We start from the raw sequence: 144,179 nt of genomic DNA, 5'->3' as shown, positions 1-144,179 counted from the left end.
TTGCATTTTTTCAATAATTCATTAAAAATTGAAAGAGACATGTTCCAGTGAGAATAAAACCGCACTGTTTGTTACTGAAGCACTGAGTTTGTTATTTATGCTACAATAACACCACCAATAACCATGCATATTTTATCTGACTTACCTGATACTTTCAGCACATGCAAGAAATCTGGATGCAATAGCCTCTGTCACGGGGATTTGTCTTGTCTGTTCACGACTTTCAGCCTTTCTCCAGATGTGCTTTGCAGTAGCGTTGTGATGCAACACAATCAAAAGTCATCAATCAACAAATGCAAAACAGTTTACCCCCTACTTCGTGCAGAACATCAGGGAATTGCCTTGCAAAGCCTTAAGCAGTCATTTTTGTTGGCAAACGCTCACGTCTGCATCTTCACAACCAGAAAGAAGGAAGTGAGTTTGGTGCAGTGAGCGGGGGAATGTTAGGACTGGTGAAGCTTATCAGAAAATACACCAATTGATCAAATTTGTAAAAGTATTGCGGCACTCAGACAAAATTGGGAGGTCGCATAGAATTCACAGTGATCGGTCGAGTTTGCAATTGCAACATCGCAACTCTCAGTTTAAATATCCCTAACTATGAATGGTGTCTGTGAAAGATGACCATATTTTTAAAAAATCGTTTTTTGTGTTCTTCTTGCAGTTAGCTTCCTTAAAATGACTGATATTGAAATGCAAATAACACATGAGCTATAACATGGTTTAATATCTTACTGATTCCCACTGAATTGGGTTCAAACCTCAAGAACGCAAACTTTCAATGTGAATGCCCTTTGAGACAATAAAATGTACTTAAAACTAATGCATGTTTAATAATTTTAATACTGTGCTTTTTCTTCAACATACATTATGCAGTTTTCTCACACTTTGGTGTCTCTCCATCAAAGTATCAGCAAAAGACAGAGTAATACTGTCATTGCAGTCAGTTTTCTTGGTTATGATTCGTTCACTGTTCATCCTTCAGGTTTTTACCAGTAGCTGAATGATAATATCGACAAAAAAAGATACAGACCGAGTTCTTGATAAAAATAACTGACTTGTCTGGGTTTGAACAGTGTGGAAAACTGTTGATCAGGTTGTTTTCAGACTTTTTTAATGCGGAAAAGTTATATATTATACCTTTCAGTAAAACTTTGAATGGACTTTCACTTGTTACGTTTGGCTGGCACTAACCACAACCTTTAGGGTTTATTGAACAACTTGAAAGTTTTAATGAACTTGCTGCTAATTTGTTGTTGCCTTCATGATGTTGTTTCATTGGTAGTTTGCCTGTAGAGTCTGGTGTGGTTTCTTCACTGTGCTGAGTCGGCCTTGGCAGGGTGTGGTGCTGACGGAGCCAGCGGTGAACAACTTTCCTTCACTGGTGCCGATTGTGGTGAAAGCTTTGTAGCGTTCCTCTTAGTTAACAATGAAATACCTAATCATCATTATGTTCAAACCTTCCAGCTTCTTCAGCCTCCCATCATATATTCAGAGCTGAAAATCCGAATACACAAGGTCGATTTTGTTCGTTTAATAAGATCCATATGGCACCAATTTTTGCTAATATCTCACTTAAGCCCTCTTGTTTTTCTTTTGCTATTATTTAAATCCCTACATTATACAGCATACGTAACAAGTGATGAAACCTGTGTGTAAACTCACTGTCGTTTGTTCGACTTCAATTTGCTTTAATGTTTTTAATTAAAACTCTTGAAATAAAAATTGATGTAAACATGTTCTGCCATGAATGATGCAGCCACCCTCACAAACATGCAGTAGCAAATACACAAACATGTTTTGGCATGTTGGAGAGATGAAAGCGTTGCAGCAAAGCAACACAAGCATTCGCGTGGGAGTAGCGCTACGGGCTACAAGGGAGGAAGATGAAAAAAAATACCTGCGAGTCCAATGTCAGATTATCAAACGCCAAAGCATGCAAAGCAAATTGTAACTCTGCTACACGGCAGCACAGATTCTTTGTAGATGTCTTTCTCCATGTAGATGCTGCACAGGTAAGCAGCAAATTAACACAAACTACAAGGCTCATGTGCTCCTCTGATGCACTCCTTTTTGTTGTTGAACCCTCTGTTCCTCAGGACCTTTGCTAAAATAACGTTTCTTTTTTTCATGCTGTAATTTAAAAAGTTTGGAAAAGTTTCATCAAATCTAACTGTGCTGCAAAAAAAGAAAAGTAGAAGGGCACTTGGAGAACTCAGATCATCACCAAGGCCAAATGCATTTTCTTGCATTGTAAATGAAAGTGAATAATTTGTGTATCTGCCTGGTTATTTGGAGCCAAAATTTCATGGGTTCGTCCTTGGCCCATGCTGTACCCTTCCATGAAGTTTCATGAAAATTAGGGGTGTAATTTTCCTGCTGACAAACAAACAAAAAACATAGCCTCCTCCTTGGTAAAAAGAATAGAGACACTGTTGTGTAGTGCTTTACTAACTGGCCTAACTTGGCTTTTGTACTTTCGTGCCTCTGCTGCATTTTCAGCTCTTACTTCTTTTAGTAAGCTATTGGTACCTTTTAGCAGTCAGTTAATTATCTGCTAATTTAAGCCATACAAAAAGGTCCCTCAGGAAAATAAAAAACTGGTTTGGAATAAGAAGTCCTGCACATATTTTTCAGGGTCATATTCGTCCTGCAGGACTTGTTTATATCACACGATAAATGAGGAATAAAGGAATGACAAATCTTTACTTGTCTCATAGTTATTGTGTTAGTAATTTTTCTTTGTAACATCAGTGTATTGTACATTTTCTGGAAGTACCAACCAATATATTGTCCTATCACTGGTTTGCCTATCATATCCCAGATATGTTGTCCAATATGTAATGGTACAAACATTGTTATTGAACCCTTTTTAAGAACACAACACAGAAAAAAGATGCTTGAAAGATTCATGATTATTAAATCCCCCAAAATCCAATATCAGTCGGGCTCTACTTATTCAACTGATAAAATGAGAAGTTTGTATCTACCTTTGGCTAATCTTGTGAATTTTATATTTAAAGGAAAAACGGTTCCTAACACTGATGCAAAACTAGTATAAATTCAATATTCCTATAAAATAGACTGCTAATAGAGTTGTGAAGAAAGATGAGCTTTTTAAGAGCCGCTGGTTCCAACAGTAAAAAAGTCCAGTTAATTTCTCTCATGGATAATGTTACGTGACTCACAGCTGAAGCACTCTGGCTTGAATGGACATGAAACTCTCCCAGCTGAATCATCAGAAAATATCTGGTTATTTGATTTAAAAACAAACAAATGAACGTGTACATTGAAGAGGTGGCAATTAACTATGACTCTCATGAGAACTGATACTTGAACTGCGATCGAGTCAATGCCAAAATCTTGAAAACGTGGCATTTCTCCACTTTCTCCAGCATCTAAGGCACCGTAGGAGGATGCAGTTCTGACAACACATGTACCCACATAGACGAGTACTCTGCGTTTAAGGTGGAACATCAGGGAGGGATAATAACATCCCGCTATCAAATAAAGAAAACTCTGTCTGTCCTCATGCATTTTCTTGTGTATTAAGAAGTACCAAAGGTAAGATTGGCAAAGCCCTTTCTCTCATCCATCCACTGCACGAACCCGTTTTGTATAAAAATACTTCATCAATAACGTCGGCTTTCTTTTTCTTCTGTGGAGACAATGATTGAAAACACAGCTCCACTCTGCCACCCACGTTGTGGTCGAAGGTGAAATTGCAGCTTGAAAGAGAGAAAAAAAGCGTTTTTGTTGTTGTTGTTTTTTCATTCTTTGACAGTGGTTAAAAACTTGTTGTTTGTACAAAGCAGACATTTTTTTGTCTGTCTGCACCGACGTACAGGTCTGTGGTCTGCACAAGCTTGTGGCACACACACCCCCATAGTATGGACTAGTTTATATTAAATTTTATCTAAATGTTCTCTGTTTATAGTTTATAGTTTATAGTTTATAGTTTATAGTTTGAGCACGTGGGTTTTTGTTTTTTACCATGTTGCCTGATTGGATATCGATTGTGGACTGGATTGTGGAATTTCATTGTTCTTTTGGTATTGACGACTAAATTTCTGTTATCGTGACATGGCAACTCCCAAGAATAATTTTAGTAACTGTGACATGTCCTGCTTGGCAGTTGAAAGCTAAAAAATAGGCTGTTGAGAAAACTGATTGTACAGTTTAGACTTTTGTGCACATTTTGGATTAATTTGGCAATGTGTTTTGTTCACAAATTCATGAATTCACTTGCGCTTTGAGTTGCACTTCTGCCTGGCGTTTTCTCCATCAACATCTGCTGAGGCTCATGGGTATTATTGTACAGTATTTACAGCTGTCCGCCAGGCCGAAAGGATGACCAGGATTCCTTGGGAAAAAGTGGTGGTCATGACATAAACTGATCATCTGGGATAGTACCATGTTTCTATGTCCAATGACACTGAGCATATTGTTAAAAGAACATTTAGAAATGGGAATACAGAATGAGGAAAAACGCTTCTGGGACTAGCGACTCACGCGATTTTTAACTCTATTTATGTGCAACATTGTCCACACCGATCTAAAAACTCAAATTATACTTTCTGCATCTGCACACGTTGAACACATAAAGGTACCCAGCTACCTCAAAGATAGCTGACAAATGTCTACCATCTCATATCATCATGTTGCACCAAACTTAGTGTTTACTATTCATATTTTTATTTGATTTGTCATCAGTGTTCCTTTTTCCATCAGTTGACGTTTTTCTTGGGCCCAGAAAAAAAAGAATTGGTTTGTTGACTCTGCCTGTTGAGGTTTAACCAACCAATATGATTATTTCTGCTCCCAATGCAGCTGTGTTTGTATAACAAAAACTCCAATCTGTGTCTGAGATATTGTGCGTGACGAGGGAATGAAAAACAAATGAATGAAAGAGAGACGGCTGATTTATTGTCATCCTACCCCCGATTTTAAATATTTAGTTCACAATAAAATGAAACTATGGAAAGAGCAGAGATGAAATGACCTGGGAAGTTTGGTCTCATCATGAGCACGGATCTGTCTGCAGAGGGAGGTGGAGACATGAAAAATAATTTCATGGTTTGTCTAAAACTGCCTGTTTTGTACCTCCGGCGTGATATTAATTAAACTGTGAATAAATAAATGCTTTCCCTTCATCTGTGACTCCTGCAGGGCAGCTGTGTGGATTTGCTCAGCTGTCACTCAGACGTCACGCGTTGATCCCCCACTTCTTCAGACGGGACACCCTCCTCTCGAGCGGTACGAGCTTCAGGACCGCGATGGCGGAAAATAAAAAGAGTGCTGATCCCTCTCAAAGTGCATCGCTCTGAGTAACCTTGACAGTGACTGCCGGTGGACGGCGGGGGTGCAGGTAGTTCGACTGGAGGAGGTTTCCATTTGTCTTGTGGTGCAGCGCCAGCAGCGGGATTTATTGGGCTTTGGGTGTCATCCCGTGACAAGGTGCACATTCTTTCCGTGCATTATGGGCCCAGCTGATAGTAGGTGGAAGCTCCCTGTAAATAACCTCGAGGTTATGTCTTTTATTGAGTTATACATAGTGTGTTGAATTTATGATTGAAGGCCTATGGAGGAAAATAGAAAAGGATAGACGAGAAGAATTCCCAGCGAAGCGTGAACGGAGGTGGAGGAAGTGCATTCGGCCTGCCATTTATAGGTGATAATGTGAAAATGATGCCAAGGCAAATGTTAGGAACCAACAACAACAACGACAAAAAGCTCAAGTAGAGACTGGAAGGTATAAAGGAGGCAATACTTTTATATTCCTTATAGGGGTGTAACGACATCGATATGGATCAATATAATGATTCAATAATCAAGGAGCCAATATTAAGCAAGCATAGTAAAATATATGTATGAACCTGTTTCAGTATTATGCCAGTCCCGAATCAGACTTGGCAGTTCAAAAGGAATATTTGACAATTTGTTTTTTATTCACTATTCAAAGTTTTAAAGTTTGAACAGACTCCACAGGACATTCAGTGTGGCAGCAACATTCATGTCACTTAGTTAACACGCTAATGGTGCTAACGACAGATCCCAAATGCCAACAAGTTCTCATCCAAAATTGTCACGTGGTGCCGCTTTGTCAGTGACCTGCCACGTCTGCTTATGGCATTTTCGGTTTCCTTCGGCGTCAACTGTTTACGCCATTTCTGTGATGTAAACAAATGTACATGGTGGAATGATGCAGCACTTCGCCAGCACATGGCAACCAAACTCACAACAACACGGGAAGCAAACAAGTTCAGTCTGGCCTCGTTCTCAAGCGACATATTGTGGACACACATGGTTCGTACAGTAACAACAGCACCGGTTCTCTCCGGCCATGTTCTCAACTGACATTGTCCAGATGCAATCCAGGTGGTGGCTTTTGGCGTCACGCTGACGTCACGCACTGACAGAGCAGATGTATTTGACGAGTTTGGAGTGAGAACAAGCTGCAACAACATTTTTTGTTATAAATCAAACAAAAGCCAGAGACTGCATCCTGTTAACTGGCTGTGAGCTCTAAATTCACCACTTCTTCACCCAACAGTGCAGTCTCTCCCTCTCTCTCTCCCCCTCTGTGCTGCTGCAGCATGTCCGCAGCTGTAAACGGTAGCGTGACGGTCAGAGCGCTCACTCCGCAGCAAAATCTGGGGACCAAAACTTGCCCATAAGTACACTGCAAGACAGCACGACTTGAAGCATCCTGAGAAAACTGAGGGTGTGATGATTCATATCTCTGATTTCAAGGGGCAGCCCTAAATGTATCATTAACTTCAATTAATTTTACATCCCGGACAGAGCTGCGCATTATTTGCATAAGAATTAGAAACTAATTAAAAGTAGCACTAGAACCACAATGAGAACATCCTTTTTCCTGTTTAATAATAACAAAACTAAACGTCCTAGGTCGCTTATAAATTAATGTTGGACACAAACTTATTTCTCAGAGTAAGAGTCCCATTTTTCAAACAGTGGAAATCTTCATTGCGGAACAAAACCTTGTGGATATTTTCCTCACAAGCAGTGCAGATTGCGCACTTTAAAAGATCAATTTTCCTATCAAATCTATCTTCGTTTGTTTTTTTCAAGACCCAAGTATTTCCCTGACATCAGGAATGCACAGGCCTGAGTGTGCACTCCACTGCCTATACAAGCATGTCATACATCCACTCAGCGTGCTTAAAATGCATTTGTGATCCCATCCAAAATTTTCTTGGCTGGTCAACAAAGGCTGCCTTTGTAAACCATCTGAGAAAATGTTTGCTGTATTTTCCAGCATCACTGGATTAGCGAGCCGAGAGGGGAGAAGAGGAGCTGCAGGAAATGAATTCAGCAGGTCGGCACTACAGCTCACGTATCAGCGAGACCTCTGCTTAATGAGTCATTCGTTTCGCGACAAAGGGGACATGTGTAACAGATCTCATTGCGCTGAACGGACCCAGATCTCATTGTCGAGTGTGTTTATTTATTAACAACCAGCAGGAATCTGGATTACCTCTTGTTTATTTTGTTATAACTCTGTGCTGAGTCCAGGACATTTCAGCACTAACTGTTTGAGTATGACTAATCCTTTGAACTACAAGTTAATAATCAGTATAGTAATTACTTGTAATTACTACTATTAGAATCAATAAAACTTAGATATTGCCCTGATATAATAAGATATAATCTTAGTTCTGATCATATTTAACATCTCTTGATTGCTCAGGACAATAAATATGTTTCTGTTTTGCTGATCTACTTTATTCACAAATTAAGATCAAATTCATTTATTTTTATGTGTAGGAATGAGTTTAACTGTGATACATTATTATATTGATTCTTTGGACAGCAATACGATATTTTCTTATTTCAAAAAAATCTACCACAATATGATTTGGCAACACATTCTCATCAGAAGTTGTCCTGTAATGCAGCTTTGTCGGTGGATTTCCACGTCTACATATTACGCTCTAAGTTTCCTTCGGTGTCTGCCAATGACGTCAAGACAAGCACATGGTGGGATGACACTGCACATGGTTATGTGGTTATGTCGTTGACCGACTGGCTCTAAAACAGAATAAATACCCATAGTCCCCAAATGAAAATGCCCAAACTTAACAACATAAATAAATATGTTTGCAGCCTGGTACAAAAAACAGTTTTGGTCTCTGTAGCTAATTTCAACGTTCTTGACAACTGTACCGGTGAATATAACTCTATAACTCTAATATAACTTTAATATAACTCACAAATTCCTCCATTGCACCTTTTGTACATACATTTTGTGTTCTTTATATTTTTTCTTTCATTTTACATTTTTATATCGCTTCTTTATTTTTATCTTATTTCCTATTCTATTTAAATGTACTATTTTTATTCTTACTCTTCGATAACTGTTTTGCACCAAAACACCAAGTCAAATCCTTTGTAAATGTATTTGGCAACGTAGTTGTCGTTGCTACATTGTGTGAGTCACATCCACCGCTCGCTCCTTCACAGCTCCAACCTCTCCCAAATATAGTCACTTCTGGCTCCAAAAAAAAATCAGATTAGAAGATACTGAAAACACAAACATAAATTAGAATGATATATTTATATAATAATGAATTGTTAAAGATGTTTATTTCATTGAGTAAGTCGTTGTGAACAACTTTTTCCACGAAAACATAAAAAGGGATGAAGTGCTTTTTGGGGAGCGGCCTGCTGACAACACAGCCAACCAAGCAACCAAACAAACAAGCTGAATTTCAAGATTTCTGGCTGCAGATTTTGATTCGGATGGAAACACAATCAAACTCAAAGTGCAGTAACGATAAGTCTTGCTTTGTCTCAGCTGTCATTTCCTCTAACCTCCATAATGACCTAAATACACACTCAGCAGCCGCACTGAGCGTGCATCTGGAGATTTCAGGGGGAAACTTCCAACTCAGTTTTCTGAGATGGTGATGCAAATCAGATCTGCATTGACCCGACATCCTCAAGACTCGGTTGAGCCGCTCGGGCTGCAATCGATACGACCGCACCAGATCGGCTTTAGGGCCACAAGGTCTGTGCCGGTGCTACTCAGTGAGCTCTCTGATTTATTCCCAGAGAAACGCCCCGTTCCTGGCAGGTTTAATTAAGCTCTGAGGCGGCCAACAACAACAGGGGAAAGAGTCCCAGTCAGAGATCAAGCAGGATAAAGCGCAGCCTCTTGGACAATACTTTGAAGTTTTAGTCATCGGGATTGACTTGACAATGTCACCAAGACAACACAGTTAGTCTCAAGTGGTCGTAAAGCTGTCTCCGGTGTGTAGCTAATGACATTCCAGCGCTAATACCTCCTCAGCTTTCAAGATAACAAGAGTCAGATGATTGGCCACGAAGCCAGCCAGTAATATTTCATCATGTACAGCCAGAGCAGAGATCTCATCCAATTCAATAAGTTTTTACGCCTGCACTTTGTCTTAATTAATGCAATGATACATGTCAGTGTCTGTGTTTGTAATTGTTTGCATCTCTGCGGGTCACCAACAGCAGACCGTGCTGCAACAACAACAGTTTACTCTTTCTATTTCCCCATTAAAACAGATGTTTAGATAGTTGCACACGTTGCTGCTTTCCCTGATTTAGTGCCGGCGATGGCTTTAAAAGGAGACCGCACCGAGGAGGAGGAGGTCGTCAGGAACACATCAGTAACCAATTAGACGCTGTTAAAACTGGGAACCTTTGCGTGTAGCGCTTGGCAGAGGTAGAGCTCCGACCGTTGCTCTCGTGTCAAAAGGGGGAGTGGGGAGTGAGTAATCCCCGCTGTACTTTTGGGGAGTGACAGGAGCTGGCGGTCGAAGTGCAGACGAACAAAATTCATTTTGGACGCCTGTTGTCTTAGATCACATCATTCCAGCGTCCACCAGACTTCCCCGTGTTTTTACAGAAATTGCAGAACTCGTGTTTTGACTCTCCCTGCTTGACACGGAGTGACTTCATCGCCAAAGGCCAGCACTGAACCAGTTCTTCATTACAGCCTTGCATGTCCATATTATGTCCAAACACACTGAGAGGGAGTGAAACAGTCCAAGATTAGATCAAAACACCAGAGCTGACATTCGGATCCCAGCAGCTCGAAAAAAGCTTTTAATAATCTTTAAACTTTGATGCCTCTTTTGTCTAAGTACTTTGGTTAATCTCGTCTTTTCTGTCTTTGAGCGGGCGGTAAACATTTATCCGTGGCAAACTTGCCTTTTAGTCGAGTGATGAGCTTTTGACACCAATTTGTGTTCGTTAGACTGCAGCAATTCTCCCTCCCCCAGAGATCAATACCTCGGCTCGTCTCTTTCTGCCTGTTCGGCTTTACAAGCTGTAAAGACAGATAAACTGGAAAGAAAGAGGGAGAGCGAGATTGAAAAGAGAGAGGGAAATAGAGGTGGAGGGAATCACAACAGCCAAGCTGCAGAGTAAATCTGGAATTGGTTTTATTGCTAGAGCATGACTTCCCTGATGTTTTCTGCTTGGCCAGTGTGATGTTTTCAGATCAAGGTTACCGGGCTCTTTGCACTATTGTAATTCCATAAAATAAATGTTTCTGACTCGCAGGGATATCTGAAGCCTAATACTTTTTTATCTTTGAATTGAAAGGTATACTTAACCGATTTCAACCAGTTCTGTATCAAAACAACGTGGGTAGATTGTGTAGTTAAAGTGGTAAACTTCTCTCCATCTGACCAGTGCCTTGATATCTCTCTCCTCCCCGACGTTATTTACTTCATTTGGTGTCGGCTCTAAAGCTGCAGCTCAAACTACAGGCTGTGCTTCCCCATTTTCAAATTGCCCGCCAACCACGCTGCAGCCACTAAAGACACAAAGAGTAAACAGCTGATCAAGAGACAGACCCGCCCTTTCCCGTTTCTAAATCTTGGATCGAAATCTGATCAAACAACATGTTCTAATCCCAAATTGCCACTTTGATGGTGTATTTCTGCGTCTACGTTTTACACTTTAGGTATTCTTCTGCATCTGCTATTGACGTTCTAAGATGTTGCTATGGTGATGTCAACACAAGCACATGTTGGGATTACACTACATAAAAACACATGACAACTAATGCCGGGACGCCAACAAACACACATGCTGCCACAGATGGTTTGGATTAGGCAAAAGAGGCACATGGAAAGATGTAGCAAAAGAAACATCACATTCACATGGGAAGACTCCCGTATGAAAGTCCAGGGTTTGTTTGATCGATCCACCGTCCCTCCCACCCACAGGCAGCGTTTCAACTGAACGCCGTTCTGTGGCACATCATGCAGATGCGACACGTTTCATCTGGCCGCCTCTCAAGTGATGCCGCCTGATTGTGTATAAGACAGCCACAGCAGGTGCCGTCACGCTGTCCGACATATGATAACAACGGGACTTACTCTATCCAGCCACACTCTCAGCTAGTACCATCTATGGGCGCATCAATAAAGGCGGCTTTTGGCGTTGGGATCATACATCATCATCATCAAAGTATATGACAATTTCTCTTAGGGCTGTTGCTGGAACTACAGGCTGTACTTAAGCATTTTCGTATTGCCCGCCAGCCATGCCGCCACTGCTGCCATGGACAAAAAGAGTATACAGCTGATCAAGAGACAGACCTGACCCTCTCTGTGTCTCTCAAACTCAAACCGAAAAATTGATCAAACAGTAAAACTATCAAAATATAATCCAAGATTATGTTACTGCACTGCCTATTCCTCGCCTAAAATATTTCAGTAACATATTTTAATGCCCCATTTTGCCGTAATGAGGAGTTTGTGAACAGGTAGTGGACGCCACACTGCTTTCTGCACAGTGAAAACAGAGGCCCAAAAAACGGAGGTAAAACGGTAAAACTAAGCAGTGCTGATTAAATACAAACCAAGACTCTGTTACTGAGTTGCATTTTTCTGTTGTGGCTTACCATTTAACTGTTATATGAGACACAGCTGCCATATTTTCACATGGACCAGTTCACATTAAGTCACCCACCAGTGGGATTGTTTACTGGTCTGGTATGGCGCAGTGCATTCTGGTAGTTGTAGGTTTTCTACCTCTTGAGCAAGAGTGCCTTTTTCTCTGTTTTCTCTGGTCATGCAGCATCAAGTATTTGCTTCTTTCTACTGCAGAGACAGCCTAGTTTCATGTGAGGGCCCTCATTATATCGGTGAAATACTTTAACCACTTTCACACTAAAACTGTAGAAGTATTCAGCGTTTCAGGGCAAAAAGCATCACAGAGACTTGACAGCTCTTCTTTGAAACTCGGACTAATCGAATTTCTTTAAAGATTAGCAGCTTGTCAACGCAGGGCGACCCATATATTGTGCAGTAAGGAGTCTCTGGAACAGATTAGGCCTTTAAATTAAGGATTCACTTACAAAACATCCAGTTTAATTGAAGTCTCCCACAGTCTGATAAAGGCATTGAGCTGAAACGGAGGGAAGAGCGTCTCAGTTCCCTCTTCATTTATGTATTCAGAGCATCTTCTCAACTATTTTACTCCATTTAAGCTCTGTTTCATCTCTGCGGACACTGCGTCATTCTTCCCAATATAATTGGACAATTTAATGAACAAATGAAATGAGGGCAGAAAATGAGATTTCATTACAGAGTTACAGGGTGAAACCTCCACCATATCAAAGGTGGATGACATGACAGGCTGATGAAAGGCTGTTATTGACACGTCATTCTGGATGCTGTTACGAACATGAGGTGGGCTGACAGAGAACATACAGAGGTGTGAGGATACGTGGATGTGTTGAAACGGCGGCTGAAATTACCCCTGCAATATTACCCATTCTGCTACCATCCATCCATCCATTATGTTAAAACAACATGTTCTCATCTGAACTTGTCAAATACTGCTGCTATGTCAGTGGACCTCCATGTCTGAATTTGATGTGATATGATATGATGGTACCCTCCTGCGTCTGTTCTGGACGTTGAAGGACAGCTTATCAATTGACGCTTTTCATATGCGTTGTGTCTTTTGAAAAATAAACTTACAGTGTTGGTAAAACACTCCTTTTTTTAATTAGGCTCAGAATTTACAATGAAAACAAACAGCTGACTCCCATGTGAAAGTCCGGACTTTGTTTGATCCATCCACCCTATCTTTGAGGATTTTCTATCTTTTTCTATTACATTAGTAACAGTCTGCATATCACATCACCACAGCGGTGCCTTGGTGTGCCAAAGTGGATGCCAAAGTTCACTGTCAACGTAGCGGTATTCAGACTTGTCACATGGTGCCGCCCCGTCGACTTACGGCGTTATAGGAATACTTCTACCGGCTGTTTATTTTTCTGTCAGCTGTTCATGCTCAGGGATGCCGTTACGGTGATATCAGCAAATGTACATGGTGGGATGAAGCAGCACGTCCTTATGTTTACACAACAGCGTGGACTGTCACGATGGTTTGGATTAGGCAACAAAGTCACAGACTGTTAAGTTTAGCCAAAAGGAGGCACATGGTAAAGTGTAGAAAAAAAACACAGACATCCACACTGGAGGCAAACTTAAGACTCCTGCACGAAAGTCAGTTGTTTGTGTTACAGTTGGACGCAGAAGGTAGCTTTTGGTGACAGAGCAGCGCTATTTGATGAGTTTGGAGTGAGAATGGGCGTGTGCGTATCATACTGCCATGAAAGAGGCCTCTTTGGGTCGGTGTCTGACGCTGCCTTCACTGTCACAGCGGCAATATTTGATGAGTTGGGAGTGAGAGTGGGATGTAGCAGCAATACAGGTATAGTTATGAATAGCCGTCTCACCGTCTTACACTTTTGTAGTCTTGAAAAGAAGATCCCGTACATGCTCCTGCTCAGCAGAATCACTTATTGATTCTACTTTTGGTCCCTCTGGACCTTCATCAAGAGCATTTTGAAGTATTTTAAGTATTCAAGTACTTTTGACGAACGTCCGGAGGGACCGAAACATTAGTATAAATTGTGAAATGTGCGGGATCTTCTTTTCAAGACTCAAGCGATATTTTCCAACACACCTGAATCCAGGATAACTGGAAGTGCGAATATCTCCCTTTGTACTTTAGTAGTATAACTATTAAAATGTGAATGTTCCCTTTCTGCACAGGTCCTGCATTCAAAGTAAAATTACTTTTTGTAAAGTTTATTTGAAAATCTTTTATCTCTAGATGCATCCCTGTCTTATAAATGCATATTTATATACTTCACATTTTCAACATTTAATAAATTTTGAGAGAAATGTTTTTATTGACACGAGGAAGTAATTTTAGTCTCAGGCTGGATATTCATTTTAGGATCCTGGCAGCCTGAGGGTTGAAGCTCTTCCTGAGCCTCTCAGTGCTGACCTGGTGAATCCGGTACCTTCTTCCTGACCTCAACAGAGAGGAAAAACAGTAATCCGTGGTTTGGATGATTCTCCTGGCCTTATTTTTGCATTCTTGACATCTTCTTTGTCAAACAACAATATTTATCTTATGTTCAAATTAAAACCCTGATCTGAAAAACTAACTTATATGTACCACTGTTTGATTAAAATAATGAAACATAGCGAAGAAAAGCAAACTTCTGACATGACGTAAAGAAACAGAAAGTCTCCCACATTGTTAATACTTGAAAGTGAAGCTCCAGTTGCACAAATCTTTTTTTAAAAAAATACTCATTACTTTTCTCCTCTGATAAGGGTGTACAGGATGTGGAAATCAAGTACCACACACAAACTATTCAGCAGTCGAACTTCTTTTAAACTGCTTTGCAATCATTGTTCTTTTGGTGTCTTGTTCCAGCTCTGAAACCTCCCTGCTAACGATCACAGTGCCCATCCAGGGTGCCGCACACTATCTGTTTCCAATTACCTCATTGGGTAAAAACGGGGGGTGGTTGTGGATGTCGAAAAATGCTGCGAGGACGCTTTGATCCTCTCTGCTGAGAGACTCTGAGGCAAAAATATATTTAAAAAAAAAAGAAACAGGATGAGAGACGAATCAACAGTTTGGTGAGCGGTCGAGCGTTGCAGAGAATGCAGCCGCAGCATTTTCAGGCTGATTACCTGAAAACCCATTTCTATTCCATTTTCAATCTAACAGCAACTGGAAGTGTAACTGCAGTGGTGTTACGTGTCATATTATTTCTTAAGCGCTGCAGGCTGCCGTCTAACCCAGCCTGAAATCCACAGAGAAGAAAACCTTCAGTCAATATCTCAATAACATCAATGACATCTCTTAAGAAATAAAACTATTTTGAACACAGAGGTCTTTGGATGACTCATCGCCGTAGCTGGAAACAGTTATGAGCTTTAGTCGCATGCCAGCATAGTTTCGAAACACTGCCACTTGTTTCACTCGGTGTATATCGCATTTCAGAATAAAAGCTCTTCCAACTACTTTGTTTGGGCAGTGTTGTAGCCTACAGGTATAAGCGGTTATCTCCAGTCTGTTCGCTATTCACACGGTGATGTAAAACACATGGAGAGGAAATGGTGGGAAACCAGATTCAATCCCAGAAGGCTTAGTGGGAGGGAAGCAGGCCGCAGCGCCGTCGGCACACATGTAGGTGCCGCATTTGACATGGCGCAGTTTTATGTAACAGTGCAGTCTATAAACCCTCCATCACAGTCATCAGTCATCAGCGTAATGCTCGGTCTACTTAGAAAAAGCTTGTGGTCGAGTCGACGTGGGCCAGAGCTTTCTCATCTGGTGTCGAGTTTCCACTCGTGCAGTTATGATATTTCTCCCCGTGAATGACTCATAATCGCTCCTCGATCCCCATGCACATAAAAACGAAACCCTCCGGCTTATTAATTTTTTTGTTTTATTTTTTTTCCTCCCCTCTGTTGTCATGACATTTCAGTTTTAGATGTTACAGAGTATTACAACATCTCGCATTACACCGGCTCGTCAGTGCGGACAAGCTGACATAAATATTCATCTTAATGGCTGCCGCATGAGAATAGAAAATGAACCTGGACGCCAAAACGCTGCAAAAAATATTTGAGATGCTGCCAGTTCTCTTGTACTCGGTGTACTTCTTTCTTATCAAACTAAATAAGGCAGGTGATTACACAAGTATGAAGTAAATGATCCTTAAAAGTTGTAATTTGGTTGGTTTCATAAGTCCTGCCTCATTTGGCCACACAAGCCGTTACCGTGGTAACTGAAAATGTGTTTTACAGCAAACACTTGTTCAGCAACTACTTTTTTCAGAGATTCAATAGAACAATGAGGCTGAAGAGGGATTTAAAAAACAGTAAAGTTGGACTACGAGCCTGTGCTGTTTCCTGTAAATTGTGTGCGTGTGAAGACATTTTGAATTCGTTGAATATATAAATAATGGAAGTAGCTGCCGTGACGTCACCCGTTGGTTTGTGGCCCTTTTTAGTTTGGCATTTCGGCCATTGCCATCTTGGTGTTTTGGAGCCAGCAGTGACCATATTTGGACAAGAGGGTGGTGCTGCGAAGAAGCCAGGGGTGGATGTGTCATGTTTTTTCTTTGCATTTGGTGTGCACTGTAACACATGGAAGTCAAAAGTTTTAAATTTCAACTGGAAAAAACCGACCTCTGATTTCGAATGGAACGCAGCACAAAGCCTTAATAAAAATGTAAGCAGGTGAGTTAGATAAAAATTCACCCCTGCACAGCTGTCATAAGTGTTTAAATTAACCACAGAGACCAAAAATGTTTATTTCTTCTGTAAAGTTGGGTATTTTCACATGGAGACTGTGAGTATTTATTCTGTTTTGGAGCCAGCCTCAAGTGGCAGATCGATGAACTGCAGCTTCATTTTTCAGCCGTGGAGGTTGCTGCGTGTTTCAGGGAATCAGTGGCGGACTCCGCGACTAACAATGAAAACCACTATAGCCCAAATCACAGTGTTTACTGACAACAACTTTTGGGTAGAAAATCCCAGCATCGCATACATAAAACGAAAACAATGCTGAGCAAACTCATGTGAATGCTAAATTTTGAATGTTTTGCCTGCTTTTTCTTGCTGTCAGATAGTCATTTCTGAAACACCACCAGACTCCCCTGACAAAAGGTAGCTGTTGTTCGACACTGACGCAAAAAGGCACTTTTCTTAGCATTATGATGTGCTACGGGACATTGTCAGTTTGAAACGCCTGCCAGTAACAACATAACCTATGGAGCTGCAAACTCATTAAAGGGTGGGCAGGAGTGGAGGCGGATAGCTGCTGTTCGCTTCCCATATGAATGTTAAGCCAAACCATTAGTTTCCCAAAACTTAACTATGTGCTTTTGTTGCACAAAAGGCGTAAATTGACTTGCCGTCCTGGAACATCAACAACAAACACAGAAGAATACCTAACACTTAATGTGCAGACATGAAAGTCCACTGTGTTAAAGGTAAAGTGGTTAAAATGTTCCAAACATGGCATCCACTTAAACTGATATAGATTTTTTTAGGTTGTTAAAACACATTTTGCTGCAGCTCTGTCAACAACAACATTGTTAAGCCTTGGTGGCAGCAGATCTGGTTCATCAAAGACACCAGAAAAGCAACAAAGAACGTAAACCTTACAATTACGGCTCAAAATGACAACAGAAAAACAAGTTTGCTGATTTCACGGTATTTTGCAGTTCATATCTATCGCTTGTGACTTTTTTTTAGTGCAGTGTGACCATGATTCTTGTGTACAGAAAAGTAATCACACAATGTAAATACATAAATGGCAGGCCATAAATAGCTACAAGAAGGAGGTTTGATTTCATCTGAAGGATCAGAACGTAAACTCTTTAAGTAAGTTTCTTTTCATAGACATGAGTTGTAATTATTTCCATCCACTGACAGACTGTTTTGGCTTGTTTTTGATTGTGGAGAGAGTAAAAATAGAATTTAGATTGAATGTTCCGGACAAATTATAGCAGATAACAAACACAAATTTGCGTATCACATAATGTTTCCGTTAAAGGGGTCAGCTGGCGTCTCGGTGGCGCCACATGGGTCCAGCTCCCAAAAGACTTTGATTTGTTGCAGGCCGAGAGCATCAGAGGTCCTCATTTGATGCTCTCGGAGTCTCTCCTGGATTTCTCTCATTTCTGTCTCTTTACAAGCTCTTCTTCTCTGTCTCTCCTCTCCGCGGCTGCTGGTGGACGGCTTTGAAAAGTCGGGAGTCTGCCTGTTGATCAGATAGCCCTATAACTAATGAAAAGCGTCATGGAAGTGACAGCAAGATTAATGAAGTATCCCAGGCTGCACTCGCATGAGGCGCACTGGGGCTTTTCCTGCAGGGCTGCCGCCACTGCTTAACCGCTATTTATAGTGACAAATAATGCCCCATTCTGCCACCAACACCTGCGAGTCAAGGTTAAAAAACATATTCGCCACAGCCGCTGCTCGGCGGAGGACGGCAGGATGGGGGAACGGGGATAAAGGAATGGAAGATGGAAGGGAGAGGGGAGGACAAAGAGGAAGGAGAGGAGAAAGGGGAGAGCTGCCATTTCAGATATAGAATAAACTTATTTACTGGAGCTGGACTCCGCTGGGGAGTCGGGGGAGATGGCGGGGGGGCGGACAGGGAGGATGGGAATTGAGGATTAATTGAAAACATCTGTGCCGTTCAAAATGGCCGCAGCAGAGGAGCCTGAAGGGGATGATAGCAGAGAGGAATCACACACAGCACTTGAAAACATTTGTTAGATTTGATTCTGTATTTATTTATTTATTTCACTCTTAGGGAGACAACTGATGATGTCACCAACCGTCTGGCTGGTTATCTCAGTTTGTGTTGATGTTGGTGTATTTGTGCGTGTGTGTGTGTGTGTGTGTGCAAGGCAGACATCGCTTTGATCAAGAAAGCGTCTCATTCGCAGTCGATACCGGCGGCCAGAGCTCAGGAGCGGTCAATTCGGTCTGACCTTCAGCGGCAGCGTTACAGCGGGCCAATCAGACAGAGGGTTTGTGTGAAGTGTGTGAGTGTGTGTCTGTGTGTGAGATCGAACCAGGCGGAGGTTAAACACGTGCAACCAAGACACACACAGGGACGGTCCTGCTGAGACCCTCGGGATTGTTTGAACTTCTGTTAGCAATGTTGGGCAAACACAACACATCTGTATGGAAACACAGGTGCAAATATGTGCACATATGCTTCTTGTAAACACAATTCATGTTTCAACATGCGTACGAAAATACATGCAGGCATTGATTGTCTCTGTCAGCATGTTGTTACACCAATAAACATCTTGAAAATGTTTATCTATCAATTAAGAAAATGCGATAAAGATAGTAGAAATGCATGATGACGTTGTTGGACCTGAATCTGTTTCTTCTCCTTCACACTGATGGACTCAAACACCGGCGGCTTGATAAGATGTCATTCATGTGAAGTGAACCTCGAAATAACAACCTGGCATCTTCTGCAACTCATGATTTAAAAGTTGCTCTGCAGCAAAACTCTGGGAAGTTGAGAAATGAAGTTATTTCAAATTCCCTTTGACACGCAGCACTGACAGACTGATTGTTTTGATTCCCTCTGGAACAAAGACTGCACAAAAAGACGGACAACATGTGAGCTACTCCCCTAAAAAGAAAAGCCAAAACATCTTGATCACCCCCTGGTGGTTGGCTGCAGTAAAGCTCAAAAACCCCGGCCTGTTCGTGTTAATCGATGGGCCAAACTAAAAACTCAAAGTGCATATCACACAGGCAGCATTTTTCCAAAAGATGGTTTCTGACATTTTAGGTAGTTCCAGTCACCCTGATGTTTGTTCAAGTGTTCATTTTTCTGTTTTTTTGTTTCGTTCCCTGATCAGGCTTACGGGATGAGGAGAGTGACAATAAAAATTAAACTGGGAAAAAAGGCAAGTGAAAATGTTTAAACAAAAGTTGTGATTTATTTACAAAGAAATAAGGCAATAAAAGTGTACAAAAAATGTCTTCAAAAGTGTGATAAAACTACTTTACTTACAATGAAAGTAACACTAAATTATTTAAAGGACTAAATCAATAAATACACAAAAAGCTGACCACCCTCCCTTCAAAACGGGAGTAAAGATTTCTGATTCTGGTGCACTAAAACGAATGTCCTTGGTCTGAAATCAAACACAGCACCCACACTGACAAGCTGATTCACTGGCCTCCAACTACTTGCTTTGTTCTTCAGTCCTCGTATACTGCCTGCTCCTAATCAGCTGATCAAGCACAGGTGTGCTCAGTCACGCTGTGAGGAGGGGGGAGGGGTGGCACCTGGAGAAGCACACAGCGAAGAAGAAACAGGAAACTGGCACAATTATCATTAGATATGATTGAAAAAAAATGTTTGTAATTCCCTTAATTATGTAAAATAACTCTTAATTATTTTCTTTCTTTCTTTGAACTAATTTTCAGGTAATTTTCTTGAAACATTTTTATTAATTTCCTGCTATTTTGGGGCTGTTTTTTGTTAAGTTCATTGCCCTCTTCCTATGTTTTGAAAGAAATTTGCTCAGCTTTTAAAGGGTTAAGTTCAAATTTGCAGTCTGTCTGATTTTCTGATATAACTTAAAGATCTGCCAGGATTGGGATTTTTTAAAAACAAAAAAAGCAATGCATGGAGACTTATTGCAGTGGAAATGAATTACTTTGTTGTGTTTCTGTTTTTGGCAACAGGCTGAAATATAACAGTATAAACACAGCTGAGTGGTTTAATAGTTTAACACTAAACATACCATGTAATCTGTATCTGGATTTAAAAAAAAACACACGTTAATTAAAGCCAGGTGTAAATGCATTGACTCTGTCTACTAGCTTGGTAAAAACTACAAGTAGCAGCAGTAGCTGGCAAGTTGTACCATGCAAAAGTGATTTAAAAATGAATGAATACATGGCATTGCTTCCCCTGACCAGAGACGCGCCATGTTTGTTGACAAGTCTGCCTGCTACATAATTTGCAAATTAAAATTCATAGCTGTAAACATCTGTCTAAACAGGGAGATCCAGTGTTGCTGCCTCCTCTGATGTTTCGACTCCACCAGAAAAACCGAAGGAAAAAAAATTAATAATGTGAACAACCGCAGAGCAAACGCCTCCACACAGTTTCTGTGAACAAAGCAGATAAATCAGTTCTTTACAATGACATACAGTAAACATCACATCAGGTGGGAAGCCGTGGTGACATGTCAGCTCTCGGTTTGTGCCTGTTATGTAATCACCATTTTGCATTGAGGATTACATTTGAGTCACACTATAAGCCACAAGATAAATACAAGGCCAAATTTGAAAAAGCTGGCATGTCGTTACCGCTGAAGACGTTTCTCATCACCAAAAAGACTCCTTTTGTACGTTTGCTCTCTTTGCCATCAACAGCACAAAGATGGCAGCAAGAAATGTAAATGTATTTCCTTGCTCATCTTGTTGCTACAAATCATCACCCAAACTGACATTTTTTTAAATAAGGGTCATTATTTATAAATTACATGCAATTTTCAAAAACTACCTCTACTTTCATATATTTTCCATACATTGCGTGTGAATACGACTGTGTGCATGTGTGTGTGCTCTGCAGCTCTTAATGTGTAGCAGAGTCTGTGTTTGTATGGTTGATTCAACATGCTCACATCCTGTCTTGAACAATACGATCGCTGAGTCAGTGGACCAAAATGTCAAATATGACGCTATAGGTACCATCCTGTATCTGTTTTGTGACATTCAGGGACGGCGTGCCAATTTACGCTTGTTACATGCATTGTATCTTTTTCAAAAAAACTCTTTGTTTTTAGGGTTTAGGCAGCAAACGTCTGTGGTTAGGTTTAGAAAAAAACATGATGATTTGGCTAAAATTCACATGGGAAACGAACAGTGGGCTCTTGGGTGAAAGTGTAGAATTTGTCCAGTTAATGAGTTATTAAATTATACAAAAGGGGGCGTTTCCGCCATTATTGACAGATGGGACAGCCAATCCGTGCGCTCACATTTAATGGAGCTGCTCATGATTGGTCGGACGGGTGTTTGGGCGGGAAACTCTCCCACCCCGGATATCATGACTGCACAGATGCAGGGCTCCCAATGACATCACCCTCACAAGATGGCAACGCTCGTATCCGGTATATTTTAACCTCACTTCAGCATAGCGGAGGTAAGTGGGGGCACATCATCCATCTTTATATACAGTCGATGGCTGGACCCATCCACCACCTGTCTTGTCTGCTGTTTAGTGACCTTTCAGCTTCTTATAATACATCTTTACCGGCAGGGTTTTAACCTAAAGCCGTCCAGTGGCATATCGTATCGCCTGGTGCCGTCTGGCCATGTTAGAAACTACAGCGTATCATTCCACCACAAAAGGTGGTGGTGTTGGTTTCTTAGACTGAAATCACTGACAAAGGGTCATCAAATATTTGACTTTGGAATGAGAACAGGCTGGTCCACCACCCCTATCACCCATGCTATATGAAATCTCTCGCTCCTGATATTATGGTAGTTGCTGGCGGTGTTACAAACTGCGCCTGCTGCATATTATACTGCCGCAAAGACCGCCTCTGTGCATCTGTGTCTGATTCTAATGTCCACTGACAAAGCAGCAGCATTTGACAAGTTGAGTTATTGCTCGCTGCCTCTAAAACCGCCGCATCCGGTGCTTATAATATCGCTGCAGAAAATGCCCCTATGTGTGGGTGCCCAACCTCACTAACAAAGCGGCGGTATTTAAAGAGCTGGGTTGTTGCCTGCTGCCTCTAACTGATGCACCCAGAACATATTGCAAAAGTGTCTCTCTACACTGATGCCAAAATCAATCAAAAATTGGCGGTATTTGACCTGTTGAGTTGTTGCGCACTGTGTGTAAAAATGACGTACTCGGTTTGTGTCATACCACCACGAAAGGTGCCTCTTTGGGAGTAAGAACGGGATGTTTGTTTCTGTTTTTTGTAGGAGTGCATATATGTGTATGGGTGTGTGTGTTTGTGTGTGTGTGTGTGTGTGTGTGTGTGTGTGTGTGTGTGTGTGCTATAGAGCAGACTTTATCTCTTGCCGAGCTTGTCTCCGTGTGTGCATCTGTATCTGTGAATGTGTAGTAGAGGCACAGTTTGGGCATGTTTTCTGCCTGTGTGCTCAAAAATCCCATATGTGTGTGCGCGTGTGTGTGTGTGAAGCGCACAGATAGAGGGGAGCAGCAGCAGCAGTGTCTCATAGCTGCAGAAGCAGAGCAGCAGCAGCCTGATATCAGCTCCTGTTGAGTCTGATTACAACCAGCCAGAGAGGAGAGGAAAAAAACACAAAGAAAGAGACACAGAGAGAGAGAAACTCTAAGTGAGAGCAAAACAAGACAGAAGGGAGAGAAATGCAACAAAAAGACAGTCTGTGAAAGAGTGTGTGTGTGAGCATCGGAGAGGAAACAAAAGAGTGAGTGTCATCAACAAAGGGTGAGAGGGAGGTGTAAAAGATGAGGGAGGAAAAGACAAAAAGGAGAATCAATCAGTGCACTTACAAGCACTTAAGTAACTGTGTTACTAACAGCTTTTTTTGCAGTAATCAGATTACTTTAATGTGATGTAAACAAGAAACCTTGTTTCCATAATTGGGGTAGACGATTAGAGAAATCTGATTACGCTGCTGTATTTTTCTGGAAAAAAGACTTCCAACAGAGAAAATATCCACGTGACAGCAGACAGGAAAGATGTGTCGCGATGTAACTACGTTTCAAAATAATTTAATTTAAAGTCTGTCTCAGATTTGAATTAACACAAAAAAGCTTCCTGTCCGTATAAATAAATCAGGTTTGACACTTTTTACACAAACTGTGTGCTCTCTCTCTCTTCAGAGTCTGTCTTCACCATTTGAACAAATGTTCACACACACACACACACACACACACACACACACAATGAATTTAGACATCATAAAACAACATTTTTCTAATACCAAAATTCTTAAAATAAAGTTACCCTGGTTCCAAAATAAGGTTGGGGAACAGGAGAAAAATGCAAACTGCAAATAAAAATACAGCAGTAACAACAAAAAAAAAAAAGAAAAGAAAAAGCTCTCGTCCATTAATGTCAATATAAATCATGTCAAATCAAATATGGCGCCAGAGTTTTTTCCTCAGTTTCCAAGCAGCAGAACGTCCAGTGCACAAGACATATTACAACTGGAGCTGAACGATATGGGAAAATAATCTAATTTAAATTTTAGACCAATATTGTGATTACGTTTTAGAGTACAGTTTTTTTTCCTTATGGTTCTTTATATTCCTTTAGTTTCTTCCTTAGCCGTGTTACTCACTAAGCAGAAACAGTAAACCAAGTGTGACCAACACAACATTCGATACAGTCAACATATAAGCTGCTCTGTCATGCACGCTGTGCTTCGCTGTTGTGATGACATGAGATGAATTTACGAGTGAACTGACATGAATAACACATCTTTATTTAGCTATTGAGTTGTAAACCCTCCAGTAGAATATCAGAACATGCAACTTCACTTGTAAACATGTGATATAGTCATCTTGTTTCGATATATGAAAAATAAATAGAAATCTTACTGATCTATAGTGAGATACAGTATTGTAAAATCACACAAATTTAAGTGCACACTGTGGCTCTGGATAACTCAAAGCCTCATAAGCATGTTGTTAACTTTAACAGCAGTTTGGAAGCCAAGAAACAGCCAAGATGGCTCTCAGCGCATCCACCATCACGCCCTCTCTCTTGCTCAACCACACATTGTGCTCCTCTCATACCAAATGTAATATGTAAACATGCAGATTGCACTTAGACCTGCCCTTGGCCATTTTTTAAAACAATAGTTCTGTGAGCATCAAAGCTTATGCATGGCATTTTACAAGTTGTTTCATTCATCTACTCTCATTCGCATGTATGTGGAGTGAAGAGCACGTGTGCACATGACACGGGGCCTGGTGTTTCACGCCCACTGGTTGGTTATATAATGTGGCATATATGTTTTTAAAGCAGATTTTGTAATCTGACAATTGCATTTCATTATATTGCGATGTCGATTTGAATTTGCTTAATCATTTAGTCCTAATAACAGCTAGGGAAAAAATCGGCCTCCGGTGGCAGAATTGACACTGTACAGTACCAGCACAGAAATCCTGCACCACATTTTATTTTAAGCTTTTTTTATTTACATCAATGGAACTTCTGTTTGTCCAAATACAAATTATTTTCCCTCCTTCACAAAAGCTTGGTGTTTTTTCTCCACCATAAGGGGCCAATCACACTGAGATGCTTCACTAGAAAAGCGTCGCCAGCAAAAACATTGTTTTGGATTACAGCGCGTCTGTCTGGCGCCCCTTTCTTGCTGCTGCACGATGCATTTTTCTGGTGTTTTTTTGGCGTGCATAAAGGTAAAAGGATTTTCAACTTTTCAGCTCGAGGTATGGAGTCTCACTGCTCATCAGGGCATCTGCATCTAAATATTATAGATTTGGTATCGCTCTGTGTGTGTCATTACGTTCTGGGATGCTGCTACTGTGATGTCGTTAAATGCACATGGTGGGATGATACTGCATGTGGTTATGTTAAGACAACAACAGCACATGGCAACCAATGTCAAGATGTCAACAAATGCACATACTGCCACTGATGGAAAGTCACGGATGGTTAGGTTTAGGCAAAAGAGGCACCTAGTAAGGGTCAGACAAAACATCACAGTCAAACGGGATGCAAACACTAGACTCCTGCATCAAAGTCCAGGTTTGTTTGACCAATCCACCTCCCCTCCCACCTGCGCTATGGGCACCCTCACACTCCTTTAATTACGTCGTTACCGACAGCATTTCAACCTGACCTTATCCTGCAGGATTTCATGTGTATGCAAAAGGTGCCTTTTGACATCGCTGTCTTACACCAAAAGTGATAGCAAAGCAGTGATATGTTATGAGTTTGGAATGAGAACAGGCTGAATATTCATATGGTTGAAAAAGTTTACCACGTGTCCTCGAGGTTCATTGCACATTGCAAAGCTCGGACTCACCATACTCTCAGGTAGGATGGCCTGCTCTGGTGACCCGTAGGCTCTTATATTGGTACACCTTTATATATAAGACAAATCCTGGTCTGTTCCCACCGTACCTATGTGTTTTTATTTTGCAGAAAAGTACTGGGGAGTATTCATTGCATTCTCAGGACCTCTTTATGCTCTTGGTCCCAAACGCTCGGACAGAAATTAGGAAAAGACTTTTGGGTATTCTGCACCCTCAGCCTGGAATTTGTTGCAGAATGACCTGAAACCCAAGGAGCTGGTGTCATTAAATGTTTTGAAATCTGAAAGACTTAGTAGCAGATTCTATAGGATGTTGATGTTTTGAACCTTCCTGATTTTACAACTGACTCCCAGAAAGTTGTCTTTTGACTACTAAATGCACTCTCCTTTTTTGCTCTGTTTTTGGTCTCCACCACCTCCTGTGGGAAAGACCTGGCTCTTTTGCTGCCAATGCTCCACTATGTTCAGGAGATAGTTGTTAGCTGCCTGTTGTGACTAAAAATGAGTTTGAGAGTGAACCAAATCAGTAAATTTATGCCGGGACAGCTAAACAATGACCTGAAAGACGCTCAAATGCTCTGTAGACCTGAGCAGAACTGCAGTCGGGTGATGATTCCTTTCCAATTTCCAACATAACCTGATTTCTCCCAGTGACCTGTATTTTTTATTTTTTTGTGTGCATGTAAACGTGCTGAGTGAAAGCGAGAAAACGATAAGAGACAAAAAGGGTAAGTGAGGAAAGGCAGCGAGAGAGAGCGAGAAGAACACACTGCAAAGATATTTACTGAGTTGGAAACACAGCGAGAGGGAGAACGAGAGATAAGGAAAAGAAAGAACCAGGGGAGAGCGGGGGGAACAGTCGGAATAAAGAAAAAAGAAAAAGGAGCGAGCTGGAGATGGAAGCAGGGAAAGGGGAATAAGATCAAATAAAGGAGAGACAGCGGGGGGAAAGCAAGGAGTGAAAGTGAGAGAGAGAGGCTTGGTTGACACATAAAACAAAGATGAGACACCTAGAGAGAAAGAGAGCGAGAGGCATATGTGGAGGAGAGGCTGTTGCTGGAAAATGTAGATAGACACCTCGGAGAGAGAAAAGAAAGAAGCGAAGGGATCCAGTGTGCGGAGGGGCCAGAGAGGAGGAGGAGGAGGAGGAGAAGGAGGGAGACAGAGGAGGAGGGGGAGCTAAAGGGGAGGGGAGGGGACGAGACAGGCAAGGGAGGACCAGTATGAGGAGAGAGAGAAAGAGAGAGAGGCAGATTCGGAGGTCCACAGACAGCAGCGGCGTGCAGAGTGCAGCATGCAGACTGGCCATTGACGCTGCAGTTGGATTGAACACACATGCACAGACACACACACCCCTGAGGAGTGTATGAGACATGCCCAGGCTGCTGTCCATGGACACACACACACTGGCAGGGCACCAGAGAGGAAATACAGCAGACCCCCGAGCCTGAGGAGCTATGGAGAGCAGCATGTTTTTTGGTGAGTTTGGATTTATATGTGTTTACATCATGTGCAGAATCCTTCATTTACATGTGTTCTTACTTCTATGTGCACAGGAGAAGTGCTGGTTTCCATTAAAGGAAAGAAAGAGTGTGAAGTTACACACTTATAGGGGACCAGGCTTTTTTTGTGCATGTGCTTTATCACAGTCAAATGCATGAGTATAAGTGCACACTCCCCCCCTTTTCCTAAATGTAAATGGGTTCCAGGCTGCCTGTTACTTGTTCTGGAAACTAAAAAAAGATGGATAGGAGAGCCGGTTGCTGTTAAAGCAGAAAATATAAAGAAAGACAGCGTGAAGTTGCACACTGAGGGCTCCTAAAACTGTTGAATGAACCTGCACACCAGGTAACCTCTTTTTTCTCATGTTCTGGTTTATTGGACCTAAATCCCAGGTGGTTTAGCTGCTGAGGATACAAGCTTCAGATATCATTGTTTGACCAGCTGACCATCCACAGGAATCCGAATGATCGGGCGGCGAGAGCCACTTGATATTCCGCGTAGGATATTTGGAGAAATCGAAGGAAGGCCCCCCCTTCCATTAGTTTTTATGGAGGAGACTGGAGAAGGCTTAGAGAGACTTAATGCGCGAGTGGCTCCTCGTCAAGTGCTCTTCTCACGGCTGGCTTACAGTCACATAGGAGGAATAATTACACAGGGATCCGGAGTTCTGAGGGGGTGATTTGTTAAATGAAAGACTCCTTTTTTTTTTTATCCGGCGGATTAAAGCGATCTGAAGTTACAGACCGTGGCTTGTAAGAGCGAGAAGGATTTTCTCTTGTTATGCCATACACAGAGGAGGAGGGGGGGCGGCTGGGAGCTTATAAATGAATAAGCTGTCAGGTGCAGAGACAGTTTCAGCTCTTTGAGATCCTCATGTCGGTCAGGTGTGCAGCTGCTGGAAAGCAAAGAGGTGATGCAAAAGGGTTGTTTGGATGGATGGAAATTTGGCCCCTTTTAACCCCAAAGTCATGGCCGACCTTCGACCAAAGAACAGATATGTTGGTGTTTTGTCTCTTTTGTCAGACAAAGTACCATCTTATCTCTGGCTCTAAAGCAAAACAACAAGAGGAGTAAAGGTCACTGCTTGCGTACAGGATGTCCGTCGCTTTAACATTTATGAATCCTGAGTGCACACAGTGAAAGAGATGGTATCTCTTAAAAGATTAATAATGCTGTTTGTTCAGCATTTCTGTGATTAAACTGTTTTCTGTGAAAGTGATTAATATCATGACGCTCTTGACCTCTTGGAAACATCAAACCGGATACACGTGACACATCTCGCATTAAAATCTGTCCACATGCATCAAAAGCAGGCAGTAAAAAAACCCAGCAGGCTAATAGGTCTTGAGCGTGTGCTGCAATCACACACACTATTAGTGTTGTTGAGTCGAAAGGGCCGGAGGAGATCTCCCCGGTGCGTCTGGCTTTGCGGTCGGCGTTTAGCAGCACGTAAATGTCTTTTTGGTTAACCTCAGATTACAGAGCACATTGGGAAGTGATTGTTGGATCCCATTCAGAGACAGCTGTGTTTATTAGCGGGGCTACACTTATGACAGCAGCAAAGAGCTACAGTGTGCAGATCTGGAGGGGGGTGTTGTGTTGCGTAGCTCGCAGCCAAATGTTGTGTGCCACACGCTGGTGAGATTTATGGAATGTCATAAGAACACAGAGCTTATTCTGTAAAGGTTAATTGGAAAATCAGTGACAGTGTAGCTTTAAGAAAAAAGAAATGCTTTAAATCTAGCCTTTGTGCTCACTTTGTTCACTTTAATAGGGGTGAAATGATTTTATCCACCCCGCTTGAAGGGAAGTACTGATCTCGGAGCGTGTTAAGGGCCGCAGAATACAATCAGCACACTCCATGAAAACACAAAGGTGTTAATCACATCTTGAGCGTCATCAGCATACGAATGACTTCCAGTGAAATTCAGCTTTATCTAATAATTGGATTCATGTTTGCTGAGGGAAAAGGGAGGTTGAGGGATTATTTTGAGGCTGCGTGGACTCTCAGTGTCTCTGGACAGATCTTATCAGGAGTAGCAGCCAGGTTCAGGACCGCGAACAGGAGGCGGACGGTGGAGGAGAGCAGCACAAGATGATTAATTATTAATGCCAGTCGGCGTCCTCCAGACATCATTTTTACTCTCTCCCTCTCTCGACATACTGCCGCAGGAGTAAAAACGCTTCAGCCAAGATAAGTGAATCTTTCAGGAAAGGGCGATGCAGAGGACAGCCAGAGTCTGAAGCACGCCGTCATACAGTAGCAGCCGTACGCATCCCGTCCAATGAGCTGCTCCTAATGTCTCGCACTGTATGTGCTGCATCATTAAACGCAGCCTCAAAGAGAATGGATAAACAAAGGCCAGTGGGTAGAAAACTTTCATCAATTCTGATCTGTTTCAAATATTTCCAGAAGTCAGATCTCATCGCACTTCATTACACTTCTGGACAAAGCAGGCAAAAAGAAAAGCATCTCCAAAGGCCTCAGGTTCTGTTTGTGTGTCAGCTGCTTTGTGGTAATTTAATTAAATTTTGTTTAAGAATATTTACCCCTAAAGCGTAATATTAACTGACAGGAAGAGGGCTTCAGTGTTGCATTCATTTGTTTTGTTTGGCCATTCTGAAAGACACTGGAAAACACACGCTTAATTTAAATATTTGATATGTTAGCAAACTGTTTACAGATCCAGCAGACATCCATTTATATTCATTTTCGAGACATGTTTTTTATAGTATGAAGAAAGAAAGTGCAATTCACTCTCTACTAAATATCTGGCTCTTTAGCTGCTAAATGTTCACAAGCATATTGTTAACTTTGACATTAGGTGCAGGCAGGTGGCATAGTGTAGGTTTTTACGGCTTTTTGCTGAAGCCAGCTGCATGTTGCATCTGGAAATCATACAGATGAGCTGTGAGAGAAAAATCTATCTTCAAGACTTGCATTATTTGAGAAGTGTGCCTAACTCTTTGAAACCAGAACAAGTTGGCTGGATTTCTGTCAAAAACACTGGGAGAAGGCTATAAACAACCAAAAAAGAAATGACCAAAAGATTTGCAAGAAAGTAAAATAAAAAAACAAACAAACAAACAAAAAAAATCCATGACAATTATTTGATTTTTTTTCTAAAAGAAAAGAATATTTAATGAAACACAAAATGATGACCTTTGAAAAAAAAAAACACTTAAAAAGTAATTTTGTAACATAATTTTAAATATGTAATATGTAAATAAAGTTTTCCGCCAGCTTTTCTTCCCCCCATTTCCCTAGCTTTTTTCTTTTTACCTAAATGTTTCCCCTAGCCTTTTCTGAGTAATTTTCTAAATCTACTAATTCCTTGCAGTTTGTGAAAAATCAGTTGTTTGTTGCCCTTTACACAGTGTTTTTGAAAGACATCTCACTAATTGCTCAGGGCTTAAAGATTCAATGTTGCATATTCTGAAATTAATTAATGTGCAAAATAATTATCATGCAACAAATTTAGTATTCTAGCAAAAGAATACTCTGCGAAATGCAGAGTGAAAAGGGATATGCTGAAACCTGCAGGTAAATCAGGCCATGATCACACCACATTTCATGATTTATACTTCGTTTAAACATGTGGTGTTTGTTTGCTGTTTTCTGGTTGGTTATTTGAGAGCTGCAGACAGAAAGTAACCAGTTTGTAGCTTTCTGTGTGGCCTAAAATACAAATCTGTGGCAAAATTTTGCATAAACAAACATTTTTCAACCTCAAATCTCACATTTAACCACCACATATTTGCTGTTAGTGGCTGCATGAGAAGCTCAGTGTGAGAAGTCTCCACTCGGCTGCAAGACTTCATTCACTGTGTAAACAAAGCCAGTGCTGAGGGACACTGTGCACAGGGTGCATCACTGATTTAATATAACAAAACTTAAAAATAAAATAGAAATTTTTAAAAGGTGTCAAATGACTGACAGCAGTGGCTGCCAAACAAAAACTGTAAAATTAAGGTAAAATATACAAAAAATTCCCAAACAATAAATTTGTGTTTCTCTGCAAAAGCTTATATGAAAACTTCAAGTATTATACTGATTTTTCCTAAATTATTGCTAACACCTTCAATATAGTGTTGACACTGAAAGTTATTTTAGTGATTTTTTCCTGAATGATCAAAATCAATCACTTTTAATAATAGACAGTCAAATGGCTGGTGGCAACAACTGCCTACAAATACTAAAGAATTGAAGCAAAATATTGTAATTCAAATAAAGTGCAAAACAAAAAAAAGCACTGTCATTTTACAGATTTTATACTGAATTAGAAACACTTTCAATAAAGTGATGGAACTGAAAGTTTAACAAAGAAGCATCATTACTTAACTTTTTTTTCTAAATTGTTATGATAAAACACCTTCCATAAAGTGAAAAACGGTAACATGACTGGCTGCAGATTTTTACAAATCTGTAAAATTAAATATCAGAATTCAAGTAAAGTTAAAAAATAACAAAGCATTTACAAAAATTTTCAGAAACACTATTATTTTACAGATTTGTCCTGATTTATTACAATAAAACATCTTAGATAAACTGTAAAACAGTCAAATGACTGGCAGCAATTGGTGCCAAACAAAACTGTGAAATCAAAGCAAACTATTGTAATTCAAATAAAGTGTAAACACAATAAATAACCATTAGTTTCTATTGAAAACTTTGCAGAGAAACACTGTAATTTTACTGATTTTTCCTGATGTATTACAGTCAAATGCCTTCAATGAAGTGACGGCACTAAAAGCTAAACAAAGAAACCTTGTTTTTTTCCTTTTGTTTTGTTTTCTAACAAATTTTTCCAGAATTATTACGATCAAAAGCTTGTTATTTGTACCTTGTTTGTTTGGCTTTTAACTTGTTTCGATCAGTTTAGTTTTGATCACCTTAATAAATGTCCCTGACAGAAAAACAGAAAATGAAACCAGGCTGGAGACAAAAGTGTTAATTCCAAGTTTCTGCTGTTTTATTCTGCTTCACTCTCAGGCTGCTATGACATTCTCCTACTAGTTATTTTAATGACTGTCACCTGCTGACCTTGCAGAGTGGAGCAACTCTCCTGTGTGACTCTCCATGCAAAGTAGACGATAGCGTCTGCTGGAGCGACGCAGCCCACCTGGGCCCTGCACTCTGCCGCTCCAGTCAAAATTTAGTAGCTGTCCACAGAACTCAAATATTACCATTTTTTTGCCAAACTCAAGTCAAATATTGACACTTCTAACAAAGTGATAATTGCGTATGCCATCTGCACTCCTCTGCCAGACTCTGCTGTAAAAGGCTTTTTCAGTCTTGGTGCTGGTGCATCTTGAAATCAGCGTGGCACTCGAAGGTTGGGGTGAAAGTCCAGATCAGCAGCCAGAGCTCATTTTCCTGCTCTGCTTTCTATTTTGCACTTTTGCTGGCTGGTGACAGATGATCAGGCTTCAGAGAGCTGAAACAGTATCCCCTGCTGCACGCTGGAATGTGCCTGTATGTTAGGACATGTCAGCTGCAGAGTGATTGTTACGTTACCTTACACAACAGGAGACAAAAGGAATATTTGACTTACTTTACCCCAAATGTTTTGAGGTTTAGTAAGGTATGTGAGGTTAGAGGAGGTTAAATCCAGTAAACAGTAGATAATGTGTCCAGTGGGAGAAGCAGGTACACTTATGATAAGACTATTCAATTCCACTTTTACTTCTTTATGCAACTATATATATATATATATATATATATATATATATATATATATATATATATATATATATATTTAGTTACCTTTACAAATTTGGATTTTTAGCGAGACTGGAGTCATGACTCTGTGGTAGACAGTTTTGCAAATTTCCCTAACTGCTCTTTCATTTTTATTCACACATATTGCATAAATTCAAATAGTATTTTTAAAAATATTTTAACTATATTTTTCATCTGCTCTATATTTAAGTTTCTTGATTTTTGCAGTCCTTGCTTTTATTAAATTTTCTCTTACTATGTTTATTTTATGCACCAAAACACCAAAGCAAATTACTTGTATTTAAACCACGTGGCAATAAATTTGTATTCTGGCACTGCTGGTCTGCCATTTGTGTCTTATGTGCACAGAAAGTGATGATGTTCAAAAAAGTTTTTAAGAGGTTCTCCTCTGATCTTTTTTCTTTGGGTCTAGGTATGAAAATATCTTTTGGTCTGTCCACTTCTTTGGTCCAGACTGAAATATGTCCAAGTTGTAATAAAGTTTCTTGCACATATTAATGCCCCCCTTGGCATGAATTTTTGAGTGATGCCTTAACTTTTAATCTGGCGCCATCATCAGACCAAAATTTTTTATTTTGTTTGGCACTTTGGTTTATGACCAAATATCTTCAAAACAAATTGCATCAGCCTCAGATGTACTTTGTGTTTATTGCTCATTATCAAATGTTAGCATGTAAAAGCTTCAGTGGCCCCTGTTGTGTCTACACATAATACATCCAAGCTGCATCCACACTAATATATTTCCATTTTAAAACACATAATTTTTGCTACATTTATTCATATTCTGACATTTTGGAACATCTTAAAGGGAGAACATTTTAGTTTTAAAATGTGTTTGCTTAACAGTTGGGTTAAATCAGTCACAACATATCAAGGCAAAACATTATAGCTAATAACGATCCACGGATCTGCACTGATGTATTGATTAAATGAGCAAAGATCCCCTTTCATCATTTTAAAGTGAAAACACTGATCCATATCAGCCTCTTTTAGATGCGCTTTTATTTTGAAAATCTGTGTCACTGTCACACAGCGTCAGGTAGATGATGCGAAGCAGCAAAGAGAAAACGCCGTTTACTCAAGGATAAATACTCACTGTGGAAATATGCGGTTTTCGGAGAAACTTGGGCTTAACAAACAGAGCACATGACACATGAACACTAAAGCTGTACTCAGGACACACGACGCAAATGCCGGCACCTCACTTCTTCTTGCTGAACTAACGTCTTGCTAAGCTAACGTCTTGCTAAGCTAATGTCTTGCTAAGCTAACTTCTTGCTAACGTTACATTAGCTGCCCTGTTTCAACAATGTTTGGCTGAAAAAACCGAGCATGCAGGCTGAACTTCGTCCGTGCTGTTCTGTCAGGAGATGCAGAGACTTGAGTCAGCGGTGAGTAAGAGAAATTATAAATAATAAATGAAAATTGGTTAAGTTATAAGTAGATGAAAAGTCCGCTAGCCGCTAAGCTAATTTAATGTAAACTGCCATAGGCTTATGCTATTTACGTTAGCATGTGGAGGAAAGGTGACTTGCAAGAGACAGGTGTTTTGTCTGTGATGCTTGGCAGTTATTATTAAGCTGAGTTTCATACTTCTGCTATAAGATGTTGTTAATCCATGTTTTGAGGATGTTGGGAGATGTTGGGAGAAGTTTTAGGGAAAAGCTCATGGTTTGAGTCAAAATGAAAACATTTTTCCAGGGAGGATTTTCTGAGTGAACCAGTGTTAATCATTTGCCAAAGCAAAAGTAAAAATATACAAGGAGTACCACCCTCCTCTGCTAAATGAGCACATAATATAAAAAAAAAAGTCGTATCCTTGCAGATTTTGTGATATCTGCAAATGAAATGAAAGATAAAATGAAATGAAGCCAGTGATTTACACCCCTAATAGCTAGGTCTACGTAGCCTATCTTTTGTGATTTTAGTCTTCTTGTGGTGATACTTCTCTCCTGTTGCCATGGCCTCTTCTGGTGATGGATAATACTTTAAGTACTGCTTTAAATTTTGACCATATTTGCTTTGCAACAACTCCTCATCTGTTCTCCTCTGCCTTGATCACCTCACGTTGCTTTCAGTAACAGGTTAACCTTGTTATCAGTCTAAGTAAAGAGTTCTCTGGTTTTTCTTTTTCACCGTCTCTGTAGAATTTTCTGAACTGAGCAACCAACCCCAGATTTAGACAATCTGCTTCCTGTTTCCATCCTGGCACACATGCCAAGTTTGTGTGCGTGGTCACGGTGCTAAAACGCTCATGTGTATGGAGATCATTTTCATTTTAAAACCCTTTAAAAATTAAAATGTGGATTTTGCCTCAGGTTCAGTCTTGAGCGTATAGGTCCCCTGCGTTTTGGCAGCGTTCGGGGCCACACTCAATAAATGCAGTTGAAAAGGAAGAAAATAGACTTGAAGCATAAAAATGCACTTTGGGTTATGTTTGCATGCATATAGTGTAAAATGCGAGCTATTGGAAGCCTTTTTACAAAGCTAGATTGTTTAACCCTTAAAAAAACATAAGAATATTGGCTTGATTTCTTTCAAAAAAATATGGGAAGAAGGCAATGAGCGATGAAAGAAGAAATGACCAAAAATTAGTGAGAAATTATGAAAAAGCACAAGAAAATTACCTGAAAATTAGTATAAAAATGTAACATCAGTAAAAAACAAAGAACCAGTAATGACCTTGAAAAAGTGCTTAAAATTTATTTTAAATAATTGTAACCTAATTTTAATTATGTTATTACAATACATTTTTTCCCTATTTTTTCTTTTTTCCCCTGTAGACATTGTTTCTGAGCCTTTTTAAAAATAATTTTCTAAATGTACTTACTTCTTTAAATTTGTGAAACATATTACCAAGTTGCTCTTTGCCTTTTTAGCCCATGTTTCCGAAAGAAATTGCACCAGTATGCTTTGGGTTTAAAGATTTAAAATACGTATTAAAGACACCTGAAGAGTCATTTTACTTCTGTTTTGAAAGGGTTAAGATCATCTGTTCCTTAAGGTATCTGCTCCAGGCGTTGCTGCAGACTCTTGCATATTATCAGCATATAAAATGTGATGCATTGTTTTAGATTAAACTGCCCACATTATGAAGAGTAGTTTAAATTAGCTCTTTGCCCAGCTGCAACATTAAAAAATAATTGTGGCATAATAGAGTTACATAATGGGAAATGGCCAATTCTGCACAAATACCAAGTACCTTTTGAATGCACGACTTGTATTGCAGTGTTTTTACATTATTGTATGAGTGTTTTGGCTGAAGTAAAGGATTTGAATGCTTGTCCCACCAGTGACAGAGTCAACAGACAAACTTGAGACCTTATTATGAAATTAATTGCTTCTGATGTGATGTTACAGAGGAGAAAACTCAGACTTCAGCTGCAGTGACATGTTGTATTTCATCTCCTATCACTCAGTAAACCAAACACAACACTATCAAAAAAATTCACATTTCAGTTTGTCACTCTTCAGCTCTAGCTGTGGACTAATCCCAAACATCAGCCGCGGTGTGTTTGAATGGCCTATTTTGACTATCGGAGCTGTGTGTGGTGGATTTGGCCGGGCACGAGGTGAGGCGTGCCTGCGGGCTGACGTCAGCCCCGGCATGTCGAGCGATGGCACGGTCGAATGATCTTTACAGAAGGACATGCTTTGCTAAAGTTGGGACTAAGACGTGCCTCCACATGAGAGACGGCATGTCTTCTTTTTCCAACAGATGGCAGCGCTCCGGCGACTGGAGGGAGAAGACAGAGTGAGAGAAGGGGAGACAGTCTGTGGTTTTTCCCTTTTCTCCTTTCGCCTTTATGACTTTTGCTTTTTATTTACCCCTCACCACTGCCTGGGGACCAAAACGTGGCAAACCTTGTTTTTATTTGTCTCAAGACGGCGGTTTGATACTGTATCTGCCAGCGCTTTAGAGCCATGCTGGCCCAGAGTTCCACTGTTGTTAAATGTGCAGCGATATAAAAAAATCGTCCCTCTGGTTCTCATTACAGCTTTGTGAAATGGCTTCTTTAATTCCTAATGTTTTGGAGGGCTGTGACGGTTTTCTCTGCCTTTTTTTTGGATCCCCTCGTGTTGAAATCGGCCCTGTGCTGTTTCCAATTGGTGGTTTATAAAGCGCTCTGCTGGCGTGGCGCTCTCACATGACAATAAAAGAGAAGTATTTACTTTTGTTTTTCCTAGAGATGTGAGGGCCGGGCCTCTCTCTCCATTGACTCATCTCATAAGACACACTGTGACTGCTGCAGTCATTCCACATCAGCTATTTGCGGGGACAATTTCAGAATGAGAACATCTGTTTGGGAGAGATAAACATCATTGCAGCATCACTCAGTGGTCATCTGCTTGTACGACTTGTTCTCAGTGCATCGTTTGGGTCTGATCGTGATTACATGAGGAAACTGAAATCAGAATATTCACAAGCCCGCGGCCAATTTATCACAGACACGATCTTTGAGCCAATTTACAGTAATAGAGACCATTCACTAAACAGTGGTGGTGGTTGAAGTGTTGATACAATTATCTAGTACAAGTGGAAAACCAGAATGTGAAATCCTCCATTACAATTACAAAGTTCTGCAATCAAAATGTATTAGCAAATACAGTAAATAAACCAGATTAATGTGTACTAATACATAGAGAGTAGATGTACCAGAGGTGTGGATTTGAGTCACAAATTTGATGACTTTAGACTACTATAAAATAAAAAAAAAGGACTATATGTGTGTGTACGTCAGCATGTGTTTGTGTATTTTATTTTACATAATTTGTGTGTGTGTGTGTGTGTGTATTGTATATTTTATGGTACTTTTTGGGGGAATAAGATAATATGTCAATGGTAAGTCTGGTTTGGTGGACAGAGGGCGCTTTAGGAGTTGTTTACCTGGCAACAGTTCTTGCATGAAGTGTTAAATTTGGTTGCAGTTTGGCCTTGAAAAAGCCACTCCTTCTGTCACCATGTAAACTGGCAAAGCACAGATCCTGTGAGAACAGTGTTGCACGACCACACTTTGCCTATGCGCATGATGTTTTTCTATGGCGTTTCATTGCAAAGTTACAACCCTAAGGACTGGCCTGGTGTGCATACTACAGTGTTTCTGGTTGTTTTTGTGGATCCATGTACATGAGGATAGTTCTCACAATGTTATCATATCAATGCAGATTTTTTTTAAAACGCAAAAGAAAGACTGTTCAGTTTTTATTAAGGCCGTAGTCATGATCACATTATCCACAGATATTTATGTTAATTGTGCTATATGTTGTTTATATGTTGTGTAAGTTGTTTGTCTTAATAAAAAAAACAAACAAAAACCTTTTAGACCCAAATGAAAAAAAGAAAAGATTTTATCATCAATGACTTAGAACTTTACTTGGACTTTGATATTTTGACTTGAAAATAGCCTGCATGATTCCTTAGTCAAAGCCAATAAATAAAAAAGTATTTTATTTTAAAAGTGTGCTATGATCAGTTTGTTTCCCTTCATTCCCTGAATCAACTGGCATCAATGTTATTTATTCACAGCAAGTTGACATTTTATTCCCCAGGTCCACTTGCAGGAGAGAACCATGAAGAAATAATATTACAACACTGCTGCTGGTTGGAAAAAAATCATACCAAATACAATTTTGTCAGCATACAAAAAGTACTTGGTGGTCAACAAAAAATATTAGTATACAAAACATGCAGTTCTAAAATTACAGACAGAAATGCTTCAACTTCCAAATTCGAACGACATTTGGGGTTACACAAATGGCAATAAGCTGAGGCTATTATTAATGTTGGCAGTGACGTACGTACTTACTTTTTAACAGACTACAAAAATGCATCCATGATTTTTGTAAATTTGACAGCATCACAATTGGTGACGAGAGCATTACGACTTCTTTAGGGCTTAAAGACTCAGCATTCAAGACTTGGGACTTGGGTGCAAAGACTTGAGACCTACTTGGGACTTGCAAAACAATGATTCGATTTGGACCCTGCCATTAGCGGTGTCTTAAGATATCTGCTCAATGATGCATTGATAATGAAAATCCCCCACACTGTAGACAACAAAAGGAACTTTCATGAAAGTTGAATAAGGTATTTAAAATGTTGTATTGAAAGAATGAAACTCTGAAATGTAAGACATTCAAGGTTTTTTACCAAACACTTGAGTTTTGTTCCTGACCTCGGCATCGATTTCTCACGGCCTTCATCATCAAAAGCTCTGAAATAAACTTACGAGTGGACCTTGAGATGTTATCTTACAACTGATATTCAGTGTGAAAGTGTGGAAATCCCTCAAAACTGGAGACAGGAAATTCAATAATGAGAGTTTGTTCGAAAACAAGAAAATGAATGTAATTAAATAATGACAAATAATGAAATGGTGTAAAAATTGCATAGAAAGAATAAAAATTTATTTTTTAAGTTGAGCATAGAAGTCAATTGTGCAAGAATTTCATTTCAAGTCAAGGCCCCCTGACTAACAAACTCTGAAACACTGGAGTTTTTGAAAGCTCAGAAAAAGCTTGCAGAGGGAACTTGAGTTGAAAATTAAGTCAATAAGTATTTGTGTATATAAATCACTTGTGCTATTGTCTAATTTCAACCTGGTTCTAGAAATTCGGAACCTTTCAATAAACTCTCTGTAACTCTGAAACTTTTGAAAGCTCAGAAAAAAGCTGGTAAAGGGACCTTGAGTTGAGATTATTTTGACACAAACATTATAAATTGTGCATGAAAGTCTGGGACTCCTCAGAATTTTGGATGGAAAATTAAGTTATGAGAAGTTGTAACTGAACTGGAAAATGTAGTGGAATAATGGCAATGAATTGGTAATGAAATTATACAAAAACTGCAATAAAAGACTTTTTTTAGCATAGGAATCACCATGATACTATCTAATTTCAATTTAAGGTTCAAGTTATGCTGGAGCTTTAAACAAACTCTTTGCAGCTCTGGACCCTTTCAAAGCTCAGAAACAGCTTGTAAAGGGGCCTTGAGGTTAGATTATTTTGTCACTAACATTAGAAATTGGGTGTGACGGTGTGGAAATCCCCCAAATTTGAGACATAAAATGAAGTCATGAGTGTTTGTAATAAATCAGGAAGATGTATGTCATTAAATAATGACAATATAGTAATGAATTTAAAAAACAAAGAATGCCATGAAAGAATAAAAGTCTATTTTTTTTACTTGAGCATAAATGTTCATTGTGCTAAAATCTTGTTTCATGTCAAAGTCCTGGTAATTCTGGAGCTTTCAACAAACTCTCTGCAGCTGTGCAGCTGATGAAAGCTCAGAAACAGTTTGGAAACTGACCTTGAGTTGAGATTATTCTGTCACAAACAGCATATGTTGTGTGTAAAAGCTTAAAATCCCCTGAATTTGGGATAACTAAAGAAGAGTTTGTGATAAAATATTAAAAACTTTGTAATAAAGTGATGAAATATATTACTTTTAAATTATGGAAATCCCCCAAAAAGGTTTGAGATTCAAGTTTTTTTCAGGGCTGAAGCACTGAATCCATCCAACTTGGAGATTTGGGGGATTTCCACTCAATCAGATGAGGTACAATCCACTGTAGAAAATTAGAAACATTGTTTGCACTGGTCCTGGCATCAGTTTAAATCAAATCAACTCGCACTTTAGGCACTGGAACTACTGTGAGGGCCTGCTTTGGTGGCGACGTTGGTGCAGGTGTTACAGATGACTAACAGATAAGATGTTGCACACAGCATAGACACACTGTTGTACAGACTAAACAAACACACTCAGGGTTCACTTGGATGTAAACGGAAAGGTTTTGGCTCAAGCTTCTGTCTCTGTTGCTGACTGCAGTTCAACATGTTGCCTTTGCTCTCCCTCCCGCAGGTAACACATGTCAAAATGGCCTCATGCCCACCCTGGTGCGTCCCACCCTGCCTGCTGTCCAGACCTCTCTGGGCATGAAGCAGTTTCTCCCGTTTCCATTGGATACGGCCTCGGCGGTGAGCCTGTTCCCAGGATTCAACGCGGTAAGTCTCATCCGTATCATCACGTAATGTGCTGTTTGACCCTCGCTGAGGTCTTTCTGATGGATACCAGCAATATGAGTGATTGTTTTCATATGTTCAGGAGTCCACATCTCTGTTTCTGATCTCTACTTATCTCTGAAATATTCATATTGGACACGTCTCTATTGAAAGCCGACTCAAAAGAACAATAAGCAGCTTTTATCGTAGAGGTAACAAGGTCTGAGATTCCTCTGCCTAACTTGGTAAAGTTCGTGAATCTGCCTTTTATTCCAATAAAATGCTCTCACTTCACCCTTGAAATGGTTCTTTTGACCCTCTGAAACCTTGATCAACATCATGTTTCTTGTGCTGCCCTCAGACGCCTTTCTCAGCCTTTGAACTCTGAGCAAATTGGTTTGATTTCTTTCAGAAACACAGGGAAAAAGGCAGTGAGCAACTTGGTAGAAAATGTTCTACAAATTTCAAAAAAATAGAAGATTTATATTATTTCTTTAGACCTATCGGGAAACATTTCTAGAGAATTACATTGAAACTGGTCATAGTATATATTTAAAATTATTTTTAGATAATTATTGTAGTTATTAGTAGTTTTTAAGGTCATTTCCTTTTTTGGGGTCTTTTGTTTTTTTACTTTCTCAGTTATTGTGTGTTTGGTGGTTTTGTTTTTTGTTTGATAGTTTTTGAGGTAATGTTCTTGTACTTTTTTATAATTTCTTGCTCATTTTTTGGTCATTTCCTCTTCAGTTGCTCATTGCCTTCTTTCCGTGTTTCTGAAAGAAATCAAATCAATTTGCCCAGGTTTCAAAGGGTTAAAGGTTTGATGCAACACTTTGAAAAATTGAAGTAGTATGCCCTAATGGATCGACACTCCACTTAAGCGGAGCACATCTCTCTGTGGGAGAAATGTATGTTTTGTTATGCAAACATTTATGCAATGAGCAGAAATCTTGCTGCATTTCTGTTACTGAAGCTATATATTTCCCCTTTTAGTGGTGCAAAAAAAAGCAAAGAGACATTTATGGAAACGGTGTGATTATTCTAAAAGTGCACTTACTGTCCAGACAGTTTGCATATTCAACTCTGTCTTTGTGATTTATTGACAGCTCAACATGTCTTTAGGCTCTAAAACCAAAACTCATTAACTGAGAGCGGGTTATTTCTCTCTGAGGAATTTGGCTGCTGCTGAGCACTGCTCATCTTCTTGTTAACATTCACATCTGCTTTTATTTTAAACTCCAGCACAGAAACATACTTTACCATAAAAAAGGCTGTTGGCATCCAGACTATCCAAAACTTTTACTTTAAAAGTGCAGTAAGTGCCAGTGCTTTGAATGTCTCTTTCTCACAGTAATGGCTAAGAATGCATTTTAGTGCTTTTTTTTTTTTTTTGAGAAATTCTAAGAGCAATGAAAGTTTGCAAATACGCTCATTGTTAACTGTAATGTCACCTCCTTCAACTGCAGATATATTGCAAAGAAGCAATTATTTGATAAAAGCTTTTTTTCTGCTGATCTGTGATTTCTGAAATCATTTGGAGTTCAAGGAGTTTTCAGGGAAAACAATCACATTTGGTGCTAATTATTGGCAAAGAAGAGAAAGTGTTGAAATGTTGACTAACACTTTAAATAACAGCAGATCAGCTTAAAAAATGTGCAGTGTGACTTTATTCTGGTGACTGCTTGGGCAGTTCCTTCTACGCTCAGCTGTAGCAAAGGCTCTGGTATTTGGTATCGGACTGAAAGCATATTTTATCACCCAACTCGACCACAAGGTCCACTCCCTCGCTTCGGTCACGTGATAGCAGGTGGATATATTTCTGGGGGAGATCTTCTTAACTCCTGTTTCTGTTCTCTGGCATCAGCTACTAGAAATTAGATTAATGTAAAAAAAACATTGATAAATCATTTAATGAACACATCTATCTAGCTACAAAATGTGTAGAATGTTTTCTTACAATATCCAGTCTTGCAATACAAGACATTGACTATTTTGAGAACTGATTTTCATTTTTCAAGCAAAAACAAAACATTTTTTTTTATTTTCTAGCTATTAAAAATGTGAAGATTTGCTACATTTCTTCATATTGTGAGGTGTTTAAGTAATTATCTTTAGGTTTTGGACTGTTAGTTTGACAAAACAAATCATTTGAAGATGTGTGCTTGCTCTATCTCAGTAATGATTATGGCCATTTTTAATATTCTTTTAGATTTTATAGACCAAAATGACTGATGAACCAATAATGGAAACAGTCATTAGTTGCAGCTATGAACACAATAATGATCCCTAACTGTAGTATGCTCTGATTTTTTTTTTTTTTTTTTTTTTTTTTGATGTGGTCAAAGTTTGATCACATTTTAAGATTTGAAAAATAATTTTAGGGGCAAACTTCTAAATGTTGTAAACAGCTTTTTGAAATGCAATGGTAGCATGTGGCCACACAGCCCTTATTGGATTTGCGATCAGTGAGGCGCTACCTTTTAAATGGAGCACTCACCCGACATGCACTTACTGTACCAGGACTCATGTGTTTACCCGTATGGATCTATTGATTCTCCATTTGAAAGCAGAAAGTAATCATGAGGAAATATGTGGCCTTGTGCTGCTCGAATCAGCAAGGTCATCAAAATAAAAAATACAAAAATGATGACTCAGTGAAAAAAGAAACATCCTGACAGATAAAACTCTAAAGTCTCCTTCTGAATTACAAGGATAGCTCAATTGGCTGAAATATGGAGCACAGCTGGATGAGAGCAAGAGAAAAACACGTGAAGAAACAAAAAAAAACATGACGAAGAAGAGCCGAGATAACCCATGGGAGCACAGATTGTTTCATGAGAAAGTTCAGGAATACTGCGTCCCTTTTCTCGCCTCTTTTTAATCTGTATTTAACAGACTTGTCTGCAGATAATGAGTAATACACTGGGAGGCCTCCAAGTGGTGGAAAGCTGATACTAGATTAACACAAAGTAATCACCTCTCGCTCTCCGTTACACAAACACACACCATTCTCGCTCTTTCAACCCTTCGCTCTTCGCTCTTGGCCTCTTTCTGCTCCCCTTTTATTCTCTCAAACTTTCCTTCGAGCTCCTGATTTTTCCTAACACAGTTGTAAAAGCAGGAGTTGACACCAGAAGCTTTATAAGAAATAAAAAGGAGCTCATACACAAGTTCTACATTCTGTTGTGCTGCCCCCCTTTTCTACAGCGCTTTCAACACCAGTGTAAGTTCGGTTTCAAGGGTGCAACAAAGGCGCCTGTTTGCCAGCTTGTAGGTCTGATCGGGTTTCTTTATGTGTCACACAGACAGTGGCGTCCTGGGTGGGAAAAAAAGATGTTTTACAAATCTTTTAAACAGAGCTGGAATAGCTGAAATGTCAAATGAGTGCCACAGAGGAAAAGGCCCGGTTTCAAAGTGTTAGTTGAGTAAAAGTATCTGAAGTTAAGTACTGTTTGTGAAGAAAACCTTGAATCTTCATGGATGTTTTTTGCTTTCATATAAGTTGAGGGAGGTTAGAAATGAGGACGAATACATGAAAAGAGGACCATAAAGAAAGAAAAGAAAATGATAAGGGTAGAATAAAGGTTGAAGGAAACATGACAGGAAAGTAAAAAAAAAAAAAAAAACAGACACAAGAAATACAAATAAAAGATTGAAGGATAAATATGAACTTGTATAGCACCTTTCTATTCTTCTGACCACTTACAGCGCTTTTATACTTCAGAGCCACATTCACAAACTGTGAAAGGTGCCAAATGCTACTCACTAAAACATCCATACACAATCACACGTTTGAGTTCAGTATCTTTCCCAAGATATGCAGACTGGAGGAGCCGCGGATTAAACAGTCAATCTTTCGATAAGTAGACGACCTGCTACACCTCCTGAGCCACAACCTCCCTTACAGGTCCAGTGTGTCAGAATTAGGGGGATATATCAACAGAAATGGAATATAATACTAATGATGTTTTCTTTAGCGTAAAATCACCTGAAAATAAGAATTGTTGCGTTTTTGGTACCTTAGAATGAGACGTTTCTATCTACATAGGCAGCCGGTTCTCGTCTATAAAGATGTGGCATGTTCACTTCAGGCTGCAAAATCAAGATGGCAACGGCCAAAATAGATAGGGCCACTTGTGTTGTCACACAGGCCACCATTGTTAGCAGCCTGTCTGCAATAAGCCAAGCAGCATTAAGTAAACACTGATTTTTAATGTGAAATTGCTTTATTCAGTCTGTTTAGCAGCTAAAATCAACAGGTCTGTTTGTTTCAGAGAGAAAGAGAGCTCTGCGGATAATTAATCTCCCGGTGAAAACGTCCTGAATGTCGGCATGTTAAGTTATCAAAGGAAGTTGGTGAGCACACATTAGCAGGTGCTGGGCTAACTGCTTGTCTGCAAAAAGCTGACTGGAAAAACACTGATTTGTAATGTAAAACTGCTTTATTCTGTGTTTTTATCGGTTTAAATCACCTGGTTGGTTTGTTTTGGAGAGGAAGAGACTTGCGGGTATTTCGACTTCCCGAAAACACCTCCTGAACAGTAAAGGAGTTCTAACCGGGAGAAATTTCACTGAGTTGCAATCTCACTGCTCTTTTGGAGTAATGTACATTAATAATTTATAATGTATACTAAGCAGGACTGTTGGTAAGTGTTTGTAAAATTGCTTGCCAGGGAAAGTGAAAGTAAAAGTCAAGCCCAGATTTACTCTCTAACGAGATTTCACCTCGTTATATTTGCTTTTTTGTCTTTGATTTCTGCTGCTTACAGTCTGACACCTGGTCGCTACCTTTTCTTAATCCCTGACTGCTACACACTTAAAGTGGGTTTATAGGTGATGATTCAGAGGAATTACTTCTGTAGGAGTCCATAACTTGTAAATACATTGTTTATTGGGAAAATCCTGCAGAGCATACCTTGAACTTTAACTAAAAAGTTGCTTTCTGCCTCCACATTTTGGCAATATGGCTTCAGTCAAGCGGTTTATTAGAAGATGCAGATCTCTTATTCTAATTGTACACAGAAAGCAAACAGCTGCTCTATTGAATGCAGCAGATTTTGATTTACAGATGAAGATGGAGCTGGTTTCCATGTGAACTCGCACTGACAACACACTCTTTATATATCTGCCGAGACAAGGTCAGATTTGCTTGCATGCCTCCGGGGCTCAATAAACACTCACACTCCCTTATTCAAAAAAAGAAACACCAAATACTCCTATAGATGATGACAGTTCTTCCATTAACGCACTTCAGCAGTGAGAACACGCTTCATCCCAGAACACCCAAATTATTAGATGGATTCCTCATATGTGGTACAAAAGAAAACAGAGAGTAGTGAAAGTGTGTGCGTGTCCACACCTGCATGAAATGGGACTAATACCGAAGTCTCTTATTGAGCTTTTGCGCAGTCTTGTTCAGAGCTGAGTGACTGACACAATCAGGAAGTCTTTAGCCGCAGGGAAGTGAAAGAGAGGATGTTTGTTATCCCACCACATTTTCTCTCTCTATCTTTTGTCCCTGGTGGGCCTCTTAATTCGAGGAAATGTAACAGAAAAATGTGTCTCCAAGACATGAAAAAGACTTCACGCATGTGAGAACATGTGCACACGGGGGGTAAAAAAGGTCTCTCGGGAGGCTCCAGCTTGAAAGGAGCTTTCGGGAAAATAAGGTGATGTATTTCAGAGAGGAGAGAAGGATCAGGGACATAGGTGTGGAGAAGTTCATGAGCTTCTTTATATCTGCTTCTGTTTATTTAGCCCTAATGCAGGGGCTGAAGATGAATATGATTTTTCAAGAAAATGTTGGCATAATACATTTCTGCAAACCACTGAAATGTGAAATTAACGAAATTTATTGTTCCTCTAGTGACTTAATATACGAGCTGACTTTGTCATTGAGAGGTGGAGGAGATGGTGGATGGCATGACACCTAAGCCTCATTCCCACTGCATAAAAAAACCCACTAACGCCCGCTAACATCTGGCTTTTTAGTTCAATGAGAATGTGTATGAATGTATGTGCATTCACACCCAGGTCAAATGACTGCAGTAGACACGTGTTTTTATCGCCTCCGGTTTCGATCTGCATTGTTGACAACACAGAGGTCTTTCTTGTCTAAACGTGGCCTTATTCTGGATTGCAACATATCACTATAATTCATCATATTTCTATAAAGGCTTTATTTTAATAGTTTCATGCTTTTTGATTGAAGAAGCAGGAGTCAAGTGTATTTGGTTATTTATAGTGTCACATTTTGTTATATTGCAGACTGATGCTAAAATTATTTAAAAAGATGTTCCCCTCATCAATCTAAATTTAATACCTCTTTTTTTTGCACATTCAATGAAAAGAAAAATGATATATCACAAAGACGTAAATACCTAGTTGAAGAACCTTTGGCAGCGATTGAAGCTGCATTTTTTTTTTTGGATGTGACATGACAAGCTTTGCACAGCTGGATTTGGGGATTTATTCTCCCAGTTTTTAGGATATTTCTATACTTTGCATTCAGCTTTCCCTCAACCTCCCTGACCAGTGCCCCCCCTGCTGCTGCACGCTGCGACAGCATGATGTCACCACCCTGCTTCACTGTTATTGTGCAGGTGATGAGCGGTGCCTTGTTTCTTCCAGACCTTAGGCTTAAAATTGAGGTCAAATCCAATCTTGGTTTCATCAGAACAGAGAATCTTTTTTTCTCGCTGCCTGAGTCTTTTTGGTGTTTTTGTGTGTTTTTCACTGAGGAGGGGCTGCTGTCCACCTGGTCACTCTGCCATAAAGCTCAGACTGGTAGAGTGTTGCATCAGTGTTTGTCATAGCTTTCTCCTGTCCTCACACAGGATCTCTGGAGCTCAGCGACCATCATGTTCACCTTCTCCCAAATCTCCCCAGATTGTTCTAGAGTTATGGAGGCCGCTCTGCTTTTGGGAAGGCTGAATGCAGCAGAATTTATTTTGCAGCCTTCCCAAAGATTTGTGCCTCGATACATCCTGTCTCTGAGCTCTGCAGGCCGATCCTTTGACCTTATGGTTCGGTTTCTGCTCTGATATGCATCATCAGCTCTGGGACCTTAAACTGAGTGAGTGTGAGTGAGTGTGTGTGTGTGTGTGTGTGTGTGTGTGTGTGTGTGTGTGTGTGTGTGTGTGTGTGTGTGTGTGTGTGTGTGTGTGTGTGTGTGTGTGTGTGTGTGTGTGTGTGTGTGTGTGTGTGTGTGTGTGTGTGTGTGTGTGTGTGTGTGTGTGTGTGTGTGTGTGTGTGTGTGTGTGTGTGTGTCTGTCTGCAGTTCACGCCCAATCAGTTAAATCTGCCGCAGCTGGGCTTCAGTCAAGCTGTGGAAGCATCTCAGAGATGATCAGGAGAAATGTGAGGCACCTGAGCTTAATCTGAAGTGTCACAGCACAGAGTCTGAATTCTCATGTCAGTGTGATTTGTCATTTTCTTTCCCTTTTTTTATTATTTGCAAGCATTTTTCACTGTGTGAAGTGAAGTGAGTCTGAAAAAATGAAAAATGTGTGCACATTATAAATTGTGCATATAAATGACAGATTTTTTTTCTTGAATTATTAACTTGTACGCACAAATTAATAATTTATGTGCAGAAATTCAATGATTTGAAGATTTTGACGTATGTTTATGGGATGTCAAAGATAAAACAAAGTTGTTTAACAGGGAAAATCTGAATTATATCCAAATATCTGCATGAAAAATCTAAACAAAAATACACTGAATCAAAACAGATTGTTTATATTTGATGTTCTATGGCCTGATAATTTTACTGTTTATTGCATAAAAAAATCATTGTTTTACATTCATAAGCATTAATTGTTTTGTTACCTTAATGGGAACAAGCAGATATTCCCGTCTTGTTTTGGAATCCATCAGAAGTCTCTCAACTGAATTTATGGATGTTTCACTATTTAATATACAATAGACAAAAATATAAATAATAAATTATTGTTTTTGCTTCCAGTTTTCACAAGTTGAATAAGAGACTGTCGCAATGCACACAGGGCTGAGTTCTTACATTTTGTTTTAAAAATAGTTCAAATCCATGTTAGTGAGCACTTCTCCTTTTCCAAGATAATCCATCCATCTGACACGTGTGACAGATCACTGTAGAATGTGCTGTATTATCACAAAACACACTGCCGCAAGTTTTAGGGGAGCATATATATCAAAATTGCTATATTAATTTCAATTTAATTAATATGTCCAACGTCATAACACCCATAAGAGTCGGTAGCCTTATTTTAACTCTCCAGCAAATCCCAGAATTTCACCTGCGAGTCCAGTGTTCGCTTCCCATTTAAATGTGACTTTTTTTTTCTACGCCTAACCATGTGCCTCTTTTGCAGAAACCTAACCATCCATGCGCTCTTCTTGTTGCCTAGCATTGGTTGCCATGTGCTTTTGTTGCCTAAACATTGACATCCTGGTAATGTGTGAAAAAAATACACTTAATTACCTTTTATTAAAGTCTTCACTATATATATGACATGAATCTGGACAGATATGGATGCAAACTGCAACTTGACTGATTGTCAGAGACACGCATGATTTATTTAAAATCTGGACACCATCAGGGGTACAAAGATGGTCTTTGGACTCAACATTTATAAAAGCATTTACAGATGAACTCAAGTAAAAACAAAATTATTAATGGCAACTATAAAGCATGGTGAAGAAAAAACAAACACATGTCTCGCATGATGGGAGCAACTATGGCATCGTGTTTTATCCTCAGCTGTAATGAGGAAATGTTTGGAATTTAGACTGTCTTAAAAATTGTAAAATTGATGTGCCTTTTCTGCCTAAACCTAACCATCTGTGCCTTTGTTGCCTAATTTTAAGCATGTGCTTTTGTTAACATCCCGGCGTCGTTAGTGGCATCCCTGACAGTGGAGGCAGAAGGATACCTAGAGCAAAACACGTCTACTGACAAAGCGGCATTATGTGACGACTTGGGATGAGAACATGTTGATGTGTAAAGATGTGCTACTGTTGACCTGTTTTGAAACTGTATTTTGAGGGTGGCACACAGTTACTTTGCAGCAAAGAGGCCAGTTCATAGTCCAAAAACAGAAACACAGTTTAGAAGAACTTTTGGGATTGCACTGTAACTTTCAATTGATTCAATTGCTGAAGAGTTATTGAAATTGCCACCTTGAAAGAAGTGGAGCAAACCAGAAAAGAAAACGGGGGAGAAAAGAAGGGACGGCTGAATGGTGGGATGGGCGAGTTTTGGAGTGTAATGAAAGGGAAAAGTGAAAGGGGGGAAAAAGTAGTTTTCAGTTTAACAGAGTGGAGAAGCATGTGTGTGTGTGTGTGTGTGTGTGTGTGTGTGTGTGTGTGTGTGTGTGTGTGTGTGTGTGTGTGTGTGTGTGTGTGTGTGCGTGTGCGTGTGTGTGCGCGCGTGTGTGTGTTTGGGTTGTCTTTCTTTGGCTCTGAAAATAACATCTATCTTGCCCGGAGCCTACATTTGTCTTGGAGAAACAATACAAACTCCATTTCCCCCTGCAGAGTAATCAGGAATGTGATTTATCGATTCTGTGCACAGATCTGCACGCTGGGAAATTGCTTTGTAGTCCTGCAGCAGCAGTGACACACAGGCCTCCGTCTGCCCCCACGACAGCATCACAGTCCATTTCAATGTGTACCCACACCTCGCTAAGTCAATGTTAGCATCAATGGCTGTAATGGAAATGTGCTCTTTGACAGAGCACACAACACGGTGAAGTCAGGGGAAGACTTTTGTGCATTCGGCGCTCTTGGACCTAAAATTCTGCTTTTGCATCAGCAAAGTTTGGTAACGGTTTGAGCTCTTCCAAGAACCACATCTCTGATTGGTGAACATTTAGGTGTGGTGGCTGTTGGTTAGAGAAGAAATTGAGCTTTGTAGTCAAGATCACCCCCCGTCTGATTTAATGTTAAAAATAAAAAAAGAGCTGTTATTGAGTTTACTGGAAGAAGAAAATCCCTCATGAAATTTAGTTTTTGAGGATTTTTTGATCACTTTTTCCAAACTAATGTAGCCATAAAAAGTGAATCACTGCACAAAATATTGACATTTTCAGGTTGTCTGTCCCATTCATGTGAGTGGGATTTCTCAGGAACACCATGAAAGAATTTCTTCAAATTTGTCACAAACATCCACTTGGACTGAAGGATGAACTGATTAGATTTTGGTACTCAAAGGTCACTGACTTCACAAAATGTTCATGTTTTTGGCAATAACTCAAGAATTCATATATTAGTTATGACAAAGTTTCACACAAACTTTTACATTTTACATTCAAAAGGTCAAGGGTCAACTTAAATACGTTCAATATTTCATAATGAACTTTTCTGGCCGTTAATCAACCTAATAACTCGAGAGCAGCAGGAGATACATTTGGTCAGTCACTGAATTGGTGATAAAACTCTTGAAACTGTGTTAAATGCATATATCCTCTGTCCTGCCAGGTTTAAAATGTGTGTGAAGCATCCAAAAACACATTTAATACCTTTACTCAAGCACATTTGAAGTCTTTACTAAATATGTTCTAAGAGTCTGGACAAACATGGATGTAAACTTCCACTTCACTGGTTGGCAGAGACACATCCGCAAGACTGTTATTCTAGTTTCTGTAAAATCTGGACACCATCAGTGTACAAGGATGGTCTCTGGACTCGCCTTTTATAATTTGCATATGAATTCAAGTAAAAAAAGAATGATTTTTAGCAACTATATAGCATTGAGAACAAACAAACAAATATATCTCATGCATGTCTTTCATGAAAGGAGCATCTATGGCATCATGTCCCCAGCTGTAATGAGGAAGCCTTAGAAATTTAGACCAAAGTTGGACCAGATTTAAGCTTTGTTTTGCGTCGTTTGCCGTTCAGTGTACAATGAGGAGGACGGATCATGGTCAGACATTTTAGGTTGGCCGTCGTCAGTCTCTTGCACAGTTAAAGCAGAGTCAGAAGTCGATTCCTCTAGATCAGTGCCTCTTTTCTCACTCAATCAATCGTCCGGGTAAGCTTATACTCTGCTAGTCTGCTAGAGCTGCTAACTGGCTAACATGTGTGTTTTTGTGTGTGTGTGTGTGTGTGTGTGTGTGTGTGTGTGTGTGTGTGTGTGTGAGAGAGAGAGAGAGAGAGAGAGAGAGAGAGAGAGAGAGAGAGAGAGTTAGGTCAAGAGGGAATTAAAAACTTGGACGGTGCTGTCTTTGCAGATATGGACTTTTAAGGTCTTTTTTTGGGAGCACTGTCTCTACATTACTGTGTACAGTACCTCTGACAGCAAACAAACTTTCAAACATTGACAGGTGGATCGATTCATTATCTATTTTATAGATTCGGTGTGAGCACTCAGGTAATGGCTGATGATCGGGCGGTACAGTGTGTGCACATAAATCATGAGCTTTGGCTTTACATCGCAGATGTTTAACTAACACTTCTAAAATGTGTTCAAACTGTACCGTGTATGCCCAACTTTAGAGATGGATCAATTTCAAACGGATATAAAAAAAAACATTTCTTACAAATTTCACAAATGACAATAACATGAGATTTCCCCTTTGACTCCATTCTCCGGCTTCTCTCTATAAAGCATTTTAGCGTCACATTCACAACGTCATTTCCAGTAGTAGCAGGCGGCAGTTTGAGGGGAAAAAAATGCTAATAAACAAGCAGTGCATTACATGTCCAGCAGCAAATGCCACACAGATAAAGTTATCAACCAACAGGCCAACAAAGTGGAGCATTTAGTACCTAAAGAGACAAATATTCTGACTTTTAATGAATGCTAATGTTGCAATGTGTTTGCTGGATGTGTAAATAGGCTGTTTTCCAACACATTAGCCATAAAATCTTTATAAGGTTGCTTGTCACGCGGTCCAAGTCAAATAAACATTTCTGCTTCAAGGTTAAATTAATTATAGGTAGTAGCAAAAATGTCACTTCGGAGATGCTGAAATTTATCTTACAATGAAGACAGAGGAATTTCTGACAGTAAAAGTACCATCTCACCTTATCTACCCATGTGACATCATCTCAGAGACTCCTCTGCTATTTTGGAACAATTTGGACTTCATTAAAAGAAAATCTTCAAAAAGGATTTACGGTTGTATAACTACTTCCAGAACCAGCCACTCCTCCTTCTCTTTAGCTCCATCCTTTTTGTTTTTTTTTATTGTTGACTTCCCAATGACAAATGATCGCCGAAATCATGCTCTGTATGATGATAAAACGAAAAGAACAAAGGGTGAGTCAGGGCTGTTTTGCAGACTCTCATTTGATTTACACGTGTCCCATAAACATCTAATGGACTCTATAAATTGTATTCCCGCGGGAAGCGTGCAAGCCCACAAAACGGTGGGGAATGATCAAAGCTGGAGAGCGAGTGAGACCACCATGGTGCCAGCCGCCTTCCCTCCGGCGAGTCACACCTGCTGGAGTGAAGAGCATATCTGTCTAATGTGCGGCGCAGCGGTCCTTATCATTTAGCTCGTGCTCTGGGGCTTTTTAACCCCCTGAACTGAGTGGAAGCTTTATGTTGGCGGAGCTCGTCTTGATGTGTTCTCCCACGATAATATTTCACTCTCGCTGGGTCGCTGCCAGCTCACCGCTCGCTCTCTGGTGGAATGCAGAGATAATAGCGGGGAGCTCAAGATGATTTTTTATGGAGGTGCTTAGTGCCAGCTTCCCAGGCGTAGCTGAACCGATGCTGTAGTCCCGTGTCTTCTCCTTGTCTTAGTGACCTACTGCTACTGTACACCACAGTTAGGCGAACAGCTCACAAAGCTCCTCTGGGTGTTTAAATTCTGCAAAACATTAACCGCAGAGTGATAACGGATGATCTCAGGAGTTTGAATGGAGCGACAGTGATGTATATTTGTGTTTCAGTGCACACTCTGCACATCAGAGGCTTGGATGTAGGAGAGGAATGGAAGACAGCAGCAATCTGTTTTTGCTTATTTGACAGCGTTGCCATGTGCTTGGGGTTCTTTGAGGCGATAACAAAAATATGTCAGCTTTAAATGCCCATCTGGTCATCTTAAAACAGGGAAAACTACTCAATTTGAGGATTTGAGAAGGTATGTAGCAACTACAAACAGCAGTTTTAGATTTAAGTTTGGGTTTGTGCGAGAGTTGTGGTTGCAGAAAGTGACATCAGAAAATTTCTGTAAACAACAGCAAAAAGCACAGGACCTGGAGGATGTGTTCACAATCCAAAACTGTCCCCTCTATGTCATTTAAAAATGATCTGCTGGCAAACAAGTGCTGGAAAGAGCCATCATTTGTTAAAAATTCTGTCTTTTCAGTTGTTGCATGCACAACCACAAATGTTGAACACATTATTATGGTGCTGACAAAGCTTTATTGAGGTGGGGGTAGACACAGTTTGAGGCCATTGTCACATTTTAGTTATTTCCAGGTTGTCAAATGTCACTGCTTTGTCACCCCCCTTGGCGTACAATAGCAACACATTGGGCAACTCTTAGTGTATCTAAGTGATGTACAGCTTGAACACATAGTAAATGTTATGAAGCAATGACGGTAAGGTTTAGGCAACAAAACTATTTGGTTAGGTTTTGATAAAAATCATGTAAATAGATCATGTGAGTCACGTCAGTGTGCGATGACTGTACTTACATTATGTAACGTTAGAACCACAGTGACTTTTGGTTCTGTATGCCATATAGGTCATTATCTGTAACCAATTATACTGGTTGCAGAAGGGCTGGAGCCTATCCCAGATGACATTTGGCAAAAGGCAGATTACGCCCTGGAGAGGTCACCAGAATATCAGAGGGCTGACACATAGAGACACGCAACCATTTGTGCTCACATTCACACTTATGGGCAATTATGGAGTCCCTAGTTTATCTGCATGTCTTTGGAATATAGGAGAAAGCCTGAGAACCTAAAGAAAAGCCACGATGAAACAAGGAGAAGCTGACAAACTGCGCACAGGAGGGCTAGAATACAGAACCCTCTTACTGTGAGGCAACAATACTAACCACTGCTGCACCGTGCCATGTAGGTACATAAGTTAAATAACAGACTTTTTTTTTTATATAATAGTTGCTCTCAACGTCAAGTATTTCCAAGGATAGATTTGAGTTGAAAGCTACATAAAGATACTAAAAGGCGCCTTTGGTGTCTGTATCACTAATGTGTTCTCATCCCACGTCGTCACATATTGCCATTTTGCAGTGGACTTCCGTTTCTACATAATGTGCTCTAGGTATCCTTCTGCGTCTGCTATTAACATTCTGGGATAAGAAAAAGGATTTTTTTTCCCACCCTTTATTTTCTCACTTGTCTCCTGTCTTGTTTTGTATGGGAAATTCAAACCCGAAAGTCAAAAGCCCTCTGAAAATTACTCAAATGAAACAATCTGAGATAGAAACATCCCTTTTTAATAGAACTTGTGAGAAAAGCTTGTGAGTCAACATTTCCTTCAACAGGTCAAGCCAGAACAGTTGGTAACTATTGCCACGGATGACTCTGGGGCAGAAAGTCTGGGTTGAATTTAGAAGTTCATTAGATTTATGCAGCCAGATTCCATTTAAGCTTATAAGAGGAGCAGCGGCTCCGTAGTATCATCTTCCTCCTCTCTCACGTTAACAGCTGTCTCACTGGAGGCCTGAGTCTGAAGCCACTTAGCCAGAAAAGTTGCGGTTTGTCTTTTCCTATTGAGGTTTAACTCAACCGGAGATGGTTCCTGCCTCCAAGAAATGTTTGTAAAAATGAAACAAAAACGATCTGCACATTTCAAACATATGAAAACCGAGAATTATTACCCTTAAAGACAGCTGTGTGAGTTTCCCAGAGATGAACATGCTCTGTCTCTGACATCCGTCCCTCAGTAATGTCCTCCGCTGTGTGTGCGTGCGTTAGCATTGGCCTCACGCTTTACCGTGTTTCACCTTAAAAACAGAACCAGCTGGAGCGCAAGTGTGAGCACTTTGCACCTGCAACGCCATTGTTCCCATAATGAAAAGCACACGAGTCCCAGAGGGAGAATTCAACGGTGTCTTTTTGCACAGAGACAACGTTGACCTGTGGATTTATGAGAGTGACAGACTCCCAGAACTAAATCATCGTTTTGATGAGGCAGCCTGGGGCTGACTGAGTCGTACGAGGTCTTCAGACACACCCTGTTTGTCTTCAGTGATACTTCCCCTCTGTAAAGCTTTCCTCATATGTATTTTCTCATGAGCTGTGTTTTTCTCTTCATGAGCTCATATAAATGTGTCCCCTGGGTGCCTAAAGAACTCAAACAAGGGTCAGCCGTTAATCATTTCTGCCGCAAAGCCCCAAGAAGGTGGCAGCCGCCTCGGAGCTGAAGAAACTGGGCTGGAAGTCAATTGTTTGAATTCCTAGCTTTGCCTGGGAAAATCTACGGTAAAAAAATGCAATAACTGTCATTGTGTTGCAATTCAAGAAGTACACATAACCACAAGGAAAGCCCTTGAACCCTTTAAAACCTGAGCAAATTGGCTTGATTTCTTTCAAAAACATAGGAAGAAGGCAATGAGCAACTAAAAAGAAATGGCCAAAAAAAATAGCAAGAGATAAGAAAAAGAAATTTACAAAAAGAAACGTAAAGAAAAGAAAATTACTTTGAAAAAATGCTAAAAATCATTTATAAAAATCATCATAAATGATTTTTAATTAAAAAATCATTTAAAATGTTTTATTTCTTGAACAAAATTTTAAGTGTATAATTTGTAAGTAATTTACGATTTACTATATTTATAAATATGGTTTTCTGGACATTTTTAAAAAAAAATATCTAATAATCCCCACACCGCACTCCATCTAATTGTAGGGCAGTTTCAATTTCTTGTCATCTTTTAGTTGTCATCTTCACCTTTTTTTTTTTTTTTTTTTTACAATTTGTGGGACTTTTCTAACCAAGTTGCTCATTGCATGTTTCCCCCCTGTATTAAAAAAAAACAGTTTCCTCAGGTTTCAATGGTTTAAATGTTTGTAAAGGGGGTCTGCATGCAGCACAAGAGAACTGGTGTCAGCCTAGGTGTTAAAGGGTTAAATGCAGCCAATGAGTGCAAAGTCTCTGCAGCCATGTGAGGCTTTACTGTAGCAGATAATATGCGTAAATATGTAGAACTGATTAAACGAGAAGCAGGCAGTGTTGATTAAGAGCATGCCTGCTCAGCAAAGTTTCCTGCATTAAGTGAAGCTAAAGAACATCAGTGAAAGCAGGATTAGAAACTTGATGCCCCGCAGGGCCTATGAGAAAACTTACAGGGAATTCAGCGCGTACGTTTCATTGTTAAGATCCAGTGTTTGCAGGTGGCTCATGCATTTTTCTATCCGAGGGCATTGATTTTGGAAATCCAATAGATGGCCACACTCCTCGGGCTCCTCTCTCATTACCACAGTACCAGCCTTGTTTGATATTCATGGCGGAATATTATGAGAAGATAAATCGTTTAATCTTAGTTTTTATTGAACCCTGTCATCAGTGAGACACTCTTCTCCATCCTGTGGGTGTAGCCGAAGCACTTTGATAGAATGATGGATTAGAAATTAGCCTGTGAGGGAATTTAGCAAAAACACGATCGAACTCCATCCGCTTGAGTTTCACTGCACGGATGGTGATTTATATGCAAAAAGACTTTCGGTGTCCTGACATTGCACTATTCCAGAGCCTATTACAGTTGCTATATGCTAAAAGCTGAATATATTATTTTTTAAGCACATGAACCTTATTAAAAAACAAATTTTCCACGACCGTGATTTTTTTTGTCCCCATAAAGATGGTTTTTCAGTGTTTTGCTGGCAACTTATGCCTTGCTGTTACTGTTTTTGTCACAGCGTGTCCGTGAGACCACCTGTCAATTAAGAAATGTTAGTGTTACTGCAACAGTGCGTTAAGTTTTAGGTGGTACTCTTTCCTGTTTCTGTACAACTACAGTCTCAGTGATGCATACTGAGCATAAGCAGGTTTTCAGTCACAGCTTTTCTGCAGTGTCATCACTCCTAAATCAACACATTTACAGATGACACAACTGTGTTCATTCTTAATAGGCTTCTGGAAGTGGGGTGAAAAAATCAGTTCGTCTGCAAATTCCCATCTTTGATTAGTTAATTTAATGTTTATTTGAAAGGGACACAGCATATTAATGAACAATATTATAAAATACAAGTGTAAGTATGCTGGATCTGTAGTCTCTTGGCAGGTAACAGACAATAGAAACATCAAAAAAGAAAGAAAAAATGAAGACAAAATGAAGACAAAAAATCATACAGAGGACAAAGGTGCAGTAACAGTAGCAATGTAAACTGTGTGGCATAAATTGCATTGTATAAAGTGCATTGTGCAAAGTGCCTTATCTATGTGCAAGCTGCAAAATTCAACTCGTTGGTTGCACGCATGTATCATGGATCACTGGATAAAAGAACAAGTAAAATGTCACCTGGTATTTACGACCTTGTGAGTGGAAGGTTTGTGGAAGCTCCGGGTTCAGAAGTTGTGATGGTTTTCAGAAATGGCACAGGACATGGACTCTAAATTTTTGGTCATTTGATATTGTAATTTTAGTTGTTTATAATTGTTCTTTTTTATAATATTTCTGGTGAAAATGTTCATATTCCCACCGGCCTCATGTTTTTTTCTCTGACATTATGCCTTTGCATTACCTGTCTTTCATGACTTGTTTGCTAAATTGTTAGCCTCGATGCCTCTAGACGTTGACATTGACATCCATGTTGCTGTTGTCTAGCAGCGGTACTCTCATGACTTAACTACTTGAACGCTAAGCATGTCGTGTACACAGCTTCCCATGTCGTAACTACGAGCTCACGAGTTCCATTTGAACACAGCATTAGTCCAGTTTACTGAGCCAATACAGGCTGTGTGTATCAGGCAGCACTGAAATGAACAGGACTCAAATGTACAATTCTCTGACATAAGTTAAAGTCTTCACTTGATGAAAAAAAGAAAGCTAATGCATAGGTAACAGTCCAAAAAGAAAGGAAAAAGGTGTCCAAAAATGCTGGGCACGTTTAAAGTCTTAGATGCAGAAAAATTTCTCAAATACAATTAGGAGAAAGCTCAAGGAACAAAAGGCTGGAACGGTCGCTAGCAGAGTGAAGACGAACTGGCACAGACAAAGAGAATCACACAGAGTAAATTCACCAGGGAGGAAGGTTAATGAGGGACAGGTGAAACTAATCAGGGTGGGGGAGATAATCGCACAGACGGGAAACACACCAGGGCAGGGAGTGAAGTGTCTGAAATGAGAGACAAAGGTGATTGCCAAAATAAAACAGGAAAAAGTAGCTGAAAAATTAGAAACAAGAAAATCAAACCTTTATCATGGGACTGGGAGGAAACAGTGAGTAGTCCACTGCAGTATAGAACACGACTGGTTTGGATAACTGGTCTTCATAAAGGTCACTGTCTGACTGAACATTTAAAAAAAGTAATAATACAAAGAGTGCAACCACGTAAACAGCTCTGTGAGACTTAACTTAGACACAGCGGCGCTTTGAGCTAAATGTCAGCATGCTCACAACGACATAGTGCTACATGCTGATGTTTTCAGTTTACCATGTTTACCTTCTAAGTGTAGTGTTAACATGCTGACATTTGGGTGCCATACCATTGTTCCAAACACCATTAGGCCATAAGATTACCCATTGGACCACAGTCCTTCATCCCAAAAGCAAACCCTCATTTCTCTTTAAGTTCTGTTTCACCAAAAATACTTACTCCCAGCAGTAATTTCAGTTTGAGCCATAGACTGTATATAAAGATGGACAACAGAACAGCTCCCCCAAAGTGAAGCTTTTCAATCTTGTTTACCCCTGTGGTGTCTGGCTGCAGTATAGGTCATAAAAAAAAGTACAAACCCAAAGTACATGCCAAATACATTTTCCCAAAGATGGTTTCTGTTATTTAAGGTAGTTCTCATCACCCTGATGTTTGTTCAGGTGATCATTTCAGTTTTAATGAGTTATAATTTTACAAAGAGGGGATTTTCCACCATTATGGACAGCTGTGGCAGCCAATCCATGTGCTCACATTCAATGGGGCTGCTCACTATTAGTCGAACGGGTGTTTTTGCGGGAATGCGCGGAGATTGCAACAGCACAGACTCCGGCCCTGGAAGACATCACCAGCACAAGATGGCAGGGGCCCGTATCCGAGACGTTTTAGCTTCACTTAGGCATAGCAGGGTTATGTGGTTGTCCATCTTTATATACAGTCTATGACTGCAGCCAACAATCCATGATGTTTTTATCGATCAGTCAATCAATCAGACTTTATTTGTGTATCACTTTTTTACATGCAGATTGTAACAGAAAGTGCTTCATACAGTGAAGACATGCAAACATTTTTCTAGCAGTTGGGCTGTCTGTCTGCAGGGAGTGTGCATTTTTGGAGAAACTGGACTTTTTTTGAGAAATAGGCCTTTGTTTTTGGGATAACAAGCAGCCAGAGAAATGGGCTTTTGGTTCAATTGGACACTTTTTGGACAAATGGGCAGTTGCTGACATTTGCTAATTAGCACTAAACATAAAGTACAGCTGCAGGTATCACTTCCTGTACACCTGAGTATTTCACCAGGTTCAGTCTGACCCTGGGTTTTCTTAGATTGGCAGATGTAAAAGCTTTGATTCACTGGAGGCAAGACTGATAGATATGATACTTTATTTCGAGTGGACCCAGAGAGAAAGACCTTCAATTAGATCAAAATACAATAAATAAAACAGGGTATGTGGAGGCATTGCAGATGGATTTAGCACTGCAACACCTAACAGTTGGAACACAATGCTGGCACTGAATGGAGTGTGATTCTTGAAGGTGTACCTGGTGTAAAGAGGGGTTACGGTGTTACATTTTTATCTTTCATCTCAGTTGGATGGAGGAGACACTGCGAGGCTGCCAAATGCCTTAAGGGAGCTTTTCCAGTTCAATATTTCATCCTGATAGAGCCCAGTGGTGTGAGAGGGGTCAGCGGTGGAGAGCAATGGCAAAATCCGGAGGGAACATTCATACCTGCTGAAAAACACCGTGTCTGTGAGAGAGAAGTGCAAAGAGAGCAGAGGAGGGAGGGCAGACAAAGAGGGTCGAGGTTAGAGAAAAAAAGAAAGACATTGAAAGGAGGACACAAACAAGAAGTGTTTGGTGCAGGAAAAGGGGTTGAGTGTTCGCGACTGAAGAACATTCATAGAGAAACAATAACAAATGCTGCATTCATGTGATGCAAGAAGGTCATAGTTTCCAAGTTGGGAAGTCTGTCTTCCGACTTTGTTGTGTTTGTGTGCTTTGAGGTCGTACAGTGGGAGCGACATGAAAGCTACAAAGACCATGGGTTGCAGTAAGAGGCTGATAGCTGTTTCCAGTTTATTTATATTTTTATGGATTATATTATTTTTTATATATTTTATGTTTATATTTAATCTGGGTCACTCTACATGGACAGCAGTTAACATTAATATCATATTAAACTTTATATGTGATCAAATATTGATATTTGATACATGAATTATAAAAAAGTTTACTAAAAAACATGTTTATGCATTTATGACGACAAGTTGGCAACTCGTGTTATAAAATATGTTATCAATGCTAGTGTACTCGGCTGACATGCTCTATAGTTAAAAGTGTGTTTGCTTGCTGCAGCTAATAGATGCATATACTAAAATGTGCAACTACTTTAAGTAAATGATAGCCATGAGGAACAAAACAACAAAATTTATCATTTTTAATGTCAATTGTCGACACTACCTGCTTTCTGCATTTCTGCTGCCCTGAAACGTCATGCAAATGCCACAACTCTATTGCTCCAGGAACATCAAAATTTTCCTATTTCCCACTCTTAAATTACAACTTTGGAGGGCCGTTCATATGCTCGTAACTTGTAAATATGATATTTCTGAGGAGCACATGAAGGCAGCAAAAGACATTTAAAGCAAATAGATTGCAATGTTCAACCTTCCTCACCATGCAACACAGCCATTTGGCAGTTGCAGGTCATTTATTTTTACCTCTGTGTCTCTTAACCTTCATTTTGTAGCTCTGTTCCTTAATTCCTATCACTAAGCAACGTGGCTTTTTGAAAAATAATGAGACGCATTATGATCTATTTGACATTATTCCTGGCTCCCCATTATTCCATGTCAACTAATGAAGAAAAACACGACATTTTAGCAAAAAGCACAATACACATACCCGTTGGAGTGCTTTGTACAAGAGAGATCTTTGAGTCTGTGAAGCCTCCAGCAGAAGGGAAAAGCAGATAAACAAGTATAATTACTGTATCAAGTGGAAACAGACTTTTCCCCCAAAGTTTGAGGGAGATCAAATAAATCTTTAGTAAGTCAGTTAAAACCGATAAAACATGAAAGAAGGATTTGAAGACAGAAAGCAGATTTCATGAATTTCATTCAAAGCACAGACAGTGTGAATTTTCCCTTCCAGTGAAGCGCTCAACAGTGAAATCTCTCGCTTTTGCCTTCCTATCTATCAGTCTTTCCTTCCTGATGTGTGTGTGTGTGTCTGTTAGAGTCATTACACCCATTATACTGCACATAATTGCACACTTTAGAATACGATTTCCGGATAAATATAGCGTCTTGTATGCTGTGAGCTAATTCTTTGTGTCATTTATACATTTAATCAATTCATCCATCTTTCTGATGAGTGGCACTTGCAAGAAATTGGCTCACTTATACGTTCATGTATGGTATGGAGCTCCAAAACTGACAGAAAAAAAGGTTTTTAATGTTTTTCTTCACAAGGTTGATAAGATAAAAACTAATACCTAAATAATATAACATAATTTTACCTGTTTTTTGGCCTTGGTACAGATTTAATCATTTAAATGTTCATGGAACATTTCCTTTTCCTCACTGTGTTTCTGAGGTTCCTTATGCATATATATAATGAAATGGGCATGTCCATGCATGTCTATGCATGTCCAGAATTTCTTTTTTTTTTTTCCATTTTTGCCCGTTTGAGACCAATAAACAACTAAACTGGTTGTGTTTTAGCGACTCATTGCTGTTTTTACAGCTGGAATAGTGCCATGAAATGCAGCTGTTGTTTTTTACAGAGACACTGCTACATTTCAAATTAGAATCGTGCCCCCAAAGGCAGGTATTTTGAATATGATTTTTTCCTAACCATGGCAAAGACGTTTTTGCGCCTACCAGTGATGTTACCAGAACCGAAAGTTTAGGTTCCAGTAGCGCAATTACTTAGGTACTGATATTACTACAGGAATCAAAGTTCCCCGTCACTACGAAGGATATCTGTCATTTGGAGTTCATAAAGGCCACTTATGAAATTCTTATAGAACGTACCTAGTGCTTTCACCTAACAAAAAATTAATCACAACATTGTTAAAGCTGGAAGAAACTGAAAGTTTTAACCAACAATTTATCCATTACATAAAAACTTACAATACATTTTTTGGGAGTGCAAGCCATGCCTTCGCCATCCCAGGAAAAAAAAGTAGTGATTGGAGATGAAAAGAAAAGTTTAAAATGTAGCTTTACATTTCCAGCACTTTTTTTTTTTTTTTTTTTTTTACCCCAGTTCTTTCAAAGAAAATATTCATTTTAATTGCTTTTTTTTTTCCTTTTCTTTCTTAGTTATGTGTACAGTTAGTTAGTTAATCAGTATCAGTCCAATAGTGAAGTGGAGTGTTCTCACTGTGTTCTACATTGTGGGGAAACTTTTCTTCTTTCATCAACATTACGGTGTTGATGCAGCAATTTATCTTAATGTCTTTATATTTTCTCTTTAATGCCATGTGGTGCAACTGCTGCGCAACAGTTTCCCTTAGGACAATAAAGTTGTATGTTATCTCTTATAAGTTATGTTCAGAAATTGTCTGATAACCTTCTGCTACAATTTGGCAGTTTTTGGAGTCTAGTATCTGGAATGACAATATCACAAAGTCACTTTGGTGCTTTAATTCTGTTTTTCTTTTAACTTCTGAAACCTCACAGCTAAATTCGTCACAGCTTTTTTCTACCTCACTGGCTTAATATTTTATTGGTCACTCCTGTATCATAATGTTCTGTGTTTCTGGCTCATTATAAACCAATGAAATCCCCCCTCGGATTTGACTTGCTAATTCCTGAAGTCCTTCCCGTGTGGCAACAATCTACGGCATCGGCTGATGATGAACTAACGGACTGGGTCAGGCGGCGGAGGTAATTGGGAGACACATAGGAGGGAGGATTACATTTGACAGGTCATTCATCCCACTTTAGTTAATAGCAAGGCTGTCGGCCGTGAATGGAGCATTTAGACCTCACGAGTGGAGCCCTCATTGACCGGTCACCCTCTCTCTCTATATGTATTTTAATAGATATGAATGTATATTTTAAAGACCTAGTTGCTAGTACAGAATAGATTCCTCAGTATGTCTGGAGCGTGTAAAAGGAATATCAACTATAAACACTACATGTCTTAGTCACACACACATTTCACCTAGCACCCACATTGTATATAACAGATCAAAACACATGCATCTATGGGAAAGGTATGTGCTAACCAGTACTTATAACACACACATATATATATATAGTATGTGTATCCAGGCTGTACTGAGAAGACAGACAGAGTTACATGTTTTTTGTTAGTGTTTTAGGATATTAATATTTATTAGTTTCATGGTTATTGGGAGAATTTGATATGGATGGTGGCATTTATAATCTATATGAGTATCTGCCTTTCACTGGTGTCAGGTTGAAGCAGGTCACTTTATTTTTGGTTGACCGTACTGTTTCTTTGATTGCTGTAATTACTGTGACTCTAAGTTTGTGTAAGTTATAATAAGCTGATTCCTTTTCATTATTACATTTTTATCTTATTTTTGGATCTCAGCAAATTGTGTCAGGCACTTAACCAGTGACTTTTAGTTTGTTCCCTGTTGTCGCTACAGACACTAATTAGGGAAGTGAGAACAGGTGAGTAGACTGCAGGACGACTGAGGGACAGGTGAAACTAATCAGGGTGGTGCAGGCAATTAAAAAGGTGGAAAAACACAAAGACGGCCTTTCTCAATCTGTGTTCTTGATGGTAATAGTGTTCCTCTGGACTTGTGAAACATCAGTAGTCACACCTCAATTGCTGTTCCAAATTAAAATCTCCATCTAGCCACGTTAGGTCCAAATGCAAAGATGTGGTCTTGCTCCGCCCATTGAAGCGAGGATGCTTTGGCATGTGACTTGTGTGGACTTGGGGCAGCTTTTCATTCAATAATACATTTTGCACCAACAACCAGCGATAGAGGATGCAGAGAAAACTCAACTGTAAGTTATAATTACTAGTTTTCGGTGATGTTAGGCCTTCTAGCCAACTTCACAGTCTAGCTGCACATATATATATGTATGATTAATAGGATACATACACAAGTAAATATTTATGTATTTATTCAATTATGAATGAATGAAAACAAAAAGAGGTGGGTTTGTGTTTATATTGTATTTTGATTTATTTATAACACAAGCACTCTGCTGTTCCAATTGCTTAACGACCGCACTGCGTCATCGTGTCCTCGAGAGTTTGCACTCCCGAGTCGAGCTTGCCAAGTTCGAACTTCCAAGTTCACAAGTCTAAATCTGGCAAACTTGGTTTTGGGAAAGGCCTTTAGTAACTGTGACTAATAAGGAGTGAACCTACAAAATAAAACAGGAAATGGACTCAATGTAAAAGAATATTTAAAACAAGGAAAGCACACAGAAAAAACAGGATCCTGACAGATGCAATAGATCCAAAAACATTGATAAGTCATTTTTGGAATGTTTTGAACCTTTTAAATGTGAGATATTGTATTTCTTTACAAAAAAATAAATAAATAAAGATGGAAAGATAAAAAAAAAAAAACCCAGAATCACTGCTTCCAGAGATTTTGGAGATCTACACCTCCAAGATCTTCCGAGCTCCAATCTTTAATTTGTTTGACCACATAAATTATGCATATACATGCATAATGAAAAAGTCTGAGTTATAATGTTGATGGAAAACCCACATTTTGTTTGTTGCTTATTAGATGATTAACCAAACACATCGGTTTCACTGCTTTACTGATGTAAACAAACCATAATAGCATCAATAATTGATAGCTCTGAGATTGGAATTGTCTGAAATTTAGTGAAAAGCAGGTTGTGCTTTCTGGTTGTAGAGAAAATCTTTAGTTTATATTGTTGTTTGGATTGAGACTTTTTTATAAAGAGCAAACATCAGGCATTTACAAACTCACTTTACATAATAGAAAACAAATTTCATACATGATGCATGGCAATGAAAACACATTCATGCAATAAAAATGTGACTTTCTGCTCCTTCAGAGTGATTCTAATCTCCTCAGAAAGTGCTCAGACAGCTAAATTAAACCAAAATGTCACATAATTGATTATTTGATCCTCTGTGGTGTATTTTAATGCCAACTTGTTTGTTTGACACTAACTGTCTTTGTCACACACAAACGGATATTGGGGACGGTTGGCATACAAAGCCTCCTGCGACCACAACAGATAGCACTCAGTGTGTGTTTTTGTCCCTTTTATCGGTCGGCGGCTGTAAAAGTCAGCCCCGTCTCGACGGCCATCTCAGCTCATCACTGTCTTGTCCTGTCACATTATCCGGCAGCGCTGAGTGGGGGAGCGTCAGCGGTGGCTGCTGTGCTGAACTTTGAAGCGGACAGGCCTTCTGTGGGCTGTCAGATAGTATCCGGCAAATGACCTGCTTATTCTCCCTCTCTGTCGACACGCCGCCGACGTCTCCGCTGACAGAGACAAGTCGTTGCGAATCACAGACAGACAGACGAATGAAAGGAGACACCCTCAGGGAAAATAGATATCCTTATATTGTTATGATACCTTGATGCATTTTTTCAGAGGGCTAAATTAAATATTTCACTTGTCTGCCAGCTTTAAATCTGCTTTTATATTCGACTGTGGTAAAACTCCTCTGAATGTTCATAGATTCGACAAGAATTCCATATAACACACAGACATCAAAGTAAGGAGAGAGAAACATAAAAGGAGGCTAGAAACAGGAAATTGTAGATTACAAATGTGAGTATAAAAGATAAAACAAAAATTAGGAATTCTAATTTTAGGAGAGTAAAACACTTTAAGGAGAGAAAATTCAACAACAATTTAAAAAGAAAGATATTTAAAGCTGCATTTTGCGACATTTAAAGACACATTTCACCAAGGGTCCTCACATTAAACTAGGCTGTCTATACAGTAGAAAGATGCAAATACTTTTGAAATTGGTGCTACATGACCAGAGAAAACAGAGAAAAAGGACACTTTTGCTCAAGAGGTAGAAGACCTACAACTACCAGAATGCACTGTGCTGCAACAGACCAATAAACACTCTGAATGGTGGGTGAATCTTGATCAGAATCTTGGTTTATATTTGATTTTTGATTTGAGTTTTATCGTGTGATCTTTGTTTATTCTGCCTCCATTTTCACTGTGCTCGAAACTCTTGCCATTACAGCTAAACGGGGAACCGTTTGATAAGATTTCGGTCAGAGTTTGAGAGACAGAGAGAGGACGATGAGTAAGTCTTGATCTGCTGTATACTCTTTGTGTTCATGTGGTGACATGGGTGGCATGGAAGGACATCCTGTAGTTTGAGCAACAGCTTTTTTTTCCTTTTGGGAAAAGGAAAAAACAAAACAAGCCAACAGCCAGACAGCAGGTAACACTCTGCCAGATTACATAAAATATCCCTTTAAAACATCCCAGAGTCTTTGACGCTGTGTGTAAGATCTTAAGTCCTCCATGTTTACCTGAAATTGCTTTTTTCAACAATGTTAAGATCGTTAATGTGGGTACAAGACCCCTTCAAAGACACTGCAAACATTTCTTTTTCTTTAATTGCAGATTGGTTGTGTTCACCATCTGCTCTCTGATCGTCTACGGCGGCTTTACGCTTACCTCCGCCTCAGGCGAGAGGCTGTTTCGAGGCAGACAGCTCATCAGGATGATTGACAAGTGTTAGTGCTGGAACTCAACCAACTGAGGAAAAATTGCATATTAGAGCTTTAGGAAGTGATTTGAAAGATGACACCAAATTTATCGCACGCTGTACGCTGCTTCGGGCTTAAAAATGGGCATGTGTGATATTCTTTGGCATATGTGTGTGTGTGGGGGTGTTTGTACGTGTGCGTTTTTTGTGTGTCTCGGTACATTTGCTCCGGCGACATTTCCGTCCCTGGCAGGCGTGGTCCATGTGGAGTGTGTGGCTCAGTGGGTGGCTGATGGGAGCAGGAGCTCAGGGAATAACATGTCCCTGGCACTGCAGCTGCTCTCTGCAGACGAGGCCCTGAACACATCATGTTTCAATGCAGGGAGGGAGTGAAATGCTACATGACGGGGGTTCCTGAAAAAGATGCATGGAAAAGATACACAGGAGGTGGGGAGATTTTGCTGAATTGTGGGTAAATTAACCGCCAAGAATAGCTCAGTGGAATAAAATCACACCGAGAACTTTCAATCCCCTTTTCACCACCTAATACCTAGTGATTAATGTCACTGCCACATATTTAAATCTCGCCTGATCATCTTGCAGGGATTTGTGCCATTTCTTGTGGCCTCATCACCACAGATTCATTTCACAGCATCTGCACCAGAGTGAAGGAGAAATAACATGTTTCTAGCCCAGTGCGTGTTTCGAGTAAGAGGTCATCCATTCTCTCGTGGCCCAGATGTTTTTAACTGGCGTTAGCTTTCCAGAGCTCAGGCCCCAGTTTCCCAGCAGGCTGCAGTGCGTCTGGTTCTCTGCTGTAGTGTTTTCCTCTTGCCAGCGAGCCTTGCCAACTCCATGTGTCATCCTCTTTTCCCTTCCCAAAAACTTGGGTGAGATTTACAGTACAAAGGTAGACTGTTGCGTAACGCTTTTTTTTTTCTCTCCAATTTAGCAACAAAGTGTGTCAGGGCGAAGGCAGAGGAGAGTCCCCGCTCTGTAATGCAGAGTTTTTAGGTTGAAAAGATGCACATTTAACTGTATATCATCGCATGCTTTCCAACTGAGAAAGTGGGCGTTATTTGCTTCTACCTCTTTGACATTGCCTACACATTTAGTGCAGCATGTTTCATAATGCAATCAATAGAGCAAAAGAACAGATGTTGATATGAAAGTGATGTGAACTCTAGTATCTAATAGCAGCCGGTCAGTTTTCTTCATGACGTACTTTAAAATGCTGTATATTTTAAACGATTAATTTTTCTGAGTCATGTTCACTAAATGTATTCTCCATTAAAAGCCACTAATGTATCTAGTTGGGTTTTTTTTGCACCCAGCTGTTAAGTAGGTGCATTAGATCATATCGTTTTTGAACACTGCTGAAGCTGTAAAAGCCTTTATTCTTTCTGGGTGTTCGCAAGTCATACAGTACAGAGTAACTGCAATTTTTCACTTAAGTGAAACCATTTGTAACACAAGAGGACATGACCTTGCCACAGTTTGTTCCGGCCGTGTTTTTCATCAGTCTTTGAAAGCATTTGTGCTGTCTCTGAATTTCATTTTCCATTAAAAATGGAGCAAAACTGGGGACTTGTTTGTACCTTAAAGCTGCATGTTTTTTGCCCATTTATGGGCAGTGAAAGATGCTGTAAACACAACATTGATGTATCAGCACCTTATAAAGTTGATACTATGAGTGCGTTGACAAATAATGTCCTGATTACTCATCCTGCAGACATGATACCACTTAAGCATTCTTTTGGATCTCTGTTTCTAGTGACCTGATGCATTTTGAGCTCAATCTTTATTCCACTTTCAGCTCTGTTTTTGGTCTCCACCAACTCCAAAATGAAATATCTTGCTCTTTAGCTGCTAAGTGCTCCAATGTGTTCACTACAACCATGTGGTGCTAATTTTTTTTTTTTTTCTGCTATAACGTTGTGTGTGTTCCGCTGAAGAGCACTTCGATAATAATCAGCTCACAGCAGGAGCATGTAACATCTGTCATGGTGTTAGCAGTTTGGAAGTTTGATCTGAAAACCACGTTTAATCTTTATGCAGACCAGCACCTTGTTTGGGGTTACACATGATCTGTGTCATCATAGACTGTGGAGATATTCTGTATCAGAAACATAAATGTGCCGCAGTGCTGAAACTCAGTGCCGTTCCTCAGAAAACCTTTTATGTTGAGTGCCACAGTGGATCATAAGTGTGTGAAAACACCCACCAAGGACTACTTTGTGATACTGAGCATTGTCTGTGAACATAAGCACTGTGAGTGCTTCATGTGAGACTCCTTCACTTTGCTGACAGCTCAATTGCTGTAATTGTTTAGCTGTGAGAGGAACATTTTTATTGTGGTATGATTTTCATTATAAAATCAAGTGTATTATTTTGCCAGAAATTATTGACTGGATCCAGTCTGTGAAAACAGAAAGTATTATAGTTGCAACTCACTCTGTTTAAGAAATATGGTACATGGAAGACAGAGATATGAGTGATTCAAAACAGGACGAAAATACACTGTATTTAGTGTGCAGTACAGTATTTAAATAGATAATTACGGATTTCACTGCCTACTCAAAACAGCATCTGCACTTAAGCAGAACACTTTCTCTTGCTTTTCTTATAAAAGGGATTTATATCTTTATTGTTTTTTTTATATTTTGCATTAAATCTGATGTCTCCATCTAAAGGCACTGGTAGACTTAGTCAGAAATGCTCTTCAGCAGTTTCAGAAATGTCCATCCCCACATGAACACACCTTTTTGACATCAAAATTGGCAGGGCGACATTTGACAATTTCTGTATCTTTTCAAAACTGAAAATCTGAAATTTACACCAATTTCATGCAGCAGTTGATTAGCTGTAAGCTGGAGTTGAATTTCTCTCTCAAGCTCTTTTTGCTTTAAGCTCATTGAACTATCAAAGAGTAACAACAGAATCACATGCAATTCTCTGATGTCCTCCAGATAATATTTATTTATTTGGCAGATGCTTTTATCCAAAACAACCTACAAAGGAGGTAAAATCTGAGACACAGAAGGAAAAGCCTTCAAGTCTAAGTGCCCGAACACACCAAACCAACACCAGAAAAATGTTCCCATTCTTTATTTCTTCAAACCAAGGGTACATTAAATTTGGACATTATGTTGTAGTGTTGAAACCTCTCGTCTCTCAATGCTGTGGTGAGGGTGTGGTTGGGTTTAGTCACAAAACCCAGGTTAATGTCAGGGTTAGGGGGGGACAAAAGCCACTGGAAATGCAGGCATGGGCTAGTGAAGAACACCCACTTACTATGGCTAAAACGCTGTGATGTGCCACAGAAAACGTCAAGGAAAGCTGTAATTGGCAATCAAAGAGCAACTAGTGTTGGATTTTGTTGGTCTGGAACAGCAGTTGGGGGTATTTACAGATATACAGTGGTATACAGTGTTGTATCATGATTTGCCAGTGTTTTACTTCCACCACCATGGCATAGAAATATTTTTTTTTCTTCTATTTTTGGCACAAAAAAAGATATTATATTGATTTGTAGTCACTGGATCATGTCATATGGTATCGCTCTAAATACGCCCATATTGTTCTTGTATCAAATTGCCAAACATGTATTGTATCACGCCTTGTATATTTGTTTAAACTTATCGTTGCGCCACTACTAACCAAACATGGTATTTGATGATTTTGGGAGAGAACATCTTGTTGCTGTTTTTGCTTCTGTCTGAATCTGAATCTCTGTTCTTCTTAAGACCAGATTTTTCTTCTCATTCAGTACCGCTTTCTTCAGATCAGGTCTGAAATTGTATCTGCTTCCCAGCCTGCATGTGTGCCATTTACTTCGTCCAAGCCTGCATCTGTCCCTCTTTCAGACCCCCTTTTCTGTTTCCTTACCAGAACCTGCCTCTACTTCTCTTTAAGAGTCTGTATCTGTTCAGCCTGCCTCTTCTAGTTTGTCTCCATCAGGCGTCTCTGCCCAGTTCTGTTTCCCCCTGCTCTTTGCTTCAGTCAGTTATTCCTCTGGACTCACTCCTCCACCATCCAGTCCCTCTGAGCCAGGTCATCCTGCGTCCAAGTTCTTGGTGGCACCCTGACCACCCTGTAGGGAAGTTGGAAGCCGTCTGTAGAGCGGGCCTTCTGTCATAGCGATGTCTGCACTGCCTCCCTTTTCAGCCTCTTCCCTATCCGTCTCCAACTTTGTCTTTACTGGAATTTTCCACTCCATGTTCCTCCAGTCGCCCTCAGTGAGTTTACCTACTCCAGAGATAACCTGACCCCGTCACCTGCGTACCCAGCTGCTCCTCATTCAGTCTGTCACAGTGTAAATACGGAGCCAGTCTGCGCCAGATTGTCTATTTTGCCAAGCTGCTGCAGCTTTCCAGTCATTGCTGTCACCTGCACCTGATTACTCTCCTTCCTGCTTCAGGCCTTTAGGAACTGTTGGCCTGCTTTTGCTGCCAATGTGGGTGACAGTCTAAATATCCGAATATCTTTCAGAAATAAAAAAAAAAATTAAAAAAATGAGCGCCAACACCAATTACGCAAGAATGATCAAAGAGTTGAATCGACTTCTCTCTGGCACAAAAACGCAACATTATAAGCTTAATAAAAAATGGATTTGTTGTACGACTACTGCATTGCATTAGACTGTAAAAGCGTATCTAATAAACGTACAACTTCATTTGATGCAAAGAAAGTCTATTTAAAGCAAGTTTTTATTATTTATAGGTTTACTTATGAGTAGAAAGTGAAAGTGAGACAGATTTTTTGTCAGTTTAAATATTAAAAGATCAAATAAAAATCAACAAAGAATAATAAAAGTCAAATAATTAGGATTATAATGTCAATATTTCAGTCAACTAAACTGATGTATTACAAGAACATAGAGAGAATAGGACTTATATTTATTTTTTGGATTCATTTATTTATTCATTATTTATTCACCCCAGGAAGATAAGCTGTGCCCTAAAGCACAACTGATCTTCCTGGGGTCCACATTTAAGTTCTCAGACATTAATGTACACTGAAAAAAATTTAAAGACAACACTTTTGCCCCCATTTTTCACAGCTTTAAGTTAATGACCTAAGTCTATTTTTATTTACTCAATAGATTTATTTAGGCGAAATTTAGTTCAGAAATTTGTTTAAAAGTCTGTCAGCACTTCTCCGTTTCCAAGATAATCCATCCGCCTGACAGGTGTGGCAAATCAAGATGCTGATTAAACAGCCTCATTACTGCACAGGTGTGCCTTTGGATGGTAACAATTCTGAACTTGTCAAACACGTCCGCTCTGTCGGTGCTTTCTGCATACAGCCTTTTACCTGAAGCGTGGCTGGATGGTGTCAGCTGAGAATGTGACTAAACAGTGCTTGTGGCGTTCACCTGATACACGCATTGGCGGCTGGAAAGGAACCGGACACGTGCACATGAAAGTACAGCATCAGATAATAATGCTGCCAGTGACGACTTAACGTAAGGAGCATAAGAGTGGACAGAAGGGGAGGCGGAAGGGTCCCACCAACATCTGACCTTAGTGTGGGAGTCCAGAGTGCGCTTCCTGTGTGGGTGTGAGGTTTTTTTCTATAACTTACCATGTGCCTCGTGTGCTTAAACCTAACCATCTGTGACTTTGTTGCAGAATCCTAACCAACGTGATGGTCCACATGTGCTAATGTTGCTTAAACATAACAACATGCTGCGTCATCCCACCATGTGTGTTTGTTGACATCACTGTAATGGCATCCCGGAGCGTAAACAGCTGATGCACACGAATACTTAAAGTGTCATAAATAGATGTGGACGGTTGTGTGACGAGTTGGGATGAGAAGGTGCAAACTGATGCAAACATTTATCAATTTCCTTTATTTTCAGGCACCAACTTTTGCAAGACATCTTTTTTTCAAAGTAGACAGAACCAGGAGTGCTGTTTTCTGATAATCATTTCATACTGACACAAAAGCCAAAACCAACATTTCGTAGTAAATCAGAGAGCCCGCCCCCCAGATAATCAGCTCATTGAAAAAGTGGCGTGTGACATGTTACTGTTGAGATGTGCTTGTTTCATGCACCTATAACATTGTATTGTGTGATCAAACTGCACATTTTAGAGTGGCCTTTTGCTGTGACCAGCCCCAGGCACACCTGTGTCCTAATCATGCTGTTTAATCAGCATCTCAATATGCCACACCTGTCAGGTGGATGGATTACCTTCGAAAAGGAGAAGTGCTCACTAACAGAGATTTGAACTAATTTGCAACCAAAATTCGAGGTAAATATATGAGTGCATAAAAACATCTTAGATCATTCAATTAAACATGCAAAAAATAGGAGCAAAAACAAAAGTGTTTTGGTTCAGTACACATAAAAGCTTCACATTTGATGCATGTGTGGTTCCACTCAAGAAGTACCAGCAGTTTTCCACTTTTGTTCCAGAGGTGAATATCTCTGGGAACTTTTTCTACCTCTCTACACAAATCCCTTTTGAAATCCCAAATAATGAAAACCGCCTCAGTTCAGCCAAACAGCGTCCACAGAAAGCGACAGTATAACATCATTGTGCCTACCTTCTGCAGCACAATTGTCAAGGTGGATTAATCCTCCCACACACTGCCGGCACCTTTCTGCCTTCTGCAGCCAAGTGGTGCCTATTGAGACGCTTCCTCTGCGAGGCAGATGTGTTTGTTCATTCCCCAAAGCCCTGTCACCACACAGAGGGAGGCAGATCCCAACCAGACAAGCAGCGTGCAGCCGTGCAGGAGCATGCCCACTCCCAGTTAGTCCAAAAGATGAAAATGTAGGTGTTGAGGTTTCTCTGTTTCATGTGTGCATGTTCTCTGTGAATCATTGCAGGTACATTTTGAATAATGATGCTATTTTTTCATCTTTTCTTGAACAAACAATGTGCTTGCTTTTACTTGTGTACAATTGTTCACATTCAACAAACTCTCTTGATATTAAATTACTAATTTCTCATTCAAATAATGTTACCCAAGAGAAAAAAGAATTTCACACCATAGAGCTTCCTGTCCTGCTGTCGGAAATCATCAGACAAAAGCTAACCAATTTAGCGGTGTCAGTGGCTGTATTACAGGACCGGAAACAAATTATTAATACAGCAGAAAACAATTTGTCATCAAGGCAGCACCGTATTATGACAGAAACAAAAAAGACATGGTTTGATTAAACATAAAGTGCTGGAACAGTGAAGCAGTCCATGACTTAAATGAAAGTCTGTCACCGAGACCTGACAGTGATGAAGATGGACATGAGAATATTATACAGCACAGTAGGTGATGTTACACTGTGATTACCATTGATTGCAGTCATTAAATTATATAAATTGCCAAAACATACCAGTGAAACTATTCCACTGAAAATAAAGAAACATGATCAAAACTCTTCAACTCATGAACTGAGAGCCGTGATGCTGATATGATGAACAAAATGTTCATTTTGCATAAATTTCATGTTTTACTTGAGTTAGTTTCTTTCTGTGACATTGACATGACTGACATGACAATTTTCACATGTACTCAAGTTAAAGGTTTTTTTCAGACCAAACGTGAGTAATTCTTGCAAGTCAATTGCACATGAATTTGAAACTTCAAACCAGTCTATCCCTGTAACTTATCCACACCAAATTTGAAACTTTCATTTTTTTGCAGTTGAGGTTTTTTTTCCCCCACAGCTGTTTAGAATTTGTTTTATTATTTTACCAATACAATAATGACTTTTGCCCTTGTAATCAGTTGATTTTCTTGGATGTCAATTTCATAGTTCTCCATACGTCACATATCAGTTTGGGTATTGATCCCGCAAAATGCTCTTTGACAAAGAAAGTAAAGATGGTTAAAACAACAGAGAATATTTGGAGGACTGTAGCAGCTGAACTAGCTTGTGATTGCTTTATCTGACAATAGATTGTGGACATTATAAATGTCAGTAATTATATATAGTCATTGTGAAAAGTATACTTCAACACCTGACCATGTAGGATAAGCGATAATATAAACAATAACTTTTATTATTATTGTTATTAACTGCAATGGAAGAATATGAGCTCAATGTCTTGAGAAATCCACCGAGCCTCTAGATTATAAAATGACTAATAAACATTGTATTAGAGGACATGCATCACATACACACACTCTGTGATAAACACAATTCACACCTCTTAAAATAACATGCTTCTTTTTGGTGCATCCCGCGATAATAATGAGCCCATCTCCAGTGCGTAGAGTTGAGTGTGAGTTTATTATAGTGTACTGAAAACAACAAATCGATAGTGTGATGAGGCAAAACTTAATTTTCGGGGGAATACATGGAACATAAATAATCATGTCGGCTTTGGCGAGAAAGGTTTGAACATGTGAAGTTGTCGAGTATTACGTATTTTCATTTCACTTATTGTTTGTTTGTCAGACCGTGCATGAGTCGTACAACCAGCCTGAACACGTTAACTTAATTTTTACCTACAAGAAAATACAGAAAAACTGGTGATCTCTATTGAATCACTTACTTACAAAAAACAAATATATTTGTAGGAGTTGTTCTTGCATGCAGCCCAGTGAATTTACCTTGCCAACAGGTGTAGTCTGTGAAACCATAGTTTGATATCTGCTTGTGTCTCAATGCCATAGAGCCTGGCTGTCTTCCAAAAACAGTAATAGGTAATACTCAGTATCTCTTCACTGCAATCCAAACAATGAAATCATTTTTTCGAAGGCAACTCTCCAACTACAGCTTGTTGTACAGGACCTGCAAACTTTGTGGCCCTTGTGGAACGTGGAACTGAGCGTTAAAGCACTTACTCTCGAAAGCTTCTCTTTGATCTATCGTGCCTTGGATTGCACCTCATTTGTACGTTGCTTTGGACAAAAGCGTCTGCTGAATAAATAAATGTAATCGGAAAGATGTCTCTTTTTACACTGCTTTGATAGTTTAATGAGCCGTGAGCAATAAACTCATCGAGCCGCACTGATCACAATGAAGGAAAATAAAAGAGCATCCCTTTTTTATGTGTTCTTTTACCATTTTTGGACAGCAATGAAATACTGTAGTATAAAGGCATGAGCAGAGTGTGTCTGCACTGTAAATAATGGTAAGTGGGTTAAATTCACTGTTGGTTTTAGTCTCTTCTGGGGAATTGTTGATGATTATAAAGAGATGCAATAACATCAGTGGTGTCCTCAAAGTGCTCACTTGAGGGATTTTTCCTACGACTGTCACAGTGAAGTCTCTACAGTCAAACACTGATGCCGTGAGCCTCGGGTAACCAAATGGGGTATTAATTCTTGATACGTCTGCGTTAATGTCGGAGCCAGAAAGCACCTGTTGAAGCGAAAGATGAATGGCCGGCTTTCCAAAGAGCTCCAGGCAGTCTGTTTCCTCTTTACGGCCCAGTGAGCGATGGAGGAGTGAAGGTGATTTACAGGTCAGCTTTAGCAACTGTTTTAATTAGCCTCTTTCCGTGTCTCCCTCCGTCCTCCAGATGGACCCCGTGCAGAAAGCCGTCCTCCATCACACCCTCGGCCTCCCTCCCACCGCAAAGAGGAAGCACGTCTCCTGCAGCGTCTGCCAGCTGAGGTTCAACTCACAGGTGAGCAGGTTTTCTTCTGAAATGGAAAACTTTACAAATAAATAAATAAACAGGAAATAACCCTGAACAACATTAAAACTTCAAAGAATTTTGTTTATAAACTCACCTGTTATGGTGTCAGCCGCGTCGTCCTTCACGGTGTTGCTCATGTTTTTGATGAGAGGTGGATATATCCGTTATATCGATATATAAAATTAGTGAACATGAACTTCTCACGACAGACACTACACACACATGCATTTTAGCTGGAGGCAAACGCTATTTGTCATAGAAAAAGACGAATGGGTCCAACAAAACTGCAGACACTGATGCAGCAGTCCAGTGTTTGTTTCCCATCTGAATCTAATGTATTGTAATGTGCACTTTTTTGCCTAATCCTAACCATCCATGTCAGTGTATGCTCTTGTTGACGTCCTGGAGTTGGTTGTCATGTGCTTTTGTTGCCTGAACATAACCATGTGCAGCATAATCTCAACATGTGTTTGTATTGACATTTCGGTGGCAGCATCCCAGAACGTAAATAGCAGATGTAGAAGGATACTGAGCGTGTGATATTTTGACGCGGAAGTCCACTGCAAAGTGTCAATATGTAACTACTTGGTATAAGAACTGTTGCAATATTAGAAGGAGCCTGATGTACAGATCCCAACAACAAAACTCACAGTGTGCCTGGGCCTAATATAACTGAATACCAGACACATCAGGAACGAATTTGAAACCCAAGTTGAAATATCCAACCAGTCGTAGACTGATGATCACAATACTTTATTTTATGTAAAAAAAAATGAATAAATGAATGTAAAGTACAGTATATTTTTTTTGGACTGTGAACTTAAAACTTCAAAATCTGGACTATGAAGTAGGTCATTTTGATCATACATGTAAATTTGTTTGAATTCATAGGCAGCCAAACTGAGGAACATCTGCACGTCATTAATTGTACGGAGCAGGCGGACATTTATTTTTTTTTAATCTGGGGCGAGTGAATAAAGATATGTTGGTCACTGTTGACGGCATCTTGGATATTTAAAAGAAAAAGTGGGTATGGACAGGATGTCCCATATCTCATTAATGACTAACTCTATCTGACCAAGCAGTGGTCTGCAGTGTTTTAATAACGCCTTTTAGTATCAGCTCAGCTTTTTTGGAGCCTTGACTGTTGTTCCAAAACAGCACCAGGTACTATGCACCACTTTTACTGATGGAAACCCTAAATAGGGTGAGTTGAAAAGAACTGACTTTAGCAGTCATTGGAAATGTGACATTTGTGTTATATGCTAATTCTAGGGGATTTTTATGGTTGTCTTACCTCCAGAGCGCCAGTCATTACAGACTAACCGCTCAATGTGATGACGGGTGTATTCTGTCAGTCGTGCAATCTTTAAGCGGGGTTTTTCCAGCCTTTGTAGCTTTTCAGCTCATCTTCAGGTTCGTCTGAAGCTTTAGCTTGAACTGCTATCATCCAGCAATTGGTGCATTTTAATTTGAATAGTGTTAAACAGCATTTCAGTAACCTTTAGTTTAGACCTATACATTTTCAAATGAGTTCAGATGACTCGTAGTATTGAAAGTGATTTGCTGGCAGCAGCAAATGTGTTGCCAATCATTAGCTGCTTTTACACAGAAATCGCATAACATGATCTTGTCTTGAGGGTAAGGAGCTCCTGGACCTCATTGTTTCCCCCGTTTGCGGACATTTATGGTCGCTGTTCCTCGTCTTTGAATTAGCTGTTTTGCTAACAGCTAATTCAAACACACATAAATACATCAAAATGTCACACCCACACTGCCCATGGTCACATCTCTTCTTTACGTTTCACACAGACCTCTTTCCGACACTGTTCTTACCTCCTGTCCCGGCTCAGAGGCGATATCTTCCCTCTCTGCGATCAGACGTTACATACAGAAGGTGGCATTATGGCGTGATATTCACGCCTGGAACAGGCAGTATAAATGCAGCTATTTAATGCCTTAAACAAGATACCATAAACAGAATTAAGATGATCATCATTTACATGCTGTTTATTATTATAGTAAAAATACATGAGCGAAGAAAGAATAAAATAAGCTTTTGTAGAAAGTATGCAGTATATATACCATGGAATATGAATTTTAAAAACTTGTAGAGGTTCATGGCAAGAGACTTAACTTTTTTTTGGCAGTAGATTTGTACTGTAGCTGAAAGGGTACAGAAAATGGGTGAGTCACTGAGAGATTTAACTTCAGCAAAGAGTTGAAATACCATCCATGTTTTCAGTTTTCTGTAGGTGTTGGTGTTGAGAGTGAATCAGACAAAAGGTTGATAGAAAATCACACATTGTTAGCTGATATTTTGCTGTTACAGCGAGGCTTTGATTTGTCAGATGGACCAACAGATGTGAGAAAAAAAAATGTAATCTTTCATCCTCTATGAGTTTTTGTCACAGTACAGCAGGTGATGGAAAAAGCGGCAGTATGTATGGGGGTTTTGTTCGCATTGTAAAGTGGGATCCATCATGCAGACATCCATTACACTATCTCTGAAAAACTACTTATACAAGACATTCAGTGAAAAAGAAACAGGACTCAGTGACCTCTTAAACTCCACCATGTTAATAAATCAGGAGCTAAATGGTCTTTTGGTGTGATCTTTTTAAATTTCCATCATATCTCAAGAGTCACTAAATAAGAACTAAATAATAATACAAGGAACAATTTATATAAAGGAGAGAATAAAAACTGTGAATTTAAAAAGAATAGAACATAAGATAAATTATAGAAGCAATTTAAATATATAAAATGAGAAAATGGAATATAAAGGACACAAAATGTATGTACAAAAGGTGCAATGGAGGGATTGTACAGTTTTTCAGACCATATTCTTCAGGTTATCTGTCTTCTTTAACAAATAACCGTCTTCTAACAGATTCATTTCTCTTGTTTGGCCTCTCACTCACCGCCACTATTTCTTGAAACTCTATCCAGGAGGTTGGCTACATAACTGTTAATTAAGTATCAATAACAATATGGGAGAATGGGACCAAGATATGTGGGGACATCTTGCACCAGAGCATCAGTGCTTTGATGGACAAACTAATTAAAAGTGACCTTTGTTTGAATGACCTCAAATAGTATCTTTGCCATCTCTGCTCTGCAATTTATTGTTACTTATCAGCTTATATAAACACATTCATCAGCAGATATTTTGTCCATGGACCCAAAACCTGTTCGTCAGGTCCCACCAATCAATTCCTAAGTTCCTCAAAATGTAGCTTCTAGTAGCTCAGCCCTGTTTCCTAGAAATTACATTAATATGCAACTAATTAGAAACAGCAAATACATTTTAGGGGGACCTAATGCTGAGCAAATTACATTTTCCAAGAATGTAATGAGGAAATATTGTAAATTAACAACTCTGGTAAGCCACAAAAATGTTGATACTGAACATATCAGCAAAATGTTCACTGAAAATGTATTGCAGTTATCAGCAAAGTGTGCAATGACAGTTTTTTTAAGTTGAAAAATCTGTAGTCTTGAGATACAGTATATAGACAGGATATAAGTATATTAGCATATATAATTAGCTTTAATCAAAATCAAAATCAAAATTAATCAAAATTACAATCTTGCTCTAACCTTGACAAAAAAGGCATTTGTTGTCTAACCTAAGTCAGGAGTCTTTGTTGTTTTGTTTTTTTTTTTTAATTAAAATGTAACCCAAATCACGATCTTTCCCGAACCTTGACCAAGGTCTTTGTTACCTAAACTCAAAACGGGAGTCTGGGCATGAACCCTGGCAACCATGGCAGCCCGTTTTTATTCCGAAGTCAACAATTACTGGCGTCTGTCGGTGTCTGACGCCAAAAGCCGTCTTTCACAGCAGCATGATACGCCAGTGAGCAGTGTCAGCTTGTAATGTCGCTGGACAAAACCTTTCATGGTGTTATGATATGCTGCCAGTAGGCACCTTGTGGCCTTCTGATGCGGCGCTGGACAGTGTCAGCCTGAAACACTGCTGGTAAAAACGTGATGTAATGACTTGGAATGAGAACATGTTGGTTGAGGTGTCCTGCACTCTGTACACCAACCATCCTCCCCCGCCGCCTCTTTGCAAAATCTACACAATATGAAAATGCAGTGTTTCATTAACTGAAGAAACACTCCAAATATGTTTTGAAATATGATCAAGGCGGTGATAATGTTGCCAAAGTAACATAGAAACAGAATTTCCCAGGGACAGGATTCAGTGGTCACACCCAACTGTGGTCGTCCTGATGTGTTAAATAACCACTTGGGTCATTTACAAAACAAAACACATTTTAATGTCAGTAAAACACATCTGTGATCTGCCTGTAGAAACCCATTCACATTGAAAAAAGGCACTGTTTGCTTTGCGATGATACAACATTAGAAGTGATTTGGTGGAGCGCTCTGGCTGTTTTGTCTTTAGTTGGTGAACAGTTTCACGTCTGAAGAAGGTCCTCTTAAAGTGAAAGCCTCTTCTTAGCATGCCACAATGGTGTTCAAAGTATGCACTGAAAGCTTTCTTTGCATTTATCTAAACCAGGCTCATGATAGTGCGATTATTGTTGGAGCGCTTGTCTTTATTTCTGGTTTCAACATAATGTATCATATAAGCAAAATAAATTATAGGAAGGAAGGAGATCAAATTTCTCTGAGTTCCCCACAAAGGATTTGTACAGTCATTAGCTCATATGTGTACACTCTACAATACAACACAATAATGAAATGCATTAATACGAGCTCGCTAAATCTGACCCAAGGACCAGCAGATGGGTTTCGATTTCCCTCTCTCCTAATTTCCATACCACTTCGAAAGTAATCAAAATATTTGAAAGGAGAATCCCTGCCGCTGCTGCTGCATGTTGTTAAATCAGATGCATCCCTAAATAGCAATGTCATCCCACTTTCATTAAAGGAGTAATCAATCTATTTCTTACTCTGAATGTGTCGGTGATTACTCAGGATGAGGTTATTATGTTTTACACGGGGAAATCTATCTCAGTATATATTTACTGTCCATCAACTGCTTCATTAGAGAGATGAGCTGTTTGTTTACCTGTCAATCAACAGGTAGTGCTGTGGTATCGGCTAATGTTGTTTAACTGTATTTAATATGCCTTTTTTTGCCACCCTTTATTTTTAACTACAATCCATAATATATCAGTTTAATTATTCTAGTAAGTCTAATAACATCAGACAACAGGACTACTGATGAAAGCTTTTCAACAGTTACAGCTGCATTTATTTGAATATTGATTATTGTGCATTATCTATATGCAAATAAAAAAATAATTGAATTGAGCTGGGAGGTTTCCAAAACCCTGAGGATTTTTTTTTTAATTATTTGTATTTTAGACCACAGCTACAACATAGGACTATCTAACTCTGCAATAGAAACGCTCCACCAGTGCCTACTAGTAATATAATTTTTTTGAGTATCTTTAAATTTGTGATATCAATCAAATCTAAAGTTAAAATGATATATAAGTCAATACAACAAATGATAGTTATTGAAATTGTATAATTTATCATTTTTATCATCACATAAACAAAGTTGAATATTTTTTCATTTACAAAATAACAAAACAAAACATAGTGATGCCAAAGATTTTTTAATTTTTTTTAGAAATGCTCTTTTTTCTGAGCAGAGTGCAAAGGTGTTGCAATGTATTTATCTTTTATTCTTCTGGAGCCGCTGCATGTTATGCACCACAGGAGCACAGTGCAATGATGTTATTAAAAGCATACAGCGGGATCAAGTAGAAGACAGAATCCTTAGCTTTCTGCTGCAAAAAGATTAATAGCTCTGATTAGTATGGTTATGGATTATTTTAAATCTATTCCAACAGAACCATGCAAACAATGGCCTTCCATGGCCATCCACAGGAGGTCTATTTTTAAAGGGTTAATATGCTTCAGTGACAGTTTATCATCAAATGAAATCACTACTGCTACGACGACAACTGACAATAATAAATATAATAAAAGGCTAATAACATATTTTATTTTATTTGTATTGTGCTTTAAAAGCTGCTCAAAGGCACTTTACGTGGAAATAAAGACAGGAAACTAAAAAAAAAAATTATAAAATGACTTCAAACACGAAAAAGGAAGGAGACAGTAAACTAATAGATCACAGATTTAAAGATACAAACAGGTGTGTTTTGAGTGTAGCTTCGAAAGAGGGGAGTGAGGGAGAACGTGTTGTCTGACAGTTTTGAAGGGAGACGTAGACGACTGAAGTTCGGACTGATGCGGAGCAGGAAGCCTCTGGTGTTCTGCTAAACACTGATCCAAGCTGCTCAGTTTGAGAGCAGTAAGTCTGTTTATAAACCAGTTAACGGGCTGACATCATGAAGGAAAAAGAGCCTCTCTGTTTTAAGATGTTTTAGCTTTACTATATGCAGTCATGTTTATGAGTATAGACCATAAACTGGAATCAAGTCTGTAATTTGTTGACGGCGCGAGAGTCACCTCATATAGTCTGATCTCCCTCAGCAGGGAATGTTTTATTACATGTTTACATTTTCGTTGCATTTAGAGCTCTTTCTTTATCGCTTTAGCTTGACTTTACCCTCATGTTTTTGTAAATTTAACTTGTTTGCTTGGAAAACCTGCAGTTTTTACAAGCTATTAATCAAAACATGATGAAATGGACACACCAGTTCTCATTTAAAGGCTTTCTTTGGAATTTACAACCTGGACTCCATTTTTCCATGTTTTTGTGTCTATCTCTGGGTTCAAATGGGGTCGTGTTTACTGTGTTCATGAGATGTGACCATATGAACGCCCCCCTGTTATAGTATTCACAACTTCATAAGCAGATATTTTCTGAGAGCTTTGTGTACAAGACTTTTCATGTCGTCAACATGAGTTCACAAGTTCAGTTTAAATGCAGCATAAGTGATTAAGGGGAACAGCAATTTTTGGTCCAGTATTGAGTGAGAGAGCTGCAGCCAGCGGCAGCCAAACAGGCTGCAATGTAAACACTCTGGGCATTTGTGCAACATCTTTTACATCCACAAAAATGTTATTTTTATTTGCCACAGACAGACTCCAATTGTTGGAGCGCTTGTCTTAGCAATTTGGCAGCTGTTAAACAAAAAGGATCTTACTCTAAAGCAAAATGATCTATATCTGTAGGAAACACTTCCATAATGTTGTCAGACATGTATAATATTCTGAGCCTGTCAGTGGCAAAAACAAGCACTTTAGTGGTCATACATTGACAATGCACAATAGCCCATAACATTACATTGTACACTGTTTCGTAGCTATTAGAGGCCAGCATTCTTGCTCAATGTTGGACCGATTTCAAAATTTGTAGTTCCCATTGGTCACCTGGACACAAAACATGGGAAAATGGGGTAGCAGCAGTACAGAAACTACACTGTAAGTCTGATTTTCACCATAAGAATTTTTACAGGTCAGGAAGCATTGTAGGCACTCAAGAACATTACCGAACTCGACACAAGGAGCCAGGGTTCAACCTGCTCTGCTGGTAATACTTTCTGATTGGCCAGGAACAATCAGGACTCAGTAGACAAACACAAATCTCATCCTCTGTCATACAGTAGGGTCTGGTTTCGCATGAACAGAACTAATTCATACGACATCCATCCAAACAAATTAGAAATCAGAAGTGTTTGTAGATGCTTTGAAGTCAACTGGAAGGTGGTATGAAGAGCGGGGTGTCAGAGAGGAAGGGGAAACACATTGCCATATAAATACTGGGATGACAGCACAATGCATTAAAAAAAGCTGGCAGAAAAAGTTGTGAAAGAACTGAAAAGGTGAAAAAGGAGAGCTTGGGTGAGAAGTTCAAACGGCTCCAGTCATGGTGTGACTTGGGTGTGAATGTTGGATTGCTGATTTAAGAAAGTGGAGATCAGACACAGCCCCTTCGCCCATAAGATAAAGAGAAATTGAGTGTGTAAATGAGATGAAACAAAACTTAATTTAAACCTTTATCTAACCAGAACAGACTCTTATTGAAACCAGATGAAACAAGATATCAACAAAGGGATACTTTAAAAGCAACAGACTAACAGCAACACATCAAGATAAGGGAAATAAAACCAGATTAAAATGCTTTAAAATAAATCCACAATAAATGAATCACAAGACGGGTAGCACTGATAATCATTTTGTTTCCTTGCAGCTATGTGCTAAAGCAGAAATAAATACAAAGAACACAATAACTTTGTCTTGTTTCCTTGCAAGTAAAAACATTAACACAAACACTGTTACGTTATGTTTTGGGCCCTGGAGACCCCAAAATCTCTTGAACATTTAGTTTTATCACCTTGATGACATTGATTCTATGAGAGTTGGTCACAAACATGAGTTTGAACTGATGTTAAGTTTTACTAGTCTGCTGCAGAAAATGACGCAGTTTAGGGTATCACAGACTCCCCCTTTACTTCTAAGACATGGATAAATAAAATGGATTTGTATGTGTTGTGACCCCAGAACTCACTTTAAATACAACAATTTAAATATGCAGATAAAACAGTTTTGTAAGGGTTCCTAAAATGTAGCATTTCATCCATATGGAGGTTTTATGCAGTGGTTTTCATATGATTTACTTGAGTTTAATGCAAACAAAACAGAATGAAAATAAACAATAGCTCCCTGTCCAGAATTAATAGTTAGTTGAATGGATGTAAACTTACACGCATCCTCATAAAACGGTTCATATGTCACAAAAATGCACATACAACAGCTACGATATCTAGCAAATTAGGACCCAACAAGTAAAGTTATTGTGTTTCAATGTATCCTAATGGAATGGTTCTCACAATATCCTACAAAAATGCAGACACAATGGTCCATATAATATCTTACAGATTTTTGCCCCACGAATGACGTGACATCCTTAATGTTACATAATTAACATAAAGTTACTGTGGTTAGGTTTAGGAAAAGAAACATGGCAAGGACCTATCTTAAAATGACTCAAAATTCAGTCAAAGTTAACGTGGTTCTGAACGTAGGAAAGTCTGAGTGAAAAGTTTGTGGTTTTTTGACCCATCCACTTACAAGACAGCTCGAGACTGCTCCCTTGTTTACACCCATAAACGCAGCGGTCACAGGAGCGCAACCTTCAAGTGGCTCATATTAACAAATCATATTGAAATTAAGAATTTACATGCATTACTTTTTGTAGGAAAACATACAACATACATACTTTAGAAAAGCCTGTGTGGTTAGGCTAAGGACAAGAAACATGATGACAACATACAAAATAACTCAAAGTTTACTCGGTTTCACAGGGGACATGAACACTGGTCTCTTGGGGAAGAGTCTTTATGTGTAAGTGTTTGTTTGTTTAACCGATCTAACTCCCCACCCCCCCTACTTTCACAGACTTTTGGTCTTTATACTATGTGGGATGTACACAAATTACTGACTCATGCTTATGTTGGTTACGAAAAAATTGTGGCACTTTTCATAGATAAATGTATGAACAGCGCACGAGAACATCGTGACTTACCTTGGAGTTGACATTAAAGACCACCTTAGACTATAGCTTTGTGCAGGGATTAAGTCTAAAAAACTACTTTAGAGGCTGTTCTTTCTTTGTAAATTGAATTACGTCAGAGTGGAGCGCCATATTCTCCAGATGTTCTACATATCTGTCATGCAGAGTGTTCTGTCCTTTGGCCTCTTCTGCAACTTCGGGAATATGTGTGTTTAAGATCATGCCAAATGGCTGCAGATGATAAAGACAGCGAGTAGGATCATCACGGTTGATCAGGTATTTGCTGCACAGCTGTACAGTGACCTCATTCGCAAACACGCCGATCAGATCCTCAGTTATCCATTATCTATTCACTCGACCTGAAATTCTGAAGGAGTAGCAGGTCACACGGCAAAATCCTGCAGCAGAAAATCAGAAAAACAAACCACAGCAAACCATTTTTGCCGACAGCAACTAGTCTACAAAATGACAGATAGGCACGCAGCTATATTATTAGGTCTGGGAGATTTGGTGCATAATGTAGATGTGGAATGTAGATTGTGTATCATATACTTTGTATATTTTTATATTGCTAGCATTGCACAGGGTTTGTATATTTTTTGCAGTCATGCACATGTAGCGTACCTTTGTGTCTTAAACACAAAGGCCACATGCATTTCTCCCCGTGGGACAATACAGTTTACACAACCCAAAGTAACGTCACTTTGTAGGATAGGATACTGTTCGTTTCTTTGTCTGTGAATATTTTTTGGCAGCAAAATTAATACAGCCTATCCCTTTTCATGTATAGCCCATATCACATAGTAGAAACCAAATCACTGCGATGTCACCACAACAGCAACAATCACTTTCAAGTAAACAACTGGTGATTGATTTGAATTACGGAAATATGTGAAATTGGCAGACTGGCTTTTGTCATTTTGAGCCGTAACAATAATGTTTAAAGATACATAGTTGTATATTGTGGTCTGATCTATTTGACGTTTCTGCTGTGTTTATTTTACGTTTCGTGTTGCTTTGATAGCAACATAGAAATCTACCGGCATGGAAGCAAAACAGTGTACTGCTGTGAACAGGGGCCACAGCAAAACAAATTTTAACAAAACCCCAAAAAACATATTTAAGTTTAAGTGTACACTATATTCCAATAATTTCACCCCTTTGTCTTGCGGCAGTCCAGCAACTCCTTCTTTCTTATGTGTAAATGTACAGTTTTTTAATGGAGTTGGTGGATTTGTTATTCGCAGAACATTTCCTACCAAGTTGCTCATTATGGTTTTTTTTTCCTGGTTTTTGAAAGAAATTAAGCCAATTTTCTTAGATTTTCAGAGGTTTAAGGTTCAAGGTACAAAGTAGAATTATGACAATTTGTCCTCGATCCTGTTACATCTTTGGCGTTGAAGGATGAGTTGATTAAAATCACCAGCTACTACAAAAATTCGATCCGGTTGCTTGAGCATGTTGGTGCTGATAGCATCATTCAGTTCCTGCAGTGCATTTTTTGCATTTTAAATGCAAATGCTGCACAAAAAACTGATCCAGGTGTTAAAGGGTTAAAGGGGATGAAATATAGGGAGGAGGCATCTGCTTCAAAGCTCTATAGATTAATAAATGCAAACAGGAAAGTGCAAAAGCAACTTCTGGAGTCTGATTCACCTCTTGCGGTTTCGTGGTGACAAAGAGGCATTCAACCAAATTTTGGTTTACAGCTTTTTTTTCCGTCTGTGCCATCTCATCAGAGTTAAAGTTCAGGGGAGGTGAGGTTGCATCCGGAGGTGGTGCCATTGGAGGACAACTGGGAGAACAACTTTTTTTTAAATCCTTTCAGGTCAGTTGTCATTGTTCTCTGCTTTCAATAAGGTGCTCACCCACTGAACACCCCCCACCCCCGCCCCAACACAGAGTCAAAGGTTCCCTCTTGTATTTAAGCAGAGGCACTCAGCAGCAGAGTCATACTCATTTGATTTCGGGCTCGACGGCGGGGTTGAACAATGACCGTCAACAAGCCTCTCAAATACCTTCTCTTCACCTTCAACTTTTTGTTTTTTGTGGGTGGAATCATCATTCTCACTCTCTCCACACATGTGCGAAGCAACAAAGCAGACTACCAGATCACAGATGACCTCCTCCTGGCAGTGAACCTCCTGATATTTGTCGGTGCTGTGACTCTGATTTTTGGCTTCCTGGGCTGCTGTGGAGCTTTCCAAGAGAGCCGCTGCCTGCTGGCCCTGTTCTTCCTGGGCCTGCTCTCCATGTTCATCATGCTGTTGGCCGTGGGAGTGCTGGGAGCCGTATCAAGAACCACTGCTGCCCAGGAGTTGGTGCAGGAGCACTTGAAGCAGCTGCTTCCACTGAGCGAACAGCCGAAGGAAGTCCAGGACTCGTTTCAGAGCGTGGAATTGAACGGGTTCTGTTGTGGTCTTTTCGTTGGACATCTCGACTGGGGCAACTCAACCATGGTGCCGGACTCTTGTAACTGCACAGACACCTTCAGAAACTGCACAGTTTTGGAGGATCGTGAGATTTACTCAACGCCGTGTATGGTGTACCTTATGACGTGGTTTGACAGAGTATCAGAAACATTTGTGGTGACTGCGATCACGTTTGCCGTTGTGATGATTCTTGGCATGATTTTATCACTGGTCCTGTTCTGTCAGATAATGAAAAAGAAACTCCACATTTAAAACGTGTATCATAAGACCTGATGTTCACTGGTGCTGATTTGAGGACAGATCTTCATGTTAGTCTGACTTGATTTTTACTTTTTTGCTTTTTTTTAGCTTTTACTTGCTGTATATTTTTTAAATAATGCCACTCTTTTTGTACAGTACCTATGTTCCCAACTGTGACTTGCATGTTAAACTTATTAATGAGATTGATGATTTGTGGACTTGTCTGATCCTTTCTGACATGTTTCTTGCTATTTTTTTCACTTCTTATCCACTGCAATTATGATCGAAGTATTGTAGTTTTTACTTCACTATATTATTTGACAGCTGTGGGGAAATGGTGCTCTTTTGAAATATTGGGGAAAAAAAGTTGAAAAAATGAATATCATTCAGGTGGCAGAACCTCTTATTACCCCATTAATCTAGGTTCCTATAGTTTAAAGCAACTTAAATGTAAGACTTTAATATAAGACGTAATAAAATTTAAGCAAAGATTACAAAACCAAAAAAAATACAAAAAAAAATCTAAACAAAACATTGAACAACACTTAGGGTTAGGGACAGTTTTGCCAAAAAGTTTATGTAACATGAAACATGCCAGAGTGATTTTGTAATTCTCATTTGGCTGCTGTTGTGAAATTTATAACATAATGCGAGATGCATTTGGTAAATTGTCAAAACAAAAAAAAAGAAAACTTATGTTATCAATTATTTGGTGATTTTACAATGCAACATAGGAAAAAAGATTTATAACATCCTATACTTTCCAACATATAACTGTATCGTAGGATTTTTAAGACTTGAATGACTGATTTAAGACATTTTCACACCAATAATGGCCTTTTGATTAGATTTATACATTTTAATGCCTTTTCAGATTTTTTAAGGATCCGCAGGAACCCTGAATGTACATCCTATGACCCATCTTGTGACCCTTTATGGGGCCCCTACCCCTAGGTTGGGAACCACTAAACTTAACTAACTGTATACAAAGTAGTTAAAACTAAAAAAACTACTCGAAACTGGAGCCTTGAAAAGCTACCGTTGTAAAATACTGCATGTTTACACTGTAATGCATCAGAATTAAGTGCATTTGCATTGAATATCATGTACTTTTATTGGAGTGAGATTTTGAATACATTACTTTACTTGTCATGGAGTATTATATTTTAGAGTGCTGATTTATTGTCAGACATGTGCGTTTTAACTTTCAAACGTTTATTATAAGACCAGATATTTACAGTTCTGAGACAACCCCAACAGCAACGATCTATTCATGAATCATTAGATTTGGATGTAATTTTATCAAGGAAAAAATATAAATATCCTGAACAAAAACCAGGTGTTGCCTGCAGGTGCCAGAGGAAAAAATATTATGAAAAATGTGCTTATTTCCATTTGGTTCAGACATCAGTCACACCACATTTGACTCACAATGAATCAGTCAGAGGCGTGGCGCGTCCCACGATACCTGATCTCGCTCCCCCACAGGCTCCCACACCGGGTGTTATGGGTTAAAACAATGACCGCTGCTTTGTGTTGTGAGTCTGGATCGTTCGCTGGGCTCTTAAGTGATTCACAGGAATGTTGGTGGGTGGGTGAGTGTCTGCATGTGTGCAGTGGTGATGTTGTGGTAACAAAGAGGTGGACCTCCAGGCTGAACCCCCAAAATCTGAAACACTATAGGCGTTAATTTACATTCTCCACTGCTCTTGAAGACACCGGCTGCATGCCCTGCAATATACTCTGCGAATCTAGGCCATAAAGATTTACAACTGGCTAAAAAAGGTGCATAAACTCAGTACCACAAATAGAAAGCAGGAGACGACTCCCAACTCTATCAATTTAAAAAACAGATAAAATACACAGATGAAAAATCGAGTAAATTTTTCCACAAATCAAAATGATTGAAGCTGATTTACCCTCCATTACATCAATGCTGGGCTTTGGAGATTCAGACTTTATTTGAACATTAAATTGAGAAGCATTTCATTGGATGTCTTTTGAGAGCAGGATTCAGGACTCATGGACGCACACAGCTGTAAGATTTGTTAACCTTTCTCCTCGTTGGGTCTGTTCTGAATAACCCTGAACCACCAGAAACAGTCTGTTGTTTACGGAAAAAATGGTCAATGTGTGATTTATATTGCATCCACTTTGTGGAATTGAATCATGAGTCCACAACATGCTCAAGAAACCCCCTGCCTCGATACCCAAAATTTCCCCTTTTTGTTAACAAAACAATGGCCAGTTTAATGTTTGGACCTGATTTTTCAGGGATTTTTTAAAGGTTTTTGTTCCTGAACAAAGCTTTTATTGACTTCAACCTAACATTTCAAGTTTAAACCCTGTAACACCCATTGTTTCAAAATTACAACGGATACACCAACGCGCAATGCAGCAAGTGTGATGTTTGTCTTTGCTTTTCAGAGGACAATAACTGTTTTTGGGACTATCACTACAAATGAAAGTCAAAGTCGTGAAAAGTAAAAAAAGAATGAAGATGTATCTAGAAAAAGCTAGAGTTAACCTTTTTAAATACAATTTTATCCTGTTTAATTGTTCTCCTGTTTAATCCACAAATATATTTCCCTAATGTATGATTACTATTAATGTTATATACCTTTATTGGTCTAAGTAAGCAAAGAACCCTGCAAATGAACCCTTCGTTGTTCTGAATTGTTGTTCAGACAGTGTGAGAACAAATACAGAAAATCTGCTCCCAACTCAGCCCAATGTTGCAATATTACAACATTTTTTTAAAGCTCTTTAATTTCTGCATCAGAGGCTACTACACCTGAAAGTTTAAAAAAAATATGTATGTACATTTTTTTACATTATTATTATTAATAAACACATTTAAAGTAATTTTTCTTTGTTTAATTTTTCTTCTATTTTTTAGGTATACTAATAAAAAATCCTCATGTCTGACGTGTGTAGAGCAGTATAGACTTTTTTTCTGCAGCAGACATTTTTGCCTGTCATAGTAGGAAACACACACAGGTGTAACTAATGACACTAAGGATGGCTCTGCCCTGTGCAGAAGTCCTTGTGAGTGCGACAGTGGACAGCATGCAAAATACTGGGACCTGAAATCAGAGCAGCGATGTAATTCAGCCATCGTTAATTTCATTATTTCCACCTGTGCTTTTCAGGCTTAGAGCTGCTCTAAAGCTTCATTTGCTGTTGTCCCACCTGAAACCCCCCCTGTTAGCACAAGAATAACACATCACCTTATCATTGTCAGCTGTTAGCAAACAGTAGCTTTTTTTTTTACAGAGCATCATTATAGCATGCTTTTGGGAGTCTTCTGGTGAACTCGACTGTATGGGTCACCTATTGCATATAAGTCCAATAATCATTCTTCTTTAGGACTGTCAGAAATATTTGGCTCTCTAGCAACTAAATGCTGAATGCTTGTTGTATCTGTGTCTGTGCAGGTAGCATAAAGTGGGTTTATTAAAAGATTTTACTTGAAAAACTTTGACTCGAGGAAAGGAGAAAGCACCTCACATTGTTGGCTTTTTTCCCTATTCTAATCACATGAATTGAGGGGTTTGCCTTTGTTGCTCATGGTGACAGCAAGTAGTAGCCTGAGTTACATCGTTTGTGTTCAGCTAACGTTGTGTCACTTTCAACGTTGGGCAAGCTGCAAAACATATCTGAAGATATTGTCACCTCAACTACTCAAACTGTTTTATGAGTGTAATTAGGCCAGAAGATTGACAGCAGATTGTTAAGCAGTCCCAGACTCATCCTAAAATCCTAAAACTAATTATCATCCAGACAAAGCTCCTGGATCAGCAGGTGGTAGGGCCTGCTCCTCATCATTTCTCATATAACCTCACAAATATCTGTTTCTCTGTTTCTCTAGCCTAATTCCCACTGCACATGAAAACCGCTAACGACCGCTAAACATTTGGCTTTTTAAAGCAATGGGAATGTGTACAACCGGCATTCACACCCGGGTCAAATGACTGCAGTTGACACAGGTTTTTATCGCCTCCGGCTTTAATCAGCATGGATGGGAACACAGCACCCTGGTGAGCAGTAAATTCAGCTTCTTAACCAGCGAGATGCAATGATACACCGTCACTTATTATTGTGCACCTAAGCAGCGCTCAGACATTACTCCAAATTAGTCTGCGCCCAGTTTGAAAGGGGGGACTTAATAAGTAAGAAATAAATAACGAGAAGAAACCCCTGCAAAGTTTTCAAAGACTTCTGTTCCTGCTATGGTTTACCTGCTCTCCTGCCTGTCCGTGACGTTGCACCGACTCACCAACAAGACAACATGCACACGCACACACACACACACGCCAGCTGACAAAAAGTCCGACTCACTCTCCAGTGGTAAATGTGGCAGTGGGAATGCAGACATTAAGCGTGTTTACCGTGTTTAAAAAAACCCACGTGCACCCGCTAATTGTGGTGGGAATGAGATATCTTTGACCACAACCATTTGAGAGCAACTCGGCACTCTCAGTGAGAGAGATAGCAAGTGCCGTCCACATGTCTATTTTTCATGTGGATTTTAAGCTAAAGATTTCTAAGTAAACTTGACAGCAAAATCGGGGATAAGCTATGTGATTCGTTTGTTGCCTTGAAACAATTAAAAAAAGACGCAGCAGCGTGCAAACGTGCTCCGTCTGATCGGGGCATAATCAGACAGCATAATCTACATTTTAGCCCACTCTAGCATTCAGGTTTATTTACAGCACCAAAACCTGGCTCACGGGCACATGTCTGTTGATGGATATACTGGGGTTTAAACCGTGACCTTTTGGTTTGCAGACAGCCTCTCTTAATACTAGAATAACCCCTCTGACTATGATTTGTTTGATGTCTTTTCCCTCCGTCACAGAGCACCTGGAAAGAAAACAAATGATTTCCTTCCCAGCTTTAATCATGCTTGTGTCAGACTTGGAATTCAGGCAATTCTTCCACTTCATTGCTCTAATGAAAGATGAATTATTGGCATAAGTCCCATTAAACACCCGACCATATCACCTGGAAAAAAAAATAAGTTATGTCTTTGGTACCTGGAGAGTGATGGATGCGGGTCAAAATGAAGAGTTTCATGCCAGAACAAGATGTGCACTCAGTTTGAAAAAGTGACGCCTCATCCAAAAATGTTTTTTCTGGAATGAAGAGAAAACGTTTAAAGCACCTCAGCAATCTTACAACCTTTGCCAACAAAATGATTGAACTGTGGCAACTTAATAACTTTATTCGCCTTCTCATAATGACACCTCTTTACTTGTTTTGCTCTGATAACCTGTCACGTATGCTTTTAAGTCAATACTGACAGAAAATTAAGCCAGTTTAAGTAGTAGTATGGTAAGAGTGAGAAAGATGCCTCCCAAAGGTAAAGTATTAAGATAACATAATATATCAATAAATACACCATGGTCACATGGTTTAAGTTGCCACGCCTTTTTAATAAATGTATGAAGTTTCAAAATTCACTAGTAGAGTATATACTGACATATTTTATGTCAGAACAAAAACATGAAAGTCTTGTGTGTTCACCAAAGACCTTATTTCAGGCATCTAACCAAAACTATTGGCTTTAAGATGAAGGAACTAGAAATGCAAAAATGCTTACACATTTTCGGGATCTAGAACTAATTTCCTGCATCACTTTTTAGTGGGGCAAGATGCCACATTCAAGATTTTCATTTTTGTGTTCTCACAACAAATCTGGCTTCTTTAACCATTAAATTCTCTTAACATTATGTTGGGTAATGCATCATCATCCTGCACATGTAAAAGCTATTTTTTTTTTTTTTAATTTAACTTAAATTGACTTTGTTCTTGAGGGCAGTGTCTTCCCACATCTTCCCTCTAATATGGACTAAAAAAACAAAATGGTATGAAAGCTTTGTCATGAGATCATCAGCTTTTTCAGATCAACTACTAAAATACATTTTTGGCATACTTTTAGTATTTCCTCTATACTGTTCTATGCTTATACTCTGTTACATTTATCTGTAACTCATAGTCCCTTTTTAATTGAATGAATACAAATGATATGGTTATTCTCCCCAGTGAACAAAGTATTTGACATTGGCACCACATTAATGATCTACAACCTAAAATTACTCTCACATATTCATTTGGGACAAAAAAAAACCTATAATAATAATGATATACTATTCTTAAATAATAAAACGCAGGAAAGAAGCCATTGTGCATAATTAGTACTTTTACCGTGAGTACCTATTGAATTCATGGCTTTTATGTGTAATTGAGTATTTTTACACGATGGTATTTTGATGTACTTCCTCCACTACCTGCTAAAACAACAGACACTAATTGCTGAAGAGGAACAAAAGGAAATGGGAACAATGCTTTGCTTATTTTGTAATGCAGAGAGCGCTACCTGGATAGTCCCTTTGTCCCAGCAGTCTTTAGTGAATATCCCCACTGTGGCCCATAAATAAAGATGCTTACAAATGTCTTCTGGGGATGCGTGGTTGGCACACTTATTTATTCCAAGAGGCAATTGCATCTCTCCTGATACCTTCCTTCCTGCCACAGGCGAAGTATGCGGGGACGTGTGCAGAGGTAAACAAGGACGGCTCAAAGTCTTTGCATATGTCCCACTTCTGTGTGCCTGGGTGAATATTTTGTGAAGGTGAATCTTAGTGGTGCTACGTGTTCAGACTTTAAAGCAACTCATAAATTATACAACACAGGTCACACAAATGTCTTAATCACTGACATCCAGGTGTTATTTTTATATAAAATAGAAATTATCTTCATATTCACATTGAATGGTCATTGAATTTCTACCTCTTGAATGGTCAGACAAATGTGAAATTTCAACAGCTATTAAGGGGTGCTGGTGCTACAGAGAAATTATTAATTTAATGGGTTTGTTTTACAAAAATGATCAAGGCCCTCTAAAGCAGCTCATTGCTTTAGATTAGTCACTTATTTTAAATTCCAAAAATCTGACTTTTGGGTAAAGTGAAAAGACAAAAACACTCCTGAAGTTATTCCCTGAATACATCCAAACACTAAGGCACTTAAATTACTTAGAAAACTAGAAAACTTAGAAAATTACCTGGGTGTATTAATCATTTTGTACAAGCAGATTTTTTTTCCGAATGTTACCACTTTTTGCTGGCCGACAAGACGTATCAACTGTCTCCTGCTAATTATGTTTAGTCTGCTTCATTGACTCTGACTGTGTTCCTCTAGTTTTCATATTCCATTTCATCCTGGCTCTGTGTTTAGCTGCTTTCCCAGCGTTAAATCGAGCCTGTTATTTGTTCTCCTCACAGAGCCAGGCCTTGGCCCACTACAAGGGGACCAAACATGCCAAGAAGCTAAAAGCCCTGGATGCGCCGAAGAGTAAGCTCAAAGGCTCAGTGGTCACCAAGGAAACCGCCAACCAGGAGATCGCCAAGGGCATCAACGCCTCGCAGGTCCCCAACGGCACCGACAGGAAAGGTTTGTGTTTTCCAGCTTGCTGCACATTCCCCAACACGTGTTCTTTGTTGTTTTCTTTTTGTGGCTGCTGCCCCTCTGCTGAGAATGAATGTTGGGCCCCAAAAAACGCACCTTTTTGGCATTTTACATTTCCTGCACACAACATGCAATCACTTTAGGAGTTGGATGGACTCACTGCTGATCATATCAACCCTGTGTTGGCTGGTCTGCCGATGGCTGGCCACCGACTCAGTCAGTGCTTATATATTGAATTTTAGACGAATGAGGTAGGGCCTCAGTGTGCTTCAAACAAAATGCTTGTCGGATCATCGAAGGCTGCGTTCAGACAGACAGCAGCGCTGTATGAAAAAACGTGGCTGCTTAGTCAACAAAATCCAGGGCTGTTTACTGTCTGAATGCAGCTAAAGTGCCTTAAACCCTCACTGAGACAGCAGAAATGAGGTGGATTTAACTTTTTATATATGAAGAGGTAAAAACTGCAGCAACACTTGTAGTATAAAGAACAATTTTATTGAGACCAGCGTGCTTGTAGGTACAGAAACATAATGCAGTAAATCAACGTATCCTTATATAACAGTTCATATGTAACCTACAAAAATGCTCACACAGCAGCTAGTATGAAATCCAAAAAATGAGTGCCCAAAGAATGACGTTACGTCCTTAACATACAGTTACATAATTAATGTAAGTGACGTTACCAGGATCTGAAATAAACACCCACCAAATACCAAATGCGGGTATATTTCTTGTTTGGCGAATAAATCTGATAAGGCTATCTGCCACACTGACAGGTAAATGTTTGGACTAAAATAGTCATGTAATTAACTATGCTGAGACTTTCTACCATGTTTTGGTTTCATTTAGGGGCACACAGCTCTGCTGCTCCTGAGCTGCTCATGTGCTGTTTGTGTGTCTCTCTCACACACCTTCACAGGTGCAGCAAAGCCCAAACCGTCTCAAGCGCCACACTAATTATGCAACACTGTTTTGCCGTACGGGACATCAGTTGATCCGCTAAACTATCACCTGTCTGCTGGCTGCTGCTTGCAAGCATTGCGCATATTTATGAGGGTTATAAGATAATAACACGGAGGCCCCGTAGTTTGAACCAAGATGGCAAACTTCATAGCCTCCTACAACAGCACATTAGCTTGCACTTTTCACAATATGAGCTCTAGACATAACACTGCTCACCAAAGTGTACTTATTCACACACTGAGGCTGTGGTCATGAGCTCTTTGATATATTTCAATAATTTAGCATCACATGATCCTACCCTTCCAAAATACATGGGTTATACATGAATTACCGGCTCATGATTACGTGGGATACAAATGAATTTTGGTGCATTACTTTTCATAGAGAATGTATGAACATTGCGTGAGACCAGCCTGACTCAAAAAAAACTACCTTTTTTTTCATTATCTCGCAATTCTGAGAAAAGTTTTCATAAAAATGTTGGCTTCTTTTTCTGAGTTAACAACATAATAATATGAATTCTCATTTTCCGTAGAAAACCACAGAAAAAACTGAAAACTTTTTTATTACTAAAAAAAAAAAATCGCCTCCATCCCTGATAACCATGATGAAAGCCACAGGCTGAAAGCTGTTGGTCTCACAACTGAGTTCTTTATTCTTCGAGTGTAGCTGGAGCTTCCTCTCACCTTGAGTGAGACAGAAGTTTAATTCTCTCTCAAAGTCTCTTTTTTATTCTTTATGAAAATACTGTTGTCACCCTTTTCTTTGTGAGTGCAGCACCATGAATGCCTTTGAGGAGAGACTCTCTGAAAGGGTTTGCCATTATCACATGTTTGTACTGTTCATCGCGTTGACATTGCAAAGACACGCAAAAGCCAGAGAGTTCTTGGAGAACGATCATGGAGGCAGCCAGGGGGAGGACGTGACGGCAGGACTTTCCTCCTGTCTGTGGCCATTCAGAGCAGGTACACCTCGAGATGTTGTTGGTGTATGAAGTAGTTTGTCCAAAGCGTACCGAAGTCTTGAATTCGCAGGCATTTTGCGAAGAACATTGCAACTTATATAACCAGGTGCTCTAAAACTCACGCTTTCTATTTTGGATTTATACTTTGCACATTGCCTATTATCCCATTTTTAATTACATTTTTGCTGGTGCACATTGTTGTACGCTGAATGTGTGTAACTTAATATTCATAACGTTGCAGCCAGGTGGCTGTTTAAATCCGGTTATCTCGGCCAGGTGTCTGCCGAAAAACATTCTTATTCTCGGTGGAACTCCTGCTTTAAAGCATGTTGAAAAAGTAAACAAACACGGACTGCAACTTGCAGCATCTGACAGGAACCAGATGCAGATTATTTTAAATTATTTTATCTGCTGTGTTTCATATTGGTCCTGTTGTGAATAACGTTTTTGGCAGCTGAAAGTGCTGCTGAAGAGCTCTGCTCCCTCCGTCTCCTGCACTGTAATATTCTTTAAGCTGCCCGTTATTATGTCATGAATTGGCCCAATGAAAGTCTTCCCCTTTAACTGTAACAATAGACGTTTTTTAAAGGAATTGGAAACACATTGAGCAACCGCACTCTGGGATTAATTTTACTTCTGCCCATGCCTTCTTCCAATGTTCCACAAGTATTTAAATGAGGAGCACATTTCTGGAGCTCATCGTGTACCATGACCTATTTGTCAAGTCTGACCTATTCATGCTTGACGCTTAAAGGTTGCTCGAGGTGAAAACACAGCCATTAAACGGGTGCCCATCCAGGTATTCATATCATGTTTCAGAGGCAATGTGCGGGTGATTTAGGCTGATAAATGCCACTATTTTTTAATAATGATCTTCGGCTGAGTTCAAAATGAGGTGAGAAAACGGAATTAACAAGTACTTAATTCTATACACTTAACCTCGCAGAGGTCACTCTCCAGTCTTTATGTTATTTCGAGAGCTTTACACCTGGCAGCATTCTGCCTCGCATCCCACAGAGTTACTAAGCTGCGAATCAAATGTCAAACAGTTAAGTGGAGCAATTTTCACTTAGGCATCTACTGAGCTAATCCACGCTGCAGTTTGTGAACATTTACCATAAGAGAGCTGTCAGGTGATGTAATGCACCCTTTGGCTGCCATCTTTGAGGTGTCAAGCACAACAGAAAGGGCTGAAATGGCTGGGCCCTCCTCATATTTGCTCTGTACTCATATCACTGCGTGTAAACAGAGACTTTCTCAGTAATAACGGTACACAAGCACTGTCATCCTCTTTCTCCAGGTGGTGGAGGGCCTTATGGCTGTGTCACTGATGCTTTATCTCTTGACTAGAAATTATAGCTGTAACTTTGGCTTCTTGGCTATTATTTGCCTCTTGAGTTTGGCTGGGAGCAGCTTTTTGAGCTGACTGAAAACTCGGCCATTACATTATTTTGGGGAGTTTTAATGCCATTTTCAGCTCCCTCTTTTTCTTCTCCCTTCTCTTTTGGCATTTCAATTTCTGTGCAAGTCCTGGCATACACAAACATTAGCCAATTCTTAGTTTAGATCAGTACATTTCTCAGGTCATGTGGCTGGCCGTCCATTGTTTTTTAGTTTATTTTATTTTTGCTGCCATTGGGTAATTCTGGCGAACACCTCATGTGGGCCACAAGGCTTCCCACAACAAGGTTGGAAAAAAAATGATGCTGATATTGGAACACCTCATCTGAATTGGTGGTTACACGGTCCCAAAATTGTCAATAATTTATTTTTGTTTGTTTTTTTTTCACAATGGTGAATATTTTGGTTCATAGTAAAATCTGATCACCATTGCTTATATTTAGAATTAACATAGTCATTGCTGGCCTTACCTTTCCTCTTTTGGGTCTATTTTACGTCCCAATTTGTTGTATTGGACTTTTTTTTTTTAAAATCCCACTTTTAATCACAGAGAGGCCGTCAATCAAGACAAACGGGGACAGCTGTGTTTGCTGACTGATTATTCTGATAAAAGCAAAACCTGTGTTTGTAACTTTTCCTGGCGAGCATCTGTAGAAAGCTAGCATTGATTTTAAGGGTGGAAAAATAAGCACATTTGTCTTTTTTTTAAAGACTGCGCTTCATATTGCAAATGTTCAAATGATTTACAGCAGCCAGAAAGCAGCTGACACATATTTGTTGTGTTGTTCTCCAGCACACTGGATTTTAAATGAAAAGATCACTCTTCAGTATCAATGCAGAGCCGTGCTTTGCAGCTAAACAACAGCAAAAAAAACCCCATAGATTTACTTTATTATTTAATTCTGGAGGAGATCTCAAAGTGATTTTTAGCGAGATGGGTGTTTGAGCCTTTGGTGTAAATATTTGACTATGAACATTAAAGCCTTGACTGAACATGCTGATAGAGAATAATACGATATGATCGTGTCAGAAAGTGAGAAATAAGATGATTTTTTCATATCTTCAAGCTATTTCAAGCGTGAATTCAGCTTTAATTTGTAAAATTTCAGTGTTTGCATCCATATTGGGTGAATACTGGCATTTATAGCTTTCTTTCTTTATGCACCGCTGTTCCCAGTGTGCTCGATAACTATAGTGCTAAACAGATGGGATTCAGACACAGACCTCCGCCCACCGTACCTGCACTGAGATGCCCATCTGTAATGGACTCTACACAGCCATGACATTAAACATACCCTGACAAAACACACAAAGCTGTAAACACATTTATACACAGGCAGAGACCTCAAGAGACAACAAGCCATCATATCCAAACAGACAAATGGCTATTAATCATTTCAGTGCCCTTAAAAAAAAGGCACATTTCTGCACCATCTCACTATCATATCTACAGTGCGCGGGGGTGGCGGTTTGTCACAAGTGGCCCTGGGTAATGAATATTAATGTGTTCAGATGTCAGAAGAATTAATTGTCGAGGCGGGTAAATGCTGCATTATCTCTAAGGCTGAAGTATTTGACGGTATATCAGTGGCACCGAACTCGCTCTAATGAAAAGCAGAGTTCAGGGAAGAGTAATGGCTGTAGTGAGGAGGCAGAAACAACAGGGAGGGAAAGCTCTATTTGCTTTTGCAGAGTGGGCTTTCAATGGGTTTGTTTTGCTCCAAAATTACGAGCGAAAAACATGTTGGGTCTGTGATATCCATATCCATATCCATATCCATGTCGGGAACAATGTAAGGTGATTGCCTAATTTTGTTTCAGAAAAGGATCTGATTTTGTTGTTCAAGAGCTGTGGGTTTTTTGTTGATGTGGCGGCTGTTATTTTTGTAGAGATGCACTGTAAAACATTTTGATGTGGTTCAACTTAAATATTGATAATCCTCCCTGCTGCTTTAAAAATGTCAGTTCAGTAAGCTAATTATTTCAAAGTCGTCTCAAGAGTTTTGAAAATGTGACACCAACTTTTTAAAGTTCAGATAACATAAGATACCAAGTTTAATCCACAACTGTTAAGTTACACTGACACGTTACACTGTCATATTTGTTTCGTATTTATTTTTGTAGTTTGAAGACTCAGTTCTCCAGTTACATCTAAGACATTACAGTTGTGGAAACCTGGTGGAAGACTTTGTTCCAAGACAAAGTTAGTTTTTTTAATGCAATAATACTCTTTAAGACCCATGAGCAGAGTATCAAGTGTAAAATCGATTTCATGAGCCGGGTGACCTCTCAGCACATTGTCACTTCTCGTCAAATACTGACCCTCGTTCAGTGGCCCTACACATCAAACTCGGATGCTAAGTACCCTTTCAATGTCGATTTTGATTGCTCAGGGACGGCAAGTCAATTTACATTCGGGACTTGCATTATTGTTTCAAAATAAAGTTATGTTTTCACAGGAAATGCACAGTGTCTGCTTGTTAGATGCATCTACTCTCTTTTCAACATAAACTTAGACGATATTTGGATGAGAGGTTGAAAATGTGGAGGAGTGAGGGGTGAATCGGACTCATATAGACTGAGGTGAGGCCCCGCAGACATCCTGTCACTCAAGCAGATCTGCCCCTCAATATACGTAATTTTAGGCCTAATAAAATGTGAATTCACCCCCTGAACAGTTTTCATGAATTATCTATAGAGACAAAAACCAGGCTGTACCAGGCTGTAAATATGTGTATTTCCGCTGCAAGTTTGGGCATTTTTATGGGAGTTGACTCTGATTCGGAGCCAGCCTCAAGTGGCCAATAGGGGAACTGCAGTTTTTGGCACACTCAATTTAATTTTGGTTTCATAGGGGAGATGGACAGCTGTCTCCCAGGTGAAAGTCCAGAGTTTGTTTGACTCATCCACCTCACCTCCACTCTGTTCATCAACCTGTCATCTCAAGTCAAAAGACTTTTAGTCAGAGGGATTTATGTTTGTTTATGTTCCAAAATAGTCTGAAAATTAAAACTAGAAAGTTGATTAAGGAAGATAAAGGTCAATTCAGTTAATTTCGGGTATGATGTTTATGGTATTTTCCAGGTTTTCTTCTATATTATCTAAGAAAAGTCTCTGTAACAAGAGATCCAAGCAGAAAACAAACTGCCTGGTTGAAATTCTGAAACAGACAACTTCTCAAACAACAAAATGGAAGAAATTCATGGTGGAATGAAACTTCATTTAGACTCCATAAGTCCATCTGCTCAGTTAAAGTTGTTGTGTGAAAAACAAAAGTGCATCGTTGTGGAATAATGAGTCTGCGTGAAAGCCCGTAATCACAGGGTAGATTTCATAAAATTTACCGAGCGCACGAGTTCTCCACCTCGTCGCTGAACTTGTGTGTGTCCTGAGATGGATGGACAGCTGGACACAGCGAGATAGTATAGATTAGCCGGGTGACTCAGCGGCCGCCTGTCAAGTCTGCTCGTGTGTGTGTGTGTGTTTTTGTGTGTCCTTCCACCAGCGCCAGAGAGAGCAGAGATAGAGCGAGAAAGGCAAAGAGGGAGAGAGAGAAATGCCCACAGCACAGCCCGCCATCTCTCAGTTCCAGTCCAGTGCCTGAGGAAATGTACCCTGATATTAGCTATTAAAGAGCAGATTGTCAGGGGAGCCATGCCAGCACTGACAGCAGCTGTACAACGGAGCAGGCTGCAGGGAGGCAGGAGGCTAGCTAAGGCTTTTTTCCTCCACAGCCTTCCTCCTCAGGTCCCCATCGGCTGCCGGCGCCCTCCGCCACCCTCCCCACCCTCCCCACCCTCCCCACCCCACCCTTCTCTACTCAAAAAAAACCTGCCTTTGTGTCTAAGTCTCCGTTCATACGCGCTGAGTCGGAAAAAGCGCTTACAGACAGACGTCAGAGACAGCAGCAAACCTGATGAGTGTGTGATTAGATTGGCTCCATACCTGCGTGGAGCCGCAAATGTTCTCATTTGTGGGGATTTTGGATGGCGGAGTGTAACCGCAGAAACTTCCCAACAGAAATTAGGTGCGGATCATTTGCTTTCGGATGAAATTGGAAAGAGATAAATCAGTGTGAATTCAATTCAATGACTCCTGCCACTGTTAAATATCTGAGATAATGTTTCTTTTTTTTTTTCCCCTTCCACAAAAAAGATGATTGCAAGCATCGATGCACACTTATTTGTGAATGCAAATTTTTCACCTTATCAATCTTTTATTCGAGGAATATTCAACCGTGACTCTTTTCTCATTTACTCGCTTTGAATACTGACAAGCCGAGGGGGGGGGTCACAGACGTCGAATTAAATTTGACAGAACTCAAGAGCCATGAGGGATTTCTGTCCTTTAAGTTGTGACAGCATATAATAAGGCCCAATCATTTTAATTAAAGCGCTTAATCCAGCTTCATTGAGAAAGGTAATCAGATCTCAGGGGAGACCTGTGATTGTCTGAAAGTCTAAGTAGAGTGGAAAGATTTCAGTGCAGCGTTTCTTGTCTATCGCCAAAGCAGATCTCAGGGGGAAGTCGGGAGAGGCTGAGGTACAAATGGAGGAAAGAAAAGAGGCGGTGTCCTGTCTCCGAGGGTCGCAGCACCTGTCCTAGTCTACCTTTCTCTTGATTCTCTCTTTCTTTGTTACCTTCACCACTCCCACCCTCTCAGTTTCGCTCTCTTTAATTGTGTCCCATACTCGATTACTCTCTTTTTATGTTATCTATCTCCTTTCACCTTCTCACATCCCTCACCTACCTCCCCTTTTTCTTCCTCCTTATTTCACACGCTTGATTTTCCACTGTTGCTTCCCCAAAGTTTGCTTACTTTTCCAGTTTCATTTAACTCTTTTCCTACTCCATCTTTCTCAGTTTTCCAAATCCATCCTCTTTTGTTCTTGTTTTTTTTTCTCCCTTCTTTTACCTGGCCGCTCCGTCTCCTTCTCTCTCCTCGTAGTTTGCTGTCGGGGCCCCGTTCGACCATACCAACTTTAGATTGATCACAGTCATTACCTCCATTAATGAGAGGGGATTGAGTTCTTAACTGGGCCTCGCAGAGCCAGTTAGGTCACACTGACTGGGGATATGGATTACTGGAGGCTTCCCAGAGTGCACAGCGTCCTAGACCAGCCAAAGTACACTTTAATCACCTGCCCTTCCAACAGAAAATGGCTCTTTAATGACACCGTGGTTGATGGGTTCACCCCAACACAAGGGCAAAGACAAGCATGTCTTATCATGGGATGGCCCCTCCAACCAGACTTTGAGATGAGTAGGCAGATAAAGACTAAACCTTTCTCGTTCTTGTTGATTAATACTAATTTTCCTCACTCTATCATACAGAGATTATACTGCTGTGGAGTCTTTACTGTCACTACAATGAGAAGATTACTCTGCCATGTTGGAAAATATGCTTGCACATGGAGGCGCTTTTAGACGAGACGCTCTGTATTAATTTTATCTCTGTACATTCATCACAGGGGAGGTTCTTGACAGGTTAAGTCAAGCTAAGCATGAGAAAATAGCTGTGTCGAAAACATCTTTGAACAGCTCCAGAGCTGTGTTTACAAGCCATTCAAAGAAATAGTTTGACTTTTTGGGAAGTACAGTTATTCACTTTGTTGCTGGGAGTTAAGGCCTTCACCAGTGTTAAGGAGTAACTAGTTACATGTAATTAAATTGCAAAATAATGCAGTTGCAGTCAGTTACAGTTACTGAGAAAATATGTAATTAAATAACAGTTATTATTCAAAATGTTGGTGATTACAAAGGGGTTGCATTTGAATTCATTTATTTTTTTTTTAGTAAGTTTCTGTTGCTTTGAATCTTTTTTCCATGCAGGAACACTTTCATTTGATACAGTCTATTTCTGGGCAATTAAGCTTTATTGCACAGTATTTGTTAGAAAAGTATTTAAAAAGTAATCAAATGTAGTAAGTTACATAACTTTGATGATAAATTAAAATAGTTTCAGTACTTATTACATTACACATGAATAACCAGTCATCTGGATCCTATTAAATTTCAAAAGTAACCGTGTTTTCACTAGCCTTTACACACCAGTGGCTTGACAAATAAATTACTTGAAAAATATGAAATACTTGCCTGCAAATATTTAGCATTAAAACTTTTGATACTGCCAGCAATGCACAATTCCAACAAACGCAACAGGCCCACCAATAATGTGTTGTGATGGGACGTCCGTTCTGTAAGATGCGATTGGTTGATGCTTTTGTTCGTGGTGTCAAAACTCAGAAAAATCTACCTCGTTCTGGAAAAGAAAAAAATGTTGCCTTTTCGACACGTAATATCTCAGCCCATTCTTATTCCCAAAGCATCAATTATCGCTACTTTGTCACAACTCATATGACATTGATACCTAAGGCGCCTTCAGCATTCTCATGAGATGCATCAGGCTTCCAACTACAGCCAATTTAAACCCTCGGTGGCCGTGCTGGAGAGCAAAAACGTCCACGTAAATCAGACTTTCATACAGGAGACCAGAACTTGTCTCCCTTGTGAAAGCAGAAGTCAACACTGTTTTCACATGAAACTGTGCAAACTATGTACACTCGCTGCATGCTGACGTCACTCATGATAAATATATGTACTTATGTTGTCCTAATGTTAACCTAATCAAGTAGTTTTGTTGTGGTCAAACCAAACTGTGACTGCTCACAACATGAACCACACTGCACAACGTGTTTGACGATACATTATGGGGTGCCTGTGTGATGCTATCAGACATTGAGGGCAGTTTGTTGAATATTAAGGAAGAGAATAATTGTATTTTAATGTTGAATTCGCCCTTTGCATGATGTGTAAATAACACCTTAGAGTTGTCGAAACACTTTTTTGACCACACACCAAAGACTGCCATTTTCTTGTTTACACTTTTGATCAACATCTACATGATTCTTTGATTGACTGTTTTTAGCAAAATAAACAAGCTGAGCAGATTCCATCCACTGATGAGGACTGTGAGATGCAGTAAGCTCAGTGAAAAGCTAGTTAATGGACCTTGAGATACGATTTTAATAAGATGTGAAGCGACTGTTTCCAGGGTGAAGATAAATGTTTTGTGCTCAATATTCAAAGTGTTGGAAGGCATCTCTCCTGGTTTGGGAGGCTTTCCCCCTCCCTCCAATTTCTGCACAAAGTTTGGCTAAACAAATCATGGAGCAATCTCTCTACTGAATTCATAAAAATGAAATTGATATCGATCTTCACACTCCACGTTTCAGAGAAAACAAGCCGACTGCCAAAATGTTGGAGTATTCCTTGATAATAGCTCCCAGACAATTTACTCTCCCCAACTGGTGTTTGCTGTTCAAAACGCCGGGTCAATGCAGAGTCGTACTTTGCCAGGAAAACATTGGCTTGGTGAGAAAATGACGAAGATTTTACCATTCAGCTGTTGATAAATGAAAGAGGAAAAATGAGGGTCATGTACAAAAAGAAACAAAAACAATCTGTGACAGTTGGCAGAAAAAACAGCACAGCAAACACGAAAATATAATCGCCAGAGAATCTCCGATTACCACTTTAAGTTTACTCTGATGGTGCATTTATTTTAGCTCGCATATGTCAAGAACTTCTGCCAAAGTTCAGTGACGACTCACAGGCAGAAACTCTCAGGCTCACATGAACACCAAATCTTTACTTGCACTTTTCTGGATCTGCACTCAGCCCGGTGACCGTGCCATTGAAAAGCTGCCCAGAGAAGCAGGTGTGATGGCAGCTTTTTGCTCGCCGGTGAGCCTCGGTGAGATCGAGTGAGTTAATCGCTGTGATTTCAGGTTGTTTTGATGTCTGGCACACCGGAGCCGACTGGGAGTAGGTGGTTGCTAATTGCAGGGAGCAAAGAGGTCACTGCCGCTCTTCTCGTGGCATAAACATTATTCATCAAGAGTGACAAGGTCAGCCACATCATAAATAGTTCACAGATTAATTATTGTTCTCGTGGTAATGGCTTAGGCTTGATGGGACGTGATATTGTAAAGTCACACTCAGGTTGGTGATGGCTTTTAAACCATCAGGGATTGATCAACACTGATTGCCAACATACCTGAAAATGTGTTTTGCTTTAGCTGAAATCCAAATGTGAGTGCGTCTTCTTTTTTGTATTCAGATCACTATCATCTTGTTAAATTTAAGCGTGGCAGTTGTTATATTATGTGGATTGGGAGAACTGGGTGGATTCACTGGCTCTTGCCTGTAGCATATTGAGCCTCAGCTCAAATTAAACAGAACATAAATTACGCACAACTAATAACTGAAGTCACTGGTCCCCTTCTCAAGAGTCCAGAGACTTTAAATAAATGTTCCAGTCATGGTGTTGAGTGTAACGGCCTGGAATAATGGCCATTTCATGCCAGATGTTCTTCTTTAGATCAGACAGTGTTTAGGCCCACTGCTGAAGGAGTTATTTTACTTAAATAAAAGTACTAATACTAGAAGTAAAAATCCTTCATTCAAAACATTAATTAAGTAAAACTATGTGAGTGTTATGAGCAGAATTTACTTTAGGGTCTGGTGTGTAGGATTTCGGGAGATACATTAGCAGAAATGTTATATAATTAAATGTTTATAACCGTGTTTTCATTTGTGTATAATTATCTGAAACTAGGAATTGTTGTTTTCATCGTCTTAGATGAACTGCTTGTATCTACATACAGAGCGGGTCCTCTTCTACAGAGTCCGCCATGTTACTGTTCCAGATTCCTCTTATGAGGCGTCCCGTCTTTAGCTCTGGCCATAGTCCTGTGTTCGGTGTTTGGAGTCCAGTCCACTTGCGATTAAATCATCTGTTCTTGTGTATCATTACAGGATATCAATTATCCACTCTCTGCCATTGGTGATCCTTTTCTTCTGTTTAACAAGGTTCTTCAGTTGTTGACTTTGTCCATCAAGTCAAGTAGCAAGCTTGTTGTTTAAGCCCCTTTTCTCATCCAGCATGAAGTTCAAAGATTTTTCTGACCTCCTCCACACCTTCTGCAGCTGCATTGCTAGTTTTCTATAGTAAGTCGCTGCAGACTAAAGGGGCGATCACACCTAGATGCATTGCAGTAGGTGCGAACGCTCAAAAAACACCTCCGATCACATCTGGAACAGCAAGGTGTGCCTGGGTACATACTGCCCACATACTGCATGCGCATCACCCAAAGTGACATTGACAAACCACCAGAGAAAGCCAACAGAAAAAGGTGTCGGTGCCATAGGAAAACAGTGGTTTTGCCAGCGAAGCTTTGCTAGTGACACGTCTCGGTATGATCACCCTCTAATACTGCAGTCTTTCTTAATGGATTAACAGGCATCTATATTACTGTTGCATTATTGTGTTGCATTTGACTGCTTTAGATGTTTATGGTTGTGCTCCTTTTAAATCCTATTTATACTGTTGGGTATTTTTATTTACAGCAGGGCATCATATTCTATGAGATCATCGTATGTTTGTAACATGGCTGCCCTCTGAGAACCTCAAACCTCTAAAAAGTAAAAAAAAAAAAAAAAAAACAGCCCTGTTTTCAGCTTTCTGACGATGCATTTCCGGCTCATCCAAGAGGGTTTCAAACTGTTTATTTATCTCAAGAAGAATCTTAAGACTTTTCTCTCCACATAAAGAACATTTCATCCTTGCAGTTTTTAACAAACATTCAGCACATCTGGAGACACATTGTTTTCTGTGGACAGAGAGGGGTTTAAAAAAGTCAATCTGAAATTAACAAAAGCTGTTAGACAAGTGCAGTGCAGTAAAACATACAATATGTGTCTTTAAGATGTAGAGAAGTACATCAAGTTGCAAAAAATTTAATTAAGAAGTACAAGCACATTGAATATTTAGTGCAGCACCTCAATAAATGTACTTAGTTTCATTCAAACACTGACGAAAACAAAAACAGACATAAAGGTAGAGGTCAAACAGTAGCTGCACCACATTGCATCACCGGCGCTCAATCCTCTGCTGTCAACAGTAATCAATAGACGCCCTTGCTTGAGGTCATCTGGTCATGTGATGGACAGATCCGGCCGGGGGGGGCGTCTAAATAGCATAAAAGGACTGCAGCAGCAACACTGACAGAGTGTAAAGAGATGCATCACAGCTGCTGGATGTAGTTTCATTGACCACACCGTATAATCCACTTTATCATTTATTGGATTGGTGCTGAGTCTGCAGCATGAGGACGATGAACTGGACCGTTGTTTTGAAGAGGGCGAGGTTGTGGCGAAAGTCGGATTTAGCTGTTGATGTTCCAACCATCAGCTGTATTGCACGAAAGAGCATCCAAAATGGATGCGCTTACCCTTACAGTGCTTGTGGACCAAATGCAAAATGAACACATAGATTGTGTGAGGTCATAGTATAACTCTGACAACCTGCCATCACCGTCCTCTGATATCTTCTGCCCAGTAAGTCCCAGGAGGACCCGAGAGTAGAGTTACAGAACTCTGAATTCATTTTTACATTATTCTTCTTTTCAGAAACATTGTCGCCATCATAACTTCCTCCTCTTACCAAAGCCCGAATCCCATTGGATGCATGTTGTGGAGGTCAGAGTATTTAGTTGACTTTTTGCTGCACACCCTGCTGGAAAGTCAGTGTCGAGTGTGCTGATATGGCTCGCACAGCTGCCCGAGAGAGCACAGCATCTCTCTCTGTTGGAAATAATGGCCTTGCTCTGCACATTGTTGAACTTGCACTTTTGTTGTGAAAGCTGTGTTATAGATAATTTGAGGAGCTCAGACTGAAAGGAGCTCAGAGTAGAACTGCTGCTCCCTCACACTGAAAGGGGTCAGTTTAGATGGTTCAGATGGTTGAAGTCCAAGTGGGAGGTGAATCAGAGGACGACCCCTGGAGGGATTATACATCCCATCTGTCCTCAGGATCTCCCAGGAGAAGCTGGAGTATGTAGCTTTAGGGGACGTGTGGGCTGCTTTACTAAGCTTGCTGCTACTGTGGCTTGATTAAGTAGCAGAAAATGGCTGTATGGTGCATCTCATTAAGCTTTCCCTGTTTTTTTTTGTTGTTTTTTTGTCACACAAACACGCCTATATATGTATAACTTTTAAATAATGAGGTAAACATACAATACGTCAAAAAAACATACATAAAAGTAATTCCTATGGCCACAAGATGACCTCAGACAGCCTGTTCTCACTCCAAACTCGTCAGATAGCACCGCTCTGTTAATGTTTTTGGCGTTCAAGCGTGACGCCAAAAGCTACCTTCCACATTCAACCAGAACATGGCTGGATGGCACCAGATGAAAATGCGCTCGGACACAACTGGTGGCGTTGTTATTATACGCTGGCAGACGGCCGAATGGCACCGGGAGCGTCTACATGCAACGTGCCCATAAAACTCTGAAGGACAGCGTCAGGTAAAAACGCTGCTGATCACCATGGCAGGTGGGAAGGTCTGAAGTCTGGAGGTCGCCTTGTGAGTGGATGTGTGTGGGTTTTTTTTTTTCTACTCCTTACCATGTGCCTCTTTTGCCCAAATCTAACCATCCATGACTTTGTTACATAACCCCAACTATCTATTCATGACTGTCCGCGCTGTTGTGTAAGCATAAGGACCATGCTACTTAATCCCACCATGTGCATTTGTTGACATCACATTAACTGGCTGCGTCATGCCACCATGACGTCATCTCCTCCATTGACATCACCGTAACGGCATCCCAGGGCGTAAACAGCTGAGACTGAAGGATACCTAAAGCCTGATAAATAGACGCGGCTCACTGACAGAGTGGCACCACGTGATGAGTTTTGGATAAAATGTGTTGTGACATCAGATTGCAGTGGATGTCTTATAGGGTCATCTTCTCCAGGCACGCTACATTACATAGTGTTCACTGCCACATGAAACTACACGCTAACACCACGGAAACATGCACCATTGGTTGCTGATATTGTTCAGTTTCCCCTGAATTGATAACATATTCCTTCTGGAACATGGCTGGTTGTATTTTTAAAAGCTTTTATTGATGATTTCTGGTGGGAGAATTTGCAGCATTGACACAGACAGTATGAGGAAAATAAAGTATTTTTGACCATTAAAGCATGTAAACATGTCCTTGTGGGAAGCTCCTCTTTAACAGAGTAGAAGATGTGAGAAGAAAAATGTTGAGTTTCGTGATTTAAAGTCTGTGCAGGTGTGAGAGTTTTAGGGCGTTGTCTGTTTTGGCCGCTGGTTATATTTTTGTTGCTGATTCAGAGCAGGCATGGCTGCTGCATAAATACAGTCAACACCCCAAAATGAGAGTGTGGAGCCTAGACAGCACAGTAACAGTTTGCTTTAGGAAAGTTCACTTATTTGAATGCTACAGTTATATTTACTGGTACTGTCTTGTTTCTTTAATAATAAACCCATTGTTAAGTTAGTGCGTCGTCCCTTTGTAGGAAGGTTGGCGGTTTAATCTCTGCAGTCAACATGTCAAAGTATCTTTTGGCATAATACTGAACCCCAAATTGCTCCTGATGACTGCGCCATCAGTGTGTGATTGTGTGTGTATGATTTAAAAGTGAGTAGCAGGTGGCACCTTGGATGGTAGCCTTGGCCAGCAGTGTAGAAATGTGTGTGTGAATGTGACTTCTAGTGTGAAAGCACTTTAATTGGTCCAAAACGACGAGAGAAGCACTGTACAAGTTCAGGTCCATATAGTTTTTTCTTGTGGAAAAGGTGAAGACCAGCTGATACTCCATGAGCAGATGAAATTTTATTCTTAAATTTAGGGCTGGGTGATATGGAAAATGTCTTATCGCGATATTTTTTTCATATCAGTCGATATTGCTATAAATAACGATATACATTAAATCACTGTTTCTGTCAAGCTTAAAGGTTCCCTTTTACTCCGAAGTGAAATATGAAGATATCAAGGTTAATTTTGGTTTAAATATTTATTTTCTGTCAGACATTGAACATGACAAACATACTGTAGCTATACTGTAGACCTATTCGACTAAAATTTAAAGAGGTCCAGTTACTAAAATTTCCTGCCAGCAAAGGTCCGAACCTCATACCTAAAATCAATATCACGATTAATTGAACATTTTACTTAATTACGATTAATGAACGCTTTTTTTGCTTCCAGCTTTTTTTGTGGTTTGTTTTTTTTTTTGCCCTCATAGTTCACTGACACAGTTTCATGTGACCATGGTGTGTTGGAGTGTAATGATATGATCTGTTATTATTTATTAAACTTACCAGAATTATATTAGAATTAAAAGCTCCATCTTAAACAAACTTCAGGTAAATGTTAAAGAGTTATGTGTTATGTGTGGTGCCTGCTGCATCATCAGAGGGAGCCAGTTCCTACCGCGTATAGCCATAGTATCATGCGGTTGTGCGAAATATGGCTTTTCCGAATCGCTTGAAATACCACCTCAAGTGAGCGTAAAAACTTTTTTGTGATAAATGGGAGGGTTTTTTTTTTTCCGAAATTGACGTGTTTCCGTCAGGCAGATTTTATATTCGCAATGTCAGTTTGCACAATTTTTATTAATGGAAAGCAACCTAACACAACATTTACTTACAAATTGATTGATTGATTACAAATCAAATTACAAATTACAAATCCAAGTTGTATCGTAGAAAAAAGAGGAGCTAAACCAAGGCACTCTTCTGATGATAAAAAGCTTTATTGTGAAGGCTAGTTCATTGTTCTAAAATTGTAATTCTAAAATTTTTCGTGTCAGACTTTGTGATATTAGTAAACACCTTTTTGTTGTCCAAAGAATCGATATAATATTGTATTATGATGAAGATTGTGATTTACATGTCTATCAAACACCCTTATCGCTGTCGTTTATGCTCTACTTTGTTCCTCATCAACCCTGCCGAAAAAGAGCATTTGTTATCAAATGTTTTGTGATTTTGTTCCATGTAGTTAGAACAAACCCTCTTGTAGCTCTTTCCTTCACTTCAATGCAGTTGTCCTTTTTTTATAAACTTATTTACCACCTGCTCCTGTCATTACTTTAAAGATCTGCATTCAGAGAAGGCAGCGAGTTTCATGAAAGTGCAGCAAATTTCACAGTTGGAGTCAGTCAACTGTAAGAGGAGAGTATTACAACAAGTATAAATGTGCCTCAAACTCATTTCAAAGGTTAATGGATTGGATGCCCACAAACACTGAAATGCTCAAAGAGAAAAAACCCACAATGCATACATTTACATACATTTAGAGCATTTAGCTGAAGCTTTTATCCAGAGTGTCGGTGCAATAAGCTGCAATCCTTGGATGTTATTCAACACATCAGCTTGAATAAATAGACCAGAAGCGCTCTGTGATTCCTCTTATGTAAAGGATATCTGTACTTCTTTCACCACAGGTCACAACAGAAACACACCTAAACTTCTGATGTATTTTTCAACCTTTAGCAGAAGTGACGATACAACTTTTGCGGCGCCAACCGGCGACACCTCCGCTGGGATAAATAAGAACCATATATAATGGCTCACAAAAATAGCATGACATAATTCACTATTGATCTGCTCTCCTGGCTGGCTGATCTTCATTTTGTGACGCCGGAGTGCGGAGAACTCGGAGGCACTGGCATCGATCAGGTGGCGCTCCCAAGGCAAAATTAAATTTTCGTATACGTGGCAGCAAGTCTTCTGTATTCCATATGCTGACGTGTGCTGTTGTTTTATGAGTCAAATTTATTGATTCACTGCAATCTTCATGTCTAAAAATATCAGAGGTTTCTCTCAGACCATAGCAGTATATTTGTGTGACATGTTAATGTGATTTCACGCGCTGACAGTAGATTAGACGTCTGATTATTCTGCGCAGCTGTCTGTCTCAATAATATAGATTGTGTTTGTTTGATGTACAGGCCTACATACCATGGCACATAATCAATTATCTCCTGAATAACTCATCATTCTTCTTGTGAGCTTGGAATAGTTTCTTTTTTTCCATATTTATCATCATAAAAATAAATTTAGGGTCATTTGTCTGTGGTCTAGAAAACAAGTCTGATATCAGTTTGGTCTTGAGTAAATGTTCCTGTCTATCTACGAGTAAAAATGAGCTATTTGTTTACAACGCATAAACTTGGGTAGGCAATGGCCTGCCCCATGTCATTTCATCATGTCATATTCTTATGTAACTCCATATTTTTTGCATTTAAAAAGCAAATTGCCGTTTCCTGACCATTTGTTTGTTTTGTTTTTCAACTCCATGGCTAGAAAAAAAATGTTGGTATTGTTTCAGCATTGCTGTGGTTAACATGTTGTTTGATTTAGGCACAAACACTTGATTATGGTTAGGAAAAGATCATGTTTTGGCTTAAGAAACCCAGTTTTGGTGGCAGTATACCAGCAGGAAATGTAGCAGTCTTAGTGTAAAACAGTGGCTGTTAGTGGCACAATGCCGGCTTGAAACACAGCAACAGGTTGCTCAAAAACACTCGTGTCTGGTGGCTAAAAAGCTGCTGGAAGAGCATCGATGATTCACTAAACACAACCAGTTTCTGTTGTTTGTCTCAAACAGTGGTCTGCAGCTTGGTTTGTGTCTCGCATAGCTATTACATGATTCTGTGTCGACTCGGGACATTTTATGTGTCCTTCTGCATCAGTTGTTTACGCTCTGGGATGCCGTGATGTCAACAAATGACATGGTTGACATAACTGTCACAATGGTTAGGATTAGGCAACAAAGTCACGGATAGTTAGGTTTAGACAAAAGAGGATCATGGTCAGTTGTAGAAAAAAACACACACACATTCACACAAGAAGCAAACTCCAGACTCCAGCACGAAAGTTTGTAGAATTTGATGTGTTGGTGGGTCATAGTACGTCAAAAACATAATCATATTTTGTTTAAAACAGTCAATATTGATACCAAATTATGAAGTCACAATTTCTTTTGAGCATAAGTATTCCCATACGCTTAAAATGTCCTGAGGCTAAAACAGAAAGACCAAACACAGCATTTATTTAGATAGATTACATAAAAATATTGAATTTTGTCAGTCTTTTTAAATAGGATATTGGGAAGTGTTTCCAGTCATGGTATTATAATCATATACGTTGACGCTATATCGTCACAATGGCTTTTGCAGTGAGGAAGGCAGCAGCATGTGTTCGTTATTTGTCTTTTTACACTCAGAAAAGCAGAAACACTTGCAATATGTAGCAGGAGCTTTTCTCTCACATCTTTGCTGCTATTTTTTTGCAAACAGGTTTGATTTCTGGTGTTTGACACTGCTTACACTGGGGATACTCAACTTGCTTTGCCTGTTGGCTACTTTTGCAAAATGACAGAAAGCCTGGGGCCAGTTAATAAACAAACATTAATATTTATCATATGAAATGAATGTAAATTAAAACTCCCAAAACTCATCAGGCACTCACTCTTTCTTTAAAATTCTTCTTTTACAAATTAACTGATTTATTAACTAAACTTAGCGAATTGACACTTGGCCTATGTGACAAATAAACCAGATATTTTTTGTTGCCGCTGCCGTCACAGCAGCCCCGAACAGGTCAGGTGTACGTGGCGTTTCCAGGATTTGAAGACTTTGGGGGCTCAGCCTGGACCCCCTAACAGAGGTCTGGGAGAAGCTGCCCTTGCACCTTTTTTTATTAACAAGCTGTATCTTGATGCTTTCTTTATGCACTTTCAATGCCTTATCAACATTCAAAGTGCAAACAACTTTTCCAGTGTGAATTAGTTTGTTTTCTTTGCGAATTAGAAAATGGTCAGAGGGCCACCTGGCACACTTTGTCTTGTTGACCATAAGTTCAGTATCTCTGGCTCACACTGTGTTTCCGGGAAAGGTTTGTGGCTTGTAACTCATTTCTGTTGTGTTCTGTGCAAATCTCAGCATTTCTGTATGTTTTCCAACTCTGCAGTTTATTTTCTAAATGCTGCCCAGGTGTTGTCAAAGTGGTGAAGATGTTTTCTTCATGTGCTTTTTGTTTGTTTCGCTTGTTCTGGTCTTCCTCATTTGATCTCAAACTCTTTGAACCTGGTTTTGGCAGTTTATTAAACTAAAATGTTCACTCATGAGCACACCCACATGTGCAAATCCACAGCATCTCTGACTTTATTTTGACCCGACTTTCACGTAATCCTAACAAACCCTTAATTCAGATTCAGCTATGGTAATAATTTAGCATTTTTGTTTCATTGGTATGTTTTGTCTTCTACGTCAACACCTCAAAGTCTAAAAAATCATGTTCAGCCACCTGTTGGTTGAACATTACATGAATAAAACATTTTTGCCACTAAATTATGAATGGAGCCACATGATTCAAAACAAATAATCCATTTCCTCTCTGCAGATGGCGTTCCTGGAGCCGTGCCTCTACCGCTCTCCCCTGTGCTCAGACCGGCACTACCCTTGGCATCCTTGACAACCCTCACGACGCCAACTCCGGCACCTGCGGCCTCACCGATAGTCCCGAGCACCACGGCGGCCCCGGCACCGGAGACTACCTCAGCTGCTGGAGGAGACTCAACTCTCAACTCACCCTCAGAACCAGACGTGGAGCCCGAGGCCGAACCCGAGGCGGAGACGGACACAGAAACAGAGGAGGAGAAAGCTCGACGTCTTCTGTACTGCTCGCTGTGCAAAGTGGCGGTCAACTCGGCGTCACAGCTCGAGGCTCACAACAGCGGTGAGAGTCGTGTGCTGCACTTTGAGTGTTTGTGGTAATTAGGAGGTATTTGCATAAAAGACAAACAACATGACTTTAGTCTTTTTTCATGTTGTTAAATTTCACATGAAACACAGCATCAGTGTTGAAATACTTTTGTTGTTTACTTGGTGTTTTTTGTGAAAAGGTTGTTATGTGCTGGATTTCTACACAATCACACCGCGTCAGCGCTGAAGTGTTCTTTGTCATTGTTATTGAGTTTTATTGGCTGTCTTCAGCGATAATTGTCAGAACTAAAAAACACATTTTTATATTTTTGCCGACTGTTTCAAACTGTCAACAGTTTCCATAGAGACCTTGTATCCAACCTTGATCAGGTATTGTGAGACAGCCTCGCTTTAGAAAACAGATTGTATTCTGAATCACTGTGTCAAACTAATTTCTAATTCCCCACACACAGAATGGGGAAATGACAACACTCTGAGTCATCTTCAATCGGTGCTTCATGCTCAGGAAGGTCCCTCTGCCTTTGATTATTTTATAACTAACATTTTATGTAAGGTTTAAACAAGAGAACACGTCAAATAATCTATCAACATGTGCATGGCCTCCCTGTTCCCGTTCCAAGGTCTTCAAATACAGCCGCTTTGACGTACAATCCCGACGCCAAAAGCCACCTTTTGCGTCCACATGATTACACCCCTGTATGGCATAACGACAATATATAAGGAGCACAAAGGCTTTCATAGGGCGCACGGGAGGGGTGGTGGATAGCTATAACAAACCCCAGACTTTCATGCAGGAGTCTGGTGTTGGCTTCCCGTCTGAATGTGATGTTTTTTTCTACTCATTGCTTTGTGCCTCTTTTGCCTAAACCTGAGCATCCGTAGCAGTATGTTTTGTTGACGTCTCGGCGTTGGTTGCCATGTGTTTTGATGCCTAAACATAACCATGAGCTTTCGTGGAAGGTCAGTAGCAGATGCAGAAGAGACCCAGAGCGTAGTAACTCACTCCGAACTCATCACAGGCTAAAAGTCAGTCAGTGACCGTTATGATGTTTCAGGTATCCTTGCCGTGTCAAATTAGGACTCGAATGCGCTTATAAGGCAGAGGGGTGGAGAGGTGGATCCCACAAACAACCGACTTTTATGCGGGAGTCCGGAGTTCACATCTGGTGTGGATTTGTGTGTGTGTGTTTTCTACTCAGTACCATGTGCCTCTTTTCCTAAACCCGACCACTGTGACGGTCGGCGCTGTGTGTAAACACATGGACCGTGCCACTTCATCCCACCACAGGTGCGTTTGTTGATATCACCACAGTAGCATCAGGGAACATCATAGGTTGACATGGAAGGTCCAAACGTCACCATGTGACGAACTCGGAGAGAGAACGTGCTGAATACGTAGACACAGACGTCCACTGGGATGAGAACATTTTGGCGTGGCAGAGAGGCACACTGAAGCACATCAGTCCACACTGGATTACACAAGTGACCCCAATGTTCCAGAGGGAGACTTGAAACTGCTTTTTTAGCACAAAATATATAGAGGAAATAACCTGTTGGTTATTACTCTGCCAATCCTACAGTCATGGACAGGTCCAAAATATACAGTATATAGACAGAGCAGTCTCCATTCTGACAGGGGGACGAGAGGGACAACTAAATCAGAAAACAAATAAACAAAAAAACGAATTTGAAATGTTGTGAATATCCAGGATAGTATGTTTATTTTTGAAAAGAAGCTAGCTCACTCCACAATAGGGTAAAAAATAACTTTCCTTGTCATTACTATTTTAAGCACCACAGCAGTTGTAGCTGTATAGCCCTGTTCCTTGACCCAGTCCCCAGAATAAATGTTGGCATTGTGTGTTTCTGCAAACCACAAATATGTTAAATTTTTATGAAACATTACTTTTCTTTACATTTCAATTTTCAGTGACAATGGTGCGGTTAATGTGTGGTTTGGTTGAGGCACAAAAACCACCTAAGGGTAAAGAAAAGATGATGTTTTGGCTTAAAGGTCCAGCGTGTATAATTTTGTGGTATGTAGAGGTTGGAGATTGCAACCAACTGAAACTTATTCAGTGTGCCAAGCATGTGGGAAAACTTCGGTAGCCAACTTGAAAACACACACGTCTGTAGACGAGGACCCTCGCCCTGTGTTAGTATGAACAGCTAATTCTAAGGTAAAAACACCACAGCGATTCCTATTTTCAGGTTATTATACATTAAAGAAAATATACTCATATAATATTCCATTTCTGACGATATATCCCCCTAAATCCAACACACTACACCTTTAAAATACATGTTTTTGTTGCCATAAACAGATGGAAATGTCCCAACATTTCATTAAAAATACTCCCTTTTGTCGTTTTGTGGCCTCAAACAATAATCTACTGCTGTCTGCTGCTTGGCAGTACCAAGGTTTCATACCACCCATCATTTTCTTTTGACTCAGTACATGTAATATGAACTTTATCACTTTACAAATGTTAAAAGATACAAATACAACATGTTCGTCAATTACCGATGGTTGGTCAGTGGCCCTATATGGAAAATATGATGCGCTGGGACAGCCGCAGAAAGGGTCAGTTTTACAATTGTTGCATTCTGTCTTTTCAAAATTTACTGATATTTTCACAGGAAATGCACAGCTTCTTCTCATTAAAGGCAAACAGTCTTTTCCAAGTAAACTTAGGTTGTAGATTTAAAAAAGAAAAATAGACGCAATTTTAGTTTCACTTCCTTAGGTTTAGGCAACAAAAGTAAGTGGTTAGGTCAAGAGAAAAATCGTGGTTTGGCTTAAAATATGTATGTTTGTTTCTAACATAATGCAACACCACGTGACAAATGCCTGTTACATCTGTTACTAGCATAGTGTGCCACATATACTAGTACACATTAGTATTATAAAAACTCTAGTTTTGGTTGCAAATAGGACTCAAACAGAGGACTCCTGGCTCGGAGTCTGCAGTTTGTTTGACCCATCCACCTCACCTGCCCGCTCTATTAGGACTTTCTCGATCTTTATACAAAAAATGCTGCCGCCTGGTGCGCCTCATATCGCCACTAGAGCATCAGTTTCTGACGCTGGGGGCCACTGACCTAATGTCTGTATCTGATGAATTGGGAGTTAGACCAGGTTAACAAATAACATCCAAATGTAACATATCTGTGGACTGCAGAAATGACAATGCCCAAATGTTATTCTGGTGACTGCCTGTGCTCCTTTTATTGTCATTAACTAAAATTATATTTCCGGAAAATTAATTTCATATGAGTGCTGTTTTGAGAGCATACGGTGACACAAGCTGTTTTGAGCCGCACACAAAATCAGTGGCTGCACATGAAAGCACAGTCACTTAAAGGCTGAGCTAAACCTCAATGCAAACAGCGCCCTGTGACATCCCAAAAAAAGGCAGATTTATGTGAACCATGACATTTTTCATGAGTGAGTTTAACACCGTTCTCTTCTTTTGAACAGGGATGTTTTAGGGTGATTTACAAGTCAACTCTTTCACACTGACCCTCATAATTTCTTACACCAGGAAAGGGACAACAGAGGTGAGCGTCCTTCAGGCGTCATGTGGCGGGTGAAGTTAATGTGCTGACCTCGCTGCTTCCTGTTTGAACCTGCAGGTACGAAACACAAGACGATGCTCGAGGCCAGAACCGGCGTGGGCTCCATCAAGTCTTTCCCCCGACCGGGAGTCAAAAGCAAACTGGCTACAACCACCAAATCATCAACGGGCCTGCAGAACAAAACGTTTTACTGTGAGACGTGTGATGTGCATGTCAACTCAGAGACTCAGCTAAAACAGGTGAGAGCGACGCGAGAACACTTTGAAAACTCTGACACAACTTTTATTTCCTGCACATAGAGCACGTTTGACAAAGATATAGATTGTACTGGCACACAGAGTTATGGAGATTTATTATGCTGCAGTAGAAAAGTAATATTTCACTGCATTTCATCATTATCTGACATAACTATTTTGTCTATTTATCATTTCGGCTTTGAAGAATATCCACATTATTGCCATGGATCTAAATGAAAATAACGATAACACTCATATCTATCGCCTCTAAATTCACTGTCTGGCCAAGAAATAGTTCAACACATAATCCCCGGTAAAAGTTCAAAGTTTTCTATTAAAGTCGAAATGAAACATTCAGATGTAACGTGTTGGACGTGAACAAGTCGGTTTATGAGCTGACTCCTTTTAGTGAGCAATCGGCGCCGACTCCCAGATGTTTTTTTTTTTCCTTCAAATCAGCACAAGACAGAATAATAGGGCAGTCCTACATTATTTTTGTTTAAACTAATCTGTGACGTCTCGCTTTTAAGAGCCAGAGAAATTTGTATAGCCCCTATTTAAATGCATGAAGATGAACAAATAACATTTTATTCCAGATTGTATCAAACAAATTAAACTTGAATATATGTGTCTATATAGAGTTGTGTAATCATACATCAACTATACTAATCCATTAGTAGTGTTTTATTTTTGTTATACAACTAGGATAGATATTCTAAACATATTCCACTTTTTAACCATCAATACCTGTACCTGGCTCAGAATTGTGCTAGTTGAATCAGATTTGTCCGTAAATACGAATATTTAAAATATATATAAGTTGTTTTGTTTTCCATAGCTTACAAAGTCTTAAAGATTGAACGGGCTCAGTGAGACAAGAGTGTGACAGTGAAATTCATGTAATATTGTAAACGAGCTAATGCCGCCAGCAGCAGATCGTAAATGTGCATCAACAATTTTTGCCGACACCAGACATCAAACCAAAGCCAGAGACTGTATAGTATTAAGTTGCTGTGGGCTGTAAATTCACCACTAAGCAGAACGTCTCTCCTCTCACTCTGCAGCAAAATCTGGGGACCAAAATGTCTCCAGAAGTACACTGCACAGAAAAAAACAAGTGCTCAACTGAAGCTCAACTCGACTGTATTAATCTCAGTCAACTGAGGGTCTCTGACTGATGATTCAAATCTCAGACTTTAGAGGGGCAGCCCTAGAAGTTGCAGCCTTAACTAAATCAAAGTAGTATGTTTAGAATAGACACTAATTGCTGCCGTTTCCAACAATATTACAATACAATATTGTATGATATTGAGCAGTATTATATTGCAGTATTAATAAGCAAGCTAGCTTTCAGCACAAAATGTAAGTAAAAAGAGGTATTTATACCCCCCCTTCAAGATGCATTATCAAAAATACTGGAAAGATTTACAGGCAGATTCGGAGGAATTGTGTTAGAAAACCACAAATTATTTTTTTGAAACATATTGGACAAACAAAAAGAGATACAAACTTGCAAAATATATTTTTATTTCAGTCTTTCTTTAGCTCATTCTTTTCTTTTTTGGTGCACTTTGGTAGATGACACATTGAGGCTCTGTAATAAGAAACAACTTTACTGTGTGCACGTGTCACATATTTTGCTGTTCATCTGTGAAAACCTGCTTATTTAGACTCATTTACTTCAGTGTCAGATTTCGCTTTTTGTTGGATTTAAGATTCAAATTTTTGGTTACAAGATTCACTGCAACCAGTAATGATCTTTCCTTTCATCCAGCCGTGCTGCTGTCACAGCAAAGTTTTCCCTGCCTGAAATCCCTTGCAAAAACTCCCAAGAAATCTGGTTAAGCATAAACTTTACATGGCCAAGAAATTACACTTCACCAGCAGAAATAAAGCTAACAGAGTTTTTCCTAATCCCTCTCCTAAAATAAGGAAATCAGGTTATTCTAGAAAGCTGACAATAATCTCATCTCTCTGTGATATTTTCCTCAGTGCGGTTTGGCTGAAACTCTTCTAGGAAAGTGTATCCTTGATGTTGCTTTCAACCACTCCACAAATCTTCTTTTCTTGTAGCCGCTGATTTTTCTGTCACGGGGGGGAATTTCATCTACAATACTTGAAACCACTCGGTTTTGTCTGAGCTAACCTTGAGATTTCTCACTGAAAATAGACAGGCTTTGTATGAATTTTTCATGCGGGGGCTTTCACTGAGTACTTCTAAAACAGCAGCGATTTTCAGTAAAAAGAATCCAGCGTGACAAATTTCAGTTACAGCTCCAAACCAGAGGAAAAGTGTGATTGTTAAATCCACTGCAAGGACTTTAGACGCAGCCAGAAATCTGCCTTTTGTTGTCAACGTGTACCCACACTGAATTATTTATTGGCCTGAGGTTACAGAGGATTTCTGTGAATGTCATTCCAGATTTTTACATTTCACTTGTTTATTCAAATCCACTGGCTGTCACTGGCCTTTCAGCATCAGATCAGCTTTAATATTACTTCTCAACATCAGTTCTCAAAATGTCGTGACGTCTTTAACATAACTATCTAATGTACCATTTGGTAAAGGCTCTCTGCACTGTATTTGCAGACAGTCATTTTCACCATGGGTGGCTCCAGTCGCATTGAAAGCTTTAAAACTGTAATACTTTCCACCGTGAGACAGGAGGTGTATTTTTAGTCCTGCCCCCTCCTCCTCTGTTGGTCAGGTTCCCACCTCAACGCATGATAAGCTATCTACCCTGAAATGGCATCCAGCCCGAGGCTGAGGGAACAGGCATCCATAAAGCACCACAGCAACCTGCAATAAAAAGATAATGAAAATTTTCACTGTTTTTCTATCATGTGGAATGTACAGAGAGAGACGCAGCACCTGAACCGGTATCACAGCAGATAACACTAGTCAAACCCTCCTGCTGACCAGGGACGTTTGTCTTACAAGTTATCTGAGAAATCTGATGTCTAGATGCTGTGGATATTCATGATACCCAAAAAGGGATCCTCTGGTTTTGCAGCCTGGTCCTATTCCTATGTAGTCAAAAACCAGTGCTTTATTACACCCCTCAGTGTGTGATACCGGCGCCAAAGGCACCTTTTAGGGACATACCGCGCTTTCAACTAACTGCAATCTGCAATATTTGACACTGCGAACAATTAACGTGGTATAAAGAGTGAGAAACTCTGTGCATGGTGGCAGAAGGGGACGTGAATGTGTCAAACAAACACAGGCTTTCACTCAAGAGACACAAGTTTGTGTCCTGTGAGAAACCAAAATCCAGTGCTAATTTGACAAAATGTTATGTAACTTGCGCCCGTTCTCATTCTGAACTCATCAAATACGTCCGCTTCATCAGTGCTTTCAGCGTAAGAGTGTGATGCAGTAAGCTATCTTACATACATACCTTCCATTGGGGCTCAGAGGTAGAGTGGGTCGTCCTCTAATCCGAAAGTAAGCAGTTCGATCCCCTGCTCCTCCACTCAACATGTTTAAGTGTCCTTGGGCAAGATATTGAACCCCACATTGCTCCCTATGCTGCATCATCGGGGTGGGTGCCTGTGATTGATTATTGAGTAGCAGGTGGCACCAGTACAGTAGCCTCGGCCACCAGTGTGTAAATGTGTGTGTGAATGAGTAGATGAGACAGTAGTGTGAAAGCGCTTTGAATGGTCAACAAGACTAGAAAAGCGCTATACAAGTACAGTCCATTTACCAGTTACCATTTACATGTCCAGGTGCGTTCCAGGTGGACATGTGAAGTAGCTTATTGCATATGCTGACAGACGGTTGGACGGCACCAGTTGCGTCCACATAATGTTTGCATGGGTTCCCTCAACACAGAAAGACGGCGTCAGGTAGAAACGCTGCTGGTTACGACGTGATATAAGAAGCTCAAGTGCGTGAACCTGTTCTCACTCTGCACTCATCAAATAACGCCACTCTGTCAGTGCTTTCAGTGTACAAGTGTGACGTCAAAAGCCATCTTTTGCATCCAACCCGAACGCATCTGGACGGCGTCAGATGAGAACACGCTCAGACAGAACCTGTGGCGTTGTTATGTTATGCTGGTGGACAGCAGGAGGGCACCGGGCGCATCCACATGCAATGTGCACAGGCAGTGACACTTGAGTACGCGGCCAGATTGAACAGGTCACATGCTCATTAATTGCTGAAGAACAGCGTCAGGTAATAATGGTGTTGGTTACCTTGTAACATAAGAAGCGTGAGTGTGATAGAGCGAGTGGGAGAGGTGGTGGATGGATCCTACAAAAAACTGACTTTCAGGTGGGCTTTGGTTGCCATGTGCTCATGTTGTGTAAACATAACAACGTACTGCATCTTCCACCATGTACATAAACAGCTGATGCTGGAGGATACCTGAAACATCACAAGTAGACGTTGAAGGTCACTGACAGAGCGGCACTGTGTGAAGAGTTGGGATGAGAATGTGTTGGTCCATCCCTCGAGCACTGATTTTTTTACAATATATTGTTACGTTCTCTTTATAACCCAAAACATGATGTCTTTCCTGAACCTAACCACATAGTTTTGTTACCTACAACCTAATTACTACTGTTTGACGACTTTAACCGCGCATTACCATGAGCTTCAGCCAGGAGACACATACAGATGCTGTAGGCAAGAAAAAATGTTGGTATGTGTTGAACTGGGATGAGAATGTGTTGGGTTTTGGTGACATGAGCCCCACAGTCTTTCCTCTAACCCCACCATCAGGTCAATTGAACACAAGAATTGTCAAAATTGTCAGGTTGCATGAAGATTTTCTGGGGATGTTCATGCTCCCCAGAGAATGAATCATTTTGATTTTTACTAACCTCAAAGTCCCCAAGATACTGTGGTCCTTTTAGCAACCTTTAGACTACAGGTTGCTGCTTTTAACCTAAATAAATCTTATAACATAGCCAAAATGAGCCAAAATGGTTTCTGTTTAAATAAAACAAAATATAGTGATACTATAAAATTATTACAGCAATAATGTTGTAAACATTGTTCATTGAGTCACATTTGATAACCAAATTTGGAAGCTGATGCTTTTGCTGGTTGGTGTGTTCATTCATTGCTGGTGAAGTTGTGTAAACTTTATGGTTCCCAGTTGCCAGTAAAATTAGCGTTTTTTTTCCTCTGTGTGGTTTCTGTGGTCGTAATAGTCACACACAAAACTGTGGCTATTAAAAAAAAACAGAAAAAAGTTAATTCATCATAAATGCGGCAAGTAAATAGCAGTGCATGTTTATTGGGATGACAGCCGGCCTCTTTTCTTCTTCCCGCTTGTCGTGTTTACATTGAAAATAATGGAGGCAGCAGCTGCAAATGCTTGTTTCATGAACCTTTACCTCCTTCATTCATTTTTTTTCTGCTTTTTTGGACTCCCTGGCTTGCCTCGGTAACCTCTGGCCATACCAACAGTAAACTGTATTAGTTTGAAGTGTCATGGGGGTCGTTGAATTGTGCATAAAATCACAGATAGACACCAATGGAAAAATGATGAATCTTTTCTGCTTCATCTATACATTTTTTCACAATATTTTAAAAGAAAAAAGTACATTTATAACCAACACCATAGAGTCTGGTTCTGCTCGAGGTCTCTGCCTGTTTAAAGGAATTTTTCTTTGCTACTGTCGCACAGAGAGGAGAATAATATGTGTTTGCACTAGGTGGGAATTCTTTAAATTGAGGGGTCTCTGAAAATTAAAATGTCTAGACTGGCGCTCTATTAGATACAGTAGCATTAATAATGTTTCAGGGCTAAATAAATAGAATTTGACTTTACCTGACATTTGCATCTTGCAGCTTTAACTGCAGTGGAGTGACATGCAGAAAAACTACTGTACATGTGCACCTTGTTTGGATGTTACCAGCCCATTTACCGTTGTCAGTTATCATCGGGAGCATAGATAAGACGTAGTATGGCCTTACTCTGCCTCCTATAGGCAGCATTGTCCTGTGACCATAATAATTATGACAGGAGCAAAGGTGTCAATCAGGTGACGAAGTATCAAGAGCAACAAAATCTGTGTAAGCAGCAGGTGGATGGATGGGTCAAACTAACGCAGGATTTTCACCCAGAAGACCAGCGTTTGTGTTTTCATGTGAAACCAAAAGTCATTACCAGCTTTTTTAAGTTACATACACACTTAAAGGGAGGGTGGTTACAATTTAAGGGGAAAATTTAATTTTAAATCGCATGGTTTTAAGACCCCCAGAAAAAGTTTTTGTTTATCAATCTGTGGAGTTAAACTATGGAGCAGTTTATGTGTTGTGCTAAAGCAATGTCCAGACGTAAACCAGTTCAAAATTCTGTATAAAAACAACATTTTCAGGAGGTACAGGGATGAAGAGGCTCTGACAATCACGGGGTGTTTACAGGGGATGCAGTTTTGCTTATTCTTTACCTGCTTTATCTCTCTCTTTTTCTGTAAACAATGTTTAAAACTTGTAGAAATTTAATTTTAGTATGTGGGTCAATGACTTATGGGGAAGGGGTGGGACTGAATAAGTTTTTTTACTTTTTCTCACTGCTTTTCAAATATGTGAAGCAAGTCATTTTGTACTTAGACATTTCTTTTTCTTTATGGTTTTAATTTTCTGTAATTATTACTTTGGTTTTTGTCTGTCTGTTTTTGTGCAATATTTCTTTATTTTCTTTTTTACGTTTGAAATAAATAAATCAATTCATATCAAATCAAAGGAATACTTAAGCCACACAATAACCATTTATAAATCCATGAGTTATGCTGTGTTACCATGTTTGTTAATAATGTTTGTTCTCCTTTTTTGCAGCTATTAGTTTTTTCCTGTCTTTTAGCTCTGTTTTATATCATCTTTAAATCACATTCAATGAGAATATGTTCTTAGATTGATATCTGCAGTGGTTCTGCAAACGTTAATGTGACCCTGACTGATTTACTGTACTTGTGAAACAGATGAGTGTCCATGGGAAGATTTACTCTCATAGTAATGTCTTTGTCTTTTAATATTTTCTCAAATTTAATGGATAATTATTACTGTTGATTTATAGTCGCTTGCATGGAGAATGACATTTTTTCAAGCCTGCAGAGGGCAATTCTCCTTCACATTCATTTTATTTTATATTCTTAATGTTCATGTGGAAATAAATTAAATGAATGAAACATGAGACCATGTTTAGCAACAGTTAAAACTATATCAAAACATCTGTTTACAAACTCTCATGTACAAAATGTAACGTAACGAACGTGACTGAAGTTACATACACATAATTACATGTACATATTTTAACTCAAACAATATTTTTTTTCCCAAACCGAGTAGTTTTGGTGCCTTAACCTAACAAAAATGAAACTGGCCATTTCACAATATGCACCTTCTGGTGCAGGAGCAGTTTGCCCCGTCTGAAATATTGCAATAACAAATGATGATGGTCACTGTAAAGGGACGATAATATTCAAAACAGGTGGTAAAGTGTGACTCAGGACCTGCCTGCGTCATCTGAAACTTGTTTTCTGTCTCCTTTCCAGCACATTAGCAGCCGACGTCATAAAGACCGAGCAGCAGGTAAACCAGCCAAACCTAAATACAGCCCCTACAGCAAACCGCAGAAAGGCCAGCCCAAGCAGCCGGTGAGTCACTGCACGCCTCAGTCATCTTATCAGCCGCAGAAGTCCTGGTGTCGACACAACAGTCACAGTGACTCAGTTCTAAGAGCCTCGTAGGAGACAGACGTACCAGCCCATGAGAACTGTTATTGTTTGATATGTGAGACTGTGTTCATTGTCATTCTCCGGCTTCAGGTCTGCACTCACAAAAACAGTACAAGTCTGAGCCCAACCCTAAAATGTACCGTTCTGTCTTGCTCTGTTTGTATGGGGAGAGAACGTTGGACAAGACTGCAAAAATTTGGCAGTTTATCCCTCTGACACCTTAATCAGTGTCAGTTTTCTTGTGCTGGATTCAGATGTATTTAAATCTTTGATTTGAGCAGATGGATTTGACTTCTTTTGAAAACATGGCAAAAAAGTTGGCAAGAAATGCCCAGCAAATTTTTAAAAAAAAATAAATTAAGATCTACCAAAAAAAAAGCTAGTGGAAAATGTCAATTTAACTGTATTAACTGTAACTGTATTATAATTAATAATTAATTTTTATGATTTCATTTTTTTATTAAGCACTCTTAAGATCTTTTTTTTTTTGTTAATTCTTATGTAATTTTCTTGGATTTTTTTGTTTTTTACTCTGTTTTATTTGTTTGGGTTTTTTTTGTTGTTTTTGCTATTTTTCAGATAATTTTCTTGGGGGTTTTTCCACTTGTTTTGCTTTTTTGCATCACTTTTCTTAAGCTGCTCCTTATTTTCATGATTATTTTTAAATAATCAAAGCAATTTGTCCAGGTTTCAGAGGGTTAATGTTTTCTTGCTCATTGACAAAAAATCCTCCATACCTCCTCCAAAGTGTCACATTCAATCCGCTAGACAGCACCTTATTCAATAAAATGTCAACTTTCATGACCACATCACCTGTTACGTGGCTGTTATCAGAGATCCCTGGCAGGAAACAGCAGGCTTTAATTTGAAAACTTGATATATTATTGACAAAACAGCACGTATCGAGGCTCCTCTGAGGCGGCACGCTGGAGGCACTGGGGTCCAGTGTTATTTGTAAGTAATTGTAAACGTCGCTTTTCACTTATTTGGAGAAGCTCAGCGTGTGGTCCTCGGCATCGAGGCAGAATTAGTGTCAGGCGAATTGACAAACCGCAGAATAAGAGAACTGAAACTTCAAATACTTTCCTGGCGGCGATTGTTTAACTTTCTGGTCCTCGCTGTGGCCTTCTCGCACTCCGGGAGTTAAAACAAATGTTAAAAGTTGTTTTTTTGAGTGCCACATGACGCAGGATCGGTGGGATGCGTGAAGGAGCCATGTGGATTCAATGTGGGAGAGATAAAGGAGAGCCTGACTTTCCATTCTACAGGAGACGGCATTAATCACACCCACTGTTTGCCGAGACGAAGCGCGGGGGTTACCAGTGTGGGGGAAATGACTTTTTGTGAAACCCATCATTGACTGAGTTAACGGAGAGGAGCTTCTTTGATGAGCGGAGAGTAAAGAATGCTTCCCACAGGGTTACGATGCCTGAGTCAGTGATTGATAACCCATGACAACGGCTGCCATCCTGGTGCTGTGAGACCGTAGATTTTCCATTACTGATACAGAAGATTAAGCCAGATAACTTTGGTGACCTTTTCACCCGATTAGGCTGTTTTTGGAGGTTGGGCGCCCTTTTCTCTGTTCGTCCTTTCTTATTCTTTCTCTATAAAAACAACAGAACTCCAGGCTCTTAAAGCAATTATTAGATTTAGTTATGTTGAAGAAAAACATACTTTGACTTTGAAATAACTAAATCACCACTGCAGACACGCTGCCCCAAAATAGCAGCACTTGTATGATTATTATTATTGTTGTTGTTGTTGTTGTTGTTATTATTATTACTGCAGTACTGTGCTTTATTTTTTTCTTATTTTTATTCCTCTTAATATCTTTATAGTATGTTTAAAGTTTGCACTAAAAACCAAAGCAAATTTGTACGTGAAAACCTTTCAGTCTTTTCTGATTGTCGGTTATAAAAGGATTAACCAAATTCTCTAAACTGCCTCGTGTCCACTTCACAGGCACATTGGTTAAGCTATTGAAGTTTTTTTTTTTTTTTTAGCATTTTTTAAGTTCAATAAACAAAACCAATAACATTCCCAAAATAAATAAATAAATAAGCAAAACAATAAACCATTCAGAAGAGTTCATAAAAAAATGATAGTTTGATAAATAGAGTAGCAAACATACATGTAATGTAAAGGGCTGCTGAGCGTCCTGTTCCCGCTCTGCTGTCTCACGGCTCACCTGTAACTCGTTCAGCAGTCAGCAGCTGATTTGTGGCACCTGTTTGATCGTTTTCCCTCGACTCTCCGTGTGCCTGCAGACTGCAGCGCAGCAGCAGTGTCCTCAGCCGCAGCTCTCTGTTTATTCATGTTTCTTGTGATAAATCTAATGTTTGTGACACCGACACGTTGCCTCTGTGGAGGAGAGATTGTATCAGAAAGCAATCTGGAAAATTAACAAAACAGATAAACTGCGTTGACGAAGAGCAGACTGTAAAATGTCAGAAAAAGGCCGTCCCAGAGCCTCATGTGACGTCTTCAGATTGCATCTTTTGTCTGATAAACAATCCAAAAGGGGAGGACATTTATTTCACAATAAAAGCAGCAAATCTTCACATTTGAGAATCTTAAATGACTGCTGGTTTATTAAAAAAGATTTATGTCCAACTTTGGCAAATCATTAAGCACTAAACATTTGCTGGCCAGTTGCCAGAAGAAAACGTTGACATTGTATATTACTGCAGACCACGATTATGTTACATTTGCACGTTTCATACACAACGTTTTTAAAGTAATATATGAGCGGATGTCGTCTGGAGGGGGACGGGACGGCAGACTGCATGTCACCGCTCAGAGATACCTGCAAAGCTGCAGGCTGATGTTCCAGAGCAACAAACAAAACAACAAAACTGGTTTTGTTGAATGAGTCATTGCTGTTTTTCCGTCTGCTTTTCAGCCTCCACTGTCAGGTGTGTTTTAGAGACCTGTTGCTGTGCTGTGAGTGTGTTTTTAGGCACGAAAAACGCTTGTTTTTTTACCAACACATTCATTTGTTTCTTGCAGGAAAAATATGATCTCTTCCAAACCACAGCCAGGCAGTTTACGTGCTTGAACGTAACTACAGCGCTACTGAAACATGAAGTTACATCATATAAAAACATGGTTTGCAGAAACGTACAATGGCAACATTTTTTCGGGCAGTTGAGCTGAAAAATTAATCAGAATCAGAATACAGAATCAAAAACCTTAATCATTGATCCTCGAGGTGAAACTGGTTCTTAAAGTCGCTCTGATGCCAAGCAAAGAAAATAGAAATAAATATTAGCACAAAGTATACAAAAATATAAATTATGAAATAGAAATACAGCAATAATAAAAAATAATAAGCACGAGAAACTAAATATTTAAAATGATAAATATGTATAATGTGGTAAGTGTGTAAAAATGTAACATTTTGTGCCTTATGTTATAATACAATCTATAAAACTAGTATGTAAAGTTGTAAATAGAACATATGTGTATGATGCAAAAGTATAAAACACAGTATAAACATAAGGAAGAAGAAAAATGAGAATATGTACGTGTGTTATGTAGTCTTGGTATCGAGCTTTTGTACTTTTTGCTACTGAATATGTCCACAGCAGCAAAAATCAAAATCTCTCAATTACGAAATGATAGTAATCTTATTTTGTTTTTCTTTGACTCTGACTTTTAGACTCTTAGACTTTATAGTTTTTATTCAGGCGAAGTTCTTTTAAAACAGTTTCGAGACGACATTTAACTTTCTTTTGTGAGATGGAAAAAGCAGTGTTTATTTTTCTCACAGTGAGGTATTGAAAAAAAAGTTGTTTTCATTTGTAAAGTATCAGAATATTTCAAAGGATTTCGAGCCCCGGTTAAAACGCGTCTGTGGCAGGAATTACAATTTTAATTCAAATCTTGTTTTTTATTCTGTGTTTATATTATTTTGTCCCGCCTGCAGACTGTAATAACTGGATCTCGTCCTTCTCCTCCAGATAAAGTTGTCTCTGGGTAAAGAGCGCCAGTGTCCGCCTCTGACCACGCAGATCCTCCCCGCTCACCTGGCGGCGGTGGCAGCAGCCGCCGCCATCGGCAACACATTCACACACCGCACAAACCACGCCACTAACCACGCCCCGACCCCCGCCCTCTTCCAGACACAGACCCTCACCGCTGCACTGCTGCGCCCGGCCCCCGGGCCTGTCAGGACCTCCCACCCACAAGTCCTCTTTGCTCCTTATTGACCCCGGCGAGTGTGCGCCGCCTCCCGTCAAGGACCAAACCACGTGCTTCACCCCGACCAGGCCAAGGAGTCGTGACAGCCGCACTCCTTCTATGCACCCAGGAGCATCCTCTCACCTCTCCTCGTACGGATTATCCCACATTTCAACCTAAACTGGACCGCAGCGAAGCATCGAGCGCTTTCCCCTGATGGATTTATTTCTCTAATCCCACCGGGCTGCAGTGTACATGCTCTCTGTGCCATCCTGCAGCTCGAGGCTCAGACCTGGACCCCGGACCACCCCAGACCTGGACCTACATTGTACCGCAATAATGTATAAGACTAACCCCGTGAACTATGCAGTGTCATTACTTCATGATGCAAGGCACAGTTTGAGCTAAAATACGGTAGGGATCTGCTTTTTGTAAAGATACAGCGCGGCACTAAGATCATTGCTTTGGCGGAGGATTACTGTCGCTCATAACTTAAAAGGCTGTGACTGATCTTAAGAGCGAGTAAGGCCCGCCTCTGTTCCTGTATGCACTTTAAGCCCCTCCTCTGTTGATGTCTACATTAGATGGCTAGGCCGTGTTAGATTGTTAGAGTACGTGTCGTGACGTGTGTTTTTGTATCTGTCCTCGCATATCTGTATGTGTGTGCAAGTGTGTACTTCTGCATGTGTGCTTGTCCATGTGTGTATGAGCGTGTGTGTGTGTGTGTGTGTGTGTGAGAGAGAGAGAGAGAGCTTTCCCTCCACCATAAGCCATCCTAGTTGATATCCAGCACACATTGTCACTGACCGTGTCTCGGGCCAGAGGGACCACAAAGGCTTGTGTATATTAACTGTCAGTGTGTATAAGGTGAACAATTTCAAATAAAAAGAGTCCTAATTTGTTAATACTGGTGATCCTGTGAAGTTCAGTACACGCAGTACTACGGCAGTGCATCTTCGCTGGTCTTGCAGTTCGATTCGATTACGATTATCATGTCACGATTCGATTTCACGATGCATCACAATTTCCTACATTATCACACATGGCTACTTTTTTATCAATAAATACAAGCGTTCAGATCAATATGAACGCCCCTTTTTATTATTTAAAGATTTCTTTACAAATCAAATTGAAATGTCCCAGTTCCAAAAACAAAACTTATGCTGCTGCTCTTCTGCTCTAAGAAAGGAAACTAAATATCCTGAGCAAACATCGCAAACATGACCTGAGTCACACACCAGAAAACACAGCCGCAGCTGTAAAATCAACAATCAATGTTATGTTGCCATAACGATAATGAGCTGACTCCGCATCGATGCAGAGTCGTCCACATCGTGATGCATCTTCGAATCGATGGAAATCCAATAATGTACTACATAATACAGGTGGAAGGCCATTCTGATAGACGTTCGTCCCTGACTAAATGACCTAAAATATACAGCCGTCTGGATTAAAACATACATTTTGAATTTTGAAAATATCAGAAATGGATTCAGCATCCTCAAAAAACCCAAACCAACCAGATAATGTCCAAATTGGCCAAGCAGTGGCTGAAATACTGTCAGTATATGTGATTATGCATATTTATACAAACTAGGTAAATTATGCAAAATTCCCAACATATGCAAGTTAGCATCTGTCAGTTTCCTAATGTTGGGGATCCACACTCTGTATTTATGATACAAAACTTATACTCAACATTTCTGGATTGACTTTGCTGCCAAGTAGACTAATATATACTATCTACACCACATTTACTTTACTTCAAAGGATATTTGTGTTTTTAATTATTGACAAACCCCTAAAATAGACAAAATCCACTAGTGCTTCTCTCAGTATTTTTTAAAAGATAATCCCTAATCAGTCCCACAGGGGGAAAAATTTGCATTGTTACAGCGGAAAGGTGTAAACAATATACGCAGCAAAAAGAATATAAGTAGTAAAAAACAACACGGTGCAAACTCAACAGAAAACAAAATTTTACATCAATTGCGTATGGATTATGATTGCACTTGTGAAAAATTGCACTTTAGTATGAGTCCAGTTGGTGTGTGTGCTTTGTGATTCTCAACAACTAAAAACACACTAAAGGTTCCAGATAGAAAAAACCTTAAGCGGGATACTTTTATAAAGATTTGTTGTGAATAATGTGAATAATTTCCCGTCACATTTCAGTACTTGAGATATGTTTCCTCAAACAGCGGGGCACTGTAGTTTTTATCAAATGTTACACAAACAGGAGGGAATAGTGCTTTTGTTGCAGACTATTTTCAGCCATGGATAAATTCACATGTGGTACTCCACAGAGTATTTACAGCAGCAGGACGCCGTCTGGGGGGACTGAGTCATATTGATGGCAATGCAAGAAGAAAAAAAAATATTTGTGGACAATGTGAACTTCTGAGGCACAGAATAAGACATATTTTGGCTACAAGTGAGAGAAATGTATTGTTTTTGCTCTTCTCGTGGGATTTGTTGACAGTTAGAAAAAAAATATAAAATATAAGCAGCCTTATCCTTAAATGATCCGGGTCTGTGGGATTTGTTTTTCAGCACAGCTGAACATTCCCAGAGTCAGCACGTCAGACACACACTCTCACTCCCAGCTCAGCAAACACTGCCGCTCGCTCAGTGGCCCTTCGTTTCAAACCATGACACTCTTTGTAACTCTCGAAGGTTTGCAGCGAGTTTGAAGGTGCAGTATTTTCCTCACATGCATATAGTGTCTTTCAAAATAAACCTCTGCATTAAGAGAAAATGAGGTTTCAGCAATAAAACTACTTGGTTAGATTGTTTTTTTGAAGAGATCATGGTTTCGGTTAAAATAAATAAGCTAAATAATAACAATAATTAAAAGTATGTACACAAGTCAACCAGTACGTCATGTGACTGTGTTACAAAAAAAATCTACGTTGACTTTTGGTTTCACACCGGACACAAACGCTGGCCTCTTGGGTGAAATATGGCCACGAAAAGTGTTGGGGAGTAACAAGTTACCAATAGCACGTTACAGCTGCCGTGCCAATTTTGCAACGAGTGCTCGAAATATCAGCATCTACCTGCATTTAGCAGATCAGTGCGTCATTTCATGCTGCTTCTCTTTTGGTCGGTCAGTACGCATCAGTCACACAGTGCAAATCTCACCCCAAATTTCTGACACTGTCAGAATTTTAGAGCCACGACCAAAGATATGGCCACATTTCACTGTGTATTTATTATTGATTTTATTGTATTTAAAAGGGACCACGTAGAGTTTAAAACATAAATGTTACCATTTGTTGCACCGTACCAGATCATCACTTAGCGCTAGCACATGGTACAAAGTCATATAATAAAGAAGAAGCAAGACAGAAAAGTACACAAAAAAGTACACAATGGTTATATTTCGTCTGGGACGACCCAAAATGGGACAGTGTATACCGGACTAAAAAGGGTTCCTTGTGTGTTGACCAGGCTGCTGTATTTGATGCCCTAAGAGTGAAAACATGTTGACATCATATATCCTATTTGTTCATTTGTTTTTGTACAATGGGTCAAGCAAAAGTCTCCTTTTGGACGAGACTCTTATGTCTTTGTTCCATAAGTACATTTTGGACGTTGTGCAGCGAATTGACTCAAGAAAATCGATAAACGCAGAGTAAACAGCACATTTATAACCGGCAGAGGTAACCATGATGGACGCTTTGATCTGTTTATATTTGTAAAGAAACAAACACAAACAGCGTATGGTTTCGACATGCTGGTTTTCATAAAAGACGAACACGAGCCAAACAAATGACAGCCCATACGTTACCGCTCAGATTTAAGAAAACACAGACGGGGATGCATGCATGCACACACCATAAATACATCCATGACGTCTGACTTCTGAAAGCCCAGATGGCGTTCTTCCATCCAGGAAATAACATCACTGACAGGCGCAGGTCTGAGCGCCTTAACTCTGACATTTTGGAGGGACCCCAATTCACCACAACACCATAACTCATACGGTACATATTAGACTCAGTTGTTGAGCCGCTGAACTTTTCCATGAACCCTGAAGCTTATTCATCCATCCCTCGTTTGTAGCACATCTCCCCCGAACTCCCCGACGCATGAAAGCTGGACGTCCAGCCAGATGGAGGGAGCTTCTTTCCACCGCCACCCCCCCGCTCAACCCTCCAAAACCAATACAGGATCTCTGGCCACCATCTCGCTCCCATTTAATCTCACTGGAGCAGTGATCACAAACATCTGTAAGTGGGATGCGGAGGCTCTCCTCTGTCTGCTGTTCAGGAGAGCTCTCAGCAGAAAAACACCGCCTGACTCCTTCGCCGTCAGCGGGGAAAATGCTGCGAACAGCTGGATGTCCAACCAAGCGAGCGCTGGAATGTAGATTACAGCTGAGCGCGACTCAGAGAAGAGAAAGTCTCAGCGTTTGGCTCCAGTTGACGACCGGACCGATACTGAGATGAAGTGAAGCTCAGCTGTTTGAAGACGATGAATACAAGAAAGATGAAAAAACACTGACATGAAACGTTTATCAGTCAGACATTAAAAAAAACAATCAATAACTAATAATCAGACAATAAAATGTGTGGAAATAGAAAAATATAATATAAAAACCTTTATTTATTTATTATTAAATGTCAAATAAGTATAAACTGAATCAGTTTTTCCTAACTGGTCCAGATTTCTTCTCATTCATTAATTCAAGGTCCACACATTAAAAAATCATATATTTATTTTACAAAATAACAGATAAACAAGTAAACAACAGATTGACTTAGAGCACAAATAAATAAAACATATTGAAAGACGACCACTTCAAAATAAAAGCTCTGCAATGGAAATTCCCTGCACTCCAAAATTAAATGTTTTTTACAAACTTGAGAGGTTCATATGTCACTTGATGGACCGGCGACCCACTTTTGGACTAACGGGTGTAATGTGGGACCGATGGCTCGACCTGTAGTCTCTCAGGTGCGTTTTGAACCAGTTATAGACGATTTCGAGCAGTTTGACTGAGACAAGCGTAAATTACAATAATCTAAACGGAAGAAAATGATAGATCCTTGTAAGACAACATACATCTGATATTTGCTTTTCTGAAGTGGCGGAAAGAGGATCGCACGAGCTTAGTGCCATGATGGTCAAAAGTCAGATCCCTGTGTGGTCGGTCGTATTTTCTCCATCTTTTGCTCGATGTTTACTGATGATTACATTTGAAAATCTCGACCTGGCCAGCGAGCAGAGTCACAGGTGACGAGAGCGTACAGATGAGTGAATTAATTTTCTCTTACACATGAGTGACCCGCAGCCACATGCATCCACCATCTAATGCAGAACACAAAAAAAGCACCATAAGCACTTACAAAATAGACACAAGAGCATAAATTAATGACAAATTTTGCAGAGCAGGAGAATCGACTGGAAACATCTGCGTCCACGTCTGCAAATAGCAGCCTGATCCCAGAACTCTGGATTAGTTGGATTTCTTTTAAATTAGATTTATGTTCACTGTTTTGTTCTCAAGTATATATTTTTTTAGTTTAAGAACAAATATGAAACAGAAAATTCAGCCATAATAAAACGTTACTATAATCATAAAGGTCTTAATACATTGCTAGGGATTAAAAGCCCACGAAGAAATGCTTATTCATTTTTAAATTTTGTTTACTTAAAAGTCATCAAATGGAAACACACTGACTCTAAAAATATTGTCGTAAAATCAGCCAACTTATGACGGAATATAAACTCGTTTCGCTGAAAGCCACAAATTATAGGCCTGTTGTGCTCGCTGATGGCTGTTCTCCCAGTTGTAAAAACAACTATCATAGTTTTGTTTATGGGATTAAGAACGGAGACTTCCTGTGTTCGTGTGCCAAAGTCAGCGAAATGGCGGGAAAAAAATTTGCCACAAAAATGTGAACAAGCCCAGATGAGGTCCACACAGGCCGCGGTACGTCGACTAACAAAAAGATTTTGATTTGTAATATTTCTTTGATCAACTTGTTAAAAAAACACGATCTGTTCTGAGCAAAATCTGATTAAAGCAAAACAACACGACGCCTCCCAGACGGCACATGGCAAACATGAACATGTCAGTCTGAATGATGGCGTCAAATTAAATAGCAATTCAGTCTAATTATCAGGCTAAAATGAGAGTTTATAAAAAACACAACTGACAGGAAGTCAGATAAATTTAATTCTCAGCTTTTAGATATCAGCGAGTGTGTCAGAGGTGCTGAAGAAAAAACCGAAGAAGTGAGAAACAGCTTTATGAAAAACACACTTATGCACATATTTATAGTTTAAGAACCTGAAAAGACTGAAGGGATGTGAAAGAATCTTTATTTCATTTCAGCTGTTTTTAACAGTCATTATCATCAGGCCTTGTGAAGCTTTAGGCAAAACTCATTATGATCCTAAAATATGAAAAGGATTATTTTTTTTCCGGGGAGTCTGTTGTCACGGATCTTGAGTCATAATTATGTGACATTTTTAGCTCCAGTGATCAAAAAAAAGTCCCGTCTCAGATGCGTCTGACATTTCCTCGTTCACAGTGACGTACGGAGAAAACAATGGAATAAAGAGCAGCACCGTGTCGACTGATGAGTTACAATAAGCACCGTTCAACCTGCGAATAACAACACAAAGTCTGACAAAGTTATTTATGACTGTTGTTGGAGTTACAAGCCCTGGACTCAAGTTACGAGCCCACAGTCACTTTTAAGAGCGTGCAGACATCTGTTTTCGAATTACTGGCCAACAGATACATTTTTATATTTCCAATGGGATATTTACACATAAGTCTTGGAATAAAAAGTGAGCGACTTGTTAAACAGAATTACAGCAATGGTTTTAATAGCTTTCAAATAAAACATTAGAGGAGCAGTTTTAAAGGTTTTGCAGGATTTTGTGGCATCAAGCTGTAAAGATTGCAGATTGTAACCAGCTGAAGCTTCTCCTGGTTACAATTCTCCTAATGCTCATTGTTTAGGAGGTTTTTACTGGGAGCTGAATTATCCACAGAGGTTTTTTCCTCTGCAAAACAAACAGACCCATTAAATTAAACCGGTAAAAATACTGAATAAAACAGTTTCACGTTTAAAAAGTCTGTGTTTTTCTGCTGCTTTTGTCACAGAGGGCCTGTTACAACATCTATAAAACACCTCATATTTTACGTTTATTATCTTGTGCAACAAAAACCCGTGGTTAGGTTTAGAAAAAAACATCTTGTTTTGTTTCAACAAATATATACGAGAAACGAAAAGCAGCTCCCGGGTGAAATACCAGGACTTTGCAGTTTCTTATATTATGTCATTAACAGCGTTTCACTCTGAAGACATCCAGCAGCGTATTATACCGTCCCGACAGGCGCCGTCCACACAGCCCGTTGTCATTCAAAAGTCGTCATGTTCCGCCGTTTTAGTGCTTTCACTGTAAGATCCAGACGCCAAAAGCCACCTTTTACGTCCACATGATACCTCGCAGGTTGGCGTCAGCTGAGACCACAGCTACACAGAACTGTTTGCAGTATTATTATTCGCCGGCAGATGGCTGGACAGCACCTGCCACGGCAGCATGATATGCACGCAGTTGAAAAAACGTGGCCGGACGGAACCTGTCGTGTCTGCAAGATACGCCACAGGCCGGTGTCAGGTTAAAAAACTGGCAGTAACAATGTAATATGATGAAGATGAAGGTCGCTATAGGGTGGGGGGAGCGGACACAGATGGATCAAACAAACTCCAGACAGGAGTCCTGTGTTTGCTTCATACATGCATGTGCTGGTGGGGGCCTTTTTTTCTACATCTTACGATGTTCCTCCTTCCCAAAATCCAAACCATCCGTGCCAGCATGTGGGTTTGTTGCCATGTGCTTCTATAGCTCAAACATAACCACATGCTGCATCATCCTACCTGTGCTTGTGTTAACATTTCGATAGCGGCATCCTGGAGCATCAACAGCAGACATGGAAAGATATCTAAAACGTGATATGTAGACGCAGGAGTCCACTGCGAAGCGGCAGTATGTGACGACTTTGGATGATAAGGTGTTTAAAATGAAATATCTGACACTCAAAATCTCCTTGGAGAGAAACCCTAGATCCCCCACTTAATATGTCAATGTTGAAATTAAACCTACGTTATTGCACAAAAGAAAACATGTTCCATTCCTGCCAGTAAATCCCCCTAAATCCTACACACTGAACTTTTAAGTGTTTTTGGGATCAATTAAGAGACGATTACATCTTGCTTTAGGTTCACCTCCATGCATTTCTCATTTCTGAATCTCTATAAATTTGTTCCACTGTACAGGGAGGTGATTTATATGCAGGCTACCTGCTTGTGCTGGCCGAATTCCAGTCCGATTCATCACTTCTTGCTTCTCTGTCACTGCAACAAGAAAGAAGTTCATTGCTTTTCATTAGTTATATTGAGTTGTTTTTCATTTTTCATTTACAGACGGTCGAGAGGAGAAAGCCCTAAAGGCCGCAGCGCTCGGGCGGGATGTTGTAACAGATACTCAACATGAGCTGCGCTGACAATGCCCTCGGGACTCCTGGCAGGGCCGTGCAGATCCAGGCGGCCCCATTCCACGTCCGTGTAAAAGCTTTGATTCGACATTGTGATAAATGCCTCAATTAACATTCCAGTCCATTAAGGCTTTGACATTTTTACTTTATCCGGACGTTTACAAAAAGCCTCGCTCGCGGGCAGCGATCTGTTTTGAAACACGGTCCCGCTTGTGAATTTGACAGAACACCTGCTTTAAAAGCGCGCTGGCTTTAGTGTCCTGTGTGTTTTTTTTACAAAGTGCTTTTAGGCTCCAGTAACGTAAGATAAAGATTTAACGAGAGGGGAGGTTTGCAGAGGAGTCACTGAAAGGTTTGCTCACCGGTCGCTCTCTGAACACCTTGGCAATTTTTTCAAGTGACTCACTGAAGCTCAAAATAGGTTTAGAGCAAAAGGTTGAAGACTTACTTAAAGGGCACACACACATGCACATATAGCATACACTCACACACACTCACACAGCTACCCCTCCACCCACACACACACCGGAAACACTGTTAATGTACTCTATAGGAAGTAGCAGTGTCAGCGCAGTGGTAGATTTGTGGTGAAGACGGTTAGATCAATTTTAAATTGGACACAAAAAAATCATGTTATTCCATTAACATGAAGTCAGACGATAAGGTCACCAACGTTGGGACATTACTGTCAGCATTTTACAGGAGATCTATTAAGCTTTTCCTTATTTTCTGTCATATATATATAACATTACAATGTATGTATTTATGTTCATATTAAACATGTTTCAAATAATGATGTTAACATGTAAAAGTAATCCCTGTGAGCAAAAACCTCACGTTTCAGACCATTCTGAATACTTTTGAGACAAGAATAACGTCAGCTTGTAACATTTCTTTATATGATCGCCTTCTCAAAGCATTGTTTACTGCGAGTGTTTACATTACATACGCTGCTACATGTAGCTACATGCTAACATCAGGGAAACATGTACACTTTGTTTCCGATGTTAATTTCTCCCTTCAGTTCAGATTCCTGCAGGAACATGTCCGGTTGTGAAGATTTGTCAGCTGTTTTCTTTTAGACTTTGTTTCATGAATTCATCACGGTCAGTGTGTTGGCTGATTTATTTTGTGGTTAATTCGTCATGTGTCGTAACTCAGGTGCAGCTCAGTCTTAAACCTGAGAGGCAGTAATGTGGCGAGTAGTGTCTAACCTGACTAATTTTACACACAAATTAATTGATACAACTGTTAATAAGTTTATTGACAAAAAGTTTGTTCTGTTTAGGCACTTTATTCTTGCTATTGTACTATTTATTTTTGGAGGAAGGTGTATTTATCTTTTAAACTAAACTTTAATCGGAGACACTGCATGATTGTAATTTCAGTAGGTATGAGTACTAGAAACAAAAAATGTAAATTAATTCTGTGCCGATGTGTGTGCCCGCAGCAGTGCTTGTACTTTATGCCACCCTGCATAGGTCAGTGTCCCACCCCTGTAAAAAGAAAAGTCTGGACACACCACTGCATGTCTTGTGTTACTTCTTGCTTTTGTCTGTTTCCCCCGTCTTTTCTGTCCCAGCTGTCCTGCATCAGCCTCGTTAGTCCCTCCCTGCCTGTTTTTCTGCCTGATCACCTGATTCCTCTCACCTGAGCCTCTTCGCCCTTTTCCTCCACC

The 144,179-nt window shown here is 39.8% G+C and overlaps 1 protein-coding gene and 1 pseudogene across 3 annotated transcripts; both read left to right on the top strand.

Moving 5' to 3' along the window:
- The first annotated feature begins 27,101 nt into the window (after positions 1-27,101).
- znf385d (zinc finger protein 385D) lies at positions 27,102-134,885 on the top strand. 2 transcript variants are annotated; one of them, XM_042490768.2, is made up of 8 exons: positions 27,102-27,380; positions 41,012-41,154; positions 77,602-77,709; positions 97,158-97,326; positions 117,960-118,295; positions 121,919-122,100; positions 129,613-129,714; positions 133,761-134,885. In XM_042490768.2, the coding sequence occupies exons 1-8, from the start codon at positions 27,359-27,361 to the stop codon at positions 134,007-134,009; spliced, it is 1,311 nt and encodes a 436-aa protein (XP_042346702.1). In that variant the 5' UTR covers positions 27,102-27,358; the 3' UTR covers positions 134,010-134,885. The 2 variants fall into 2 exon arrangements, with proteins under 2 accessions (XP_042346702.1, XP_042346703.1); XM_042490769.2 differs by lacking the exon at positions 27,102-27,380 and adding an exon at positions 34,187-34,538.
- Positions 41,126-90,071, top strand: LOC121946269 (tetraspanin-8 pseudogene; annotated as a pseudogene). The gene is made up of 3 exons (XR_015777985.1): positions 41,126-41,154; positions 77,602-77,709; positions 88,936-90,071. The product of XR_015777985.1 is annotated as a tetraspanin-8 pseudogene (transcript).
- Positions 134,886-144,179: the final 9,294 nt, after the last annotated feature.

The sequence above is a fragment of the Plectropomus leopardus genome, chromosome 11, assembly GCF_026936395.1.
Source record: "Plectropomus leopardus strain MGB_pleo_1.0 chromosome 11, ASM2693639v1, whole genome shotgun sequence".
Taxonomy (NCBI): Eukaryota; Metazoa; Chordata; class Actinopteri; order Perciformes; family Serranidae; genus Plectropomus; species Plectropomus leopardus.
The sequence above is the reverse complement of the archived record's forward strand: the minus strand, read 5'-3'. Positions and strand labels throughout refer to the sequence as shown.

Coding starts and splice junctions, on each gene's coding strand:
- znf385d (XM_042490768.2), top strand. CDS start 27,359: ATGGAGAGCAGCATGTTTTTTG. Junction 41,155..77,601: donor TGTTCCCAGGATTCAACGCG/GTAAGTCTCATC, acceptor TCCGTCCTCCAG/ATGGACCCCGTGCAGAAAGC. Junction 129,715..133,760: donor AAGGCCAGCCCAAGCAGCCG/GTGAGTCACTGC, acceptor CTTCTCCTCCAG/ATAAAGTTGTCTCTGGGTAA.